The sequence below is a fragment of the Heteronotia binoei genome, chromosome 13 (genome assembly GCF_032191835.1).
Source record: "Heteronotia binoei isolate CCM8104 ecotype False Entrance Well chromosome 13, APGP_CSIRO_Hbin_v1, whole genome shotgun sequence".
Lineage (NCBI taxonomy): Eukaryota > Metazoa > Chordata > Lepidosauria > Squamata > Gekkonidae > Heteronotia > Heteronotia binoei.
Window position 1 is genome coordinate 39,003,829 of NC_083235.1, and position 144,179 is coordinate 39,148,007.

Below are 144,179 nucleotides of genomic sequence, written 5' to 3' on the forward strand. Positions count from 1 at the left end.
CTTACCACTAGATAAGAACACAAGATGGAGAAAAGGATGATTAAAGGAGAGATGGTTCTTTCCTGTTATTGCTGCTTGCTGCCTCTTGGTGAGCTAAGAGACTGACAGCCTATCTAGCACAGTAAACAAAATCTCTATGACAGCAGTTCCCCAGGTTCTAAAGCTGTGGTATCTTCATAGAGCAAACACTGCAATTCTAGGCAGAGTTACACCCTTCTGAGCCCATAGATGTCAAAGGACTTAGGCATAACTCAGTTTAGGATTGAACCATCAGAGGAAATGGCTCACTCACTGCCTTACAATCATTGTAACACAGGAAGGTCTATGAACAGAGGTGGTAGTCTTGACAATGAGAGGCTTCAACATTTTCTGTCCCCAGAACTGGAGGCCAGCTCTAGCCGCTTGCTAGAGCTGGAGAGGACCCAAACTATTTCTAACTGAACAAAGTTTGAGTTCAGTGTCACCAGACTCAAACTTTGTTCAGCTGCTTCAGACCAACACAGCTACCCACCTGAATATTTCTGAGTTAAGGAGAAAACTCTGAGAAGCTCTGACCTACCATGTCACTTCTGCTGTAATATTTTTCATTAGGACCAACCAAAATAACACAAAGTGCAGGCTTATTTTCAGAGCTTTTTTTTTTTTTAGAAAAAGCTCAGCAGGAATCATTTGCATATTAGACCACAACTCCTGACATCACCATTGTTGCATGCAGGACTTTTATAGAAAAAGTCCAACAGGAACTTATTTGCATATTAAACCACACCCCCTAACAATCACCATTGTTGCACACATGGCTTTTTTGTAGGAAAAAACAACAGGAACTCATTTGCATATCAGGCCACATCCCTGATGCCAAGCCAGCCAAAAGTGCTTTCCTGTACATTCCTGCTTAAAAAGAAGCCCTGCTTATTTTTAAGATTATAGCCTGAAGGACTCCCCACCACTTGTGTGTGTGTTTTGGCATCTAGCCTGATTATAAGTTCTGGAGATTATGAGAACTGGAGAAGCCTGCAGGCCATGTTGCATTGTTTTGGTTGGCCTTAATAAAACGTATTATAATTATGTCGCTTTTGTTTTTAGATTTTCTTATGGATCAAAATGGCTTCCTACTTTTTAAAAAGTTCTTTTGATATTGCAGTCTTTTTCTTTTTTTAGCAGCACAGGAATTTTATTATTATTATTTAAAGTACATCATACAGGGCTAACAGTGATCTAATATGACAGATGCAATTATGAAATATCTTGCTATGAATACAGATGCAATTATGAAATATCTTGCTATGAATACGGATATATTAAAAAAAGGCAGACAGTATGCTGCACACAATGAAGTAAACATGAACAATCTATAACCAAACAAGAATACCAAGAACAGACCAAAAGAAAAGAAATATCTTAAGTAAAGCTTAACTGACCAAGAAGAGACAAGGAGATCAAGCAGGTGAAAATAATCAATGTACAGCTTTTGGCACTATTAAATCAAGTATAGTAAGATGGTGAGAATGCCATGATTGGATCTCCCCTCCCCCATTTTTTTTGGTGATAACAGCTACAGTGGTGGATGGTGGTGATAGGGAAGAATTTGACCAGAGCCACAGCACATGGATCCTAGGGGTTACTGCGTGTTAATCCTACTAGGTTGATTTGCTGATATAAATGGCACATACCTACCCTCCCAGGATGTTATTTGCTCCACAGAGTAAAATTAAAGATGTCTTTAAAATCCCTACAGCTGATAAGAACAAAATTGGTTCACACATGCAGTTTTGCCACTGAAGCATCAAATAATGGCTTGCCTCTGTGAATAAACCATTATATACACAACACCAGGGACCCAGACTTTCACAACATCTCACACAGTGCTTTCCGGTGGAGTCCATTCACACTTTTGTCTGCCAGTCATGAGGACAATGGAGAAATAATGTGCATTAACAGGGCTAATCCTCTGGAACTAGTAGATGCATGTATGAACCAGCCTGTTCTGTAGACTTCCAAGAACATTTAAAAGCCATTTTGTATGACTATTTTGGATATTTATTTCCAGCCCCTTTCTTGTCATTTTCCACTGACTGTGATCATCAGAGCATTCAATCAAAGCAGCCTAACACCAGTGTAGTATACCACCATGCTATGTGTGGTGATGTTCTCAATTGTGGCCTCAGACCCACATATCTTAAGGACTACCCCTCTCAGTATTGACCCACGTGACGGCTCTGCTCCTTTGCCCAACACCTATGGGATATTCCTTCTTGTAGAGCTGCCAAGTCTACCAGTTTTCCAGTGGCTGTTCCTATTCTATGGAGTAGTCTTCCTGAAGCTGTTAGGTCAGATTCCCCATTGCAGGCTGGATAACACTGCCCCCTGGCTTTCTGCACCAATTCATAATAGCTAGATTTTATTTGTTCTGTTATAATTGTAACTTGCCCTGATGCCCATTCTGGAGAAAGCCTGGTTTTCAAATGTTCTAGATCAGCAGTTCCCAACCTTTTGGGCACCAGGGACTGGTTTTATGGGAGACAATTTTTCCACGGATCAGGGATAGTGGTGGTTTCGAGATGATACAATTGTGCACTTTGTTTCTATTATTATTATATTGTAATATATAATGAAATAATTATACAATTCACGGCCCAGCTGCTAACAGGCCATGCATCGGTACTGGTCCACGGCCTGGGGGTTGGGGACCCTTGTTCTAGATAAACAAACTTATAGGACCACGGGAGCAACTTATAGACGACCACAAGCATCATGGGTCTATTAGCCTCTATCTGACAACTTCCCTTCCCTTATTCAGAAAATAAGCCTATGAATGAATAAACTGCCCCTGGTTCTCAGTGGGAAGTGAAACTGGAGGCCCTGCTGTTGCAAGGACAAGGTTCTCTTTGCAGCTAAAATGCTCCCCAATCAAATAACCAATTATAGAGTTTGTTTACAAAATACGGCATGATTTAAATCTTTCCCTTTGGGGATAATTACCTTACCTCACCCATGCCATGTATACAAAGAGCTTATTTAGGAAGATCTCAGGGACTTCCCCAGCTAATCCAATTTCCTGGAGACGCTAGCCTTTTAGTAGAACAGATGTCCTTTGCTCTGCCCCCCCCCCCTCTTTTCCTACCCCATGGGCTTTGTGTGAGCATCTTTTCCTCAGATGCAGTCAAGTCTATTGACAAGCTGTTATGGCTCTTGTTCTGCTTGCTCCAAGTTGCTCCTCTGCAGCTCATGGCCTCTCAGTAAGGACCTGTGACTTAAGAACCATAAAGGTCCAAGTCAATTTGCCTGTCATTTACACTTTCATTAGTACCTATTTTCTCTAATCCCCCCCCTTCCAAAAACCCCTCCTTGATGAAGGCAATTGGTGAACTCAGGACAGGGATGTCAAGCCATAAATAGACTCTGTTCAAAAGGCTATTTCTTCTGGTCTGTTGGTGCTTCAACTATAAATGCCCTCCATTGTGTGTCCTTCGCTGCCACATCTGCCGGTCGTAGTGTGCATCCTGCCGCCCCAGCAAGGAGGAGTGTGCCTTCCTGGAGACCCAAAAACTTTATGAAGTAAAAACAATGGGGCCAATTATCCTGGTAAGGAAACCAAGGAGGAAAAGGACCAACCCGCTTTAAATGAGCATAAGAAAATGGCCTGATGGATTGTCTGGGAGCACTGTTGAAACGAAGCAAGTGTGGACCTAATCAGTTCCTGGATAGATCATTCCTCTAAGTGTCCGGAAGTAGCTCAGAGCTTTCCCAAGAAACAACAGGGATACAACAGTAAAGTATAAAGTATAATATAAAGAATAAGAAAAGGTAGTTAGAGAATAAGGGAAACTACACACAAGTCTTCAGGTTGGATCTCACCAATCATTTCTGTGTAAGAAAGAAGATGGTGATTTTCCCTTTTATTACCCTTAAAATAACATGTGACATAAATGCACTTTTTCTACCAAATAAATGAGGTACAGTGTGCTTTTTAGCCCTTTGTACATGTGAGCAGCTGCTTCAAATACCCATGTTGCATATCATTAAGGTACACCTACAGTGCATGATACTGGATGAATATATACTTTCTCTAAGATGGCAACAGAATCTTTAGCTTGTGCAGGTGTCTAAACAAGACCTCATTCCTATACTTCGTTGCTAAAGACAAGATATGTTTGCAGACCAAAAAGGAGCCTATTACCATATGCTAAGGACATACCCCACTTTAACAATCCAACAAGAAGAACTGCAGTGCACCAAGTTTATCTCAAAATAACTTCTCCTGCAAAGATACTTACCAAAATCACTGCTGCAAATGGCCATGAGAAGTTCCATATTGTCGCAAGGGCGGCACATTGCTGAAAAATAGAAAGAGCCAATAGAAGACTAAAGGTTCTTTGCTAGTAGCCGTTTTAATGTCTGTGAAGGATATTAAAGGTTAGTAGCTTAGAAGCACAGCCAATGTTCTTACTGTTACCATGTTGTTAATTTGCACAGGACTATGCAGTCCTAGTTCATGAACCTTCACAAATGGACTGCAAAATATTTGAATCCTTTGATATTGTACACTAATATTTACTTCAGGTGAACAAAGAGAACCATTTATAAACTGTTCATTTTCCTCAGTAAGAAGGTTTGCCAAAAGTCCAACTGTAGAGGGCAACCCCTGGCCTTAGCTTCAATCCCCAGCCCTTGAGAAACTCAGGAGCAGGAGAAAAAAGTGGTTGGGACACTCTAGGTCCAGGAATTGCCCCATGCCTACATTGTTCTGTTTTAGAAGTTAGAGGAAATTCCTAGAGCATCACTCAGAAATGACATCACATCCTCTACAACCACCACCTTCAAGTGGTGGCAAGCAACTCTAACAGTGTGTCAGGTAACCACCTGGGTTGTATCTGCACATCACTGGATACTGCATTATCACAATAACTTGTAATAGGTTGACATCTCCACATGGGGAAATCCAGTTGCAAGTGATTGCTACAGGGTAATAGATAGTTCAATATCCAATTATGTGTTATGGCAGTCCTCCACAGCTGCCTGCCAAGTGGTCTGGAGAATATTTCAGCTGATTTCTTATCAAGTGAATATATGCGGTAAATGAACATATCCAGTGCATACTGCAATCTCTTTTGTCCTCAAGAGCAGACTTAGGTAGGAAAATATTTACAAAAACAACACACCCACATACAATTTTAGTAAGACTATAGTAACTTTAAGAGAAACAGACCCTATTGGCATAATTCTCTACAACCCTGAATCTCGTCAACCTGGGTCAAAGGTGGTCCACCTGTGGCAGGAATGCCACCCAAGTCACAACCAGGCAGTAGGACTCGATATATTGTCAGACAAACTTATGATATAGACTGGAGGCAACTGGGCCAAATCTTGCCCACTGAGAGGTCCACATGTGGGGAGCCAGAATGCTGATTACCTTCCACCCCTTTCACATTCTTCTCAAAATAGCCATTCACGAAAGGGCCATAAAGTCACACTTGTACACCTGCTTGATCTGCAACTCAGTAGATCAAAGCGCCCGAGGGTTTTTTTTGAAAATATGTTTTCTATTCGGTATTTGCTATCTTTACCAGTCTTGTATTTATTGCTTCATATTTTTGTAAGACAAAAACCCCCATATGAAAAGCAATACAACTTCTGCTGCTAAGACTGGCACTGGGAAGCAGGGTTGGCAAAACTGAGAGGAGGCAGGCATTTTCAGTGGTGGTGCTTACCCTTAAGGAATCCATTTCCTTTAATAGTTCACTTACCAGTTTTTTGTTTTGTTTTAGTGGTAAATGCCTTTCTGGTTTGGTGGGCTGTTTTTGATAACTGCTTGCATAACTTAACCTCCCCACCTTGTACTGTTTAAATGTATTTTTTGAAATGTTTTAAAATAATGTTTTTTTAAAAAAAAAATAGTTTTTTTTTCTGTGAGAACACAGCAGAACGGTTCTGGAACCTCTTTGTGGAAACAGAATTCTCAAAAAATGTTTAAAAGTTCATTGGGGTACCTGTGTGTTTCTCCTTCATTTCCCTCTTGAGATTCCGGCACCTCTTTTTTCAGAAAAAAAAAGCCCTGATCAGGTGTTCTAACGGACTCCTTGAGGGCCAGAAAAACAAGATGCAAATTGAAAAAATAAAATACATGCAGTCCTTTCTTGACTGAGCCTTACCTTCCACAAGAGCCATTTTCTGGAAGTCGGGGCCTGTGGTGCTCTGGTTGCTCAGCAACTCATACTGGAAACTGGCAGTCCTGCGGCTGATGTCCCTCTGTGGACTGGCCTGGAGGAAAAGGGCCACCCGCTGAGGTGTGTGGGTGCTGAAGCAAGACACCTGGTGCAGGTGGGGCTCCTCAGCCTCGCTCACCAGGAGATGAAGCTGCCCCTCCCGCTCCACGTAGATGTTGGCTCCTTGAAAGTGGCTGGAGGGCTTGATGCAGACAGCGGTGTGCCGGGCGCTGGACAAGTTGGGCTCCAAGATGACGCGGAGGGCTCGTGCGGGGTACATCCATTCGAGGGAGCCCTCGGTGCAGCGGAGGTGAACCTGTTCCACGGCACGTGAGTGGGGGGCCCAGCTCAAGCCACTGGAAAATAAGGGAATTAAAGCCAACCAAGAGTGATAGTGTATTTATCCACATATGCATATACCTTTGAATTGCAGACACAGAAAGACCTACTAATAATTGTACAATTATTATGATGATGTTACAATTATTCAGGGCTTTTTCCTCCAAACCAAAACAGATAATCCAGGCTTTCCTCCATCTCTTTAGAAAAGGAGGCATCACCTTTCTGTTTGCAGAGAGTGCAAATACAGAAACAGCTATTTTCATCATAGAATGCTCAACTTGGAACTTCCCAATACAGGGATGACTGTGGCAGCTGTTTAGTGGTAGTGCCTGCTCAGTGTTCTCAGAATTTCAAAAGTGCCCACAGGTTAGGGACCCTTGGCACTTTCCACACACGTTATTTGCCCAAAGTTTGATGCTGTTGGGAAGTGTTTTCTCTCTCTCCCCTATTTCCCCACAGCATTGTGGTGCATTCATGCACGTACCCCTTGGGGTTTCTCAATTCATACACTCCCTAGGATCTCTTAATCCCCAGCTTTCAGTAACACCCCCCCCCCAAAAAAAACTGTAGCCCCTTTTATTGCAAAGCTATAAGGGGAAGTGCATGTCTTTACAGATAAAGGGGCTATAGGCTTAAACGTTTTTTTTCAAAGAAGCTGGGAATTCAAACAGTCTGATGTACAGATTATTTTGTTGTTAATTTCTCCAATTTTTACCAAAGTTTTTTCTTGAGACTTTAAAAAGTTTTGAGAGATACAGCACAGCCAGAGATAGCTGCGTCGTGGGTTGGAAAATTCGGATTTCTTAAGACCTGCTCACATGGCAGTCATTTACCTGCCCTTATCCTCGTAGCAACCATTTCAGGTTTTGTTTTGTTTTAAATTACCAATTGAATTTCATTATATTGTTAGAATGATATAACAATCAGTGTCTTTAAATTCCCAGCTTTCAGTTTTTCAAAAAAGTCTGTAGCTTTTTTCACTGCAAAGATATAACAGGAAATACATCTTTATAACTAAAAAGGCTATAGGCTTAACTTGCTGGGAATTCATACAACCTGATGAACAAATTGTTATTTTGTTGTGATATAATTACCAACTAAAAAACTCCTGAAAAATACCATTGCCGCTCACGTGATTTTTGAATATCTAATATTTAAAGCCAGCATCAAATATGATAAAACATTTTATTTGTTAATTCCATGGAATGTATATGTTACGGATCTGAACTTTAATAAATTCATGCACTCAGCATCCAGTTTAAATATACATACTTATTTATGTAAGTAATTGTAAGAACTCAGTTCTGTTAAACTAAGAACTAACCATAAATTGTATTTAAGAATAACACATTTTAATTATTGCACAAATTTAAAAAAAATAATCCAAACAATGGGAGAGTTAATCTCACACTGAAATGTCATGAGTTGGATCTATTCATTCTTATTTGGGTGTATTAAATTAGGCTTACTTCCAGGAAAGAGATTTTAGAATTAGCCTGTAAAGTTGGCAAGCGTTTTCCTTTAAATTTGCCCATTCTCAGAACCCTAACTTTAAAACGTACAAAAATTCAGATTAGCTCCAGTTTCTCTAGGTTCCAGAACCTGTAAATTATAAATAAAAATGAGAAACAATAACATAAAATAATTAATTATAATATTGCCACAATATGGTCACTTTGAAAACCCTTTGAATTCTTGATAAGTGCTTTTAATTCTGTTCTAGTTAATGGAACCTAAACATGCACAACTTTGACTGGATTATGTTCAAATATTTATTATTTCACTAAATGACCAGTCCAGGTTGAATGGAGATTCTGATTTTGAAATTGTAGGCAATTAAGAATTATTCATCAACTGGGACTTGGACATCACACACTGATTAGAGAGACTGATAACCTTTGGGTAGTGATTTTTCCTAGCTCAAATGTTTGCCAGGATCACTCTGTCAATGAGAATCCATACAGCCGACCATTTAAATTTCTAATTTGGAGGCCAAGATAAACAGACACCCAAATCTATTCAAGCAGGAGCAGAGGGGGAGATTCCTGCGTGGCCCTACCTTTAGGGCTGTACTCACACTTCATTGGATATTGTGCTATCCTTAGCTGTAGCAATCATTGACGACTGAATTTTCCGCAAAGGACAAGGCGATCCAAAAGGTGAATGTTGGCCATAAAGCTCAATGTTCAATTATAAGGGGATGCAACTTAGCTCCCTGTCTCCCACTTCCCATCTTTGCGCCTTGCTATGAAAGCACCCACGCCCTGCCTGCTTACCTGCCCTTCCAGCTGCAGTAGTCGGCGGGGCATGGCTGCAGGAGCAGCCAGAACTGCAGGAGAGAGAGCACAGAGCGCCTGCTCCAAAGCTCCCGCCACAGGGACATAAGGCGGTTTTTGCAGCCTCTGCTAGAGCCAGCGCGAAGGGAAAGGCAGACTCCCTCCTGCGAGACAGGCTGGGCCCTTTGCTAAAAAGGGGTGTGTGAGAGAGCGGTGGAAAAAGGAGCCTGCTGTATGCAGCCGGGACTGAATGGCTGGCCCTCCTCCTTCGTCCCCCCTCCCGCAACGCATTTTAAGGAGCATAATCTGCGGTTGAGTTGACAGATGTCCTTTATTTCCCCCCCAAGCGCTCCTCCTTATTTCAGAGCATCACAGCAGACGAACATGATGGCTGTTCTTTGTTTCAGAATGCCCCCTCTCCAAATGCATATGGGAGATTATAAACAGGAGTCTTCTGGTACCTTGAAGACCAACAACGTTTTATTCCAGAACACATTTTGAGTCCAGTGGCACCTTTGAGACCAGCAAAAATTTTATTCAAGGAATGAGCTTTTGTGTGCAGGCATACTTCCTAAGAAGTATGCACACGAAAACTCACACCTCGAATAAATTTTTGTTGGTCTTAAAGGTGCCACTGGACTCAAAATTTGCTCTGCTTCAGACCAACATGGCTGCTCACCTGGATCTATTTTATTCCAGGATAAGCTTTGGGTGGCCTTGTGTTTTCTTCAGATACTGTGAGAGAATAAAAATTGGGCTCTAGTCCATTAAACTTTTGGCAATATTTTTTTCTTAGTCCTTAAAACACCACAACAGTGCCGTCCCACCTGCTGTTACCTACCCATTATCTGCAGCATTCAGAAGATAAAGCAGGCAGCGGTAATGGGGAAATAGTGAAAATACAGGGAATGAAAATGGTAATGTGATTAGGCAACAAGACCTCGTCCCACTGGGAGCATTTCCTCAGAGGCCATGGTAGCCACCTCTTTTCTGTCCCTCCCTCCCTCTTCTCCTCAGCCTCGCCCCCAGGACATACGGAAATTGAACATATGAACATATGAAGCTGCCTCATACTGAATCAGACCTTTGGTCCATCAAAGTCAGTATTGTCTTCTCAGACTGGCAGCGGCTCTCCAAGGTCTCAAGCAGAGGTTTTTCACACCTATTTGCCTGGACCCATTTTTGGAGATGCCAGGGATTGAACCTGGGACCTTCTGCTTACCAAGCAGATGCTCTACCACTGAGCCACCATCCCTCCCACTATTGGGACACTGGGGAAGCTGCAAGGCAGTGGCTGGTGCTAAGCAACCAAGCTTGGTTCTGTCAATAAAGGGGGAGGCCTCAGCTGAATATAATGCCATAGAGTACACCCTTCAAAGCAGTTATTTTCCTCAGGGAGAGAGAAATCGGTTTTCTGGATGCTTCACCTGGAGGTTGGCTACCCTAGACCTGGCTGCTTGCTACTGTTCAGCAGCAGCCCCCTTATCACAGGCAGTGTGGCAAAGGAGTTAGCGCTTCAGAGAAGGGTCTGCGAGACACAGGTTCTTGCTGTGGAAACTGACTGGGTAATATTGTATCAGTTACAGACTTTTAGCTTAACTTACTGCACAGGGTTGTTGTTCAGATCAAAAGGGGGAGAGGAGAATGATGTATGCTGCTTTGGTTCTCACTGTGGAGAAAGATCGTACTTTTCCTAGGTAGAGGCTGCTGAGAGAAGGGAAGAGATGGAAAGCAGAAGTCAGAAGGGCAGATAAAGGTAGGCTAATAGTTGACTAAGGAGATAGGGTTGCCAACTCCAGGTTGGGAAATTCCTGGAGATTTGAGGGGTGGAATCTGGTGAGGGTGGAGTTTGAGGAGCGATGGGACCTCAAGTAGCTACAATGCCATAGACTCCACCCTCCAAACCAGCCATTTCCTGCTGGGGATCCAGTTGCCAATCTCCAGGTGAGGGCTGGAGATCACTTGGAATTACAGCTGCTCTCTAGATGGCAGAGATCCACTCCCCTGGAGAAAAATGGCTGCTTTGCAGGGTGGGCTCTGTGTCATTATTTCCTGCTGAGGTTGCTTCCTTCCTGCTTTGGTCCCCATTGTGGAGAAAAACTTTCCTCTTCCTAGATAGAGGCTCAAGGGAGGGAGGAGGAAATGGAAAGCTGAAGTTAGATCATTTCCCCTACAGAAAATGACTGCCTTGAGGTGCATATGCTAGTCTATGGTATACCATGACACAACAGTGTCAGACCAAAAAAAACCAGATCATGCCACAAGCTCATGCTGATGCTAAATGCTACAAGGCTGAATATGACAGGAAAAGGTGGCAACAATGCATTGCAAACAAAAGGAATGCTGAGCTTCAGCATTTGTGTGACCATCATCATGCCCCCCCCACACACCCTCCATAATTATTCTTCTGATTGGCATGATTTAACTAGGCCTGGCTGCTTGCTGCTGTTCAGCAGTAGCCCCCCTATGACAGTGTGACTTAGCAGTTGCAGACTTCAGGATGGGAAGATTTGAGGGGTGGAGCCTGAAGAGGGTAGGGTTTGAGGAGGGGTGGGACCTCAGACATTTAGAATGCCATAGACTCCACTCTACAAATCAGCCATTTCCTACCGGGAAACCACTGTTGTCGATCTCCAGGTGAGGCCTGGAGATCATTCAGAATTACAGCTGCTCTCCAGATGACAGAGACCACATCCCCTTGAGGTAGGGGGAGGAGTGAATGCCTTCACTTGGGTGGGTACCAAGACAGCAAAGATGGGGGGGCAGTTGCCCAGAGCTGCTTTCTAGAGCCCATTGCATTTTTCTTCACAATGGGCCTTATTCCTAGTTAAGAATATATTTCCTGTAGCCTGCAACACAAACTCTCATGTGTTGGCTTGAGGAGGAGAATCAGTAGTTCGAGAGAATTATGGTTTGCCTTTGCAGATGGAATAGTAATAATTGTAGTATTACTGTGCCCTGCCTTAGCCAAAGAAATTACTTAGCCAATTTTATATTTAGCTACAAGTGTGGGGAGAAAAATTGGTTCTCCAACGGTGGCAAAGTTATTATGCTACTTAGGCCATCCTTTGAATAAAGAAATATTTTCATCTCCATTTAGCTTGGTGTGTGTGTGTTTGTACGTGCACACAAAAACCTGTTGCATGAATATTGGAAGATCTTGCTGAGTTGAAGGGGGGGGGGGAGCAGAGGTCTGTGGCTCAAAAGTGAACATTGATTTTGATATACTGAGGCTTCCTTTAGAGAAACAGAAATTGAGAGATGGGAATGTTTGAGCCATTTTTGTGTGCCACTGTGTGTCTGTACATAGCGGCATGCCTGGGCGAATCTGGGAGCCCTCAGGGCTTTCTTGAAGAGTGGCTTTCAGGCTGGCTGGCTAACAGTGTAATGTAATAGCCCTAAGCAGATAATTTCTGGCAGGAGTGGAATTCTAACAGGAGTTCCTTTGCATATTAGGCCATACCCCCCTGATCTAGCAAATCCTCCAAGAGCTTACAAAAAAGAACTTTGTAAGCTCCTGGAGGATTGGCTACATCAGGGGCGTGTGGTCTAATATGCAAAGGAGCTCATGCTAGAATTTCACTCCTGATTTCTGGTGGGTAGCCATGTTGGTATACTGCAGAAGAATGAGAAGAGCAAGATTCAAGTCCAGCAGCACCTTAAAGACCAACAGGATTTCCAGGGTGTAAACTTTTGAGAGTCAACGCTGCATTTTGTCAGATACAAAGGAACTTAGACTCTTGAAAGCTTACATCCTGGAAATCTTGTAGCCTTTAAGGTGCTACTGGATTTGAATCTTGTCCTAAACAGAATTACAATTGATTAAATCCACTTAATTTTATGGATTTAGAAGGATATTACCCTGTTCAGGATTGTACTCTATCCTTTATGTGTAGTTGTCGGGGTGGCTTGTTCTGTCATTGAAACAGAAAGGACATTGTTTTCATGTTTCTCAAAACTCACCTCATTGTATTTTTTGCTCCTTGTAGCAAAAGTGAGTTGCGGCTCAACCTCACTGCAAGCAACAGGTTTATCACAAACCATTTGGTTTTGAGTAACTTCCTCTGGATTAGGCCAATAGACTCATGACCTGGCCTTCACATCTGGCAAACCAAACTTGAGTGACTTTCACATCTGGGAAACCAGACTTGGACAGCTCATATGAAATTTTGCTTCTGGCTTTGAAACTACAGGGCAGTTTTAAATCTGCAGTGACATCTTGAAGACATAACGGCTGATAACCAGGGACCCCGTTCTGTCCCACAAAGCTCTTTTTCTTAGCCCTTCTGGCTCTCATTGACGACTAATGAGGAGACAACCTCCTTTTGTCTTAAAATAAAAATATCTTAAAGTGATTAATAAGACTTTCTCACTGCACTTTAAGAGCCAACAAAACAGAATCTTGTCAGCGTAATCAAAGCGAACATTGAATGATTGATGGAAACTCAATGGCTTTAACTTTTGCTTTCAGGATCACCTTTCAGGGGTCCATGCACAAGAAAGCACCAGGGCCCAGCAATTATCATGCTAAAAACTTGCTCTGTGCCTGCCAATAATTAGATTTCTATATGCATTACCCTTCCTTATTTTCAATGTGCAACATGGGGAGATGCTCTTTTGCAGGTCTGAAGGAGAGAGACTCCTTTTTGGCTGCCCTTAAGCGTGGAATTGGGATTTTGCACTTCAGGCTCTGACAATGGGTCTGTGCGCTGTTGGGTGGCACATGCGAGGAGCTGTGGGCTATTGTTCGCCCCCTCTCAATAAGACAAGGCTCACGGGCAGCAAGACTTTTAAGGCCATCTGTTACCTTGTGGCTAACAGAACATTCTCACATTGTCCACAGCTGCACCCAAAGCTGGGAGCAGCCGTTCGAACTGAGCCGTTGCGGATTCGGCAGTAAGAGTTTAATGTGCGTTAGTCGTGGGTTGTTTTTAGGCAGCAGAAAGTGGCTATTACAAGGGGAAAAAACTATCTAAGATGGAATGGTTGAACCAAAATACTTCCCCTACCATACAGCAAAACAACAATATTCAGGTAGTAAGCCTGTATGGGAGGGCACACCAATTTATTAATTCATATAGAATGGTTCTTGGTGCTGTTTCTAAAGAGTCTAAGGCCACATATAATATTATAAAAATGCAAACTGAGAAATAAACTAGCTACAGCCTGAAAAGCCTGTGTTGGTTACATCAAATACCCCCCCCCCTTCTTATTTTGAAGTTATTCATTTGGAATAGGAATAGCTACATCTTGCAGATTTCCAAAGGAATAACTGGCCACCAGCTTTCTATTTTAGAATAATTTGGGCCCCCTAAATCTAGGCGCTGCTGAAAATGTCTTCCTCAGGAAAAAGGCACTATGCACAAAATATTTTTTAAAGGAGGCTCTAAGATGGAAAGGCCTTTGAGCATGTGCAGAATGCATTCTCATTTTCATAGAAAGCATATTTCTAAAAAATCCACAGTGCAGTGGATCCTGTGCCTACTCTATCAGGCACAGGATCCACTGAAACTTTCCTCTACCTTAAATGGCTCTTTGTTTGGAGGAAGAGCTTCTCAAGTTGGAGGAATGCTCATTGGAGGATGGCTGGATCTCCCCCAGTGCTAATAGGCATGTGCAAAGTGCTCCCTGCCAGGATATCTCCCCCCCAGGTCCATAAGAACAAATATCTCAGGCATATAACAAGCAAAGCATTCCAACTGGTTAAGCTTGAACACAAATGTTTAAGTTAGGCATCAGAGAAAGGAACTGACTGAGCTAAATTCCTGGGTAGTTATGTGAAAAAAATGAGATGTTTAACCTCCCTCATGTCATGCTTAGGACTGAGCACAATATAAAATGGAGGACAGCTTTAGACCTGCCACAAGTCCATTTTAAAAGATGCTGTTTTGCTGTTAATTATGTGGTGATGCAGGTGCCAAAATATGGCAAGTACAAAAACACAAATGCTTGAGAAAGATGTATAAAGGGTAGTACTTGACATAGAAAGTTCATATTATTAAAAATTTCTGCTTTTCAGGGGCTTATGGCAGGGATAAGGCGAGCAGTGGTTAGGGAAGTTGTTCACTTTTCAACTGCACAGATAACCTCATCTCAGTGTCTTGAACTTATTAGCAGCTCAAAGATTCAACAGCCATGGAATATTCTGCCAGAGCCCCACTTCAATGGATGGGAGTTCTGCAAGTGCACTATTGTGATAGGCCCAAGGTCACCCAGTAAGCTTCCATAGCAAACCAGGAATCTGAGCTTGGTTTTCCCAGATCCTACTGACACCAACCATTACACCACACTGGCTTTCATGAAAGTTACCCAATTCCTAGGCTAAGCCTCATGATTTATAAAATTGAAAAGGAGAAGGAAGAGATTGGATTTATACCCTGCCCTCCACTCAGAGTCACAGAATGTTTTACAATCTCCTTTCCCTTCCCTACCCCACAACAGACCCCCAGTGAGGTAGGTGGGTCTGAGAGAGCTCTTTTGAGAACTACTCTTGAGAAAGCAGATCTTTCAAGAACTGTGACTGGCCCAAGGTCACCCAGCTGACTGCATGTGGGGGAGTGGGGAATCAAACCTGGTTCTCCCAGATTAGAGTCTGTGCACTTAACCATTACCCCAAACTGGTACATATGTAACTCAAGACACAGTTCTAAAAGTCTAGAAGAGGGGACATTTGTACATCTCCCTCTTAAAATGAGAGGCACAGAGTGTACCACTGGTGGTTAAGATGTTTCATACTTGTTTTGAAAGATGAAATCCAATTGTATATATTGTATTATCTTGTAATAGTAATCCAAACCTTGACACTGTCTGGACAACCAGCTCTCTCCCAGGTGAAAAATAGAAGTGGAGAGGTGAGTCTCTCTGAGGAGAGAGTTCCACAATTTGGGTGCAGTGACAAAGAAGGGAAGGGACTCTCCTAGGTTGCTACTTGCTTAATATCAGAAGGTGGGGTCACTTGCAGCAAGTAGGGTTGCCAATCCCCAGGTGGGGGCGGGGGATCCCCCGGTTTGGAGGCCCTCCCCCCGCTTCAGGGTCGTCAGAAAGCGGGGGGAGGGGAGGGAAATGTCTGCTGGGAACTCTATTATTCCCTATGGAGATTTATTCCCATAGAAAATCATGGAGAATTGATCCGCGGGTATCTGGGGCTCTGGGGGGGGGGGGGGGCTGTTGTTTGGGGTAGAGGCACCAAATTTTCAGTATAGCATCTAGTGCCTATCCCCAAAATACCCCCCCAAGTTTCAAAAAGATTGGACCAGGGGGTCCAAAAGGAGGTGCCCCTATCCTTCATTATTTCCTATGGAAGGAAGGCATTGAAAAGGTGTGCCGTCCCTTTAAATGTGATGGCCAGAACTCCCTTTGGAGTTCAATTATGTTTGTCACAGCCTTGATCTTGGCTCCACCCCTACTGTCTCCTGGCTCCACCCCCAAAGTCTCCTGGCTCCACCCCCAAAATCCCCAGATATTTCTTGAATTGGACTTGGCAACCCTAGCAGCAAGACCTCTGAAGATGTCTGTAGCAGTCTGGTAGGCTAATCCACAATCTTTAAGCACACATAGTAAAGCAGGAAAATCTGCAGCTTCTTTTGAAATGTAACAATCCAGTGGCAAACCCTGGAAGCATTAGAGATGGCAGAGCACACTGGTCTGATTTGACCCAGTTACTTTGACCCAGCTGGGCGCTGATGTTCCCTCTAAGCTGAAGAGTCTTGTAAGTAAAAATTCTACTTTGTGAGCTACTGGTATTAAAGTTGTGAGCTACTGCCTAAATTAGTGCACTCTAGGGTTATCCTTCCTGAGCTAAGACAAAAATGTGTGAGCTGGAGGTTAAAAATCTGTGAGCTAGCTCATGCTAACTCAGCTTAGAGGGAACACTGGTGTTAATCTGTGGGGGCCATCACTTGTGCACTTGGCTCTTGACCACCCTGGCTGCTAAGATCAGGGCTTTTTTTGTAGCAGGAACTCCTTTGCGTATTAGGCCACACACCCCTGATGTAGCCAATCCTCCTGGAACTTACAGTAGGCCCTGTACTAAGAGCCCTGTAAGCTTTTGGAGAATTGGCTAGGCTAAATCAGGGCCAGCAATGACCTCTTGATGTGTACCGGATATCTCTAACTCATGGGACCTTCTCTTGGCCGCTCAAAGAGGCCCACTACTTTAAAAACGTTCCTGCAGAACAATGATGTGGGCCATTACTTCCCAGTTTCTAATATTTCCAGAGAAAAATGATTGAGAGAGCAGTAGCAGATCAGCTCCAGGTCTTCTTGGATAGCTCATATGCTCTGGGTCCTTTTCAGTCATCAGTGCTACTGCTGTTGTCTTTCAGCATCACACCACAACCTTTTGAGTGTACCTTCTCCCCATAGCCCTCCTGCTCCTGTTCAGTTGTATTTTAAACCTGCTGTACAGTTGCTGGGGTAGATCCAAATATTCCTTGTCCATGGGCACAAGGACTTCTGTCTGCAGTCTGTGATTTTGTCGTTCTCCTGTCCCACATAGGAACAGGATTTCAGGGACAATTTTGGTCTCTCACAAGAGGAGAGGTTGAGAAAGTTGCACTTTGCACATGGAAATCCTTGCACCAATGGAAACATGGTGTTGAATCCACCCTGCTGTCTGTTGGTTAATTACTGTTGTGCTAACTACACTTGAGCAGAGGCTTAATGGGATGTTACTAGGATGGCGTGATTGACCTTCATACGCTGAAAGAACTTCAGCTGCCCATTTCCACATGAGAAGCCTCTGTTAAAGGAGCAGGATATTTTTCTACAGGTTTGGGGGGGCGGAATTAAGAGTGCCAAGCACTGCTGGTGTGGTGGCAAAGATGAGCTTTCCTCATTCCACATTTTAATTATGAACTGGAGGAGACATGAACAAATATTTGGGTCTTCTCTGAAGGTCTAGTTTGACCTTTAAGCTTCTGTGTTTACATCTCACCTTCCTTTGGATTCTGCCAGGCCATCCTAGATTGAACTTGCATTTCAGCTCACTTCAGACACAGTGCTTTAAAATGGAGGCAATTCACACATTCCACAGAGTGTCCTATGTTGAAATACTGTGTCTTTGATGACAGTCAGAACTCATCTAACTGTTGAAGAATTCCTATTGTTAGCACTGAGAATGGGTTTGCCCGCCTGGGCTGTAGAATAAATACTTGTTTCAAAATGTGGTTCTGTAGCAAGGCTAGCATCTCTTCTAGTTCTTATTTACACACTGGGAAGTTGATAGATCACCCACAATTTGCTTTTGTTTATTCTGTTAATTTACAGATGCTCAATATTTTCCAGATTGCACTGCTGTTTTAGAACCTGTCCCGGTTAATTTCAGCAATATTTTCTTCTTTCATGTGGATAATGGGCCTTTTAATATCATGCCTTGCACATTTTCAAGCTGGTGGAATCTGTGCCTCTCTTGCAATTGAAATCCAGTTAATCCCAATGACATATGAAAATAATTCTGCAGTTGCAAGCAAAGAGAAAGGGAAATTGGCACAAGATTCTTGCGTTAACAATGGCAGCATAATGATCTCCACAGTTTGGTGGAGACAATTATGTCGCTTCTCTCCATGGAAAACTTCAGCTGAATGTATCTGACCTGACCTCATTTTCGAATCAAAAGCTACATGCAAATAGTCTTTCTAAAAGATCTGATCATAGGCACAATATAGGGAGTTGAAATGCTGAAGCTCTTCTTTTGTTTAAAGTCAGTCAGGAGAGCAGAAAGGAAAGGACATTGGGAGGATGCTGACACCATGATGAAGTGACCCCCTGGGAGGATTCATTCAGCCCTGAAGTCCTCCACACCCACAAACCAGCCCATCTGCTGCCATCAGAAGGTACTGAACCACTTGATCTCTGGACCCTTTTTCCACTACCAGCAAACCCACTGTCCCAATTTTTAGCAGATAGCTATGCATATGCTGAATGGATTTGCCATTTCCCAGCTCAAGACTGGTACAAATGAAAGGATTAAAGAAGTGATTATATATTTGAAAGGCTAGATAGATGTCTGGCACTCAGTACTGCTTAACATTTTGTGGACATATGTTTGAAAACAAACAGAATGTTTCAAGTTGTGGACCAGGGCATCTGGGGCTGCCCACTGAATTTATAGCCAGAAGGAGCTCACAGGAGACCACTTCAAGAGACACATATAGAGACCCCTTGAGAACAAGGAGAGAACAAGATGCTTGGTGCTTCAACTCATGGGTAGAGTGTCAGTATGGGCAAGTTAGTATGGGCCCAGTCTGTTGCCTTTCAAAATCCACCTAAGGCCACTACCTCACTGCAGAGCTGACTATAAGCTGTCTTCCCTGTAGGGCGTTTGTCATGGAACTTGCTGCAAACATTTTTAAGTCTGGTCCTACCCACATAGCAGCCATTTTTGTTATTGGCCTTGCTTCTATGGCAGCCATTTTGTGGTGGCCTTCACTTCCTTCCCGTTCCCCCCCCCCAAAAAAAAAATTCCAGAAGCTTCCACAGCAGGGCTGTAGCTACGATTTTTTTTTTGGGGGGGTGCTTTTTAAAAATTCAGGGGGTACCTGAATTTTTCTTAAAAACTCCTCCCACCTAAAAATTTTATGACCCCCCCCCCGCCTTCCTCACCACTGTGGCTTGAGAGTCACCCCTGATGGCAATTCAAATCACATGGGAAGGCCAGCAGAAGCAGCCACACACCTCAGTCTCAGCACAATTTATAGAGGGGCCTTTAATTTGCGTGGGAAGGCCAGTGTAATTCGGATCATGGGGATGGAGGAGGCTCCAGCAAAGGCAGTGGTGGGGAGCAAAGGCCATCAGTTGGGGGCCCTGAGTTGGGCCTCCCACCCAGAAGTCAGGAATAGGGCTCACACAGGTTCCCCCTCCCCTCCATGGCTATAGGCATGTCCCACAGATTCAAGAAGCTTTAGGATATCTGGTGCATGGTCTCCCACACATGCAAGTTGTTTATGTAATCACCATACTTTATGGAACTAGGACGGGCCATTTTAATTTTGACTTATGCAAACCCTAGTAGTTCTGTTTATAGCTGCTCCTGTATTCACTCATAGGGCACCTTCCATGACACTTCCTAATCCTAACTGAAAAAAAATTGTCATCAGTGGGCTCATATAAGAAGAGTAGGTTTTATATCCCACCTTTCACTTCTCAAAGGAGTCTTGGCGTGGCTTACAATCGTCTTCCCTTCCGCTCCCCATAGTAGACACCCAGTGAGGTAGTTGGAGCTGAGAGAGTTGTGGTCACACAACTGGATTCATGTGGAGGAGTGAGGAATCAAACCCAATTTTCCAGATTAGAGTCTGTCATTCTTAACCACTACACCAAACTTGCTGTCAATATATGCGCTGTACTTCAGTGTGTGTTTTACTGAGGGACCATTATTTCTGGCATCAGTCTTATGTTTTCCTTTGAAAAGCTTTCTAGCCATGGAAAGCTTATATCTATTCCTAAGGCTGGCTTATTAGAGTATGCAGTGGATTCATGATACCCTCAGTTATCTGAGGAGTTAAAAAAGCAATGAAAGATGTTTGTTATAGGCAAATTGGTGGGGCTTAGGGAATACTGGTTAGATTCTTCTATTCATTTTTACACTTTCCCCTTGTTGCCTCCCTGTAATTTCCTCCACATCCAGGGCCAGCATGCCTTCTAGGCGACCTTACGCTATGGCCTAGAGTGTGCTGGCCCTTGAGGCACCCCCCATGTGACTCATGGCAGTGGGGGTGAGGTGGTGTGCTTTCCTTGATAGCTCTGCTGCTCTCCCCGCCCCCCCCCCCCAGTTAGGAGGCTCTTGCAGAAGCAGACTTTCCATCCGCTGGGCAGGTGAGGTCTTCAGGTGGGCGGTGCTGACAGGCCGCTCCTGGCCCAGGCCAGGCAATAAGGGAGGAGGGAAGAAGGGACAGACTGGGAGGCAGCTGCCACCACCTGGCCATGGCAGCTCTGCTCCATTTGGTTATGGATAAAGTGGGGTAGTTACAAACATGTTGGAAAACCGGACTCAGGCTACTTTAATGATGCAAGACAACTCTTGAGTCTCTCAAGGTGCAGGAGATTTTTAAAAAACCCACTTGTCTTCAGAAGTCAAAAGCTGGACCCCCCCCACCCTCCCTTATTGGTGACAGTGGTTCTGTTAATCTTGGGCACCACCAACAGCGGAGGCCTCCCATTTCTGCCATGCTCCCTGTACAGATTGACACCTGAGACTGGCTCCAGGGGGGATTCACTCTCTCCTTTCAGTCCTCCCCCACCCCTTAATTACGGCCTTAACTCTGATCTCAGTCAAATATCCAGAGGCCTGAGTGGTGACTCCAGAAATCATTGACAGGTCTGTTCTGGGTTTTCTTCGCATCTCAGAGACTTGCAGTAGGGCAGCCACCCCCTTGCCAAGGGCGAGCCAAATCCTGTTTGGAATGAACAGTGGGCCCTTTTCAAAAATGGGGTCTCTGCAGGGCTATAAAGTGCCCACCTGGGCAACCCAGATGATGGGGGGGGGGGGGCTGAAGCACCTCCCAGAGGAAAGACTGGAAAGAAGACCTCTACAGGGGATTGCAGCAGATGCAGTTTGACATGTCACAATGCCCCAGGAGAGAAACAGCACCTGCCAAAATTCTTTTCTCTTACCAATAGTTATTGGTAAGCCCCCCCTATGTAGCCTCCCAACTGTGTCCCCTGCCAGGGTGAGGGGGCTTCCTCAGACTTGGGATTGTCACTGCTTGGGAAGGAAACCTTGCAGGGAGGTGGATTGTCTAGAGAGCCCCTCTCCCAAGATAACTCCTTCCCATTTTGCTGTGGTACCCTCCCCCTCCACTCTCCCCTCTGTGTGAGTGGAGGACTCAGAGGAGCAGCTGCTACTGTGGGATGTGCTCCACCAGGACAATCCTCGGGGCCACTGCCGCATCCGCCTTCAGCTCTCTGCTCGCTTGGCAGCCGCATGGGAGGCCAGGTCTTGGCTGCCCCCCCATTGCTCGCCATTCCCACAACCGGCTTCCTCCTCATCACCCCCCCCCCCCAGGAGGGCTGTCAGTGGAGAGGAAGGCCAGCGGGGTGGCCTCACCTAGGGAGCCAAAAAGCCTGGTGCAGGCCCTGTCCACATCATTTTCCTTACTTTAGTTTGTTGTTCTCTTTGTGCTGTTGAACTTTTTGGCTCATATCAGAAATAGGGACTTGTGACTTAGAAGGAGCTAAATGCTAAACAATCCTAAAGTTCCAACTAGCCAGTAACAAATAATTGGGGCTCTTATGTAGAAGGGCTAAATTAACAGCAATAGTTTGCCTAAGAGAGAGGATAGATAATCTTGACACATTCGCATGTAACTTCTCTTTAGCTCCCAGTTTATAGGGTTCCTTCTCCCCCCTTTTGGCTTTGCCACCCATCAGCAAGCCCATAATTTGGTTCAAACCCCCAGTTTGAGAACCATGACTTTCAAGTTTTCTCTTCCTCTGTAGTTTTGTTCCAGCATGGCATATTCTTACAGGGTTACAGTCAACTCTATGTAGACTTACTCCAGTCTGAAGCCATTGAAATTAATGGGCTAACTTGGAATAACTCTACAAAGGACTGCACAGTCACTTGCAAGACACACAATAGTTAGCCATATTAAGACTGACACTTTCATTGCAGCAGAAACTTTGCAGATTAGTGCCCATTTCATAAGATGCCTTTCTTTGTGGTTTTTTGTTAATATTTCTTTGCTTCAGAATAATGCACGGAACACTAGGCACCAATTTTAGTCATTTTATTACCACATGGAAACAGGAGTTCAAGTCTAGGTCTCAGCAACAACAAACAAAACAGGTTCTGATCAATACCTTTTCTTCAATATAAATTTACACAGAGAAAATACACACTACGGACCACCTAAAACATTAGCAAATCCAGGAGTCTCAAAAGTATGAAAATAGGGTGCTTACTTCTTTTTTAAAGTATTTACAAAAACCAGTAACAGACATTCATTGAAAGGATCCTTTGGGGATCTTATCTTTACAAAGTCGCAGAAAGCCCTTGGGGGTAAAATGCTAAAGTCGGGAGAACAATTTTTAGCCTTCTTTTTTAAACTGCTATAGGCTGCCAATTAAAATTCTGATTAAATGGTTAAATCACAGTATTTCACTTTGTAACATTTATACAGTGCTTTGGAGTGCTTGAAGCATTTCACTCACATTATCTCACTGATTGTCCCCATGTTGTATCCAAACACACAGCTAAGAAAATGGGGCCCAGTGAGCCCCCCTGAAGTTCTGTTCTTGTCAGTCACACAGACCTTCAGAAACAGCATGGTCAGCGGAAATCAGTCCGCATGGGCGAAGGGAAACTGCAGCAATGGAAATGGCTATGGCTATCCCCTCTTCAAGAGAACTTGAGATACATAACTTTTTCTTAATGTGGGTGGATACAGGCCAGTGAGTAAAGGATGAGGGGAAAATAGCTTAGCCAATGCCACCTTTTAATCTTCGGCGGAGGTGGAATTAGAATTGGAAGCTTCCAAGCTCACTTTTGTAACAGTCTAATTTATACAAACAAAAGAAAGGCATCAGAACTTGTAGCATACGAAACTTGAAGTATTAAAAAGTTTAAATATTCCCAGCACAGAGAAAGAGGGGAAGAGTTCTAATCTCAACTTTTACATGTGGGAAATGTTTTTCACTGTAAAGTATTCAGATGTGCAATCCTCTCTTCAGCAGTCCAAAGAGGTGACAGTCCAGGCACAATCTTACCACCATTTGTGAATAGTCCCCTAGTCACAATGCGACATCAATTCTCTGGAATGTAATAAACATAGCCTTGGTCAAAAGGTTACTCTCAGTGCTTGCCCACAGGACTGTCACTTGGCCTCACTTGTGCTAAGCTATTGGCTGTAGCAAAAATATAACCCATGCGAAACAGCTATGCTTTTGCTTCCCTCAGACAGAAGCATCAGTCTTTACAATGAAGGTTAGATGCACACTGGACAGAGTCTAATTTTGGAAATGTAGCTTTAGACATCAACCCATCTAGGACCCCTTGGCAAGAGGAGTTCTGGATACTTCAAGCCACCCAGGCTGTTTTAACTATGAGACTTCTATATCTGCAGATGAAGTACTTACTTGCTGCCACTGAAGTTCAAGTACTATTGGGAGATTTTGTTATGCTGTTAGGAGAGAGATTACTGCACATTCAGATTTGCCCTTGATAGTAAACAGGTTCAGCCATCTTCTAAGAGCTGTGATGTCTTTGTTGGTCCATGTTAGGAATCAGCAAAAGGAATCCCCTGGGCCAAATTCAATGTTTGAGGGATACCAAATGACCCTCAATTGCCAGCACAAAGGTAATGAAGACATGGGGACAAGTAACAACAATAACAGAATTTGCTAACAAGATCATTCTGGGGCTCAACTATTGCCTAACTGCTTCTAAAAGTGACCTTCCAAGAAACTAGACATTGACCTGGAACGTAGGTTTTTTAAAACTTACACTACTGCTGGGTGTACAGGGGAACTCTTCTGATGGGAAAATATTCTCAAGTATATCTTCAACTACCTGTTTTTAGGCTTTCAACTGGATGGCTTCCATTTTCTTTTCTTCTTATAAAATCAAGGGGCAACCTGATTAAACTCTCCATTGCACCCCCTGAAGCCAGCAGAGGGGTCCCTCTAGGCCACTGCCCCCTCAGGACTTTTCCCAGTTGCTTACTATTGTGGTTGGTGTTAATTAAAGGCATTACATCGCTTTTATTCTGAAGGGTGCTTCTTATATTGTAAAAAGAGTTTTCCTGAAGAGCAGTGGTGATGATGATGGTGGGAAGAAAGTCCAAGAGTGGCTTTGGAAGTACTCTCGTGCATAAGAGTTCTGTGGAAAGTGGCCTCAGTGCTGTTAGTAGATGATATGACACCAATAAGGAATGGAAACAAAGCATACAGGCTAAATAGTACTCAGCATCAAGATGCTTTTAATTCATCAATACTACAAACCAATAGCTTGGGAACCTTGGAATGCTCATAAGTGACACGTATTCTTACACACACGTGGACATTTTAGAAGGCCTGCCACTGAACATCTGCAGATGACATTCCCAAGGCCTCCCAGTCATATACATTCAACAGCCTTATGGACATAAAACAAATATTCTGTTCTTGTAACACTCTGCAGAGTGGGGAGAAACATGCAATCTACTAGGAAGGTTCTGAAGTGACAAAACAAGACACGGCTTCCAAACCCTACCTTAAACAGTGCTGATACTTTTCAGATACACACCAACAAAAAAGGCAACCTTAGTTAAATTTCTTTAGCTAACTGAACTGGGAATGTAAAATGTCACACTGAACCAAATACAGCCAATTGTGAGGTATACTTAGTACAGCCCATCTAAAGGCCAGGTTAAATGGAGGTGGCGCATGCATGAATTACCACTGCTATACGTGCAGCCTCCCTGATTCCCATGAGTACAGTGCCACCATCTTAGGAATACCTAGCAGAAGTGCTGATCCCCACATTGCATATCTGCCTTGTGCTAGCAAAATCGAGCACCCAACTGTGGCCTGAATGCTGCTGAAAAGAGCTGGAGGAGGGGGAAACGACGCAAGAGGTATCAACCAGCCCTAAATGGAGATCTTCTGTTACAGTCTTCTCCTGGATGCCTCCACCACTTCAGAATGCTTCTAAACAAGACCACATCAAAACCTACTCAAAATAAGATGGATTCTAGCCTAGCCTTTTCTTTGATATGTTAAGTTTCAGATGAAGGCAGCATTTAAGTAGAAACCCAATGTGCTATAATAGTTAGAATGATGGCCAACAGTTATGGAGATTGAGGTTCCAATCCCTGTCTGTCAGGAACACCTTCTGGATGACCATGACCCAGTCATTCAACCTAGTTTACCTCTCCGGGTTTCTTTGAGGATAAACTTCAGGGGGAGATAATAATGTATGCCACCCCTGAGCTCCATGGAGGAAGGGAGGGATAAAAATGTGCTGCAAAAACATAGTGTACATATGTTACAGTGCTTTCAGATCAATAGGCATGTAGGTAATTGCTTAGGTGGGCTCAGGTCCACAAAGAGAACTGTGTTACAGGCCTCCCTATACATTTGAACTGGCTCTTGCAGAAGAGCAAAGAAATCAGCAGCCAGGGTTTGTTATCTGAGGCAGAAAACAGGTCAAGCAGGACAGTCCACAGAGAGCCCTTCCATCCCCTTCAGCATTTCAGGTGCTACCTGTAAAGCAGCTTTCTTTGCTTGTAATTCTGCCTTGTTTCTGAAGCACAGGCAGCCCTAGAAAAAGACAGGGAGCACTTTTCCTAGCAACTACAAAGTATAATGATGATTACACAGGCTACTTGAAAACTGGTGGCACAACTTTCCCCATTATGGCACCCACAAAGATTAAACAGTGTCAGCTTTTAAGCAACACAAATATAAAAATACCTGAGAAAGATGCAGTACTTGTGCTGAAAAGACACACACACACATATCTGTGCAACAGTGACTTGTATGACCAAATACAATTTTCACTAACACATGCCTTAGGGCAGAGCAAAGCATTACTAAAAACAAAACAAAGCACAGAGCAGTTGCTCAAAACAGCAACCCTATGTCAATTCCCAACCCCATTTCATAACTTAACCCCGTGCCCTGATATGATTATGCCAAACCCTCCTTTGAACACCCAGGGCTGTGGAGTGGGAGCTTTGTCAGCCAGAAGTACAATACACTGAACTTTATTATTTTTACTGGGTCATTTTTTAGGATTTCAGCAAACTGCGAGCAGCAGGCCTACTTCTGATTCTTCCAAAATTAGGCAACATATGGGTTGAGATCCTAAGCTGTGCAAGTGGAGTTGCAGGCAACTTCACCATTTACTATGCCAGCCAAAATGGGGAAACTCCTGCTGGCAGCCTAATGCCCCCACTGCCATGTGCTAGGGCATTGGGGGAAAAGGGGGAATTCGGGTCTCCTCAAGTCATGGCACAACATCACTTCCAGTGTGAACTAGAAGAGACACTGTGATGTTGGATAGGTTCTCCAGAGTTGCCAGCCTTGGGCCGGCAATGGTACCGCTTACCAATACTCCCTTTAACTTGTGGAGTCGTTTGAGAAAGATTTCTATTTTGTGAGCTACTGCATAAACTCGTTTGCTTTGGGGTCATTTTTCCTGAGATAAAACAAAAATGTGTGAGCTGGAGGCTAAAAAATTGTGAGCTAGCTCACACCAACTCAGCTTAGAAGCCTACCACCCTCCCACTGAATCCTTCTGTGTTCCCCCCTCAACTGTGCTTCTCAGTGGACCAGAGAGACAGTATAGGAGGCAAAGCGAGGATCTGCACTAAAGGGGAGAATCACGAGTCACTGTCCCCGTCCCTGCTAATGCAAACGATACATATTCTGTTGGCAGAATTGCTCTTATACTGATGGTATGGCAGCTTAATGGTTTTAGCAATCCTCTCCCCTCCACAACTTTTCTGCTTGAAAACATCAGAATACGGATGGCTTAGCTTGGCCCTTGGAGGAGGCAGCTGAGACATGATATGATCACCATCTCCAAGTACCTGAAGGGCTGTCATGTAGAGAATGGTGTGGAATTGTTTTCTGTGGCCCCAGAAGGTAGGACCAGAACCAATAGGTTGAAATTAAATCAAGAGTTTCTGGCTCAACATTAGGAAGAACCTCCTGACAGAGCGATTCCTCAGTGGAACAGGCTTCCTCAGAAGGTGGTAGGCTTTTAAAGAGGCTGGATGGCCATCTGACAGCAATGAAGATCCTGTGAGTTTAGGGGGAGGTGTTTGTGAGTTTCCTGCATTGTGCAGGGGGTTGGACTAGATGACCCTGGAGGTCCCTTCCAACTCTGATTCTGTGATTCTAGAAAGAGAAGAGTTAATGTCAAAACTGTTCTCAACATTGCCTGGGGAAGAGAAAGAGGAGTTGCAAAAACACTTCCAGTACAAGTTAGATTAAGGCCTGCTTTAGAAATTTTGTTTAGGCTTTGGGTGGGAAGCAGTTGATAAATCTGTTAAAATAAAGGGATAATAAAATAAATGCAGCTCCTGGCCTGGCTCCCAGACTCCCTCCCTCCCCTGGCAAGTCCCATGGCCACAGCATCAGATCAGCCATCCAAGCTTCCATCTCCAGGGCTCTCCAACCTGATGCCCCGTTCAGGAAGGTGCCAATGAAGCAGAAGAAACTGGACACACCGGAAGTCAGGAATGCCCAGCTGGGACAGGGCTGGTCCCATCTGCATCCTGTTAAGCTGGCGCGTGGCTGCCAGGTCATGAAGACGTAAGTCACACTGGAATTGGTGGAGGGGAAGGCAGGAGTGGGGACAGGGATTTAATTAGTGAAAAACACACCTGCTGGAGATGAGGATACAGGTGATACCAACCTCCTTCCAGTGCTGAGGCAGAGCTGGTTACAGCAAAGGAAATCATGCCTTGGGGCCCTTGGAGTGTGACAGATGCATTCAAAATATGACACACCCACAAATCTGCACTTAAAGTGATGCAGCCTGTTCCACTATCTAGAAATGGTACTAGATTGTGCTGCATATCTAGACCAGGCAGGGCAGTCCTGGTGTTTCAGGGACCCTGGGCAAGAGTCCAGGATGGGACCCCATAATCACAGCCAGCCACCCCCTGCCAGGGCCAAGCAAGGGGCATATCCTTATGGCATGGTGGAGGGAGGGGGAAGAACCATTTCTCTGGTGGGTATTAGCCCACTAAAGTTCTACAAACCAGGCTGAGGAGGGCAGAAAAAAGCTGCAATCTTGGCATCAATGGACTGCTGTGTCCAACCTTTCATGTACCTTGGATAGGTAGAGGTGGACAAAATGAAAACATTACAGTGACCTGAAAGTCATCAGAGATTTTTTTTTAAAGTACTGGTATAGCATAAGAACATAAGAGAAGCCATGTTGGATCAGGCCAACGGCCCATCCAGTCCAACATCCTGTGTCACACAGTGGCAAAAATTTTTATATATACACACTGTGGCTAATAGCCACTGAAGGACCTCTGCTCCATATTTTTATCTAAACTCCTCTTGAAGGTGGCTATACTTGTGGCCGCCACCACCTCCTGTGGCAGTGAATTCCACATGTTAATCACCCTTTGGGTGAAGAAGTACTTCCTTTTATCCATTTTAACCTGTCTGCTCAGCAATTTCATCGAATGCCCACGAGTTCTTGTATTGTGAGAAAGGGAGAAAAGTACTTATTTCTCTACTTTCTCCATCCCATGCATTATCTTGTAAACCTCTATCATGTCACCCCGCAGTCGATGTTTCTCCAAGCATTTGAATGGCTTGTGCACACATTTTGGTTTTATAGTGTTTGGCTCCAGGTACCTATCTCCAACATTATACCAGAGGTAAGATACAGTGGTCTTGACCTGGATGGCTCAGGCTAGCCCAATCTCACCAGCCCTTGGAAGCTAAGCAGAATTGGCCCTGATTAGTACTTGTCTGGTAGTGCACCAAGGAACTCAAGGATTGCTATGCAGGGACAGGCAATGGCAAACCATCTCTGAATGCCTCTTGCCTTGAAAACCTTGCAGAGTTGCCATAATCTGACTGCATCTTGACATCACTTCCCACCACCAAATCACAGTGATCTCCCTGGCAGATTCCAGCTCACCTCTTATCACCATTTAGAGGAAGGTTTGCATTTAACAGCCTCAGATCAGTAGTTATGAGCCATTCCACTGACTACAACAGCTGCAACATCCATGCTGCAATTGTCCCCCATAATTAAAAGTAGCTACATGGTTTACCACTATCAAATGCAAGAGTATCCAAGTTCCACTGCCTTGTGCTAGATAGCCCCCAGGTACCTGGTGTTACGCTCTGCACATTACATGTAAGACCACTATGCAGATACCATAAGGAGGCTCTTTCAAGAGGCCTCCCAAGAGTGTCAAGCATAAGCAAGTTCTTAGGCAAATGACATGGTCATTTGCCATCCACAGACACTGCAGTAGACATTTTATCAAAATCTCAACTTGGATATTTTGTACACAAGCTTTTTGCCTCCTTAACACAAGTGGCCCATGGAATAGTACTTTTTAACTAAATACCAGTCCAAAACGTCCAGGAGTTAATTCACTCACAAGATGAATTAGCGAGGGTGCGGGAAAGGAAGTTTAAACTAGAGCAAGAATTAACATTAGCAGCTGAGTGCCCCCTTTTGGATAAGGGATAAACTGCAGCAGGGAGGGAGGAATTTCTAATGGCCATTGTCTTGGTAAGATGCTGCCTGGAATTCTGTAGTTCAAAACACTAACTCAAAACGAAAGGCTAGCTTTCACTCCGACAAGTTTGCTACAGCACAATTTCCAAACAGTAATGTACAGAAATCAACAAAAGCACAAGTAACACTAGGACTGAATCATACATCAATTTGGAAGCTTCCGACATGAAGGTGGGCTACAGATATAGGCTTGCAATGTTTTTGATATGCTGTGCAATGCACAATATCTGTGTACATCTATTTTCCCCTTGATGAGTGTCTGTATGTAGATCATACACACACAAAAGAGACACGTGTAAACTATATTACATAGTGGAGGGAGGTGCAAATGCCATTTCCTACCCTACCACACAGAAGATTTCCAAAGTCAGTGAGAGTGTTAACTGACCACAGGAGTGTCCGGCAGAGTGCAACTGCTGCTTGACCTATTTCGTTGACAGCTTTGGGGAAAGTGAGAAGGATTGTATGGGGAGCTACTCCATCAGAAACTTCCCTATCCTTCTATCAGAACAAAATATTCTCACTAAGCAGCAAGATAAAAGGTAAAAGTTCTTGCTACAGCATCATGTTCAGACTAAATGTTAAGGGATGGACAGGTGCGTGCATACTCAGCAAGTCCCTAGTTTAGAGTAGTCCACTTCTGACTATGCCTATGTAAACACAAACACTCAAGATCAGAACACAGCACTTAAATAACTTTACAAAGAGAAGTGTCCTGACAAAGAGAGCAGGACATGAACAGCTCACTAGCCCTCTTCAGATGATCTGCACAAGCTGAATTCAACATAAATGTAGAGGGGGAGTAAATATGCTTGTCTTCCCTACCTACACCCAGTTGCTAGAATTTAGTACACAGTAACATGCAATCACAGTAACAAGCAAGTTCATAAAAATACAAATGGTCCTTACATAGCACATAGGTAACAGAAAAATCTCACAACTAAGAATATGATCCTGTATCACAAAAATTAGAAGATATTGTGATATTGTAGAACAGCTTCTGTAGTAAGTTGACAAGCATCTAGATGAAAGCCCGTTTTGTAGTTGATCTTCCTCAGAAGTTATTAATAGTAGATCTTCCTCAGAAATTTGCTCCCTCTTATTTACAGCTTCACTTTTACTCAAGAGGCAAGTCAGTTTATTAATGTGTCCTTAATCAGGTTGAATTTCTGAGGAAGATCAACTATGAAACAGTCTTACATCTAGAATAGATGCTTGCCAACTTAACTACAGAAGCTGTTCCACAATATCCCAAGGATGCGACTTTTCTAATTTCTGTGATTCAGGATCACATTAGCAGCTGTGAGATTTTTCTGTGATCTATGTGTTCTCTAAAAACCATCTGTATTTTTTATGAATTATAAAGTACAGTAGCCACAAATCACAGTGATTGCTTGTTATTAGGCTTTACACTGTGATCCCGGTTTGTTTTTCAGAACTTAAAAAACAACATTTATGTGCATACAAAGCACATGTGCAGGCAACTCTCCTGGGATTTGAAGTTGCACTTTTGCTAATGCTTCCACTCACATGGCTGAAGCCTATGCATGGACAAGGCCAGCACTCTTGTTCCTGCTCTGTCTTTAGTTATGATGATTTAAATAGTCTTCTTCAACATATGTGGCCTGAAGAGGACTTCTGGCCATTCTATTTCAATGCATAACTCTAACAGCTCACAGCCTTTTCCAGAAGTAGTCAAAATCTGTTGAAAGTGGTTTTGGGCCGATGGGTGGGTTACCTTCAGGGAGACAATACTTGATTAGCCACTGCTATTTAATATGCTACATGAAACTAAGAAACAAACTTTCAATGTCTAGGACTTGGGCACAGACACAAGGCTATTAAATTGTACTGTCAAACTTGAAACTAGCCTAACCTGACAAAAATCTGACAGACCTCTTCCTTCATTGAAACTACATAAAAGTATTGTTTTAGAATGTGGAAAAACACTGTCCACGTAGATTCCATGCATTACTAGAAACCCAGACACACAAACAGACGGGACTCTTTCCTAAAGTGACGTGAATAATTCAGTGTTAAGACTAAGGAAAGTATTTTGGCAGGGATGACCCTGCACAAGCCTCACTGAAACAAGAATACTATCGTTTAATGACTCCTGTTCATTTTGGTAGGGTACGCACACACAGCGCCTTCCTTTACCACACTCATTTACAGAGATCTCTGGTAGCATGTTGTCATTTGCTGCTTGGAGATCTCCTTTCAAGGTATCTGTACAAAATCAGTGCACGACAAATTGTTCAGGAGTTTAAGCTCCTTGCTACAGGGTCTGACAAAGAGCAGACTTTTTTTTGTGAGCTCTGTTGTCAGCAAGTATTTTCAAGAAACAATACAGTGATCACAGTGGAAGTCATCAACATACTGCACGCATGTTACATCAGATAGTTTTACTTGCAATACCCACAACTACAGACTCTTAGTTGTAAAAGCTGACAACAATGGAATTCTGAGTTCAAGGTTATTATTTTTTAACTTCTCATCAGCCACTCAGGAAGCAAGATCAACATATCTCTCTGCTGTGAATACTGTAATGCACATGCAAACAATTAGGCCTCAGCTTGGGAGAAATCCATCCTATAGGTCAAGACTTTCCTGTGTCCACTATTAAGGAGGTTATTATATAAAACTGCTGTGATATGCAATTGTTTCTAGTTGGCTGTGAGATCTAGTAATACTTAATGCTTATTGTCTTGTTTTATCTTGAACTTAAGAACATTGGTCAAAGAAGCTAGCAAATAAAAGGAAAGTAAAACTTAACACAGAACTGGTGATCCTACTACAAAGTGCATCCAATCACATCCTGCTTTTGATTTTTCAGAGTTAACCAAGTTATTGCCAGCACAAATAACCATGCTCTGAAAACCAAAAGGGAGTGGAGATAAGGAAAGAGTATATAAACCTAGGAAGTGTTTCCAATCTCCTAATCATGCTAGGAGATCAGGAGAGTCATGTCTGCACTGGGAACATGTAACCCACAAATGACTGCATGATATTGTTACATGTTCCTCAAAATTAGGTTTACATAATTACAAAGAAAAATGGCAGCTGTTCCGCAGAACACATCCCCAAAAGCTCTGAAGGCCTGATGAGGCATTTAGCCTGCAGAGCTCTGAATATAAGTTTCCTGCCCCTCCACACTTAATACTATACACCAAAGCAAAAGTGCTTGCTGAATTTAAGCCTGGCTCAGAATTTCTTTATCGCTGGAAGCATGGCTTTTGTCATTCCTATGCCATTTATAAACATAGAGATGGCACAGCATTAAGAGGATTATTTGAGACTAAATAGTTAGCACTAAAGCTTGTCAGTGAGAGCCAAACTGAATTTACTACTGTCGCGCCAAAACCTGGCCAAGATCTATGTGTCTTCATCCGTCTGATCCTTAGCCAGTTCCTGTTCAGATACACTGGACACATCATCATCCGTCTGTTCACCTGAATGAGACAGCATCAGTGCGTGGGTCTTATGAGTTATAGTAACAGTGCAAGGACCTTGTGCCCAGGGTTCTCCATCCACCTGCATTGGCATCTTTGAATTCTTCAGGATCAACTGCAACCAGGAAGATATTAAAAATGAAATTCAGGTTTCAGACTTACAGGAACCGGAAAAAGCACATTAAGCCTAACTGCTACAGTATTCTTGAACCAGGATATCTTTAGCAGATCAGTCCTTGTGAACGAGCAAACTAAATGCTAAAAGGAACATAGTTTCATTTGTGAAATCCCAGCTGTGACCCCTCCCCCCAAAGTGGCACAATGACTGGTGGTGCAGCTGCAAACTTGGCAGTTTGGCGGTGTGCACTTTTGATGCTATGCTATGGGGACCGCTACAGTGGTTCAGAGTGAGACTGAATCAGGGAGTGTTTTGGACTGGCAGGAAAAAGATTCTGTTGAGTCCAAGCAGCAGGTTACATCAAATTTAAGGTATTCATGTTTTCCTGTTATGTTTGCTTTGTCTTCTTGTGATCCATATTCTTTGACCTTTTTTCCTCTGTTCAAAACAAGAAACCATCCTGTTTGTTTAATATGTTTATATGCTCTGACCCTTGGGCTACAAATCAAAGATGAGAAGAATGGGCTACAAAAACCAAAGACAAGAACTGGCTACAAAAATCAAGGATGGGAAGAGCACTTGGCTTCTATTGTAATATTGCAGTTGTCCTTCTGCAGTTGTTTTATATTGAGCAGAAAATCATGCACATGGCTCATGACAAAAAGGTGGGAGGCTCCAGAACAGTGGTGGCCAAATTTGCTTAATGCAAGAGACACGAAGAATAAATGTCAGATGTTTGAAGGCAGGAAGCCAACAAGGAAGCAAGCAAGCAAGGAAGGAGGTGGAAAGAAAGCAACTTGTAATGTTAAATGCATTCTCCAAGTCACCGGATTGCTTGAAAAATGCATTTAAAGAAACAAATGCCATCTCCAAGGCAGCCGACAGGGGAATGGGGGCTTCAAGAGCCACCCAATGTGTGTGAAAGAGCCACATTTTGGCCACCCCTGCTCCAGAGGCATCCCAGACTGAACTGGCTGTCATGAAAGAACGGCTTGTTTGAGGAGTATCTCTGCTGCTCCATGAAATCTAGAAGCAGGATAAGCCAAGTGCATACACCAGACAGAAGTGTCAGTTTAGCCAGCCAAGATCTTAAAGATGTATTTAACTCCAAAGACCCTGATTATGGGCCAGTGTTTACTTCAGGGACTTCTTGAATTATTCAGCATACTGGGTCCTAGGCTGGTTTTCCTTCTCTGCTTTGCTCAGTATGTTCACACAAGTGCAAAATATAAACATGGTCTGCATGGCTGCCTTTGAAGAGATGCCTTAGGGATGCAGAGAATGTCAGCCAAGACACCTGCTGTTTTCCAGTGTCATGTACTTGGAAGCCAAGCTCCAAAGCACTGAACAAATGAGCCTGAGAACTGGTGTGGTGGTTACAGTGTTGGACTAGGATCTGGGAGATCCAACTTTGAATCCCCAGTCTGCTATAGAAGCTTGTCACACACTCTTAGTCTAATCTACCTCGCAGCATTGTTGTGAGGATGAGATGGAGGGGAAGAGAACGATGCAAGCCACTTTGGGCACCCATTTGGGAGAAAGGTTGGTATACATGAAATGAATGAATAAATAAGAGGGGGAAGTCATGTGGTTATGTCCTGACATATCACTTACCCTCACAGTATGCGCCTGACCCAGTCGGACAGGATTTGCTAACTTCACTTGAATCTGTGCACAGTGAAAAGAGCCGTTGACACCAACAACTTCCAGCAAGCCATCATCATGCCTAAGATTGAGGGCAGAAGAGAAGCAGAGAGTTACTGGGTATCATTTTTTAAAATTATTCTTCATAGGAACCCTGCAACCAATAGGTAAGTGTGTGTGTGTGTAAATATGGCTGTTTCTACTTCTCCTTGCAATCCAATTCTACCATCCTTACTTAGGAACCAACTCCCAGGGTGAAAGGACCCCAAACTATAAGAAAAAAAATTATGCACAACAAGAGAATATCCTTACCTTGCCAGAGGATAAGGCTCGTCTCCCATTCCTTCCCACAGCCTACAGCCACCGCCCCAGTAGCCAATATTCAGAACGATAATCCCTTCCAAATTGGGCAGATTGATTCTCTCTCCATCCAACTCTAGCTTTAAAAACATACAGGAAAGCATTAGTTTAACTTGGTAATGATAACCTGGTTCAGGCTAGCCCTTTGGGAAGGTCAGGAAACACCCCCACATTCCTGAAAAGAGCTGTAATTTTGCTTAGATGAGAGCAATTCTGAACAGTTCACAACAGCCTGATTTTATGGCTCATGCTGAGCAAGAAAGAAGGGAGATCTAAAACACCCCACTAGGGCTCACTGTAGGAGTGGCCCGCCCCAGCCTTCTCTAAGGAGGTGCCCATCTCATGCTTTTAATTCCCATCTGACCAGGACAGTAATTTGCTCTCAGACTGCACTTTAATTAAAAATTTCTCAGGCCATGTCTATGCCTGCAGCAGAATGGCATACTTCAAGTGCAGGATTACAATTTTTTTTAAAAAAATTATTCCCTGCAGTAGAAGATTAGCATAGCATGCAAAGTGCTAGGCTAGGGCTTTTCTCCCTACAGTGAGAGTTTTTAAAGTAGAGGTGCATGGAAAATTGACCTCTCCCCCCCCCTCCTACAAATAAAACTAGTCAGTCCATTCTACCACCTTATTGTGTAGATCAAGCCTTAGAATCTTTACATTCTGGATTCCACTGCCTTATAAGTGTTTTTCTTGGGAAGAGAAGAAAAAAGCAAACCAACTTCAGAGGGGTGACAAAAATAGCTCTTACCTCAATCTTTTTGTTCAAATCTTTACATTCCTGCACTAAACAGTCTTTGGTTCCATAGAAAAAATAAACTGCCTATAAAAATAAAAAGAGTAAAAAGGAATATTAAACAAAACTGAACATGTTTTCCAAATTATCTGCCATAGACCTTCAACCTTTATTATTACCTTTAGAGAATTTTTACAAAGAAAATCTTTTGCAAAAATACTCTTCCTTTTCCCAACCCCTTGATAATACAGGATTTTCCTTCCCTTGGCACAAATGAAATTTTGAAATGTTTTGCCTACAAGTCCTCCCTGCCAAATTAAGAATAAACCTGCTTATCTAACAAGTTAGTTAAATTTTCAAGGGCCATGGACATTTAGTGCAAACAGTGCACATTCATTAATTATTGGGGGGGGGGGGGGGGGGAAGAGAGTGGATTTTGCCTCGTTGCCCCACTGGGCATAAAACATTCACATCAGGGCTAAAATACAGCATGTATCCATGTTGGATTTATAAATCCTCTTTTGTCTATTCAGGGCAAATTATCATTGATAAACTAACACTGAGCTACTCTTAGGATTTAAGGAAAGAAAAGGAAGGAAAAACATGTACGAGAATTTCCTAAACCTAAGGCACATTGCCATCTTTTGACCCTATTAATCACTTACCATTAACATTCAGAATAGAATTATAAAACCTGGGTAACAGAATTTCTGCATCCAGTTTCAAACTTAATATGCATTTCAGCATTTGTATGATTTCCAGGTTGCAAAATATCTATGACATTTCAGATATATCCAAGTTCCTGCTGCAAATGATATCACTACTATCTACAGAAAATAAAACACTGGAAGTAGGGTGGTACTTCATCTCCAAGGAATTAATTGCATTTTAGAGCAATTGCCATGACACTGTAAATGCTGGGAGAAGACTTAGTTTAAGGTAAATTTTGTAAAATGAAATTTTTGAACAAAGAAGAAGATGATATTGGATTTATATCCCGCCCTCCACTCTGAATCTCAGAGCGGCTCACAATCTCCTTTACCTTCCTCCCCCACAACAGGCACCCTGTGAGGTGGGTGGGGCTGGAGAGGGCTCTCACAGCAGCTGCCCTTTCAAGGACAACCTCTACCAGAGCTATGGCTGACCCAAGGCCATGCTAGCAGGTGCAAGTGGAGGAGTGGGGAATCAAACCCAGTTCTCCCAGATAAGAGTCCGCACACTTAACCACTACACCAAACTGGCTCTCCACTTTGACACTGTCAAAGATCAGGTACAGTACTGTCAGAATTCAGGAGCTCCCAGAGCATTTTGGTGGATCATGCCCAATGAAGAGCTGGATTTATACCCCACTATTCACACAGTCTCAGAGCGGTTTATAATCTCCTTCCTTTCCTCTCCCCACAACAGACACCCTGTGAGGTAGGTGGGGCTGAAAGAGCTCTTTGAGAACTGCTCTTGAGAGAAAGCTCTGAGTGAACTGTGACTGATCCAAGATCACCCAGCAGCTGCATGTGAAGGAGTGGGGAATCAAGCCTGGTTCTCCAGATTGGAGCCCGCCACTCTTAACCACTATGCCGAACTGGACACTACAACAAAATATATCTGTATTTCTTTGATGCACTGTTTGAAATGCAAGGCTAGAACCCAATTCAAAAGGGGGAGAAAGTTCTGCCATTCAATAGTCATTATGGTCTACCAGGTTTGTAAACAACAGCTATACAAGGATGAACCAAATCATTTCCTCAGCTGCAACCCAATGGAACAGAAAGTTTTGGTTTTCCCAGCATACCTTGTTAATAATCCTACTGGAAAACAGAGAGGGAGATTTCTCACGATGTGCATGAAAATTCAGAGCCATGAGAGCATCCGGCCCTATAGAGAAATAGTTGTTCATTGTGAAGACCTACAGAGGGATGAAAAAATTGAACAGGCTTAAAAAATTCCTGGGGAAAAGTCTAAAGCAAAAACAATAGTTAAAACAGAAACTAAGACATCATACTGCATCATTGTAATTAGCTGTTTTAGTATGATTAGTACTATGCTTTGGTGTACTGTGTACACCAAAAATGACATGAAGATTTCCTTTTCTGTAAAAGGTCTATTTAGGTAGTATTTGTATGCCTACTTGCATGAGAATAAATCCCACTGAACACAAAAACAGTCCAACACTTAGGACCAAACTAGACACAGAGGAGAAAGAAACCCAAGTATATTTTATTCACATGTCCACCCATTCACAGGTAAAGATAGTCCCCTGTGCAAGCACCATCATTTCGGACTCCGGGGTGATGTCGCATCACAATGTTTTCATGGCAGACCTTTTACGGGGTGGTTTGCCATTGCCTTCCCCAGTCATCTACACTTTACCGACCTCGGAAGAATGGAAGGCTGAGTCAACCTTGAGCCAGATATCTGAACCCAGAGAGCTCAGACTGCAGTACTGCAATTTTACCACTCTGTGCCACGGGGCTACTATTCACATATACAGCAAGGAGATAAGTCACATGTCTATTTCAAATAGAAAATTTGATCCACTGAGCCCATCATCTTTTGCAAGAATCCCAGTAGGCCCAAAATGGTCCACTAGAAACTGGCTAGTTGTGATCATAGTCTGCTTTCTGCCCAGTCCAGGTTATGGCAATTTACTCACAATATAATATAAATTCATCCATTTTCAAGCCATACCTTTGGTTTTCTTAAATTGTAGTATCCTTTATTTGTTACCTGGACCTTCCACCTGAAATAAAAAGGTTGTCATTTCCCAAATTCCATAGTTGTAGTAATCTTTACTCAAAGCAACTCTGCATGTGTGAAACTGTTAGTGCTTGCTAACAGTTTTTAATAGATTTTTATATTAATGAGAATACATCACCTGGATGTAAGAGGGGGGGGGTGCTATTCATTTCCCCCCATTCGTATCTACTCATATAAATGCAGAATATTTATACTATGCACTGGATATACCTAAAACCATTACAATCCTGTTGCAATTTTATAGAGAGGGCAATGCCACGCTTGTGGGTTTGGCTTAATACTGCTTGGCTTCTCTAAAGCTACTTACTGATCTCTAATCATCACAAGCTCTGCTTCCATCTGCAGTAGCTGCTGTGTCTCTGCATGACCCCTTGCCCTTTCCATGGCTTAACTGGGGTTCTCTTGCTTACAGCTCCTCTCTTTAATCTCTTTTACAGTGCAGTTAGAATTACTGATAACAGAACAATGTATACAGCCAGAAACTTTTAATGCAGCAGAGCTACAGAACTGAATCCAAAAGTTCATTTCCTCTAAGCACAGAGCCTTCCTGCAGGGCAGGGAGCTTCCCTCTCGGGAAACACACCTCTTCCACTGGAAGAAGTCTTCACTGTTAAGAGAATGGAACCTTCGGCTCCAGCCCACTATTAACTAGGCACAGCGTTCAGGACTCAAGATATAATATCAACACTCTGATGTGAAACCTACGAAGACTTTTTGCTTTGTAGTTTACCTGTCCAGCTTGTTTCCATCAGCCTCCATGACATTGCGTAGGATGTGCTCCACAGGGACCTCTCCAGCATAGCCAGCACCCCAGCCCAGGGTATTAGACAAGTCATTGCCTGTACCGAGTGGCAAAATTGCAACCTGCGGGACGTACCGCTCTTGCCCCTGCCAGACAAAAGAACTCTTTTTAAAATTTTTACTAACGAACAAAAACAAACTGGATTTTATATATATCTTTACATAAGTACAATACGCTACTGCAGTTATACATAATCATCTTTCATAAACGCAAAGACAAGCACAGTTTTCAAAGGCTCTCAATATTACAGAGCTGCTTGCTCCTCAACCTTCTTGTACTTAATTCTGGAATGTTAAAGACTTCTTAAATACTATTAATTGAAAACCTGCTTCAAGGGCTATTATTAATGGCCCAGCGGGGAGTCTAACAAGAGCAATTTGCAGAGCTGCATACTAATGACAGAAGCATAAAGGGAACAGAGCTTATAAGAGGCAAGTTGTGTACAGTTGATACTATTCTGAGTAACCAACAGAAATACAGGGGATACAGAACAATGTGGCACAGTCTCATCACACTTTGGAAATTATGCATGGCCAGTACTTCCAAAGTGACCACTATAGACTGTGCAGAGGAAGGCACTGGCAAATCACCTCTGCTTCTCACTTGCCTTGAAAGCCTCTCACTGGGGTATCCATAAGATCCCTTGAGATCTCCAAATATCAGAGATTCTTTACCCTGATATGCTTTAATGCACTGCTTTCAGTCCTCCTGGAAAGCAGATGCCATTATATCCCAGTCCCTCAACAGCTTTGCCCATGTCATACAGGGAAAGTAGAATCTATCAAACAGGCTTTGTTGCACTTCCCATTCTATAACGACACACAACATCAGTATTTTGCTCCAATTCCCTCAACTATACCAGGAAGATCTGAACAACTGCAGGTCTCTCTCCTTTCTGACTCCTCCCAAGAGTTAACTTTTGCAAATTCTGCCTATGGACCTGTGGGATACATAAGCAGCTGCCTGAGTCCCAGTGAGTGTCAGTAATTTTGCCTATCTGTTCAAGGAAGGTATTACTTTGTCTTCTCTCTTAATTTGTGTTCATTGTTTTGTGCTTGTTGCACTGTATGTGCTTTTTCTTTTATTATTTGCTGATTCACAGAGCTAACCTTGCATTGAAATAAAGTTTAACGTATAGGTTGCAACATGATGGCACTAATGTACGTAATGTAGCAGACATACAAAACACATCAGAAAGTTACTGAGAAGGGGAGCATGACCTTGCTGCACAGAGGAAGCCTGTAATAGGGATTTTCAAAGTGGGAAAAATGGGACTCCTGAAGGAGCTTGCAACTTGTTTCCAATGCCAGACCAGGTGTCAACCTGAGAAACAAGGAAAAAAGGAAGACTTCTGCACCTGTGGAACACCTATCAGCATCCAGGAGAGGAGCTGCAGTGTCAAAGAAGCCTGGGTTTAAACTCTCACTCGGCTGTGAAAGCGAACTGGTTATTGTGATCATAAAGTGCATGTATTCTTTGGGCTGGATGAGAGAGAGCAAGGTGCAGAGCAGAGAATTTATTCAGCTCTTGTGGATCCCAATGCCTTTCGCTGTAAGCTTTGTCAGGAGATCTTCAGAAGTTTTCCAGGACAAGATTAAAAAAACCTGAGAAGTAACTAAAGGGCCAGAAGTTGGTACAAATTGAACACCAAGTCAGTAGAACAATTAACTTGCGGATAAGACTGAAAGGAATCATGTGGAAACACTGTACCTTGATCTTCATGTCATCAATTGCATCCAAGACCCAGCCCACAGTGCCATCTCCACCACAGACAAGAACTCGTGCCGAATTGACAGGCAGCCAGGAGCAAAGCTGAAGTGCTTTTCCTGGGGTCGTTTTGGTCAGATCAAAAATCTGCATGGAGGAAGAGAAGGAGAGCTTATCCTTGCTGCCCTAATAAATACTTCATTTCATGGGCTGAATGTCCCTATCAAGAGTGCAAAGTGATGCTTCACTATACAAAATGGTTAACAAAGTTGGTCATGCACAGTTTAAGTCTATGCAGCGACACTCAACTGTCACATTTTAGGAGACAGAGAACTTCAAGATCTTGGCTCGCCCAGATTGAAAAAACTGTGTTTCAGGACTGAGGAGAGAGATACAAGTGTAAAAAACAGGAAGCTCAAAGAACAGCAGGCTTCTGTCAGAGTATCCTGTAACATTCTCCCAGTCGGGCTCAAGTGACAGAAAGGCGGCAGCTATTTTCCAAAGCAAGCTGAATATTTTAACAAGACTTTGAAGAATAAAAATACACAATTTTTAAAAATGCCCAAGAGACTGTGTCGCCTCTCTTCTTAAACACCTCTCAGATTTCGACACAGGAGTTTGCACTGATAGTTCACTTGAAGCTAATTGAAGAACTGAGGCGCAAGATGGGTCTTGCTGAAGGAGCTTTTGAATCCATCCAAGCTGTGGCCATTCTGCAATATTCCTGCAAAGGAGGATTTCCCAACAATGTTGCAGCATCCAAGCTATAAGTGTTGAAGTAACCACAGCAACATTTGTTCTTAGGGAGATTTGGGACTCTTCTCTGCTGGCCACTAAGCAAGACTTAAGGGAGGGGGGAGGTGGCAAAGGAGGAAGAAGTTCACAACCAAGTATGGCAAAACTGAAGGAAGAAAAGTACTTGTGTTACTGTAATCAGTGATAAGCCAATGAGTATCTTATGCCTGTGACAATTAAACAACAGCATCCACACCATGTATCTAAAGACTGTATGTCAGCTATTCAGCCAGGCATCCGATACAAAATGGTCAGCCTTGCTGCTCAGTAAATGCAACTGGCATTGTTATGAAAGGAGGATCTCAACAAAATGTGTGAAGACAAGGCAATGTACACACAATTCACACATACATACAAACACTTCAGATGCAACTCCATGACTGGCTGGCCATTGGTAAAAAAAGAGTTTCCAGGTCTCCCAAGGCTCTGAGTCACAGAAGGCAGAGCATGAGAGCTCAAGGGGGCACAGTCCAGTCTTAAAGAGAAAGCAAGCCATGGTTCTTGGTTTATCATCCATGAGGGATTATTGCATTTCCTATGAGTTCTCAAAATATGATTTATTACCATGCCCTCATGGCTGCTTTCCAAGCCACCCTGTCCCACAGAAAGAAAGAAAAAAAAAATGAAGACTGGATGAATGTGACAGCAAAAGGGAGTGGATTTGCTTTAGAAAGGCTGGGACAGGCCCTACTTGCCTGGCTTCTTGCGCTGAGATTTATTAGCTCCTTGTCCTGGGAACTCTGAGAAAGAAGCCAACAACCAGAAACCTGGGGACTAGGTTATTGCAACTAAAACAGCACAATTACCTGAACTGGGTTTAGTAAGATCTTAAATTGTCCCAGCAATGTTTCACCCATGTTGTTCCCGCTCCGAGTATTAGCCAGGATTATTAATGGAGTCCAATGTTGTCTGTAGCAGGAAGTTAACTGCAAGAAAAAACAACAATCCTTACAATTTCATCTGAATAGTAAAGCAGAGGAACAGAGGCTTTGATCTCTTCTCCTTTTTTCTTTTAAACTGTTTGGAAGCTCACCAATTTTATAAGGGAGATGTTCTTTTTACGGCCTGCACAGAACAACAGCAAGCTAACAGCTCTGCTATTTGCATTACACACTCATTTTCCAATTCAATACTAGACAAGGGCTAGTTTATTTTATGCTTTAACATCAGTCATTTCGTAAATCATGAAAAGAATCCAAGGACAGTGAAATAACTTTAAATGTCAAATCGTTGCAAATAGCAAACTAGCTTTTCAGTTCTTCCAAAATTCTTCATCGGGACGGGGGGAGAGGGTTTGGAGAAAAGATATGTTTCAGGGCATGCTGAAAGTTCAAAGGCTTCTTTGGATATTTCAAGTAGCTACCTGCAGTAATTGACTTTTCAAAAATAAGTTTGGTGTAGATAGATCCAAGTGGGCAGCTGTGTTGGTCTGAAGCAATAGAACAAAGCGGTAGACAAGTGCACCTTTAAGACCAACTAAGTTTTATTCAGAATGTAAGCTTTCATATGCTCTAAGCAGACTTCATCAGACAAAAATGGAATGGCAAGCAGTCCTAAATATATATTTAGGACTGCTTGCCATTCCATTTTTGTCTGATGAAGTCTGCTTAGAGCATATGAAAGCTTACATTCTGAATAAAACTTAGTTGATCTTAAAGGTGCACTTGTCTACCGCTTTGTTCTATAAGTTTGGTGTTAGTCTAGCTCACTTGTTTTTTACAAAACATCTGAATGGACAACAGCCCCTACAGTTGCAGTCCAGAAGGCCTTGGCCAGATTCATATCTGGACTGTTTGATGTTATGGCGATTGAGTGTCTAACAAATGGGTTGGAATCTGCATCTAGATGGCAACAACTGCTTAAGTCACATTTGAAGATTTGCCAAATGATACATTGTAGTCAAACCCATTCTGATGCATTTGCTAAAAAAAAAAGAAAAAGAAAAAAGGTAGTCCCCTGTGCAAACACCAGTCATTTCCGACTCTGGAGTGACATCGCATCACAACGTTTTCACGGCAGACTTTCTACAGGGTGGTTTGTCATTGCCTTCCCCAGTCATCCACACTTTTCCCCCAGCAAGCTGAGTACTCATTTTACCAACCTTGGAAGGATGGAAGGCTGAGTCACCCTTGAGCCCGGCTATCTGCCGGGATCAAACTCAGGTAGTGAGCAGAGCTTGGCCTGCAGTACTGCAGCTTACCACTCTGCACCATGGGGCTCCTTCTGATGCATTTGCTAGGCAAGATCAATATACCAACAAGCAGAGCTTTTTCGTTAAAAAAAAAAAGCCCTGTGGGAACTCATTTGCATATTAGGCCAAACCCCCTGACATCACCATTGTTTCACCCAGGGCTTTTTGTAGAAAAAGCCCAGCAAGAACATATTTGCATATTAGGCCACACCCCCTGACACCAAGCCAGCCAGAACTGTGTTCCTGTGCATTCCTGCTCAAAAAAAGCCCTGCCAACAACCTCTAAAATAGAAGGGATCTGACATAAATGAGACCTTGACGGGCCGGGCTATGTCAGGCCAGGTCAGGCCATGTGTGTACCTATTTCAGATGAGGTAGCAGAAATATAAACTTTTTAAAGGACACAGACAAACACAACTAAAGATTCTTTTAATAAAAACTTAAAACATGTTTAAAACATTAGCACTTGTTGGTCTTAAAGGTGCTTTCTTTGTATGTCTCTCATGGGATCCAGGGAACTGGGCGAAGGAAGCTCTGGCTCTTTCCCTCCAGCCCCAGGGGACCAGGAGGGGGAGGAGCCTCAACCAATGGAGAAAATCAAGGTTTACTCTGTAGCTCCTGTGCAATTGAACAAGACTTGCAAAGCAAGCTGAGATGCAGAAGGAAGCAAGAGAGAGGGAAAAGGAAGCCGACAAGAGCCAGTTGCTCGAGGGTCTAATAGGAGCCCTCCGGGGGCCTGATTTGGCCCCCAGGCCACATGTTTGACACCCCTGCTCTAAAAGGAAATACATTCAAATGGGTGTCAGAATGGACCCCTACACAGCAGTGCAAGCCTGCTTCTCCTGCTAATTAATAAATGTGCCAGTAAGTAGTAACTTGTTTCTTACTTCTTATCCTACAGAGAATTCATAATTGCAATAGCAATTACCAGTTTTTCTTTAAAATCTGCAACAGGCCCTACGGTAGCATGACAAATAAAAATGGTAAAAAAAATGGCACTGTGAGGGGATGGCAGTGGGGAAAATGGTGCCGATAGGACCAGTCGCATGGAAGGAAAATGCAGGCCATTCTTTCCAAACTGCACAATAACACACTTGGACAATGTTCCTTTAAAAGAGATAGGAGCAGAGCAGGCTTGGGAAAGAAAACATTCAGGAATCACCTAGAAAGAGAATGTTTAGAATATGGTGTTATGTGGATATCCTCCCATAAAGACCCCGCCCCAGTTTGGAAGGCATGCTATTCTTTATCCACTTTGCCCTTTGACTGGTATTATTTTAGATGGACTTTAAGATTTTATTTAAACAGTGGGATTATACAGTGGGAAACCAAAAAGTGTATAAATAAAATTGTCTCACAAGCCATTAGATCCAAGGACAAAAGTACAGTCCCATTTTTTGCAATCCTAAATTAATCAAGAATCATATGTACAAGTCATATTGCATGCAGAATGTTTTGCAACCCGTTTCAGTCATTTTCACAACAACCCTGCAAGGACTGCAGCGCTGCCATTTTACAGATGGGAAACCAATTCACATGAAAGCATGTCTTGGCCACATAGACAAGCTGGGATCTTCTACACCAGTCCACAACACCACAGTGATCTTAAGCAAGTTCCTTTGAAATCAACGGGCTTCATTTCAAGTCAACACAGCAAGCATTAGGATTAGCTTTATGGCATTTTCCAAAGTTAGATGAGTTTGAGAGAGGTTTAAAAAGCCAGGCAACACCAAGAGCATTCATGCCGGGCATCAGTCAGTGTGTTCTCACTTCCACTTCTAGCAGTTGTCTTACATTTTAATGCTTTCCTGGATTCACATTCCTTCTTTTCTTTCCTCTCCAATTTAAGGTTGTCTGTACTAACCTGAAGGGAAACATCACAAGGTAGTAGTGTTCCTAGGCTCCAAGAGAAACCCAAGCAGGTAAAGAATACATTTTCTAAAAAACCCACATGGATCCATTTCTTCCCACGCATCCCATCCGAGGCCTGATCTACATATGCAGGAGGAGGTAAATACTGAAGCAGTAGAACAAATTGCACCACTTTGCATGGAGGTGATAGTTTTCAGTCTGGAAAGCTCACTTACATTAAAAGACACATGCAATTAAAAATTAATACAGCAGGGAAAAAGTTTCTACCCCCTTTCCTCCTGCTTTCTTTGCTGTTTTTTTCTTTGCAGGGTGTTAACAGAGGAGCACATTCTAAAAGAGGATTCTCTACTGTTAGTTTGAAATTATACAGTCCATTTTACCACCTTATTTCCTTGCATGTGTTAATCAAACCCCAGATAGGGTACCTGGAAGAAGATGCAGAGATCTGTAGATATTTCAACCAATGTTTTAAAGAAAAAAAAAACTGCTTTAAATAAATATCAGATGAAGGAAGACATTTATACAAACACCCTTGCCACAGGGAAAGGATCCACAGATTAGGGTGGACACACAAAGCAGCCATCACACTGCTAGAGTCCAAGCAACCCTTTAAGTTTCACAGCTCGCAGATAATACAACAAAGCAAAGCTTACCTTGCCATAGTCTGTTTTCTTGTCTTTACGCATCTGACTGACGCTGAACAAGTAATATGGTGGGATAATTAAGCTGCGAAATTCTCCAAGATTACAGGTCTCACTCTTCAAGGAATTTTGCATACATTCATCATGCACGGTGTGCTGGCACCAAATGCACCTGAACAGAAGAGGAGAAGAGTTTAGAAGGCTGCTGTGTTTTGCAATCCTCTTCTTTTCAAGCCAAGAAAGGGGGGGGGAATCAAGCTGCAGCCAGCAGAAAGCTATAATTAATCAGGAAATTCTCTACCACCCAATTATTTCTTACAGCTCACAAGCAGCCATATGGCTTTTGGCTGATGCAACAAACCTTCTATCCTTTGCCAAAAATGGCACACTCAAACTCATATCTGTGCTGTTTCAATATTTCCATCCAGGCATAACTCAAGGTACCAGTTATTAATTACAAAGCACCAAAATGGCAAATGCCCAACATACCCAAGCCCTGCTGTATGCCATTGAGATCTCAGAGGATTCTATCTTAACTATAGCACCAGTTTTTAGTTTGGATACAGAGGCCATAATACAAATAGTTCCCACCTGTTGCCTCATAATTTTAATTTTTTTAATCCCACTTTTTCTCCATGGAAGGAATTTCAGGTACTACATAAAGTGTTCCTTCCCCAAATCTTACCTTCATAACAGCCATGTGAGAGAGGTTAGACTGAGTCAATGTGGCATAGCAGCTGTTAGCTTTTCAGACTAGGATTTAGGAGACCCAGGTTCAAATCCCCACTCTGCCATGAAAACATACAGGATGACCTTGGGGCTGTGACACTCTCTCGGACTACTAAGATTGCTAGACCCAGTGTCCGCAGTGGCTGAGTGCAGTTCAAATCCAGGACTCAACAGTCAAAATCCAGCAACCTAGCCATTTTGCTCCATTCATTCCTACTACAGATAGTCCAGAAATCAAGATCTATACTTTATGAAAGTCTTATCTTATGGAAACTTTATCTGCTTGAGCAGGCCCTTGGGACAGAGGCACACATGACTACATTTTAGCCTGTTTTCCTGAGTTCTTTTCATCCAGTAAGCACCTTCAAGATACTGTATTGACATATTTTCTGGTATAGCTACCTAAAAAATGCATATCTGTTAATTAGCTCATTTCTTGTTTCAAAAAGTTTCAAAAAGCTCAGTTTTAAAAAGTTAAAGGTGTAGGCAGTTTTAAATATGCCTATCAATCTGTAGTTTCAGCGATAAAAATGCTTTGTATATAGATGATGGCTAATATGCCAAAAGAAATGTTATTAGAAAGTAATGCACGCAGTTACCATGACCAGGAAAGCAATGCTGATTTGTTAATATCTTACCAACATTACATCCTCAAATAGTGAGCACAGAGAGAGCAAGAGACCATGTATAAATATCTTTGCTTATGAAGGAAAAAAATGACTTGGGTGTTCTTGCTGGAAAAGGCACACTGAGTACTTTGGTACAAACTTATTAATATTAAAATATTGCAAAATGGTACATATTTGAGATTCACAGAGGTGAATGAGGTCCTTAATGAACAGTCTGAGCTATGAAGGATCTTTTAACTCTATCTTGGCTACACACATGAAAGTCCATTTGGCATAGTGGCTTAAGGTCTATTTGGGAGGGGGCATCTAGAAACCCAGGAGAACCCATTCCAATAAGCAGCTGTGTTAACTCTCTTGCCACCAGTGGGCAACATATGACCCAGCAGGCAAAAGTGGCACTTTTCAGGGACTTACAGCTGAGATCATTTGGGGGCAGGGAATGAGGGGGGCTATTATAATTCAGCAAGGAAAACAAAGAATTATACAGTTTAATTTTCTAAAAAGTGAGTGCTTGGCTCCTAGCTTCATGACAGAGCAAGGAGTCAAACTAGGATCTTCTAGGTTCTAGACTGACCCTCCAACCGATACTCCTCACAAGCTCTCTCAAGACCAGGGCTTTTTTTGAGCAGGAACACACAGGAATGCAGTTCCGGCTGGCTTGGTGTCAGGGGGTGTGCCCTAATACAAGTTGATGGAGTGTGAACTGGTGGAGACTGACCAAGACAGAGATTTTGGTGTCGTAGTAGATAACGCAATGAAAATGTCAAGACAGTATGCGACTGCAATAAAAAAAGGCCAACGCTATGCTGGGAATTATTAGGAAGGGAACTGAAAACAAATCAGCCAGTATCATAATGCCTCTGCATAAATCGATGGTGTGGCCCCATTTGGAGTACTGTATACAATTCTGGTCACCACACCTAAAAAAAGATATTATAGCATTGGAAACAGTGCAGAAAAGGGCAACTAGAATGATTAAAGGGTTGGAACACTTTTCCTATGAAGAAAGGTTAAAACGCTTGGGGCTCTTTAGCTTGAAGAAATGTCAACTTAGGGGTGACATGATAGAGGTTTACAAGATTATGTATGGGATGGAGAAAGTAGAGAAAGAAGTACTTTTCTCCCTTTCTCACAATACAAGAACTTGCGGGCACTCAATTAAATAGCTGAGCAGTTGGGTTAGAATGGATAAAAGGAAGTACTTCTTCATCCAAAGGGTGATTAACATGTGGAATTCACTGCCACAGGAGGTGGCAGTGGCTACAAGCATAGCTTCAAGCGGGGATTGGATAAACATATGGAGCAGAGGTCCATCAATGGCTATTAGCCACAGCATATTGTTGGAACTCTCTGTCTGGGGCAGTGATGCTCTGTATTCTTGGTGCTTCGGGGGTGGGGGGAACAGTGGAAGAGCTTCTAGTGTCCTGGCCCCACTGATGGACCTTCTGATGGCACCTGGGTTTTTGTCCACTGTGTGACACAGAGTGTTGGACTGGATGGGCCATTGGCCTGATCCAACATGGCTTCTCTTATGTTCTAATATACAAATGAGTTCCTGCTGAGCTTTTTCTACAAAAAAAATCCTGTGTGAAACAATGGTGACATCAGGGATGCGTGGCCTAATATGCAAATGAGTTCCTGCTGGGCTGCTTCTGTAAAAAAGCTCTGGAGTCAAACTAAGTTGAAAGGGAGGACTGGGTCTACAGAATTTTGTAAAATTAGTACTCAAGTTTCATATATTCAAGCCCTGTTGCTGTGCCACTGAAACAAGATCAAGATTCCAGAAACAAGCTGGGAGGGGTGGAGAGGGGAATAGTAACAGGATGCTTAAATTCCTATCATCCAAGCACAGTTCCAACCTGAACACAAGATTCAAAAAGCCTTGGACACTATTTATAGTGCCCTTCATGCTAGTCCATCTCAAAATGAGATCAGCGGTGGTGCCTTCCACAGAGCTAGAGAGACACGGGGGTTCTGAATAAATGGTTGTTTCAAGAATAAGCCACTGAATTTTCAACAATACGTAGATTCTCTCTCTTATTTGGGTGCACAGAAACCTTATTACATAACATCTTCCCAAACCACTTCTAACTATTTAAAAATTGCTGCATATAAGCTTGTCTGCAGGGTTCATCAGCATATCCCAAGTACTAGAGATAGTGCTTATACAAGAATCCTGTATTGGTTTACTCTGAGCCAGTGCTCAGCCCTGGAACCTGCTTCTAGAGTTAGTGCTCTGCTCCACAGTATGCAAGTTAACAGCAAAGAATGCCTTTGCACATGCACAGAGTGCCATTTCATTACAGCTAAGTAAGCACAGTTCATTTCTTCACATCTGGGATTTGGGGCATACTTCTCCATAAGCACCTGTGGCTTCTAGGCAGACTTACACCCCGGCAGTGCTAGCTTGGTTAACTTCTGAAGTGCCCACCAAACCCAGAGATGGTGCTTTTCAGTTGCATTCACACCATCACAGCTACAGCCACCCTGCCCTCTGGTACATTTGCTCTTACCAATATATTAGAGGAGTTTTTACATGCAAATATGGTTTCAGAAAAGATTGCAAGGGTAGCATTAAAAAAAAAAAAGGCCAGACAGCCGTCACAGTATATTCTACTTCAAGCAGCTTTCTTCATGTGCTTGTCACAATGCTTGTTATTTAAGAGCACAGCATCCCTCTTTTCAGGATAGGACATGTACTGAAGTTCACAATATACTAGACATATTTGAAAGATACCAAAAGCATTCGAAAGGCAGCCTTCCCACTGTTTGGAGGGAAATGCTCATCCCTCCACCCCCTAAAATAGGGAGTTCTAGCCAGGGTTCTACATGTGTCCCTCCCGCAACGGACACCAAATTCAGCTTCTTGAGAACTTTCACATTCATTTTTTAAAAGCAGATTTCTAGCCTTTATAATAACTAGTTTGCTAGCTAGAAACCATGTAAGCAATGCCTGCTGAAGTCAAAAGTCATAGGAGTTGCTGAATGTTTTCAGTGGTTGTGGGAGGGGGGCATCAGCACTCCTCCATGATTAGTAAACCCAAGAGAGAACATGAAAAATAGCAGGAGCTACATTTATGCATTTATGCAGTACAAACATTTAAATACTGTATATTGATTTGCATAATTAATGCATTTTAAAATTTATTCATAATCAGCCCTGCCTCCTGCAGCAGAGAATTCCAAATATAGAGTTTCACATTATTATCTCAAATGAATTTTGTTCTTGGAGAAATACCCCAAGGAAATATTACTTGGCAGCACCCTTCAGCATCCTGTCTCCCTAGATATGCCAGTTTCACAGCAAATCAGAATAATAGCATAATGAAAGCAAAGACGGTAATTGTAAAGTAAACCAAATACTTGCCACCAAGGGTATCTGTGGGGGAAAGGTGTGTGATTGGTTAAGGTTCTAGCCCATGTCAGAGGCTTGAGGCAGCTAATTAGAAAGTTAGAGAAGGTGTACACAAATGACTCAAAAATAGGACTGAACCATGTGCCTATGGTTATATTCCCATACCAGCTTTCCCATACTAGCTTGACTTCTGCAAATGGCAGTGCAATCATAAGTGATTTTACAGCCTTTTAAGTCCATTGACTTCAATGAATTTTGAAAAGTGCAACTCTGCTTAGGATTGCCCTGGAATTGTTACAAAAAATGGAGACTCATATAGTGCTTCACAGACCTGTTTGCTGTCTTGCATGTGCTTTGTAAGTCAAACAGTACGTTAAATTCCTTGTCTGAAGAAGTGTGCATGCACACCAAAGCTTACATTCTGAATAAAACTTGTTGGTCTTAAAGGTGCTACTGGACTCCTATTTTGTTCTATTGCCTCAGACCAACATGGCTGCCCACCTGGATCTAAGTACATTAAATGATAAGGAAACTAAGTACATTAAATGATAAGGAAAAACAAGGCAAGTAACCTTTCAACCATATCTCAATAGGCCAACGTGATTTCTCTTTGTGGCTTTACATGCAAAGGCAGTTCATTTTTATCAGACAGCCTTTGCTGGTAAATGTTCATCAGTAACAACAATCAATGACTTAAGAACAACAAAATAACCAATTTCTTTTCAGTTTGTTAAAGATTCCCTTCATGGTTATTTCAAAGCAACACTTGCTACTGGGAACCAGGTGGGTGGATCTTTACAAGCTGGCATTATGCCAGCTTTATGACATTAAGAAAAATGCATCTTTACTTCTTTTCATAAAATTTACATACAAAGGTGCTTTAAAGTTGCTAGAATAAGCTCTTGCTCAACATTTAATGTCAACAAAGTCAACAAGAACATCTTACATGTTCTCCAAAAACGGAATTAAGAGAGCCCAAAAGTTAGGAAGCCCTAGGCTCTTTTATCTTAATGTCTATTTGGCAGCCTGGAGACATTGTGATGGGATATAACTAAGATAAAGAAGGTGACAGCCACTAAGCAGTACCTTGAACAAAGAAAGCTACAGGAAACTTACTACAGCCAGTAAAGAAAGGCACAGCACATTTGTGCATTGGGACCCCTGTTCTGTAACAACCACCACCACCTACACAACTATCTTCAAGAGGAAACCTCCAAAATGACATATTACAGTGGTTAAGTCTTGGGTGCAAATATCTGAACACAGTACTTCTATCATAACACTGCCATCACATTTGTGTCCTCAGCATTACCTGTAATCACAAAGCTTGGGTTGATTGCCACACTGTTGCTTGCACATGACACAATAGCTGCACAGAGGGACATTGCCTCGAATCCAGTGGTGTGTCATAGAGACCCCTCCTTCACCCCTTGTCATGATCTCCTTGCAGAGGAAACGACGCTCAGCCTTCTTCAGGCACCCTTCATCAACACACAATCCACAGCAGTTGCAGAAAGCTCCCTGGAGGATGTGCTGAGAGCAGATGCAGCAATAGGTGGGCTGGCTAAAGAGGTCCACATATTGCCAGTCATGCTTGCTTTTGCGTAAAATGTCCTGCACCAGCCCTTGCCTCCGTGATCGCCGAAAGCTGCACCACAAGGTGATCAGTATTGGCACAATGATCGAACAAAGAGTCCAGAAGGCCAAACTCCGTTCTGCCAACAGACCTGAAGAAGGGATTAGTCTGCTGCTTTTGCCTTTTTCCATCCTCTACTGATTTACTCTGTCCTCTATAAAGGAGAAACAAAAGACAGGGGGCTAACTTGCGGTCTTATAGGCCCGAGAGGACTGCTGCTATAACCGAATAGGTTAGTTCACTTAAGCAATGCCACTGCCTTAATCTCTATGTTTATCATTGTACACTACCTTGCTGGTCACTCCCTCATTAGGCCTCACACTACAAGTGTCACCTTTGTTTTTTATTTGCGGCTTAACTATAACACATAAACATCAGTATCCTGAGAAGAAACACATTGTTCTTCTCAATCACTTTAGAAAGGATGGTTAATTAAACATTACCTTAACCATGACATGATACCAAATGTCAGAGCTAGAAACTAGCAAAAGAGTCAAAATTCCTGATTTTATTGAACAAAATTCCAAAAAAGCTGGCCAAAAACTGACAAATAACTGAACAATTTAATTTGTCTATTAATAAATTAAAGTAAAATTGGGACTTTAAATTATCTGGCCTCTACCATCCACACAGCCAGCCATCACACACCTTTATATTGAAAAACTATTTTTATGAAGGTAGGACAATGTTTTCATTATTGTACAACACTTTTAGGTAGGAAAAGATTCCCTTTTAAATACAATCGCATAGTGCAGATAGTAAAACAGCAAAACAGATTTGGGCTGGGGTGTCATCAGTATGCTGATGACACCCAGCTATATCTGTTGATGGGTGGCTGACTGGACACTGCCCCCATCAGTTTTGGCTGACGGGGTTGGAGGCTGTGGTGGAATGGTTAAAGCAGAGCTGGCTGAGACTGAATCCTACTAAGATGGAGGCTCCATGGCTGGGCAGGGAGGATTCAGGGTTGGGATGCCAATTCCCAGCTCTTGATGGCGTGCCCTTATCAACAGCACTGTCAAGAGTTTGGGTGTGATTTTGGATGCCTCCTTATCAACGGAGGCCCAGATCACAAATCTTGCCAGACTGGCTTTTTTCCAGTAGGCCAGGTAAGGTAACTGGCCCCCTACCTGTTGTGCCCTGAACTAGCCACAGTAACCCATGCAACAGTCACCTCCAGACTGGATTAATGTAACTCGCTCTATGATAGCCTATCCCCTTGAGACTGAGTCGGAAATTCCAGCTGGTACAGAATGCAGCAACATGGGTCTTTACAGGGACCCTGTGAACAGCACACATTCAACCTGTGCTGCATGAGCTGCACTGTTTATCAATTGAGCACCGGATAAGCTTCAAGGTTTTAGTGCTTCCCTTTAACACCCTTAATGATCTGGTACCCATGTATCCTCAGGACCAGGTCATCTGTGCTATAAAATGGAATAATATCTGCCGTCTTTATGGGATAACATCTTGTCATGATGTGAGATTGCCAGGCTGGGCAATATTGTGATGATATAGAAATTTTCTGAGTGCTGTTTTGTCTGCTCATTAAATGTTTTTATTGTTTTATTATATGTTGTGCTCTGCCCTGAGCCCTACGGGGAATGGGCAGAATAGAAATATACTAAAATAAATAAATAAATAAATATCAAAGGGCATTGCATTCAGTTGATGAGAACTTGCTTTTAGTTCCAAGCCCAAGAGATATCCAGTTGTTCTTAGCCAGGGCTTTTAGTGCCCTAGCCCCAACCTGGGGGAACTCTCTGTTGAGTAATATCCATGTCCTGCAGGACTTGATGCAGTTCCACAGGGCATGTAAGGCAGAGATGTTTTGCCAGGCATTCGCTTGACAGCAACAGCTGGCACCCCACCCCCCCACAAAGCAAGATGGTAGCATAACTGGAAATTCAGATCACCATTTAAGCAAATTTGACTGATATTTTGTTGTAATTGTAATGTTTTTATCTATATAATATGTTGTTTATTTACTGCTGTACACCACCCTGAGTTCTGTTTACAGGGAATGGGTGATATAAAATCAAATTAAATAAATACTGAATAAATAATAAAACATTAAAATCATGCATAAAATACTTATTATGAGAACAAAATACAATTACTGTATTGTAAGACTTGTCTTTGCTTCTACTTTATCTTTGGTTTTTTGCTGAAAAGAAGTTATTAATGAAATAGTTCATTTTGAAACAGTTTTCTGCACTCCATCCACAACCATTTTTTCTTATCCTCTTCTTTTGCCCACAATTCAGTAATGAAAACAAAAAACTCCCACAAATTGCATTCACGAAAACATACTGACTTTACTGACCTTTAAAAAAAAATCGGATACTTTAACGACCAAGATAAAAAACCTGACTTTTACTGATTTTACTGACCATTTTTCACCCCTGCCCCCCCAAAACTGAAGATACAGCCTGACGATTATACTTACTATCTGGCTATTGCTCATTTGGTTCCTATTTTACCACCCCCCCAAAAAAATCCCCCCCCCCCACAAAAACCCCTGGTTCAAAGCCTTGCTGACAAAAGCAAATTAGACAAGACAGCCAGATCCTAGATCTCTCTCTCTCACACACACACACCTCCAAAAATATAACACAAGTCACTTTTTTAGTCATACTACAGATAACCAGTCTTGTGTATACCTAATAATGCAAGAAACAAGGTTAATGATGACCAGTTAAATTACCCCTTAACACACTCACAACCACGATGGTACAAGGGTAGATTCTGCCCACTTTCAGTATGCATTTGGACATGCTGTGTCTCTTCTAATCCACAAGGACAAAACCAAAGAGAGGAAATTGCAGCAACTCCAGATGAAGTCACCTGCAATCAAACAAGCAAGAATAAGAGTGAATCTCACAACAACTTAAAAACTAACGTAATTTTATTCAAACAAGCTTTTTGTAGATGAGTCCAGATACAAACACAGCAGCTCTTCATGAAGCAAACCTTGAACATATAAACATAAGAACACATGAAGCTGCCTTATACTGAATCAGACCCTGGGTCCACCAAAGTCAGTATTGTCTACTCAGACTGGCAGCAGCTCTCCAGGGTCTCAAGTTGAGGTTTTTCACACTTACTTGCCTGGCCCCTTTTTAGTTGAAGATGCCAGGGATTGAACACCTGGGACCTTCTGCTTACCAAGCAGATGCTCTACCACTGAGCCACTGTGCCTCCCACTGTCCCACCCTTTTATGTAAAAGATATGGAGAAATGTCAATGAATAAGGTAAACACAGGATGAAATTTAAGTACACAACATTCAATTAGGTCAGAAACAGAACCCACTAAAAATAAAACAAAATCTTCAGAAACAAAAATCAGGTGTGTGGGGGGGGCATCCCCTTAAGAAAGTCACTCCACCGTTCAACTGGTATAGCCACAACTAACCATTCAGGGCTAGTACTACTAGTACTCAGCAACTAGTTAATAATTTCATCCTCAAATCCTTCTTCCTCCCACCCTTTGTAGTAACTACCCTTCACTGCAGACAACAGCAGTTAACCCCCTTCAAATGGGCCACTCCTGAATCACCGGCAGCAATACAGCTGCCCCACTAACACCACCAACGCAACACCCACCCTACCCCTCCAGTCAAACCACAACGCACACCCACTCCACCCCCACGTCAGGCTAAACAGCGCCTGCCTGCCTCCCGTGCACAGCCCTACCACAAACCGCTAGAGGTACAATCCCACCCGGCGCGAGGCAACGGATGAGCGGCGGAAACGGAAGCAGCAGAGGCCGTCTGGTACAGAAAAGAGGAGGAGCAGTGCCAGGAGGGAAGCCGCTGATGGGGGTTGCCAGGAAACAGGTCACCAATCGCAAGCTGCCTGTGGAGGAAAGAGGTTGGACTAAAGATGCTGGAAGTCGTAAAAGTGAGGCATGCCCACGGGATGGCGATAGCACGGTCGGTCGGATTCTACGCGTAAGCTCATAAACCTTGTCATCTCCTGTATGGCTATTCTTGGACACAGGGTTCTTCAGCCAAAGCTACGACAGCTAGTCGGTGCTGTTGTGAATTTATGTTTCTTGATTACATATGGATTTTACATACGTACTTAGATCGTACTCTGTTTTCTGCGTTTTATTACCGTCTGACTCTGATGTGTGTGTGAAATAAAGTAATTAATAAACAAACACATCTGCCCAGGGAGCAGCTACTGCGTTCATCTGACAAACGGATTCTTGTCCACGAAAACTTGTGCTAGAATGAAAAAACTCCTTGGTGTTTCAGATACCACAAAACTTCTGTCACTTTCAGGCATAGGATTTCTGCCCTAATGTTTCTATGAGCACCTCACCTACCTACATTATCTTAAGAAATCATTAAAACATCCCTGGAATAGTTAAGGATGGGACCTCTGAATTTCAGGCAGTGTTCCACTTTGCAGGTACTATGTCGTGTGGAAACAGCAATGTGGCACTCAGCCTAAGATGTGTGATTGAAAGTAATGTCAAAGATTTTAATGCAATGGCAACGTTAAAGTAGATAGGAATAGCATTTTATGCCCAGGGCTTGAATACTGCAATTTGTCCTTTGTGGTTTCCCCTTGGAGATGCTTGTGGAGGTTATAATAGTTATGGCTTGTTGCTTCCTAGTGCTCAGATGTGTCACATCTGTTTTCCATGGAATGCCCTGGCTTTCTGTAGTTACCCATGCTGAAGGAGCTTTGTATTTTTTTTTTAGTGACCATCATTTTCTTCATTTTTATCATGATTTTTTAATCTCCCCCCCCCCTTAAAAAGATCCTCTTTGCAGCAGACTAAATATGATGAGTATTGGGATTTAAGAGGCAATCTTCGGCTAGGGATGAAAGTAAGTGGAATCACTCTGTAGTATGAAGCACAGAAATACCATCATAAACTACTCTTTTCAAAAAAGAGTCTTGAGGCACTGCAAATATTAACAAGATTTATAGTGGCTTAAAGTTTCATGGACTTGTGACCATTTCATCAGACTGAAGCAATGTTAAATTTTTCAGAAAGGAGGTCTTAAGAATCCAAGGAAGCTCCATAGAAGAATTGTTTATTAGAAACATTATATGCCAGGGGTGGCCAATGGTAGCTCTCCAGATGTTTTTTGCCTACAACTCCCATCAGCCCCAGCCATTGGCCATGCTGGCTGTGGCTGTTGGGAGTTGTAGGCAAAAAACATCTGGAGAGCAACTGTTGGCCACCCCTGTTATATATGCCACCTCACTCCAGAAGAAGAAGAGTTGGTTTTATACTCCATCCTTCACTATCCAAAGGTGTCTTGGAGCAGCTTACAATTACCCTCCCTTGCTCTCCCCTCATGAGACACCTTGTGAGGTAGGCGGGGCTGAGAGAGTTCTGAGAGAACTGTGACTGATCCCAAGGTCACCAAGGTTATGTGAAGGAGTGGGGAATCAAACCTGGTTCTCCAGATTTGAGTCCGTTGCTCTTAACTACTACACCAAACTGGCTCTCATATACAGAATGTACAGACTTCCTGTTTGTGAGGAGATAGGCTGCAGCAATTGCAAAGTGGTGAGGAAAGGCACTCTGTACATGCTCAGAGATTCAGATATAATTTTGGATCTGTTTCTGTGAAAATGTCCACCAGTGGCCATAGGACAGAATGGTGTTATCGGCCGGTATCAAAACTTCCCTTCCTGGGTAAGGTTATAGAGCGGGCGGTGGCAACTCATCTACAGGGATTCCTGGATGACACTTCCGCACTGGATCCATTCCAGTCCAGCTTTTGACCAGGTCACAGGATGGAGACGGTTCTGGTCACCCTCATAGATGACCTCATGTGACATCTGGATTGGGGCGGCTCAGTGGTGCTGTTATTATTAGATCTGTCAGCCTCATTTGATACGGTTGACTATCAGCTACTGACTAGCCACCTTGCCAACGTGGGGATTCAGGGGTCCGCCTTACAGTGGTTGGTCTCCTCTCTCCAAGGTTGGTGACAAAGGGTGGTAATAGGGGAGGAATCATCCCAAAGGCACCCACCTATATGCGGTGTGTGCCACATGGTGCGGTTCTGTCCCCGATGTTATTTAACATCTATATGCGCCCCCTTGCCCAGATTGTCAGGAGGTATGAGCTGGGATGTCACCAATATGCAGACGACACCCAGCTCTATCTATTGATGGGTGGCCAGTCCGACTGTACCCCGGAAAATCTAGACCTGGCTCTTCAAGCCGTAGCATCTTGGCTCAGGCTGAGTCAGTTGAAGCTGAATCAGATGAAGACGGAGGTTCTCTATCTGAGCTGGGGTGGTCCGGGGGGGAGGGATCCCTCTGCCGGCTCTTGACGGGGTGCTGCTAATACGGCCCCTAAGGTCAAGAGCTTAGGTGTGCTCCTGGAGTCCTCTCTTACAATGGAGGCCCAGGTAGCAGCCACTACCAGATCCGCCTTTTTTCATCTTCGGCGGGTGTGGCAGTTGGCCCCTTTCCTGGAGCATGACGACTTAGTAGTGGTGATCCACGCTATGGTCACCTCGATAATGGATCACTGTAATGCTTTCTACATGGGCTATGCTTGACCCTGCTTCGGAAACCACAGCTAGTGCAGAACGCTGCGGCACGGCTGTTAATGGGGCTCCCTCGATGGGAGCACATTCAGCCAGTGCTAAAAGAGCTGCACTGGCTACCTATTGTGTTCCGAGCCCTTTACAAGGTGTTGGTATTGACCTTTAAAGCCCTGCCTATCTATGGGACCGCCTTTCTCCGTATGTTCTCCAGAGAGCACTGTGTTCAGGGACACAAAATCTACCATCCATCCCTGGACCAAAGGAGGCTAAGCTATGCTCTACACGGGCTAGGGCCTTTTCGATGGCAGCACCAGAAATGTGGAATGCTCTCCTGGAGGCCATAAGGGCCCTGTGGCACACACCGCATATACTCTCTACTTTTTGCAGGGCCTGCAAAACTGAACTGTTCCAACAGGCCTTTAATATCTAACTGGGAGAGGACTGCTACCCCACATCATTATAGAGCTACGATACTATGTGATCACCATCAGAAAAGAAGAACTCACTTATATTGAAGTGGTACAGTACCATATAATGGTTTTAAATTGTAACTGTATTTTATTGGTTTTTAAATTGTAAATATAAATTGTTAGCCGCCCTGAGTCCGCTCGCGGAGAGGGCGGGATAGAAATTTAAGGTAAATAAATAAATAAAATAAATAAATTAAATAGGAGACACTGAATAAATACAAAAGTGGGGCTACAGAATAAAGACAGACATGTAAGATTATTTTTCTAGTCATGCTCCAGTCTAAATTTACTTACATATCCAAGTCTATAGTACTAGTGTAGAGTAAGTGATCTGGAAGACCACAGTTCTGCTAATCAATATTCTCTCTAAGCTGTGGAGACTTGTGAGCAAAAATTATACTTTGTGAGCTACTGAATAAATTAGTTAGCTCTGGGGCCTTTTTTCCTGAGTGAAGACAAAAATGTGTGAGCCAGGGGGTAAAAAACTGTGAGCTAGAAGGAAAACTCAGCTTAGAAGGAACACTGATACTAATGATTTCTTAGGCCTTACTTACATAGGAGAAAAGCCTGTATCTGTGCAACCTCTTCATGTCCATCTGGCTAACAAAATATGCTGACTGTGTGAGAGTCAGTATTATCACATCTTGACTGATGGCCCCAGCAGGTTTGCTGCTAGAATACCAGGCTAACATTGATACATGAATGGATGCATCCAAACGTCTGATAAGTGTGAAGCTGAATAACTGAGAATATGGAATATAAATATTTCAGATCAATACATTTAAACTTCATAAGTCATGTTTAGGAGCCCCATGGCGCAGAGTGGTAAAGCTGCAGTACTGCAGTCCAAGCTTTCTGCTCACAACCTGAGTTCGATCCCAGCAGAAGCTGGGTTCGGGTAGCTGGCTCAAGGTTGACTCAGCCTTCTATCCTTCTGAGGTTGGTAAAATGAGTACCCAGCTTGCTGGGGGGAAAGTGTAGATGACTGTGGAAGGCAATGGCAAACCACCCTGTAAAAAGTCTGCTGTGAAAACGTGATACAATGTCACCCCAGACTACCTTTACCTTTTAACCTTTTTTAAAAGTCATGTTTGAAAAGTTTAGAAGTTTTCCATGAGACATAAATCCATCCCAAACTGAAAGAAGACATGACAGGCTTGTCTGGGAACTGCTGCTCATGGATGGGGTCCAGCAAGTGGAGGGTGTTGTCACTCACAGAACTTCATTCTCTTCTCCTTGGTTAGGAATGCCTAAGCCTATTTGGTTTCTACAGGCTTGGTTGGGCTGGCCTAACTGCATAAGACTGGGCAAATGCGTTTAACAACACATGAAATCACAAGTCTTCATGATGATAACATGTTGCATTGCAGAAGATGATGATGTCACCATCATCTTCAGAAGGTGGCTTAGGGTTGCCAAGTCCAATTCAAGAAATATCTGGGGACTTTGGGGGTGGAGCCAGGAGACATTGGGGTGGTGCCAAGATCAAGGCTGTGACAAGCATAATTGAACTCCAAAGGGAGTTCTGGCCCTCACATTTAAAGGGACGGCACACCTTTTCAATTCCTTCCTTCCATAGGAAATAAAGAAGGATAGGGGCACCTTATTTTGGGGCTCATAGAATTGGACCCCCTGGTCCAATCTTTTTGAAACTTGGAGGGTATTTTGGGGAGAGGCACTAGATGCTATACTGAAAATTTGGTGCCTCTACCCCCAAAAACAGCCCCCCCCAGAGCCCCAGATACCCGCGGATCAATTCGCCATGATTTTCTATGGGAATAAATCTCCATAGGGAATAATAGAGTTCCCAGCAAACATTTCCCTCCCCTCCCCCCGCTTTCTGACGACCCTGAAGCGGGGGGAGGGCCTCCAAACCGGGGGATCCCCTGCGCCCACCTGGGGATTGACAACCCTAAGGTGGCTGGACTTGCAGTCTAGTCCATTGTTCTATGGCATGCTTTTATATGGATATCCTGCCATATTGCATAAGCCTGGAGAAGCTTTTAACACTTCTGTCAACATAATCACTGTCTCTGTTATGTATTTGCTGTGTTTGTAGGCTGGAGCCTGAAGCATGTTTCCATTACTCTCCAGGATCCTGATGCCTGCATTCCGATTGACCATTCTCTTAGAACTGGCCAATTGGGATGCGAGGCATTTCTTCCAGGAAATGCAAGTGAAGGATCCTGGAGAGACTAATAGGAGGGATGGCTGCCAACTAAAGGGGGCGTGTTTTACTTGGCCACAGTGTATATATTGAATTGAGTTGCTTGTGTTGTTTGTGACTGTTCTTGTTCAATAAATCGTTACTTTAAGCTGGCTGAACTCACTTTATAATAGTCTCTGTTGATGGCACTGCTTGCACACAGGATTTTGAACTCCTTCTTCTCAGTGGCAGCCTTATGCAACCTCCTAAAGCACCCACAAACCCAAGATCAGTGACGGTCTGGAATGGCACCCCATGAAACATGAGGGGTGCTTCTAGAAAGAAACTTTAATTCTCTCACTGTGTGTGAGTAGAAGTGCTTAGTTCCAAGTGGTCTTGTCCTGATGTGCTTGTATTTCCCTTCCCCATGCCACATTATTGGCTAACAAGGTCAGGGAAATGTAAATTGTAATAACCTTAGTGCATGACAAATTTAACCTGATGTTACAGGAAGGGAAGGTGAAGTTTAGCATGGGCAGGGCTTTTTTTGTAGCAGGAATTCCTTTGCATATTAGGCCATACACACCAACTATGGGAAAAGGAAAAACATGTACACAGGGCGAGCTGAATAAGTACAGGAGCTACTGTAAGCTCCAGGAGGATTGACTACATCAGGGATGTGTGGGCCTAATATGCAAAGGAGTTCCTGCTACAAAAAAAGCCCTGAGCATGGGGATACCATTTTCATCAGTACTCCCTCTCTTAACCATGTTCTTACAGTAAAATGTAGCTCTGCTCTGTTGCTGATTAGAACTTTATCTGACCCAAGGATCCACAAATCATACTACACGTAGTTTTGAAAATGCCATTTCCTTAAAGTTACCACAACACTTTTTTTTTTACAAGTAAATACTAGTTTGTTCAGTTTCTCATATGTCAACATCCTGCTATATGGCTGTAGGCCCAAAGAGAAAATACTTGTTTTCTTTAGAAAATCTACTGAGCTTAATGCTGTTGGCTTTTATTTTTACAGTAGGAAATGAGGAGATGGACCTTTAAAAAGTGCTGTGAAGCCATCAGACTGCAGCATAAATGTTGCTCTCTGGTGTGCTTAAAAGTAAAATGACCCCTTTTCAAGATCAGTTGCTGTTAGGGTTGCCAACAGCCTAGAGGAAGAAAAATGTACTGTCTCATTCAACAGAAGCTTAATGGGATGTTATTTACCTGCCAATGTTATTTTACTCCATGCCATAAAAAGTTTCAGTTGTCTGTTTCCATGCTGCTATTAAAGGCACAGGACATTTTCTCCAGGACTGTTGGCAACCCTAAATGTGTCTAGTGAATATGTTGTGCTGCCCAAGCTGATTTCTTTCTCTCTCTTTTTAAACTACAACAATATGTGCCAATCATTTTTGGGAGGTCTGTCTCCTAATTTGCTTCAGCCTTTTTGATGCTTTTCTCTCTTTTTTAAAATTTTCAAAATGTACCCTCTGTAAATAAGGCCTCTCTGTTTCATTTTCCACAGGAATAGATTAGCACTACAAGAACGCTGAAGCCCACAATAGCCATATTCAAAACCCAGGACCAGATGTCCTAGAACCCATATTCTTAAGTCATAGTAGTCGAAGAATAAACAAACATCTGTGACTGACGTCTAGCCGCTTCAAGTAGGCTAATACCTCCATCAGAGTTCTTCATTTTGTAGGAGCAGACCAAGAGATAGCAGAATCAGAATGAAGACTGCTTTTGTTCTTATCTTGATCCTCTTAACCAGTTTTGTAGGTAGGTATAAACTGGGATGGAAGTGGGGGGGAAGGGTTATGGACTATTCTGTCTGGATAGATCTGGGTGGGTAGCCGTGTTGGTCTGAAGCAGAACAAAGTTGGAGTTCAGGTATATTGAATAAAACTTTGTTGGTCTTAAAGGTACCACTGGACTCAAACTTTGTTATTCTGTTAATATAACCATAGTGATATTAACAATGGCTCATTTAATTCTTTCTTTAAAATATCCTCAGGCTCCTGGTTGAGTATCTACAAAATGCAGTCGGCTAAAGCTATCATGCTACACTGCAGTTTTATTTAGTGTTGTCCTTTTAACCATTGTGCTACTGTAGGGGAGAGCAACCTCAGGAAAACACCTCCAGGAAACTCACAAGGACATATAGTTGCTATAAAGTAAAGCAACTGATCTATAGAGCTGGTCTCTATGCAGTTGTATCATGAGGACAGTTCTGAAGTCATGCCACAGTCTGTGTGGGACATTAGGATCTCTGCATATTTGTATTTAGCACTGCAAAATAAGTAGGATTTAAAGGATCAAGGAATCTGGGAGGAATCAGAGACAAGCACCAACAGTCATTGCTATATATCTCTACATTAGAAAGAAAAAATGGGAGCAAGAACTACCCTACCCTGTGCATATTGACTTGGCAGTAAGTGCTATTGAGTTCAATGGGAGTGCTTCCCTTAGGAAGTCAGTTCAGGATTGCAGCTTTAAAGAGCTTCATATTGACTACCCTGAGCTCACTTACTGGGAAAGAAATCCTCCTGAACTCAGCATGACTTACTTCTGAGTTAATGTGTAGGATCAGGCTCTGATCCTGTGAATTAAACACTATGGGATTCAGTGGGATTTACTTTCAAGTATTTATTTATTTAGAATATTTCTGTGCCAGCTCTCCAGCCAAGGCAGCAGGGACAGCAGCATCAGGATTCCTCTGTCATATACGTTGGTCAGTGGTACCACTTCGGTCTGGCTTTCTTCAGCGTTTCTTGCAACTTTACTTGCTTTTCCATATGACATTATTAGCTCATACAGTTTTCAAGCCCAAAGAACTTTGTCTTGCATAGCATCGTTACACTTGAAGGGCAGGATCTGAATGTATTTCTGTGCAAATCCCATTGAAATATGTGGGACTCAGCTGTACATCCCAATGCAGCTGACGCAAGGGAAAAGAAATTTTAAAAAAAGAACTCCCAGGTGGATTGTACCCAGTGGAAAGGCTAAATCTGATCACAGTAGATGGTGCTCTTAGACTTTTTTCCTCGTTTTTTTGAAGAGATGTGTTCTGTGTAGGTTTTGTTTACTTTAACCTGTCCAACCTATAAACAAGCCCTGGTTTATTATTAAAATGGTTTCAGATTCCACTCGTGCCGTCTGGAATGTAATATCCTCTGGAGAGGGCACTGTAATGAAAGAACACTTTGTGTATTGTAATATATATGTAATGTATATGTATATGCTCTCTCTCTCATACACATACACACAGATATAACTTGCAAACACTTGATCCTCTGTGTAAAAGCTTAACTATTGTCCATCTTGCTTGCTTTCCCTCCTCCCCACCCCCCACCCCCACCTCAGATGCCTCACCAATACTGCCGGAAAAACAAGCCAAACAGATTTTGAGAACCCGTCGTGAAGCAAGAAAACCTGGCTTTCCTGATGAACCATTTAGGGTGATTTTAATATTTCAATTAAGATAAAAAAGAGGGTTTGGGCAGTTTTAAGGTCAGTAAAAAGCTTTCTCTGTTAAGCAGGAGTATTACAATGGCTTTTCTTCTTTCTCCATGGTCGGGGACAGAGGGTGGCACAAGGGGAGGATGTGTCCATTAAATACCCCCTGGTGTGTGAGGTTGCTCAAGGGGCACTCCTCTCCCTGATATTGTTTAACATCTATATGTGCCCTCTTGCCCACCTGGCATGGAATTTTGGACTTGGGTGTCATCAGTATGCAGATGACACCCAGCTGCATCTGCTGTTGAGCGACTGGTTGGTCGCTGTCCCATCACCTCTGGTTGAGGGATTGGAGGCCGTGGTGGACTGCTAAGAAAGAGCAGACTGAAGCTGAACCCATCAAAGATGGAGATTCTGTGGCTAGGACGACTGGGGCTAGAGCTGAAGCATAGATTACCGACTTTTTACAGGGTGCCCCTAACACCAGCGCTGTCCGTCAAGAGTTTGGGAGTGACACTGGATACCTCCCTCTCAGTGGGGGCCCAGGATAGGCACACTCCCAAAGTGGTGTTTTTCCATCTTTGCCAAGCTGGGCAATTGGCTCCCTTCCTGCCTTGCTCTGATCTGGCCATAGTAATCCATGCAATAGTCACCCCCAGACTAGACTACTGAAACTTGCTCTATGCCGGCCTTCCCTGGGTCTGACCTGGAAGCTCCAATGGGTCCAGAATGTGGTTGCACAAGTCCTGATGGGAATGCTACAGACAGCACATATTCAGCCTTTGCTGTGCCAGCTGCATTGGCTTCCAGTTCGGTACCCAATCAGATTCAAGGTTTTAGTTATGACCTTCAAGGCCTTGAGTGGTTTGGGACTGACATATCTGGGACTGCCTCCTCTGCAGTGTCCTTGGAAGAGCATTATGCTCTACTGGTAATAACTTGTTGGTGATCCCAGGCTCTAAAGAGGTCCAGCTGTCCTCCACAAGAGCCAGGGCTTTTTCGGTCCTGGCCCTGACCTGGTGGAACTCTCTGCCAGATGACACCAGGGCCCTGTAGAATGTTATGCAATTCTTCAGGGCCTGTAAGGCAGAGATGTTCTGTCAGGCTTTCAAGTAAGGACAGCGACGGTTGTCAAGCTGGCACCTCATTCCCTGCCCCTCTGAGCTCCCCCCTCTTAATACAACGTCCAGCAGTCTGGAACTGAAGAAATTAATAGGGCACCATAGGGGGGTTGTAAGGTGTTTTAGCTTGGATTGTTTTTTATTGGCTTTAAACTTATGTATTCGTATATTACTGAATTATATCGCCCGGAGCCTGGAATGTGGTGATTAATAAAACTGAACAAATAACAACAACAACCCCCAGTTTCTATATGACACAAACAAGCTCTATATTTTGTATGCTTCTTCCCCATCCCACTTCAGATTTAGGAAGTAACTGTTGCCACCTGATTTCTCATTATCAAAGAAAGGCTCTGCATTTAAGTAATGTTTTAATAGTACACACAGAAATATGTGAAGTGATTGAGAATAGCACCCCTTATTAAGTCATTAAGACAAAATTAAAGATAAGTCAAAAACCCAACAACCCAAACACTTAGTACTGTGTCTCATTCACTCATAACCGTATTTCATTAGTTTTGCCACTTCTGCAGTGTTCTAGCCATTATATAACTGTTTACATAAAGAAGGGACTGTAGTGTAAGACATAACTAGGATTTCTGCTGTTAAGAAATGCCATGCTAAACTCAATTTTTCATTACCCTTGCTCTCCCTTAATATGTGCATGCCAAACAATTTAGGCTGCCATCCTAAGGACACTTTCCTGGGAGTAAACCGATCTGAATAACATGGGGCTTATTTTTGAGCAGATTTTCTTGGGATTCATCCCTATTGCGCAACCCAAACAGAGTTCACTGGTTACTAAAGGGTGCAACTCTATTTAGGATTACACAGGCAGCAGGTTTTCAAAATTAATACAGTATACCCATTCTTTTAAAAAGCAGGTGATTCTAGATAATATTAGACTTTACGCTTTATATGTTTGATGTACATAAATGGTCCTTGTCTTCTCTTGGTTGGAGTATGCTAGCCAGGTCTTGCCAGCCAAGTTGTGTAACTCATATTAAAGTTATGATTGGCTGATTATACTTAACTGTATTTACCTTCCATGTGTTCTAGGGGAGGTCCCAATGGTAGAACATCAGAACACTTCAAGCATTATGACTGTTTGGCACAATCCAACCCAAAGGAAGCATTTAAAGACTGCAATCACATATGCTAAATAATGCAATTTTAAAATCCACTTTTAATGCACTTTCCAACTGGATTTTACTGTGTGAACTGGCAAAATCCAGTTGGAAAGTGGATTGAAGCTGAATTTTTTAGCATGTGTGATCATAGCCAAAAGACTCCTTTATTTCAAAGGGACAGATTTAAGGAAATGTTTGATTTGCTGGTTGAAAACAATACAATTTGTATGTACTTAATCTTTGGCTAAATCATGCTCACTTTTGTTAAATATATTTTTTTAGTGCCAATGATGTGCTAGGTGCTGTATATATAATGTTGAAACAAGTCCTTTTAATTTCAATGGGATTTAGCAATGTTTAAATTTTCTTTATGATTTATTTAATTCTGTTGGTCTGTAGAATGTGTAACATCATATAGTATAATGTTACTTCATTTCTTACTGACATTTTATTAAAATTTGTGGTGCCAACCAGTTAAAGGATTATGAATTCATTACTCATCTGTTTTTTAAACAAATTTGTTGGCTACTCTATTAAATTTAAAGAATGCTGCATATTCCCAAGGCCTCAAAATAGGTATGTTTTTGAGACAGTGAAGTCTAAAATGCTTGAAGATGAACGAAACAAATATAATACTCATTCTTAGGCCATATTTAATATATTTCCATTCTACTTCTTGTATGATGTGCCAATGATGTGCTAGGTGCTATATATATCCACTTCTTGTATAATGTCTTATGTATACTCATACAGATACAAAAGACTAGAAATCGAAATTAAATTACTACACCAAACCAGTCATGCTCAGATTTCTTATAAGGGAATGGAGTTTGGTAGATCAAGCCAATAGATTCATTTAAGGCAACAGTGGTATTTGCGAATTTCCTGCATTGTGCAGGGGATTGGACTAGGTGACCCTCGAGGTTCCTTCCAACTCTATGATTCTATGAGTCTGGCACATCAATAAGTGGCTTTTAAATATTTTCTTTTAAAGGAATACATGCTTTACCTCCAACGCTTGGAACAAAGATCTGAAGAGCAATTCCTTGAGCACTGGCTGAATCCACACTGCTACCCACACTGTGACAGGAATTTAGTGTACCCTGTGTAAAGCACTTTATTCTTTGCTTCTCAGTTAGGGTAAGCTTCTTTAATTCAAATATATATTTCCTGTATAATATAAAATCTCCTATATCTAGTGCTGAACCTGGCCGCATGTGGAATGATAGATCAAGAGAATGGGGTCAGGTTCAGCTGAGGGCATTCTATTGTAAACCTGGTCATCCCCAGGTTTGTGCAGACAACATACAGGAGCATCCCTATGGGCTGGGGGTGGTGTAGGAGGGCGTCACTACGCGGCTGGACATAACTTGCCAGCTGCTGCACAACTGGGCTCAGCTTGCTGGCCACCACACAACTGGGACCAACTGTCCTGGGAAGAGACTGCCAGGAGGAAGGAAAGAGGGAAAGCTGAAAACAGAGAACCATGATAAAAGGCAAGTTGGCTGGTAGGTGAGAAGAGGAGAAGTGGGAAAGGGAGAAGCTATGGGGTTTGCCAGGAAAGGGAAAGAGGAAGTAATAGGGGAGGCGATACAAAGGGAAATGAGATGCCCCACTTGTGTGTGTAATATCTTTCAATGCTTCTTCTAGATCATCCTTCTCTGGACACAAAAAAGGAAATAAAGACTATGCGAGATGGAACAAGATTCATCTTGTGCTTGCTGCGTACGTAACTAGAGCATTAAAGCTTCAAGTTCTGATAGGACACTGCAGTCTTAGCTATTTAGCTCAGCTTTCTTTGCAGTAATTAGTATTGCGAAGAGCTTCATTATGGTAAAAATTATTGGCATAGATTCTAGAAATCCTCCCAGCTTCACCCATTTGTGTACTGCAGAACTGGGCTTTCTGGGGCATAAAGAGATGGGTTTCTAGCCCTCAGACGTGGGTATGTGAAATATGGCCAGGGCTTCTAATGACCAGGGGAAAGGCTTTCTCTACCCTGCACAATTCCCCAGCCCTGCTCCACAACCATCTATCCCTTTTGCATACAAATCTATTGCATGCATAATCAATCTTATGTTGGTTTACTTAGAAGTAAATCCCATTGGGTTGGATACTGCGTAAAATTAACACACATGTGATGGTGGAGTGTTGTTCTTGGTTGTCTCCTATCCTTCAGGAGCAGCATTTCAGGAGCATTTTGGCTGGTCGGCCATTTTGCTTCACTTATTTTGGAGTACGCAGGTTGCATCTGGGGTTTTCACTCTGTGCAGCAGTCAGATGTGAGTTGCAGATTTTCCTCAGTTCCCATGCACAGAGTGTGACTGTGGGAGGCATGCAAAGGGGTTTCATCCTGTGCTTTCATGCTATTTTCCTGACTTGAAATGATCACTGAGTACTTGGCTTGTTGGCGAAGTCTGTGTGTTCTCCGGGATAGATATAATTTCCCAAAATGGACCCAAAAAGCTTTCTCAGCTACTCCGCTGTTGCAATCGTAATCCAAAACTGGAATCACATGCATGGGAATTGAGGATGGCTTATATCTTATTGTTGCAGACCCAAACTGTGTTGTTTTATGTCAGTGCAGGATATTGGCCTAGCATGGCTGCTTGTGTTTCCTAGTGAAAGGAACTCATCAGTAGGCTGCTGGACCTGCTGTCACCTGAACTCTCCCTTTTGGAGGGCAGCCCCTCTACACGTGCAGCCAGTTTGACAAAAAGAAATTGTAGAAAAAAATGGGGTATTTGAATTTTGTAAAAGTAGTAATAAAATACACAAACCCCAATTTGGACACTTTTTAAGCCATTGATTTCTACGAGGAAGATTTAAGGATGAAGGGGAATTATGCAGTACAACGAAAAGCTCATAACTTTATCTGGGTTCTGTCTTTGAAGTTGCAAATCTTTGCAGAGTTTGGGCCCTGCCTCCATTCATACACCTGTCTTCAAAAACTGTAGGAATGTGTTGGAAGAAAATTGTGTTTCCTGTTAGAGCTTGGTAGCTTTTATTGAAGAATGCACAGGGGCAAAATAACAAGGCTGTCTGGAAGACTAGAGAACAGCATTTCTGCCTGTCTACTAATTACCTTGCAATTAAATGCACTGTTTGGTCAGTATTCACTTGTTATGTTTATTTCTTTGTGTCTTGGATCACTTGACATTGGTGGTGTAAAATACAGCTTCAAGGGAAGCACGTGAGGGAGCCGGTTAGTAAGAGCCGCCTCTCCCAAAAATGCTCTCACAATGGACTTATTATAAGTGTCCAGCTGGATAAGATACAGGGAAATAAATAATCACATCCTGATTCAGTTTGGGAGCATGGTTCCTAGAGAAGATTTAAAAAAAATCATTTATCTTAGGTTGTTTTCCCAGGGCAAAGCGCTCCCCCCTTCCCTCAAGCTGCTGTTTGCCCTGCAAAGAAACATACATGTGCCATATGTCAGATGAACATTTCATGTGTGTAAAGTGCCATCAAGCTGCAGCCGACTTATGGCCACCCCAGCAAGGGGCTTTCAAGGCAAGTCAGAAGCAGAGGTGGTTTGCCCCAGTGCCTTTCATGGAGGCCCCCCTTCCAAGTAGTAACCATGCTTAGCTTCTGAGAGCCGATGGGATCAAGCTCTATACCATGCTGCTTTCCCTCCTGAGAGGAACATTATCATTTAGTAATATATGTAATATCAAGCTGCTGTTAAAGGCACATACACAGGGATGTGTTCAGAAGATGAAAACCCTAGCTGTACTGCTGGGTGGGCTTGATAGGATTTAGCTATCAAAATGGCGCTTCACCAATTCTTAGGCTGTGCTCATGCTGTGACATTCTCTAATCCAAAAGCTGATTAAACAACAACTGAGCAGGGCAACAGGATTGATCACTGCATGTTTTTGTTGCTTAAACATATATGTCACCAACAGTTAATGAATGCGTCCAGTGTGAAATCAGCCAAGAAGCACAATCTTAACTTCATCTCAGTTTAGCATAAATCTGGGATCCACAGTAGCTCTGTACCACTCCCAAGCAAAAGACACAGGCCTGGCAAAAAAAAAAAAATGTTATGTCCCTTTTCAACCAAACAATATGATTTACCTTCATGCCCTGGAAAGCTTCAGATGCCCATTTCCGCACATTAAACCTCTATTAAAGGGACAGGGGGTTCTTACCTGGATAACCCAGGCTAGCCCAGTCCTGTCAGATCTTGGAAGCTAGTCGGCCCTGGCTAGTATTTGGATGGGCAGCCACTAAAGAATACCAAGGTTGTGATGTGGAGGTGGGCAATGGCAAACCACCTCTGAACATCTCTTCCCTTGAAAATCCTAGGGGGTCACCATAAGTCAGCTGTGACTTGACAGAAAAAACATCAAGGGCCAGGGCATTTTTCTCCAGGGTAGCTGGCAACTCTAGACACTATGCTGGTAAGCTAGTGTTTGTTATTAGGTTTGCCAACTGATCTAAAGAAATCTCAGCCAGGCCTGTTCTTGTGCCTTTAACAACAGCTTACTGGGCAGAGGACAGCAGTCATAGCTGATCACAGCTTTCAGGTGTAGCGTTATGCTCTGCCACCACATGTGCATCAACCTGTGGGTAAAGACACAGCTCCTGGAGACAGTTCAAAAGTTGGCAACCCAACATTTTGCATGAAAACTCAAACCTTTTCATTTCTTTTTAAATGGTTGTTTGCCATCTTGAGAGCTCTAGTGGTGGTAGAAAGTGCTGTCAGGTCGCACCCGACTTATGGTTGACCCTGCAAGGTTTTGAAAGCAAGAGACTAACAGAAGTGGTTTGGCATTGCCTGCTTCTGTGTTGAGACCCTGGACTTCCCTAGTGGTCTCCCATCCAAGTATTAGTCAGGGCTGGACCTGCTTAGCTTTCAAGATCTGATGAGCTCGGCATAGTCAGGGCTATCCATGTCAGGGCCCTAACTTGGCAGGAAGGTGTGATACAGATGTTTTAAATAAATAAATAATTTTTACTGTTACAATATGTGAGAGTAGAGTTGCCAACTGCATGGGGGGGAAAATGTCTTCCTGTCCCCTTAACAAGTTTAATGGGATATTTCCCAGGTGGCACTATTTACCTCCACGCCATGAAAAGCCCTTCCCACATATCAAGTCTAAGGGACAAGATGGTTTTTCTCCAGTAAGAACCCCAGCTTCGAGGTATGATTTGCAACAGAAAGAATGCATTTTCCATCCGTGTTCATCTTTAGTGTTCTGATAGGGCCTGCTGAGTTTGGATCCATACAAAGAATCCCTGTTAAATCAGTAAGATTCTCAGCTGGCCAGAAGAACAATGTCTGGAGCCTTTGAAGTATAATATACAGAAATGGACAGTTGAAGCTTTTCATGGCATGGACCTAAATAGCATCACCTGATCATTGCAGATGAAGCTGATATTAGAGGGACCCCTACAGGAACCACTTTTAAATGATGGTAACCCTACAAGTCAGCTCTCATGAAGCCTTGGATATAGTTGCCAACATGCCTGGAGAAAAAATGTACTGCCCTTTTAATAGAGGATTAATAAAGCTTTTCATGGCATGCAGCTATACAAAATCTCATTAAAGTGGCAGGACATTTTTCTTCATGCAGAAAGCAACCCCAGCCTTGTACACAGCCTTGTCTTTTAGTTGCCATATGTCCCTTTAATGGGATTCTGTATCCTCTGCTTGGATGCTCTCCTGGCTATAGGCTTCTACATATTCCAGAATGGGCTCCCAGTCCTGTGTTTTCCTTGTAACACAAGCAGAAGTTAATTGGAAAATAGGAAGGGTTACAGGGCTTTTTTGTAGAAGCCCAGCAAGAACTCATTTGCATATTAGGCAACATCCCTGATATCACCATTGTTTTGCACAGGGCTTTTTTGTAGAAAAAGACCAGTGGGAAGTAATTTGCATATTAGGCCACACCTCTAACACCAAGCCAGTCAGAATTGTGTTCCTGTGCATTCCTGCTCAAAAAATGCCCTGGGAAGGAAGAAGAAGAAGAAGACCGTAGATTTATACCCTGCCCTTTTCTCTGAATTAGAGTCTCAGAGTGGCTTACAATCTCTTTTATCTTCTTTCCCCACCACAGACACCCTGTGAGGTGAGTGGGGCTGAGAGAGCTTTCACAGAAGCTGCCCTTTCAAGGACAGTTCTGAGATAGCTATGGCTGACCCAAGGCCATTCCAGCAGCTGCAAGTGGAGGAGTGGGGAATCAAATCCGGTTCTCTCAGACAAGAGTCCGCACACTTAACCACTACACCAAACCATCTCAGGGGATACTCAGCGATCACCCTCCGCATTGAAGCTGTCTTGTAAATGCCCTAAAGTCATTCTAAAACATCTTTCTGTAGTTGGACTCTACAACTGAAAGCAAGCCCATTTGGGAGAATAATTGTACTTGGTCAAGGAGGGGAATTTGCAGAAGAAAATGGGGTGGGGGGTGCAGGTAAAGCAGGGGGATGGGAAAATACAGATATGTGAAAAGAGCTAAACACCTCATTAATCTGTTGATCCTTCTCAGCAGCTAAGGTTACCAACCTCCAAGTGGGGTCTAAAGATCCCTTGAAATTACAACTGATCTCTGGGCAAGAGAGATCAGTTCAGAAGAAGAAGAAGAGTTGGTTTTTATACCCCACTTTTCTCTACCCCAAGGAGTCTCAATCTCTTTCCCTTTTCCTCCCAATCCCACAAGAGACACCCTGTGAGGTAGGTGGGGTTGAGAGACTGGCCCAAGGTCACCCAGCAGGCTTCATTTGGAGGAGTGTGGAATCAAACCCCATACTGGCTCTGGAGAAAATGGCTACTTTGGAGGGTGAACCCAATGGCATTATACCCTGTTGAGGCCCCTCCCCTCCCCAAACTCCACCAGCCCCAAGATCCTCCTCCAAATTTCCAGGAATGTCTCAATCAGGAGTTGGCAACTCGAGTTGTATTTGATTCCTGTTGTGTCTGGGATAGCTCCTTCTTCCCAATTCTCTGTTATTCGGGTCTGGATATGGTAAGAATGTGATCTTTTTTTCTAGCAGTGCTATTGTGCATTTAACGGCACATAAAATGTCCACTTATTTCCATGTTAAGAAAAGCTTCATCTAATAATTTTATGCTTGCCAACTCCAGGTGGTGAGGTTCCTGGAGATCTGGGGGCAGTACCTGAGGATAGCAGAGTTTAGGGAGAGGAGGGAGCTCAGTAGAGAAGTGATCCCATACAGTCCACCCTCTGAAGCTGTCGTTCCTCAGGGGAATAATATCCAACAAGAGAAACCTCAGCAAACAATTGTTAACCAAAGTAAAAAAAACAAAAACCCAACTGTTAAAGATGCTAAAGGATAAATAATAATTAACAATGTAATATAATATCCAAATAAAATATATTCCAAAAAAGTGTGTGTTACAATTGTAATTCAAATACATATAGACAATAATTCAAGTTCACAAGAAAACAGTCCAGAAACAATGCTTCTTCAGGGGAACACATCTCTGGAGATCAGGTGAAATTCTGGGATAACCCCAGGCCTACCTGGAGGCCTACCTATATTAATCTGTGAAAGATCTTGCAGCCCTGTAACACGCCCCACCCCGCCCCCAGTTGTCCTAGTATGAATTGGCGTGTTGACTGCAGCATGCTGTCCCTAGGCTTCAGCTGGTATGATTCTTTTTGGTGTCAACTGAGATGGTGTTCTTGGTGCCAACTGGGATGATTGCAGTTGGGGACTCCTGCCACTCTCCAACCACAATGCAGATTTTCCCGCCAAAAGTTTTGTTCCTGGTTATGGCTGAGTAGCCCCAAGTAGTGTGTTAACATTTGTGTTTTTGATAGTCTGTTTGCCCCACCTAGGGTTGCCAGTCCCCAAGTGGGAGCGGGGATCCCCTGGTTTTGCAGGCTTCTGCACATTGCTGGCCAGCTGGCTGGTGGGGGAAGCCCTGCCCCCAATAGCCATGCTGCTGCACGATGTCCCCGATGTGATGACATCATGCAGAAGTGAGATAATCACCTCAGGGACATCGGGGTGATGCTTTGGTTTTGGAGCAAAACTGTATGAACTGAGCCCAGTTTTACCATAGTTTGCCCAAGAAATCGCAGCATCGCTATGCAGCATCCCTGGTGTGCAGATGTCACTTCTGGGTGATGTTATCACACCAGGGACATTGCATGCAGTGACATCCCCACAAAAGCTCCCTCCCACCTCCCGCCAGTGCAAGGTAACCTGGCAACCCTAGTCCCACCCTGTCACACAGAATGTAGTTTGGTTTTTCGCCCAGCCCAGGAATTTGATGGGGAAAACAGAAGCCTTCTTGTTTGACCTTTTGAAATGGCACTTGAGACGGTCTAATATTCAAACAAAAATCTGCCAAGTCCTCTCCATGGCAGTCTCATGTGAACTGCTTCTGCTTGTGCAAGAAAACAGGGGATTATTATTTTACTTATTATGTTTAATGGTTCCCTTCTTTTTATTCTCACAATGTTGCAGGTAGGTGAGGCTGAGAGATAATGACAAGCAGAAGGCTACCCAGTAGGTTTAATGGCTGGGTAGGTATCTGGACCCAGGTCTCTCCAGACCTAATCCAGTGCTCTACAAAAATACAAAGGTAATTCACATGCATCTATCCACTATGGTCTAGCATGGACAGAATGAGCTGGTTTAGTAAAAGATTTAGGAATCAGCATCACCTGGATACTTTAGCTCCACCCTATACACACTAATGTGAATAGAAAGGTTGGGTCAAGGCTTCCAACTCTGGCTTGGGAAATTCCTGGAAATTTGGGGGTGGAGCCTGCGGAGGGTGGAGTTTGTGAAGTGGAGAGAGATTGGCAGAAATGTGGTATTATGGAGTCTACCTTCCAAAACTGCCATTCCCGCCATGGGGACTGATCTCTGTAGTCTGGAGAACATTTGTAATTCTGGAAGAACTCCAGGTGGCAGCCTGCTTTGGCGGGGAGGGCAGGATATAAATCCAATAAACCTACACCTGATATCCCAGGAGCTTCAGGGTGGGGCAAGGATAGGGCTGCCAGGCCTCCTACTCGGACAGGAGACCTTCCAGCAGTTGTCTTGCCTGCAGCCACACCAAGTAGTGGTGGGAGAATTAAAAAAAAAAAGAACTTGGCATCATGTGCATGGCTAGGTCATTTCCAGAGAAAAGTCTCAGAGTTTCCAGAGATTTCTAGACCGGCCCTAAGTTACTTCAAGGTTTTTCCCAGAAGTGACATAGTGGCACACATGGCATAGTGGTCTAAGAATCCTAGGCAAGGGACAGAAATGATATCTGACCACATGCTAATGTGACATCTGAGCAAAACCCAGGACATCGTATCAGCTGATGCAAAAAAAATAAAATAAAATTCTGCGGTATTAACAGAGTTTCTTGAGCATTTGTTTACATCTGACTTCATGTCTGAGTCCTTCATTAGCATGTAGAAAGTGACATTTGTGTCCACCACTGTTTCTCTTGCCAGTCTGAGAGGCAGGGGCAGGTAGGGGCATCCACTGACTGGAGATTGGCTGCTCAAAGTGGGCACTTGGCATTCCTAACTCCAGATCATATGTCGAGACTGGCAAGCTTAGCTGGGGCCTTGCAACCCAGATTCTGGTCTTTACAACTCCTGTTAAAAGGGATGGTGGAATGGCAGCTGCAGCTCCTCCCATGCATAGAGACTGGGCAAAAATCATAGATAACCATCACTGGCACCACTCCTCAAATAATTGAGTGTGAGAGATTGAGAACATGCATGGCTGCCACCAGGCAAATGGTAAGCCTAGTGATTGTGCATGCAGAATGCGTGCATGTGTTTTTCATATCTTTGAATGCTTCCCCATGAAAAACATATCTACAAATTTAAAACATACATTTCAAGGAGTGATCTAGCTTTTTTGACACCATCAGTGTCATGACAGTACAGTTGACCCTTTAAGTCCCTTGACTATAATAGACTTAGAAGAGAGTAATTCTGCTTTGGAAGTAGGGCTGCCAGGCATGGCATGGCAATAAGTGGGACTCCAGGGGGCGGGGACATGAGTGGAGGTGTTGTTGGACTATAGTGTGATATCACTTCCAGGGAAAACCTGCCAAGCCTCTCTAGGAATCACAAGAATCTCAAGATTCTTAAATCAGACTGATGTTACTTCTGGGTTTTCTCTAAAAAGGATGTTATGTTGTCACGGGTGGCCAGGGGTGGAATTCTAACAGGAGCTCCTTTGCATATTAGGCCACACACCCTGATGTAGCCAATCCTCCAAGAGCTTACAAAAAGCCTTGTAAGCTCTTGGAGGATTGGCTACATCAGGGGTGTGTGGCCTAATATGCAAAGGAGCTCCTGCTGGAATTCTACCCCTGCTGGCGGCTATTATTTTTTCCACAGAAGGGGCAAGGGGATGGAGGAGATGGAGTCAGGGGTCCCATACCCCAGCAGAATCATGGGAGCCCTATATGGAATAATTGCAAATTTTCTGTGCATACAGAAGCCTTTTATTCCTCCTTCCAAAAAGTGGTGAAATGTAGTAAAATGCACTCTGCAGTGGTGTTATCCAGGCACAGTTTTCTCATGTGAAGTGCTGTTTTGTAGCCTGGCCTTTATTAGATTGACCAGCCAACACAAGCACCATCAAGACCATACTACATGTGAAACTGGAGTTCTATGATTGGAACTCCAGATGTGTTTGGCCCTACAAAAAGCAAACAATGGTAGAGTCTGTGGTATGGTTGCCAACAGGCCTGGCGAAAAGTGCCCTGTCCTTTTAATAAAGGCTTTAATAGAGACTGGTATAAAGAGATATTATATGTTATTTGCCTCCCTGCCATGAAAAGCTTCAGCTGCCCATTTTCTACACATTATGCCCCTCTTCAAGGAACACAACTGTTTTCTCCAGACTAGATGGTAACTCAAACGGGGACTGAGGTGCTGCAGTGTAGGTGAACTCAGCATTTCTAGACACTAGCTTTCTTAATGCCATATATAGGTTGCCCCTCACCTTGGAAGGAACTCCCCCCACCAAATAAAAGTTTTAAAAAATCCCTGCAGTATGGTGGGGGCAAGGAGGAAGTGTGTATGTTGCCAATAGTGACAGAATGGACACTATCCAACAGAAATGTAAAAAGGCTGTCTATGCTTCTGTTTTCCTTGGTAGTCTGTTGAATGGCTTGCTTGTGTTATGACTAGGCAGCTTTCTTTTGGTAGCTTGCTGGCTGTCTAGTTGTGACACCCAGCATTCTGGACTGGACTGCTTGATTGGTGGCAGGTGATCATACCTTGTACCTGGGGTCCCTTTCATTCTATGAGAAGATTGATCACTCTGTCCTCCGGGTCATAAGCTGCTGTCAAGAAGGTAGAAACGAGATATGGCTTCAGTTTTCAAAGCCTCCCACCCATTCCTTTACCTTAATTACCACTCTAGCTCTACGTCTTTGCCAAAGTCTGCATATTATGTCTAGTACAGAATTGCTGGTCTGGATAACAGAGGAGTGTATCTCTTGTATCAGTGTTTCAGACAACTTACTGGACATGTTTCTTTGAAGTAAGTGTATCCTTGTGGTGCAACAGCCAAAGGTATGATCGGATTAACTATTATGTCAAATACTCTACAAGGTAAGGGTCCAGCTAAATAAGATCTCTTGATGTGGTCTTAATTATCTGAAATATCATACTCTCAATTTTGCTTCCTACCGAAGGTTTATTTTAAAATTCCCAGCAATTAAAACACAATGGCTGTTCCCTCTTCATGAGCAGTAACAGTAGGATACCTATGACCATCACAAGTGATCTCCCTGGAGTAAAACTCACCACTCCCTTTTCCTGAGGTCTTTGTGACCCCATGGAAAGTGTGAGACCTCTCTAGTCAAGTCAAGTCAAGTTAGCCTTTATTAGCATAAAGAGATCATAGAGTTGGAAGGTACCTCTAGGGTCATCTAGTCCAACCCCCTGCACAATGTAGGAAATCGCAAACACTTTCCCCTAAATTCACAGGATCTTCATTGCTGTCAGACGGCCATCTAGCCTATGTTTAAAAATCTCCAAGGAAGGAGAGCCCACCATCTCCCAATGAAGCTTGTTCCACTGAGGAATCGCTCTAACGGTCAGGAAGTTCTTCCTAATGTTGAGCCGGAAACTCTTTTGATTTAATTTCAACCCATTGGTTCTGATTCTACCTTCTGGGGCCACAGAAAACAATTCCACACCATCCTCTATATGACAGCCCTTCAAGTACTTGAAGATGGTGATCATATCATCTCTCAGCCTCCTCCTCTCCAGGCTAAACATCCCTAGCTCCTTCATCCTTTCCTCATAGGATGATCTCCAGACCCCTCACCATCTTCGTTGCCCTCCTCTGGACCCGTTCCAGCTTGTCTATATCCTTCTTAAAATGTGGTGCCCAAAACTGAACACAATACTCCAGGTGAGGCCTTACCAGAGCAGAGTAAAGCGATACCATCACATCACGTGATCTGGACTCTATACTTCTGTTGATAAAACCCAAAATTGCATTTGCCTTTTTAGCCACCACATCACACTGTTGACTCATGTTCAGCATATGATCCACTAAGACCCCTAGATCCTTTTCGCACATACTACTGCTAAGACAAGTCTCCCCCATCCTATAACCATGCATTGGATTTTTCCTACCCAAATGCAGAACTTTACATTTATCCCCGTTAAAATTCATTTTATTGATTTTAGCCCAGTTTTCCAGCCTGTCAAGATCATCCTGTATCCTGTTTCCGTCTTCTTCTGTGTTTACAACCCCTCCCAATTTAGTAACATCTGCAAATTTAATAAGCGTTCCCTTATTCCTTCATCCAAATAATTGATCAAGATGTTGAACAAAACAGGTCCCAGGACAGATCCTTGAGGCATTCCACTTGTCACTCCTCTCCAAGAGGATGAGGAACCAATCACAAGCACTCTTTGGGTGTGATCTGTCAACCAGTTACAGATCCACCTAATGGTAACAGGATCCAAACCACATTTTGCCAACTTGTCAACAAGGATAGTATGTGGAACTTTATCAAAAGCCTTACTGAAATCAAGATTGGAGGCGATTGGGGGCGAGCGGTCCCAGAGGCGCACACTAGATTGTGGGGTGCCTCAGGGAGCAGTTCTCTCCCTGATGTTGTTCAACATCTATATGCGCCCCCTTGCCCAGATTGCCCGGAGGTTTGGGCTGGGTTGCCATCAATATGCAGATGACACCCAGCTCTATCTACTAATGGACGGCCGGCCCGACTCCGTCCCAGGGAATCTGGATCAGGCTTTGCAGGCTGTTGCAATGTGGCTTAGGCTGAGTGGGCTGAAGCTGAATCCGATGAAGACAGAGGTCCTTTGTGTGGGTCGCAGTGCTCTGGGAAAGGAAATATCTCTCCCGGCCTTCGACGGCACGCCATTGAAAGCAGCATGCCAGGTAAAGAGCTTGGGTGGTACTGGAGCCTTCATCATCAATGGAGGCCCAGATAGCAGCCACTGCCAAGTCAGCATTCTTTCATCTGAGGCGGGCGAGGCAGTTGGCCCCTTTCCTAGAGCATCGGGACCTTGCAACAGTGATCCACGTGACGGTCACCTCAAGATTGGACTACTGTAATGCCCTCTACTAGGGGCTGCCTTTATGCCGAACCCGGAGGCTGCAGAACGCGGTGGCCAGGCTGTTGTTAGGACTCCCGAGGTGGGAGCATATACAGCCGGGGCTACGCGAACTGCACTGGCTGCCGATTACATACCGGGTCCAGTACAAAGTGCTGGTCATTACCTTTAAAGCCCTATATGGCCGAGGACCGGCCTACCTGAGGGACCGTCTTTCCCCATATGAGCCCCAGAGAGTACTGAGGTCAGGCGGGAAAAATAAACTGACTATCCCTGGGCCGAAAGAGGCTAAACTTCAGAACACTCGTGCACGGGCCTTTTCAATCGCGGCCCCTTCCCTACGGAATCAGCTCCCGGAGGAGGTGCGGGCCCTGCAGAGCCTTGATCAGTTCTGCAGGGCCTGCAATACCACCCTCTTCAAGCTAGTGTATACGGACTGCTGAATTATGGCTGTTTAACAAAGGGACCCACCAATATGGTTCTGTTTAAAGACCTGTGTTACTATGTAAACTGACAGAAATTAGCATCGGAAATACCACCGTCACTGTCAGATTAAGTTAAATTTTAATTGTATACTGACTGGTTTTTAAATGATGTTAATTTTAAAGTCTTATATTTATTGTACTGTATGTTTATAAATGTTGTTAGCTGCCCTGAGCCTGCCTAGGCGGGGAGGGCGGGATATAAATAAAATTTTATTTTATGATTATTATTTTATTATAAACGATGTCTACAGCATTCCCCTGATCCAGCAAAGTAGTCACTTTTTTCAAAAAAAAGAGATCAGGTTAGTCTGACATGACTTGTTCTTGAGAAAACCATGCTGGCTCTTAGTAATCACATCCATTCTTTCTAAATGTTCCAGGATCGACTGATGATTTGTTCTAAAACTTTTCCAGGTATAGACGTCAAGCTGACGGGTCGGTAGTTACCCGGATTGTCTTTTTTCCCCTTCTTGAAGATGGGGATAACATTCACCCATCTCCAATCTTCTGGCACCTCTCCTGTTCTCCAAGAATTCTCAAAAATAATAGCCGGAGGCTCAGAAATTACATCCACAAGCTCTTTTAGAACCCTTGGATGCAATTCATCAGGCCCTGAGGACTTAGTTTAATTTAAAGAAACTAGGTGTTTATGTACTACCCCTATGCTGATCCTAGGTTGGAACTTCATACCCTCCTTATATGTTCTGTTTTTGCCATGTTGAGCACCGTTTCCCTCAGAAGAGAAGACTGAAGAAAAGTAGGAATTGAGCAGTTCTGCCCTCTTTTCATTACCTGTTACAATTTCACTTTCTTGCCCGCGCAATGGGCCTACCCACTCTCTATAAGAACTTATCCTGACCTCATTGACCAATTAGGAGGTATTTGGGGTGCATGGCAGGTATAAGAGGAGACCTGGGGTGACAACACTCTCCACTACCCCCCAAAGCTTTCAAAGTGCGGTTGTTTGACCACTCTAAGAACTCATGCCATTCAACTGGGTGACTTGGCATGTGTTTCAAGTTTCTGGAGTAATCAGCTGGGGAGAGGGGGAGGGTAGCATGCCCCACTCCCTTTGCTGAGAGAGTCCTGTTTGATCCCACTATGAATATGTCTCATCATCCTCAACCAATAGAAATCAGTTTCAAGCCCCTATCTCACCTCTCATGTCCTGGCCACAGTGACTCATGCGACGGTCACTTCCAGGCTAGATTATTTCATTTCATTTTATTTGATTTATATCCTGCCCTATCCCACCGAGGTGGGCTCAGGGTGGCTCACAACACAGAAATTTTAACAATAGGATCTAAGAATTAAAATACATAATAATTTACATAATTAAAACACTAAAATCAATCGATCAATGTCAGTGTGCTATCTTCCAATCTTCCTTCAGAATATTTAAATGCCGGTCAGTTATAAGCCAACCGGAAGAGGACAGTCTTACAGGCCCTGCGGAACTGTCCAAAGTCCCGCAGGGCCCTGACCTCCTCCGGTAACTGGTTCCACCAGCAAGGGGCTGAGATTGAGAAGGCCCTATCCCTAGTTGACTTCAGCTGGGCCTCCTTTGGTCCGGGGATTACAAGAAGATTTCGAGAGCCGGATTGTAGCACTCTCTGAGGAGCAAATGGGAAGAGACGGTCCCTAAGGTAGGCATGTCCTAGGCCATATAGGGCTTTAAAGGTAATAACCAGCACCTTGTACCGAACTTGGTATATTATTGGCAGCCAGTGCAGTCCCCGGAGCCCCGGCTGAATGTGCTCCCATCTAGGGAGCCCTAATAACAGCCGAGTGGCGGCGTTCTGCACTAGCTGCAACTTCCGAGTTCGGCACAGGGGCAGCCCCATGTAGAGGGCATTACAGTAATCCAACCTTGAGGTGACCATTGCATGGATCACTGTTGCCAGATCGTCCTGCTCCAGGAAAGGAGCCAACTGCCTTGCCCGCCTAAGATGAAAGAATGCGGACTTTGCAGTGGCTGCTATTTGGGCCTCCATAGTTAAGGCAGGCTCCAATAGTACCCCCAAGCTCTTGACCCTGTGCGCCATTGTCAGTGGCACACCATCAAAAGCTGGGAGGGGAATTTCCCTTCCCGGACCATGGCGGCCCAAGCAAAGAACCTCTGTCTTCGCTGGATTTATCTTCAAACTACTCAGCCTGAGTCATCTAGCCACGGCTTGTAATGCCAGGTCCAGGTTTTCTGGCACACAGTCAGGCCGTCCGTCCATAAGTAGATAGAGCTGGGTGACATCAGCATACTGGTGACAACCCAGCCCATACCTCAGGGCAATCTGGGCAAGGGGGTGCATGTAGATGTTAAACAACATTGGGGAAAGAACTGCCCCCGAGGCACCCCGCAATCAAGCATGTGCCTTCGGGACAGTTCACCCCCAATCGCCACCCTTTGTCCCCGACCATCAAGGAAAGAGGAGAGCCATTGTAGGGCAGACCCCTGAATCCCTGCATCGGCGAGACTGCAAGTCAGCAGCTGATGGTCGACCGTATCGAACGCAGCCGATAGGTCTAACAACATCAGCACTGCCGAGCCACCTTGATCCAGATGCCCTCTTGTAACCTCTTTACATGGGCTGCCTTTGGCTCTGATCAGGAATCTCCAGTTGGTGCAGAATGCGGCTGCACAGATGTTGACTTTGTTGCCTGTATGGGTGCGGATCTGTCCTGTGCTCTGCGTACTGCATACTGGCTGCCTATCGAGTACCAGATTTGTTTCAAGGTGTTGGTGTTTGCTTACCTTCAAAGCCCTATATGGCCAGGGGCCAGTATACATTCGGGACTGCCTCTCCCCATATGAGCCCCATCGGTCTCTACATTCTGCAACACAAAATCTTCTGGTGGTCCCTGACCCCAGAGATGTCCAGCTTGCCTCAACTAGGGCCGGGGCTTTTTCAGCCCTGGCCCCGCCAGGTGGAATGAGCTCTCCTTGGAGATCAGGGCCCTGTGTGATCCATTACAGTTCCACAGGGCCCGCAAAACAGAGCTCTTCCACCGGGCCTTAAATTTAATTTAATTTAATTTAACAGCTGTCTTCATTTGGCCTCCCCCCTCCTGCTTCCTCAGTCTGGGGATTGGATTAGCTTCTGTGGCAGAGTCTTAACCTGGGACCATGTTGTCCATGCCATGTACTGAAATGTTTATGTGTATTTTAAATTTGTTTTAACTGTTTTAAATTGTTGTAACCCACCCTGAGCCTTATGGGAGGGCAGGATAGAAATTGAACTAACTAACAGAATAAATGAATGAATAATAAGACTGTGGTACGTTCAGGTGATATAGAAAAGAGCAAGAGTATACTTGCACCTTAAAGACTAACAACATTTGTGGCAAGGTATGAGTTTCCATGAGTCACTGCTCACGTCTTCAGAAGGAGTGGAGTGTGAAATGAAACTACCCCTGCCCACTGATGAGAGGCCCTTACTTCCATGAAACAGGGGAAAAGGACCCCCTCTCTCTATATGAGCCCTAGATGAATCTTAACATCCTCAGAACAAGCCTTGCTTTGTGTATGTCAAGGCAAGAATGATCTCTGTGGTGAAGAAGAAGATGGAAATGAAAAGTTAGTTTTATACCCCCACTATTCACTACCTGAAGGACACCTTGGAGCAGTTTACGATCACCTTCTCTTCCTCTCCCCATAACAGAGGTAAGTGGAGTTGAGAGAGCTCTGAGAGAACTGTGACTAACCCAAGGTCATCCAGCTGGCTTCATGTAGAGGAGTGGGGAATTAAACCTTGTTCTCCAGATTAGAGTCTGCCGCATTTAATCACTACATCAAGCTGGCTCTCCAAGCTTGGTGACCAGAACTCTAGGTAGGTCCTGGAGACCTCTTGGTATTAGGTATTATAACTGATCTCTAGATAACAAAGCTCAGTTCCCCAGAGAAAATGACAGCTTTGAAGAGTGGACTCTATGGTATTTATTTTATTTATCTGATGTTTATCTATGGTCAACGGCCATTAACAATCATTTACATATAGTTACCACAGTCCCCAGTAAAACATGAGCCCCATTAAATTCCAACATGTAAGGTTTAGGACTCTGTGGTATTTTACCTGCTGAGGTCCCTCCCCTCCCCAGGCTCCACCCCCCAAATTTCCAGATATTTCCTAACCCAGAGCTGGCAACCCTAGTACTAGGGATCCTACTCTTATATAATGGACTGCCAGCTGAAGTCAGGATTGCCTCTTATTCAATTCACATGGCAGAGTTAGGCTGGGTTGTTCTGGCAGGATTTGTCCTGTCTTGGTTTTAATTGTGCTAATGTTTTAATAGGTTATTGGCTGATTCTAAATCTGTTTTTTTAATCGTAAACTGCTTTGAACTATGAGGGAAATGATATAGAAATGTAGTAAACAAATAGCCATGACCTCAGTTTAAGGACCATTTAGAGTAGGCCTTGACAAGGGTGTTAGGGGGCCAAGCCCCAATTTAGGAGCCAGATATATTTTCTAGCCTTCAGAGTTTCATATTTTGATGACTCCATTTTCTATTTTTTTGCTTCTGCAAAACCTAATCCTAAACTCCTCACAGTTTCTTGTAATGTTATGACATTAAAGTTATGATAAAAGTATTACAGTGTATTTTAAAAATGGGGTAACCCTAGCTTTCATTACCTCAGCCAAAAGTTAGTATATCACCTTAGCCTGATTTGAGTCCAGTAGAGACCAATGAGCTTTTCAGGGCATAAGCTTTGAACTAGTCCTACAGCCTACACCCTTGAAAGCTTACACCCTGAAACTCTTGTTGGTCTTTCTAAGGTGCTACTGGACTCAAATCTAACTGTTCTACTGCAGACCAACATGGCTACCCTCTGAAACTTTTAAAATTCAACATTTGCTTTAAAAAATCTTTGTTTAATTGAATGCTGGAGACAGTATAGAAAGCAACGGATTAAGAAATTAATACATCAACCACCAGTGAATGGTATAAACTTAAGTTTGCATAGAAACAAGCAATGGCAACAACTTCATAAGCTGTTATTTGTATGCCACACAGTAAAAGTATTCTGACAAGAAGTGACAGGTAAGTGTTTTACTTTCACTAAGAATCGTTGAGAGAGACTGCAATAAAATTGTTGCTGAAAACACTAGGAACCACAGCGAAATTTCTAGGCGCCATGGGATTTCTTGAGGCCTGATTTAAAGTAATGGTGGCTCAGTTGGCATGAGTTTAGAATATATTTCACTATGCACAGCATTTTAAGGACAGAACAAGAAGGGCTATAAAAGAGCAATCTTTTGTGAAATGTGCAGGATTTACATTTTCCTCACCCTTAGGAGCAGATTTCCATGTCAGTTTGAAATTCAGATCATTCTGTAGTACTTTATTGGCTTTAATTCAAGGCCTTGGTTGTGTTCATGTGTGGCATTTAAAAAAAAATCAGAAATGCAGTGTGTTAAATGGATTCTTGTACCTCTGCATTTGGATCTAGGTTGCACTGCTTTGTGTGTTTGGTAGGCTTAAAAATCTTTATTTTTCTCACATATCTACATTCTGCTATAGGCCATATCTGCAACTGTTGGATTTGATGTGAGACAGTTTGCCATTTAAGTGTTAAATAGTAGAATTTAGATGGAGAATATCCCCCAGTATAAAATCTATTATTTAATATTTTAAAGCTTGCTGTCCACTAGATGTCACTGTTCCTGCATGCAAATTGAAATCTGATAGGTTCACAGACTGTACTTTCTCAAAAAATAAAAGCCCTGAGCATCAAAATTCCAGCAAATAATAAAGGCTTAATTGTAGGTTTTAGGTAGTATGTTTTCCTGATCTAAACTGTTAATAAATTATAATATATATTTCTCCACGCTGGAAAAACAGCACTTTAATATTGTTTAATAAGATATCAGTACTTCAGAATAGAGATTGTGAAATATTTTGCTCGTCTCAGTTATTGCCCTTCATGTGAGTGAACACATTTTGTACAACTTTCAGTATAAACTGTAAGTAAACGTTGGTTTACAAGGCAGGAGTAGCACAAGGAAACATGGGTGCTTGCCCTGTAAACAATTACTCCTGGATATTTACGCAGGAATGTGAACTTGGCATGCAAATCTTTCTTTACATTTTCAAACATGAGCTCTTTGCTGTTTTGAGCTTCACACTCTGTTATTTGTTCTGCAGAGAAACAGACCCTACTGTTAACTTTGCATCAACAGTCTGTTTCAGGCCTGGCATTCTCTGTTTTCTGGTACCTTGTCCCTGTTTTGCCTTCTGAAGAGAAGTTGTGAAGACTTTAAAAAGATCTGTTAGAATACAAGTAGATTAAATAGAATTCTTTTAAGTTTCAGCTCCCATGAGGGATGGCAAATGCATTTTTACTATATATAATTGTAATACACACACCTCATTCAGATAAAGAAATCAACACAACAAGGCCATACGCAGAGAAGACAGGGGTCTTTAACCTACTCAGGGAACTCCCTGGGTGATGTAGAAAACACGACTGTGGATTAACCATAGTTTTGGTATTGGATATGGCATTGCTCAGACTGTCAGTCATCTAAGCCGCCCTGAGCCTGCTTCGGCGGGGGAGGGCGGGGTACAAATAAAATTTATTATTATTATTATTATTACTAAGTGAATCTTTTTTGGCAAAAGTATCACAACAGCTATGACTCACCTTTGCAATGTACAGAGGAGAGGATGGGAATTGGTTATATAGAAATATGTATCATTATTCGATGTATTGTGTATTGCTTGGAACCAGAGTATTTCAAAGGCCAGCTCCCACATGAACCTGCCCATCAGTTCAGGAGGTCTGTTTCTCAGGCCCTGTTATGTGGACCCTTACTGGTGGCAGTGAGACAAGTATGCACCAGAAATAACCTTTTGTGTTGTGGCAGCTCAGTTATGTAATTCCCTCCACACTGGTTTGCCTTTGAAATTTTAAGTGCCAAGTGAAAACATTTTTTGTTTTCCTGGAATTTAGGTTAGTGTGCTGTGGGTGTTTTCTATGGCCATCCTACTATCTATTTTAATTTATTTCATTTATACCCCACTTTTCTCCCAAGTGGGAACCCCAACCAGCTTACATCATTCATCTTTCAATTTTATCATCACAATAACATTGGGAGAACGATTAGGCCTAAGAGTGTGTAATTGACCCAAGGTCACCCAGCAAGCATCCATAACAGTAAGGATTTAAACCTTGAGACAGCAACTATACATTGCATATGACATGAGTTGGGTTGAGGGTTACCCAACCCAACTTGTTGACACACATATACTGGGGGTGCTCACCTTAAAAATGGAGGACGTGTGGAGCCCAAGGAAGGGACAAACAGGCTCTCACAGTCATTTCCACTCAGGAAAATGGCTCAGGAAAGAAGGCAGAAGCCACTCCTCCCCTGGGCTTTTTTTGAGCAGGAACACACAGGAACGCAGTTCTGGCTGGCTTGCTGTCAGGGGGTGTGGCCTAATATGTAAATAAATTCCTGCTGGGTTTTAAGCCCTATGTGAAACAATGGTGACATCAGGGGGTGTGGCCTAATATGCAGATAAGTTCCTGCTCCTCCCTTACTTGGAGCCACAGTGACCAATGGAGCAGTTTTTAAGGTGAGTTTCCTCAATATACTGTGAATGTGAGTCTTCTGATTTGACTTCTGTCACATGCCATGTATAGCTAAGCTCTGAGTCACCCAGATCCTAGTTCAAAATTCTAACCACTACACCATGTTGGTTGATTTTATAGGGTTTTTTTTAAAAGGAAACCTCTAATTATTCTTTTATTCTGGCCTGGAGTTTATTGTTGGCATTTTGTTCATTTATTTCTTTAAGTGATTATGACTTGTTTATGGTTTTGTCTGGAGGCCGCCTCTGATAAGTGGTAGATACCACTGAAGCCTTAAATAAATAAATACAAGAGGGGGGAAACCATGAGGATGCAGGGAAAGGGAAAAAATCTCTCCCACAGACTGTCTTTCACTGTCTCTCCTCTTGCTTTTGGACCTTGCCAAAGTTCTTTGAGGTTGCTCATGAAATCTCAGCCGGTTTTCTTGGTTGCCTAGGCAAATCAGTAATGACATCCAAAATCTCATGAGGTAATCTTGTGAGGTTTTAATTAAATAGTCCTGTGAGATTTGGGCGCTCTTACAACTTTTGATTTTATTCAAAACAGTCAAACATTTTTTTAAAAAACCCCTTACCATATTTTATCTGCAAATTTGAATTGGTAGAAACCTTTACTTCAGCTCTGGGTGGCTCCCTTTGAAATTTTTTAAAATGAAGGGCCAGGGACACACTCAGAGTAATTAGATATAATCATTATGCTGTAAACTTGCATTGTAGGGGTAAGGGCAACATTCTATGGGTTCCAACCTGGTCTTCAACCCCTGCTTCAATAGTTAGGGCACATATATCCACTCATGGATGGTAGCTGCCATTTAGTTATGTTGCTGACGAGACTCCGGCATCATAACTGAAGTGATTCTGGGATAAGAAAAAGGATTTCCAGCTGCCAAGAAACCAGGAGCGCTCTTGGGAAGCCTTCCTTTCTGGCCAAGAGTGTGAGTAAAGCCATGAGGTGAAATAAAACCAATTACAGAAGGGCTAAAACTGAAGGCAAGACAAGCCACAGATGCTTGATCTCTCTCTCTCTCTCTCACACACACACACACACAGAGGGAGAGAGAGAGAAAGAAAGAAAGAAAGCACATGAAGTCCTTGTTGTCTACAAGGAAAAGAGTACAGTATTTAATAAAACAGGACATTTATTGCTGTTAATTATGGAAGAATGCTAGCATGATAAATTTAAATTTACAGGTCCACTGGAAGACCCTTTAATTTACTGGGAAATGACAAGGCGTCTGTGGCTGAGGTGTGTAAAATTTACTTCTTTCTCCCTGAGTTACATGCCATTGGATATTTGCTCTTGAGTCTGAGGATGTATTTACCATTCATTCGGTGTCACAACCGATCAAAGGAGCTTACTCAGGATAGGATGTGTTGGTGCCTTCCTCCTCTAAATATCAAACTCTGCTGACTTTAGAGGGGGTGGGGGGAGAAGGAAAAATAATTCCAAATGCTTCACAAAGAAACACATTCCTGGAAGTGCACACACAGGTATTTAGGGTTAAATAAGGCTACGTGGATTTTTGCAGAAACTTTTGATTTGTAGGGCACGTTTGTTCAGATGCAAACTAGCCACACAAGGAACAATAGGATTTCATTTTTTTTCCTTCTCCCCTTTGTATTTATTTAAAGCCACCTTGCAGTGCCAGTTAAAGGATAACTAATCTGAATATAATGATTACAACTTCATCTGTTTTACTAGGCCATATCTATAAGGACAAACATTTAAGAGGTTGGTTAATATAGAACTCTGGCTTGCTTAAGAGATGGTTGGCTTGAAAACAGAATGCAACAGAGCACAGAGAAGCCTGTAAGAACCTCTTTGGCTTTAATATCTGCCTCTAGAGGAGTGGTTCCCAAACTTTCAGGCCACCATTCCCTTGGTTCCATAAACTCATCCCCAGTGCCCCCTATCCACCTATAAAAGGTATTATTCAGAACAGTGGTTTGCATGACCCAGTAAGAAAGATAACAATACAATTCTAAAGAGTAACAATTAATTGCACAATTAATCCAATTAAATCTTGATCCAATGATACAAGCTTTTCAGATAGTCATTTAGCAAGAATTTTAGACACCACATTTAATAAGTACTTCACTATTCAATAAATTCTTAATGCAGTGGATGGGCTTGATGAAGTGATACCAGCTTCCAAATGTCTGGTTTAAAGTCACTTAGCAGGAGTCTTAAATCACCATGTTTAGTAATCTGGAGTCAATTTTTTTGCTTGGAGGGAAGTTGGATGACTACACTAAAGCCACATTCTACCAAATATGATGTTGCAAATGCAACAAGGAGCTTCTTAACCACTATCCATAGTCCAGGATTAGAAATTAGAAAACACCTGGTACAAACTTTGGCTTCAACTCAATGGGCGTTTTCGCACTCACCTTCAGCCGGCGCAACCCCCCTCTTCACCGTGCAGGATCTGCGCGGATTTCGCACTAAATGCCCCGGAGCAGCCGGAAGAGCCGGAAACTCCCGTTGCAAAAGCCGCGCAAACGGAAACTGCTTTTTGGCGGTTTACGTTTGAGTGGCTTTTGCGCCGGGAGTTTCCGGCTCTTCCGGCTGCTCCGCGGCATTTAGTGCGAAATCTGCGCAGATCCTGCGCGGAGAAGAGGGGGGTCGCACCGGCTGAAGGTGAGTGCGAAAACGCCCAATGTCATTTTGTAGCTCAGTTAGTTCTTTTTGTACAACCCCAACTTCCCCAATAGCTGAAAATGATTTATCACCCCATCTGGAATTTCCATTGAAAGAAGATCCTCAAGTCACTTAGACATATATTCATGAAGCATATCAAAATGGTTACAAAAAATCTGCAGATCCTCATCTTGTAACCCACCTCTTTCTTCTAGATCAGACAGGCTTAGGGTTGCCAGGTCTGTGTTGAAAAATACCTGTAGACTTTGGGGGTGGATCCAGGAGAGGGCAGGGTTTGGGGCGGGGAGAGGCCTCAGCATGGCCCAATGCCATAGGGTCCACTCTTCCAAGCAGCCATTTTCTCTAGGGGAGCTGATCTCTGCCAGCTGGAGATCAGTTGTAAAAGTGGGAGATCTCCAGGTTCCACCTGGAGGCTGGCAGCCCTAGGCAGACTCATAAATAGGATATCTTGTGAAGGCCTACATTGTGTTTGAAAGAGTTAACTTTAAAATAAATGTAGAGATGACGAATTTAGCCATAAAAAGATTGACTTCATGTCCTCACAACTGCAGTCATTTCATTGAACATGCAAAGATATCTGATAGATAAGTGGTTGTGCCTGATCTCTTTGAGTTCATAATCACTGAGCAAAGCATTTGTGTCTTCAAAAAACTCCACAACAGAATAAAAAAAGTTTTAAAAAAATGGCAGTGCTCATGCGAGGTCGCTCTAGGCGTTTCTGGGAAAACTCTATGGTTTTCCTGGACGTTCTAGCCATTGTACGTTCTAGCAGACCTATTGTAACATAGAGTTTTCCCTCCCAAATGGCTAGAGCATCTGGGAAAACCATAGAATTTTCCTGGAAATGCCTAGAGCGGCCCCTGCAGGGCAGTGCCATTTTGATGACATCAGTTCCAGGTGATGCCATCGTGCCAGCGATGTAGGGGAGTCCCCGCCCAGACCAGGGGCTTGGCAGCCCTAGCTTTCTGGTATGCATTTCAGCCATTATAATGCAATAGCTCTCTAACGCCTATAATATAACTATATCCCAAGGAGTTCAAGCTTGTGGGTGTCTTTGGACACAATGTGGTAAGACAACCACAAAATGGCCACAAAGGGGTGATATACACATGCACAGAAAGGAAGCCAGTGTCTGTACCTTTTAGAAAAGAGATCTCAGTAGCCACTGTTGTTATGCTAAGCAACTATAACAGTATTGCCAACCTTCAAACTTTGATTTCTGTCAGTAAAAGGCAGAAGCGAAAGCCCTTTCTGTGGCTATATTGGTCTCTCACCTCATCCCTGATCTCTTCTCTCCTGCTGTGGCTGGCCCAGGCCTAGCATTAACCACTGGGCAACTTGTTATCATATCATCTGTGCAAGTTGCCCAGGTGTGGCTTGATGCTACACAACTCACCTGTGGCAGCCTATGTGGCAGCCAACTTGTACAACTTGACCAAATCTTAGGGTTCCTAGCCTCCCACTGGGGGTGGGGTTTTCCCCAATCTCGGGGCCTCCAACCTGCTGGCGAAGGATTGGCCAGTGGGGGAGCCCCGCCCCGAAGAGCTCCAACAGTGTCTGATGTGATGATGTCACCTGGAAGCGACATAATTGCACTGGGCACATCACACGGAGATGCTCTAGCATTTTGGTATATGGCACCAAGGGAAGTCCCTCCACTAGCAGCCAGGTAGGACCTGGCCACTCTACCAGACCTGGCAGTGGCCACCACACAACTCTCCTGCGCAATTTGCTATGACATGACTTCTGCAACTTAGCCTCTATTCATAGGGAGAAGCCATTAGTGGTAGGAATAGAAGGGAAACCTTAGGGCCAGTAAAAAAAAAGGGAGCCAGTGTAGTATAGTGGTTAGAGTGTCAGATTAGGATCTGGGAGACCCAGGTTCAAATCCCTACTCTGCCATGGAAGCTTGCTGTGTAACCTCAGGCCAGCTGCTCTCAGTCTAATCTACCTCACAGAGTCGTTGTGATGATAACATGGAGGAGAGAAGAATTATGTTAGCTGCTTTGGGCACATGAGGTGTGTAAATGAAGTAAATAAATAACAAGTGAACTCTGTGTGGAGGCAGATAAAAGAAAGGTTGGCTGGTGAGTGGGAAGGAGACAAAGAAGAAGGGAAAGGAGAGAGGATATGGAAACTCCCAGAAGGAAATTAAAAATGGTATGGAAAAGAGGATATAGGGGAAACAGGGTTGCCAGCCTCCAGTTGGGGCCTGGAGATCTCCTGCTTTTACAATGGATCTCCAGCTGGCAGAGATCAGCTCCCTTGGAGAAAATAACTGCTTTGAAGGGTGGACTCTATAGCATTGTACCATGCTGAGGCCCCTCCCCTCCCCAAACGCTCCAGGTATTTTCCAACACAGACGTGACAACCCTAAGGAGAAATGAAGTAACCCCAACAAGTCCTTGCAGGTTCTCCACTTATACATGTTTATTCAGGTCATTTTTGCATCACAATATGTATGCCATAAAATACTGCCTGCAGGTTACATGTATATTAGAGACTGCACTTTCTGCTGCACACATAGACTGTCAAAATGACTTGCAGCCATTTTGAAAACCCCTGTCAATATTGCTTAAGACTGTACAAATATTAGTCTCAAATTTCTTCCTGTAATATGAGTCTGTTGAAGACTCTAGTATTTCTGTGGGCACTATGATCTCCCCATGAGAGAGGACTGCGTCATGTACCACTCAGCCTTCAGAGATATGCTTTGTAAGTATTGACTAACACAATGGAGGATGGCACAGACCTGGTTCAGGTGATACTTTGTATGGACATTGGAATGCATGCAGGCTTGAGACATATTAGCACCCACAGGGAGAAATAAAAATAAACCTGTTGTTCTCAGTTACATCTCATTTTGCAAATGAAAGAGACACAGTCCCCCTCCCCATTTGCTTCTAAAGAAACCCACTGCTTTGCTGGGGGAGAGGGAGAGTGTTGGAACAAACTACTGTGCAGGTATGTGCACATCCCTTATTCTCTAATGTTTAAGCAAAACATTTCTTAACAAAACAAATCTAAGGCTTTGATTTTTATGTCTGCAACATCCATGTGAAAATGATGAAATAAACCCAAGAAGAGTCACTTCTGAAATGTAACAAAAGTACTAATTAAATAGCATTCCTGCATATTTTTAAATGTCAGATGTCTGAGGTAACCCAGCTGTCGAAATTGGTTTTCAGGTGTTTTTAAAATCACAATTTAAATTTCCCCCTCACTATTTAAAATCCCACGATGGTCCAAGCAGATTTGCTGCCCTTAAATCTATGGCCCTAGAAGGGATTTGTGTATGTGTGGTATTAATATTTGATATTACTGCTTTTTATAGCAAGAACAAACCTATTTCTTTGATCCCACTTTACTGTTCAATGTTTTAGAGCTGCCCTGAGAGAAATATATATATCAATTGGCTTTAGGAGTAGCAAAGTTTTCAGAAGCGGCCATATAAAATACTGAAGTTGCTCCCAATGCTTAACCTGCTTTCTGGATTACAGGCAACCCAAATGTAATCTCCAGGTGCTGGCATGGAGTTTGAGTGGTAGTCATTATATACTGTGCTCTCTCATGTGAGAGACCAGAGAGATATAATCCCATGCAGCATACCCTACTATCTGAGCTGTGGGTGTCCTGGAGAGGGTTCTTAAAGTGCCAGGATTGACTGCAGGTAGAGGCTGGCAACCCCTGGGAGATTTGGGAGGTGGAAACTCACCCAAAGGGCATCCTACAACGTTATAATGTAATTTCTGACCATGAAACCAGACATGACGTTGCTGTATTGTTTAGGATTCATTTGAATAGAATTTGGGGTGAATCCTAGAACATCTGGCAATGTGGTGACATTACTTCTAGTTATGCCATTGGAAGTGATATTGCAATGCCATCAGATGCCATTCTGGCTCCCACACTTTCTCCTTGCCAGAGCAAGGGTAAACAGTGCAGGAGGTGAGGGTGGGAGATCCCCCACCTCCATTGGGGAAATGGCGACTCTTGCTGCAGACTAGCTGTGCTCTGGCTTGGCATTGTGGCAGGAAGTTGAAGGGGAGAATTATTTTCTCACCATCCGTGACTTCTGTGAGAAAATTCTGACATGTCAGGACTGTTACCTTTAATGCTATGCAAGCACAGGTTATATAGAGCTGGCTGGGTAGTTTTAGGATACCAACCAAGTCCTGCTTCTGCCTCGTCATGGATTGTGAAAAATTAGCAGTTGCTTGGATATATCTTGGTGGTCACTGATGGGGTACAACAGATGGAAATGTGGAACTGGATGTTCTAAGTGCCGGTGGTGTGAGTCATTCTCCTCCACATACATAGATGCTAAAACTGGTGATGCTTAATCTAACAACTTGAGAAAGGCAATTTTTTTTCCTCTCAGGGTCTTGATACTACAGTCTAATACAATACTTTTATGTTTCACCTCCTGTTTTGGAATGGTGTGCTTCTGCCTATGTAATTCCGGTTCACTGAGTGCATTTTCTATGGCTGAAAGCCATAAAACATCACAATATAAAATACATTAGAGAACCGCTGAAAAAGGAGAGTAAAGCAGTTGGTGTATTATCCAGGGCTTTTTCGAGCAGGAACACACAGGAATGCAGTTCCGGCTAGCTTGGTGGCAGGGGTGTGGCCTAATATGCAAATGAGTTCCTGCTGGGCTTTCTCTGCAAAAAAAGCCCTGGTATTATCCTTCCCAACCATGTCAAAATACAAAAGCTTGGATCTATTTCCTGCAAGCCTGCAGGGATCTAACCCTATGGTAGGCAGCTGTTCCCTGTGGGTGGAGACTGTTTCTATATAGAACCAGAGAGCTCAAAGGGGCCTTACAGACCATCAATAGTCTGCTCCTTCTCTCGGTATTATGTAACTAGTCTCTTCTGCCTGGAACTGGTTGATCACCATTAACAGTATCTGCACTTCTACAAGCCGCTGCAAATCTTTTCAAGAGAACGTGAACCATTACATGGAATGCAATGCCATTTATTTATTTAATTTATATTCTGCCTGTCTCCCAACCTGAAGTGGCTGACATCAGAGGCGTCACTAGGGTGGGTTGCACCCTGGAGTGTAACTGATTCAAGTCACCCCCTCCATTGGGCATCACCCCTTTTGGAGGGCTGCGTCACCCCCTCCGTACAGCGTTCTAGTCCCAGGGCCAGCCCCTTCCTGTTGGGGGGGGGGGTCATGGGTCAGTGCCTGGGGCCAATGAGAATGCTCTGGGGGAGGGCTGATGGCCCCCTTGGCCCCACCCTAGTGACGCCGCTGGCTGACATTCTACTGTCCTCCATTTTATTCTCACAACAACCCTGTAAGGGGGGTCAGGTTGAGAGTGTGTGACTGGCCAAAGATCACCCAGCAAACCTCTATGGCAGAGTGGAGATTCAAACCTGGGTCTCCCAGGTCCTAGTCTGACAGGGCTTTTTTTGAGGAAGAACACACAGGAACACAGTTCTGGTGGAAGGGGGTATAGCTTAATATGCAAATGAGTTCCTGCTGGGCTTTTTCTACAAAAAAGGTCCTGTGTGAAACAATGGTGATGTCAGGGGTGTGTGTGGCCTAATATGCAAATGAGTCCCTGTTGGGCTTTTTCTACCAAAAAGAGCCCTGACTCTAATCATTACATGACTCTGGCACTCAATGCTGCTAATTTTGCTCTGAGCTAGTCAGTTGATGCTTTTAAAACAAGCATGGAGAAGGTTGCAGTTGCATGACGCACTAGAAGAAAAGGACACCAGAAGCACATCAACTCTGAATCTCTTTCAATTCAGAGAGTTAGTTGTATTAACATTTAGCCTACTTAACTAAGGCTACAGTCCTAAACACAAGAGACTAAGAGTGTGTTCTCACTACACTAAATAATGTGTTTTGTAACTGGGTTTTTAATGTGTAAAAATAGCAAAAACCCAGTTGCAAAATCCATTATTTAACGTAATGTGAATGCACCCCTGAACTCAGTGGATTTACTTCTGATATCGCAGAGCTAGTCACCATATAGCTTGTCACATGGGTTTCAGTTGGTTGATCTTCAGCACAACTTTCCCTGGGAATGGGAACAAAGGTTTTCTCATGCTAGAAGTCCATTGAGGAGCTTCAGATTATTTCATGTGTTTCTTTGGATGGAGTATGTGCATGTGTCCACTCATTTTTTTCCTCTTTCAAACAGTAATGTGGTTGTGGAGAATTACAATTTCTCTGCATTTAATCTAACTGTTGTTGAAAAAATACACTATTTTCAGCTTTGATATTAGTTTCAAATAAAGAAATGAAGATACTTTGCTGTATCAATAAATGTATGGTTGTGGAATGACAGATTCTGTTGCAGTTGTCACAATGTATAAGTGAACACTGAACAAGCTTTTTTATTTATAAATATATAACATTACACAGCCATAGGCTGTAATTCTTGGCCATTTCTCACTTCATACAGAAGCAAACCCAAATTTGCCGAGAACTTTATTGCCCAGTTCATCCTGTCCCACATACTCAGTCCCAGCCTCATTGCCCATGTGAGAGAAAGTCAGGATCCTAAGAACTTCTGGTTTACTACACACCCTACTTATCCCTTTCATTATGTTAGATGTCCACTAATTTTAATAGTCTCAGATGCTTCCAAATTAAGCATTCACATGTCCCTGGGCCTTGCTGGGCAGAGAAATACAGCCCTGGCCATCTCCATGGGGAGAGGGATGAGGGGACACAGTTGCCAGCTCCAGGCTGGGAAATTCCTGGAGATTTGAGAGTGGAGCCTGGAGAAGTCAGAGACCTCAGCAAGGTACAATGCCATAGAGTCCACCCTCCAGGCATTTTCTCCAGGGGAAGTGACCTCTTCAGTCGGGAGATGAGCTGTCATTCCAGGAGATCCCCAGGTCCCACCTGGAGGCTGGCATCCCTACGACAGCAGCGTTTGGCTGAAGAAAGTGCTTAAAACTGTTTTTCAAATCTGTGACTGCTGCTCTTTGCCTGCTTGGATTTAAAATAATAATAAAAAAATAAAATAAATGGGTCCAGTTCTCTGCTTGGCTTCCAACCTGACCTTTTTTCCTGCCATTCGTGTGCTCCCCTCTCTCCCTCCCTCGCCTCCCCCCCCCCAACAGGATGCTCTCTTCTTCCTTCGTCCTTTCTCTTTCTCTCTCGTTTTCCTCCCTCATCTTGAGGTGCAAACAAACGCGGAGCCACTCTGTCTGCCGGCCGCGTTCTCCGTTTAAAGAAACAGACACCCATTTCTCACCGAAGAACAGTTAGGTAAACAATAATATTTTTTTAACACAGAAAGTAACTCAGTGTTCACAGCGTGAAGTCAATGTGTCTAGTAAACCCCAAACTAATTTTAGGAGGATGGCATCTAGGGGAGAGGTTGCTTCCCCTCCCCCCACCTCTTTCATTTCGGTTTGAGAAACTTGCGGCTACAAGCATTTGCAGGTCTGGGGCAAAAAGGAGGCAATGAAGTATGTTTAAAAATAACCTTGTTTGAGCGGAAAAATGCCAGGGAGAGTGTGCTGGAATTAGGGTGGCTCACTGGCTCCAGACAAGTGTGACCTCCCTTCGTAGCCAATCACTCCTTGGCTTGCCGCTGAAAATGCCAGCTGCCCCCACTGAAAATACCCGGATCCAGCAAGGGAAATCTGCAGGCATTCAGCGGCATTTCACCTGGTTCAGGTACACTCATTGCATCTGCATAGCACTGTTCATCTGGTTCCATTGTGCTGGAATGCCATCTGTGACAGCTGTTTCAAACTCCGGTCACTTATGCACGGACTGTTTGCTGCCGCTGTCAGGATGTAATAATAATAATATTTTATTTATATTTATAATAATATTTTATTTATATTTATTTATATATTTATTTATTTATTTGATGCATGGGATGGAGAAAGTAGAGAAAGAAGTACTTTTCTCCCTTTCTCACAATACAAGAACTCGTGGGCATTCGATGAAATTGCTGAGCAGACAGGTTAAAACGGATAAAAGGAAGTACTTCTTCACCCAAAGGGTGATTAACATGTGGAATTCACTGCCACAGGAGGTGGTGGCGGCCACAAGTATAGCCACCTTCAAGAAGGGTTTAGATAAAAATATGGAGCACAGGTCCATCAGTGGCTATTAGCCACAGTGTATGTGTGTATATAAATTTTTTTGCCACTGTGTGACACAGAGTGTTGGACTTGATGGGCCGTTGGCCTGATCCAACATGGCTTCTCTTATGTTCTTATCCCGCCCTCCCCGCAGCAGGCTCAGGGCGGCTCACAAAATATGGCATAAATACAAAGTTACAATAATAAAACATTATATCATACAATATACAAAGCGGTTGTGATGACAACCCTCATCTACGGCTCCGAATCGTGGGTTTTATACCGCCATCACCTGCGACTCCTCGAGCGCTTTCATCAGCGCTGCCTTCTCACCATCCTCAACATCCACTGGAGTGGATCACCATCGCACCATCCTCAACATCCACTGGAGTGACTTTGTGACCAACACTGAAGTCCTCAAGCGGGCGGAGGTTACCAGCATCGAGGCACTGCTGCTGAAGACGCAGCTGCGCTGGGCAGGGCATATTTCTAGGATGGAAAACCACCGCCTTCCCAAGATTGCCCTGTATGGCGAACTCTCCACCGGCCATCGAAGTAGAGGGGCACCAAAGAAGAGGTACAAGGACTCCTTGAAGAAATCCCTTGGCACCTGTCGCATCAACCATCACCAGTGGTCTGACCTAGCCTCAGATCGCAAAGCATGGAGGCACACCATCCACCATGCTGTCTCTTCCTTTGAGAACGCACGCATAGCTGGTCTTGAGGACAAAAGGAGATTGAGGAAGAATCGCACTGCTACAGCACCAACCCTAAATCAGACTTTTCCCTGCAGCCACTGTGGCCAGATCTGCCTGTCCCGCATTGGTCTTGTCAGCCACCAGCGAGCCTGCAGCAGACGTGGACTATTGCACCCTTCTTAAATCTTCGTTCGCGAAGCCAAGCCGAGAGAGATATCATACAATATACAATTCACAATATTTGCTTTTACATTAAAAACTATAATGAAAACCATCAATTAATTAAATTCTAACATTTTCAGGTGCTATATTCTAGATGTTCTCCTCTTGTAATTTATGATGACCGTATATAGTGTTGTCTCTTCTCTCCCCCATCTCACAACATTGTGGTGATCAGTGCTCCCATGCTCCCCCAGGGCCAGGATTTCCTTGGCTTTCCTGATTTCCCTAAACCTATTTTACTGTGACATTTTGAGAAAAGACTGCAACAAAGCAGGAGTAGAACTAGGGCTGCCAACCTCCAGGTAGTGGGGGGAGGGGAACAGGTAGAACGGCTATGCAATAGTCCAAAAAAGCTCACACATTCCTCCCCCCTACACCTATACCCGTGTGTCTCACTTTGGTTGCCATACCTCCAAGTATACCACAATGTTCTAACTCTAACAATATGTCTAACAATGTTTCAGCTGCTGATATATTTATTTTTAAAAAACCCTGAAAAGGTACCCTCCCCCTTGGTGTGTGTGTGTCTGGGGGAATGGCTGCTGCAGGGCTCTGGGGTGGATGAAATGTGAGGAAATGGAGGCCTTGTGGCTGCTGCACTGTATCAGCAGCAAGGAGGGCATTCACATGTGGAGACCACCTCAAAGTTGCAGGCATATCTGTGCATGCATGCATCATCAAGTTGCGACCGATTTCTGATGACCCAAGCAAGGGGCTTTCAAGGCAACTGAGATGCAGAGGTAGATTGGTAGGCATATGTATGGGAACTTCCCTTTATAAAGAGGATATGTTTATCATCAGTAGTTCAAGCTTTGATTTTGGTAATCTGAGAGCAGATTTGTGATAGCTAGTTAATAGCTGTTAAATTGGAAAATGCAGCCCTGTTATTCCCAGTGTAATTACAGGGGTCAGACTGGAGTAACTGTGTAAGAAATGATCAATGGATTCTGGCCACCACCATGCATTTGTCAAAGTTCACAGTGTTGGTCTAAGTGCTGGGCTCTTTTACAGGCCAAGCTAGATGTCAAGGGGCCATTGTTCACATATCCACCCTATTCATATATGAAACCAAGAGGGTCTGATGTCTTATTTTCACAGTAAGGAGTGAATGTGGGAGAGGGTCTCTAAGCTTTAGTTTCTCCTCTGCCCTACCTCCTTTCACTTTTCTCTGTTCTGTTAGGGTTGCCAGCTCTGGGTATGAATATTCCAGGAGATTTGGGGGTGGAACCTGGGGAGACTGGTGAGAGGCAAGTGACCTCAACAGGGTATAATTTCAGAGAGTCCACCCTCCAAAGCTGCCATTTTCTCATCTGATCTTTGTAGTCTGGAGATGAGTTGTAATTCTGAGGGATCTCCAGGCCCCATCAGGAGTCTGGCAACAAGAGCAGTGGGAAAGGATCTGAAGCAATGGATAAGGCTATGGGAGTGGGGGTTCAGCACCCCTCTGGTGCTCTGCCAGTTGGATCGCCCCTATTATAGATGCACTTCGTGGGCATGTAAAAAAACACACCTCACCCACTCATACATCTAGTCAGGCTGGTGGGGAGCTATCTAGGACTCCCTGGTTTTTCTTGTTCCATTAGCTAGACTTGTTGAAAATGGGACATTTTGAGGAAGGGTCGTGGGCCCTACCAAGAAATGCCCGCCCCAGCTGCCAAATAATGGTAAGTTCCAAACCAAGCATTGCTATGCTACGAAGGTGGCAGCTTATGAATTGGCACTCCCTGCAGACACCTCCCCCCCCCGTCAAAATAATTCTTTAATATTTCATAATTGCGAGAGCTTCCATAAAATGCTCAAGACAATGTTCTTATAGGAGCAACTGCATGTGTTCTCACTGGGTATATTGTGTGGGAAGTTTTTACATCTGACAAACCTTTAGTAGTGAAAACACAAAGTTACCTTAGAGCAGGAGTGTCAAACGTGCGGCCTGAGGGCTGGATCAAGCCCCCCAGAAGGCTCCTATCAGGCCTGCGACCAACTCACTGTCAGCTGCTTCCTTCTCTCTCTCTTATTTCCTTCTGCATCGTGGCTTGCTTTGCCAGGCTTGCTCAATCACATAGGCGCTACAGAGCAAAGCCTCTATTTTCTCCATTGGCTGACCAGCACATGAAGCAATTTATGTCCAAGAGCTTGCAATGCCCAGTCATTTCATGTTTTCCTCTACGTTTTAGGCTCAAAGCATTGACCATGAGATTTCTGTAATGAATGTAAATAAATCAAAAGTTGGTTTGCAATTTACAGCCACATACCAGAACAACAGCCGAGCAGCATACTCAAGATTGCTACAGCTCAGACATTGTCTCCAGATTTTGATGCAATAATTCATAGCAAGAGATGTCAGTTATCAGAGACTGTTAAATAAACAAAATATTGCAGGAGTGCTAAACTTTTAAGCATATTTTATTTTAAGGGTTTTAAAAAAAATCTTTGTGTTTACCTGTGCCCTTTATAAAGTTTATATCTCTGCTACCTGACAGCACATTTTATTACACACATGGCCCGGCTTGACAAAGTCTCATTTATGTCAGATCCAGCTCTCATAAGTTTGACACCCCTGCCTTAGAGCATGTCCCCATATAGGCAATGGAGCACAGCCTCAACAAAGAACAGGCTTTTATATCTTTAGCTGTGCAGAAGAGGGAATTTCTATCATGTTGACAAGCTATGCCTGCTACTCTCTCTTCTGTACAACTAATAGATGCATATGTTCATTGCTTACTAACAAATGTATTAAATTGTAGTGGTCTCTTTTAGAGGCCTGTCTGTTCTTTCAGTCTGTGTAGACTTAAAGCTGATTTGTCCAGTCCAGGGCTCTTCTGAAGCACCTGGGATTGGTTCTTTTGCTTTGAGGAAGAGATGAAGTCGAGTTTTATAGAGGAAGGTTTGCTCTGTGTGTAGCCAAGCCTGGGTATATAAGGAAATCTGTGTCTCTAGTAAGGTTTCCAGCTCTGGTACAATTTATTTATTTAATTGAGTGTTTAATTCAACTTATATCCCGCAAGCAGGCTCAGGCCAGGTCACAAGAAGAGCTGAGTTCCGTTAAAATAGTTAACTAATATAAATAGGTCGACATTCACTTAAAACAACCCAAAAACAATTTTAAATAAATTTAAAACATTACGTCCAAAGCATAAAACACAAAATCCAAAGTGCCATAGAGTCCACCCTCTAAAGCAGTCATTCTCCAGGTAACTGATTTATATTGTCTGGAGATTTCCAGGCCTTATCTGGAGGTTGGCAACCTCAGTTTCTGGCCAGGCCAGCGATGTGCAGCATCAGTGCACCTGCTCAGGATGAGCTCTGCCTGTCAGTCAGCTGATGGGGAGCAATCTAGAGCCCCCTGATTCTTCTTGTTCCATTCCAGATTATTTGAGTTTCATCCTGGAGAGGAGGTTTCAGCCTAGAGAGGAGGTGGCTGAGAGGTGATATGATCACCATCTTCAAGTACCTGAAGGGCTGTCATATAGAGGATGGTGTGGAATTGTTTTCTGTGGCCCCAGAAGGTAGGACCAGAACCAATAGGTTGAAATTAAATCAAAAGAGTTTCCGGCTCAACATTAGGAAGAACTTCCTGACCATTAGAGCGATTCCTCAGTGGAACAGGCTTCCTCAGGACGTGGTGGACTCTCCTTCCTTGAAGGTTTTTAAACAGAGGCTGGATGGCCATCTGACAGCAATGAAGATCCTGTAAATTTAGGGGGAGGTGTTTGTGAGTTTCTTGCATTGTTCAGGGGGTTGGACTAGATGACCTTGTAGGTCCCTTCCAACTCTATGATTCTACGATCCTTCAGACTCAAGAAGCAAATGAGTGCCAGGGGGCACACTAGTAGCAGCCACAGCCCTAAAATGTTCCAAATCTTAACACTAAACTAGGTTTTGCCCTTGAGACTTAGCGAGGGAGCATGAATGAGAAAAGGGTGCTGGAACAGATGTTTGTGCATTTGCGAAGCTTTTATTTAGGTTTTCACACTGAGGTCATATAGCCACAAACAGGCTGATGAGGTTCCATTAAATCTAAATCTAAACCAAGGGCTTTTTTTGTAGCAGAAACTCCTTTGTATATTAGGCCACACACCCCTGAAGTAGCCAATCTTCCAAGAGCTTACAGGGCTCTTAATACAGGGCCTACTGTAAGCTCTTGGAGGATTGGCTACATCAGGGGTGTGTGGCCTAATATGCAAAGGAGTTTCTGCTATAAAAAATGCCCTATGAAGTGGCAAGGCTAGAGGTGGATGTCAGACTGTCCTCCAGCATCTCTTCTTGTGTGTGACTTCAGTAGAGGCTTGAAAACACAAAGGATGAACAATGAAACCTGGGAACAAAGAGGGGTACTTTACTGCTATCATATTTAAATCTACTCGATTAGGACTGTCAGTGTAAGTAATAAAAATAAGGAATGAAATCTACATTCTAAAGCAAGGAATGCTTTGTCATCCATGGCTTCTGGAGACATTACACTGCTTTACCTTTGCTTATTTCTATACTGTTGCAAACAGTTGCTGCATTTTCCTTAAGAAATAAAATGCAAAATTGTATTTTATTTTATTGAGCCAGCTCTGTTGCTGAAAATGTACCCAAGCTTCTTCAGGGAAATTGGAGCTGTAGTTCATAGGGGCTCAAAACAAGATCTGAAGATAAATTACAGCTAGGACTGTTGAAATGTGTGTACCTGTTTCTGAAATTCCAATGATTCACTAAATAATGAAGTTGAATTTTTTTCACAAAACAAAAGTCTAGCATTTCTGTAGCCATTACTCAGCTTCAGCATCATTGTTAGGGAGACCAAATCCCAACACATCAAGAGTGTATGTGTGTGACTTTACTACATGTTTTTCCATTTCTTTGTATCTAAGGATTAGTGTGCGTGCACACAAAAGTTCATACCTTGTTGGTCTTAAAGGTGCCACCGTACTCTAACTTTGTTCTGTTGCTTCAGACCAACATGGCTACCCACCTGGATTTACTGCATGTTGCGTATGCAGTATCTTACAGAAAATCTCCATCCTGTATTGGGCAGAGAGGAGTGTGGCTCAGAAAAACATGACATGAACATAAATCTGACTGAAAGAATAAAAATTATTTGAAAACTTGTGGGGAAACATTCTAACCTCCCTTGTGATTCAAAGACCTCAAGATAAGAACTTGGTGGTCCTTCCTTCCTTCCTTCCTTCCTTCCTTCCTTCCTTCCTTCCTTCCTTCCTTCCTTCCTTCCTTCCTTCCTTCCTTCCTTCCTTCCTTCCTTCCTTCCCTCCCTCGTCTCTTCCTCCACCTGTCCTTCTCCCACAAAGAAGTGGCTTATATAATTTCCTTCTTCTCCATTTCATGGTTACAGCAACCTTGTGAGGGTGAGGTTGGTTAATCTGAGTGTGGCTGTCTCAAGGAGAGTGTGGCTGTCTCAAGGCTACCCAGTGTTCTTCACTGTCAGTGTGGGGATTTAAACTTGGGTCTCCCAGATCCTAGTCCAAATCTCCAACCACTACATCATATTCACTCTCCTCCCTACTCTCTTTTGAATCTGCCCACTGTGGGAGAAGATCAGTACTGGTGGAAAGCTGCCTCATAAAGTACGGATGCCCAGGTGGGACCTGGGGATCCCCTGGAATGACAGCTCACCTCCAGACTACAGGCTGGAGCAAATGGATGCTTTGAAGGATAGACTCTGTGGCATTGTCCCTGTCATCCCAGGCTCCAGGAGTTTCCCGGTCTGGATGTGGCAACTCTACCCCCCAAACCCCTGCTGGTGGCCAGGGGGGACCTGGCAACCTTACTCTTAAGGAAGCATCTCTGGCTGCATCCACACATTTTTGGATATTACATTATCATTGCAGTGTAGCAATCATTCACCTCCTGGATTGTCTTGTTCACACAAGAAAATCCAGTTGCAAATGACTACTATAGGGCGCCAATACAGAACACTATCCAATGATGTTTGGATGCAGCTTCTCTCATTATGGATCCTAAAGCAGGGGTGTCAAACATACAGCCCAGGGGACAGAACTGGCCTGTTCTGTTTCCTCCTTCTGCAGCTCAGTGAGCATTGGCGAAACCACGACATGGGGTGGTGGTGGAGCTAAGTGGACTATGCTTCCACCACTGCACCAACAGGCTTTACATTTATTCAAGCAGCAACCATGAGGGGGGTTTGGCAAGAGTGGGTGTGTGAAGCAGCAGTGTGTAGATCAAGGGCCAGAGCCAGCAGGGGAAAGAGGAGGAAGAGGAGGAGGCCTTGTGTGTGGATTGGGAGGCAACTGGGCTGGTCTGAGAAGAAAGATATCCTGGCCTTGGGAGCAAATGGAGGAGCGAAGGGGGAAGGGGTGCTGCTGCTCTCACCACCACTTGTCTGGACAGCTGTGGAGCTGGAAGGTAGAGTGAATGTCAAGGTGGATGGAGGACAGTGACTTCCCTTCTCCTCCCATCTGTTCTCAGCCCTTGACAGAAATGGAGGACAAAAAGCACTCCCTGGAAGTTTCAAAAACAGCCTCTACATCAGGCCTTCTCCTCAGCCCTGTTGCTTTTGTGCGGAATGCAGGAGGTATGAGAACTGAGGGTAGGGGGATTTGGGAGAGCCAGGGTCAGACCTCCCCTCCTCCTGAACCAGGATCCTGTTGTCTGGATCACCCAGGACTGGTCACTCAGCCAGGCCCATCTCACATGGTTCTTGTTGGTGGTGGGGATGGGGTGTTGGAGGGAGGAGTCTGGTGTGCCTCCTTGAGATCCTCTGAGATACGATGAGGGAAGAGAGGAAAAGAAGAGTGAGAGACAGATTGTAGCCCAGGGGTGGCCAATCTGTGACTTGGGAGCCACATATGGCTCTTCCACACATATCATGTGGCTCTCTGAGCCCTCACTGCCTTGTCAGCTGGCTTGAAGAAGGCATTTGCCTAGGGTGCCGGGCAGGGGTGTGTGCCAAACTGGGCCCTTCCCACCTCCTGGCCCAGAGCCATAGGCAAATACCTACTGTGCCACCTGCCACCCTCCTCCACAGTGGTTGCACTGCCCCCCGTGGCCCACATTCCTCCTTCCGGAAGGGAGGTGGAGTGACACCAGCTGCCTGGCACATGGCCTCTCTGCAGCGCTCTGCATCCACACATTTTGGATATTACACTACCATTGCAATGTAGCCTGTGGTCCATGGGGGGGGGGCAGAAGGATGTGGGCAGCAGGGTGGGCACCATGGATGAGGGTGGTGGGGTGGGGCTTTGCCAAGGGCGCCACATGCCTTAGGGCCACCCAGGCTGCTGAGGTTGGGTATATGGGGCGTGTATGCTGAAGAACCACCTTATTAACTTGCAAGGAAGATGACTTATTTCCTAAAAGTGCTATATATACAAAAAACAACTACTTTGTTTGGAAATGTGAGATCCCTCCCCCACACCTTTTATGGTACTTCTTGGGAAAAAACTCATATTGCATATGATTAAATACATTTATTGGGGCTTTTTGTCAGTTCCCCAGTAAACTAGTTGCTTTCACTGCTAGGACTTTTTTTTTGTATTTTGAATAAAAATAATATTTTTATTATGGTGGCTCAGTGGTAGAGCATCTGCTTGGTAAGCAGAAGGTCCCAGGTTCAATCCCCGCCATCTCCAACTAAAAAGGGTCCAGGCAAATAGGTGTGAAAAACAGCTTGAGAGCCTGGAGAGCCGCTGCCAGTCTGAGTAGACAATACTGACTTTGATGGACCGAGGGTCTGATTCAGTATAAGGCAGTTTCGTATGTTCATATGTTCAATATTGTTAATTTGGTTTGCCTGTGTCATTTATAAAGTTTTTATCTCAAGTACCTGGCATTACATTTTTGGCAGTCATGACCCAGCCTGACAAAATAATATTTATGTCAGATCTGGCCCTCATAACAAGTGAAGAAGAAGAAGATGAAGAAGAAGATATTGGATTTATATTCCGCCCTCCACTCCTAATCTCAGAGTGGCTCACAATCTCCTTTATCTTCCTCCCCCACAACAGAAACCCTGTGAAGTGGGTGGGGCTGAGAGGACTCTCACAGCAGCTGCCCTTTCAAGGACAACCTCTGCCAGAGCTATGGCTGACCCAAGGCCATTCCAGCAGGTCCAAGTGGAGGAGTGGGGAATCAAACCCGGTTCTCCCAGATAAGAGTCCGCACACTTAACCACTACACCAGACTGGCAAATGAATTTGACACCTCTGTCCTAGAGGATCCATTAAGGATTCCCTAGGATCAACTTCCAAACAATTCCCCAAATGGAAACTATTCTAAATAAATTAGAAGAAATTAAAAGCTACTATTCTAGGAAATTAGAAGATTTAAAAGGAAGGAAGGCGGGGTTGCCTGGATTCAGTGCAGCTAGTCATGATTTGTGGTATTGTCTCATTCATGACAATTATTTCTTCATCCCACATGGAAAAAATGGTAAGGGTCCAAGACCCCCCCCCCCCGCCCTTCTTCTGTCTGTGTGATTTGTTTCTGGAAAGTGAAGGGGATAGGGAATGATAAACAGATCATCCAAACTAATTTGACAACCTGTGAGTAGCAGAAATTTGCCAGGGGTTGAGTAGTGGATTAATACAGAAGCTGTAGAGAGGAAAGTATGAGCAGGCTGAGAAAGCAACACAGATATGTCTGTGTTTACTGTGGCTTTGCAGATGAGGGGAAAGGACCAGTTGCACAAGCAGTGCTTGGAACAAGTAAACATGCAACTGATATGTGTGGGGGGGGGGGGGCGGGAAGAGGGAATTTGCAGGGGAGAAGCACACATTGTACGTGCATAAGCTCTGGATGCAGTTTGGGATGAATGCATGGAGACTGAGGGTGAGGCCAGTGGGACGATTCTGACTCTCCCCTGCAGTTGTCTGGAAACAGGCACAGCTCCAGTACCAAAACACATGTTAAGAACTGCAGATATTTGTTTTCTCTCTCTTTCTTACTATCTTACACTTACAGTTTCTTAAGCAGCTCACAGCTCTCCTATCTGCTCTGAAGCAAAATTCCAGCGCTGGAAGGTGTCAAGGATTCTGACAAAAGCATATCAATTGTCTACAAATGCATTTCTCTTTTATTCTTCCCTTTGTATCTCAGGCAGACAGTGGAGCTCATGCCCAGGTGGCTACATGGGATGACATTAGGCTGAGGAGCTGCTCCAAAAGCGTTGGCAGCTTTTCTTTCTCCCCTCCCCCCCCAAGTTATTCATGTAGAAGAGGCCACCTACAGAATTCTGGCACCTTGAGCAGTTGCCTGCTATGTATGCATTGCAATTATTTATTTGTATCCTGCTTTCCTCCCCACTGTTGGGACTCAAAGCAGCTTAGAACACTGTTTTCTTCTCCTCTGTTTTCTCACAAGCACCCTGTAAGGTAGGTCAGGCTGAGAGTTTTGCAATGGGTCAATTACAGACGTAGGGCAGCTCAAGGTCACTCAGCAAGCTTCCATGGCAGAAGTGAGGATTCAAACTCGGGATGTCCAGGGTCCTAGTCCACCACTTTATTCAGTAGAGTGCCAGTCTTGCATATAGGTAAGAGCATGAACTCTAATCTGGGAGAACCGGGTTTGATTCCCCACTCCTCTGCATGAAGCTGCTGGGTGACATTGGATTAGTCACAGTTCTCTGCCGAACTGTTCTCTCAAGAGCAGTTCTTGAAAGAGCTCTCTCAACCTCACCTACCTCACAGGGTGTCTGCTGTGGGGAGAGGAAGGGACAGAAGATTGTAAACCGCTCTGAGATCATCCTCCTCCCATTTTAAAGTAACTTGTTATGCTTGTAGATGCAGTTTAGAAAATGTAGTAACTAACTAACTAGCTAGATTCTAAAATTATAGGGCCCCAAGACTGGTCAGGTTGACCCAAGATACTGCAATTTTTTGTAAGCATGTTTGATTGGTTTCTTGGCATCTTGGTACAGTGTAATCACTGGCATAGTTTCAGAGGGTAACCATATTAGTCTGCAATAGAATGCAAAGCAATGCCCTTCCCAGGGCTTTTTTTCTGCAGGAGCTCACAGGAACAGAGCTCTGGCTGGGCTGGTTAGGGCTCCGGCTGGCCCAACACGCCATGCGGCAGCCATGTGCTCCTAATAGGCAAATGAGCTGCTGCTGGGCTTTTCCTACAAAAAAAAAAAGCCTGGCCCTTCCTAACATGGACTATGACAACAAACCAAGATGCCAGCTCTGTCCCCGTTTCCATCCTGAAAACACAATCACTAGACCTAACAATAGCAGCCATGCCATCTGAGGTTCATTCACTTGTTCACCTTCCAACATTCTGTTTGTCATCAAATGTCAGGACTGCCCTTCTACTTGGACAAACAGGTCAGTGCCTACACAAAACTAGAAATGGACATACACCCCAAATTAAAAACCTCAAAAATCAGAGGGAGACCCTTATAATCTTCCAGGTCATTCCATTGCTGACCTAAGAGTAGCAAAACAAAGAAACTTCAAAAGGAGATTACAATGCAAGATTGCTGAACTTGAGTTAACAATGGACCTTCAAGGCTGAGTAGGGACATCAGATGCGTATCTCACTACGAATGCTAATTTTCTGTTCCCAGTCATTCCTCCTCCACTCTAATCAAGCTGATTACAAGATTCATTGTGCTTTTGCATCCTTCCTTCTTTACAACAACCCTCCCACCTTCAGACTGGGATCTAAAGACTCATAGATCTCCATTCCAACTTGTATCTGATGAATGGAGCATTGACTCTTGAAAGCCTATGACTCTGAAAATCTTGTTGGTCTCTAAAAAGATTTATTTATACCCCACCCTTCACTCAGTCTCAAAGTGGTTTACAATCCCCTTCCCTTTCTCTCCTCACAACAGACACCCTGCAAGGTAGGTAGGGCTGAGAGAGCTCTGAGAGAACTGTGGCTGTCCCAAGGTCATCCCACTGGCTGCATGTGCAGAAGAAGGGGGTAGGAATCAAACCTGGTTCTCCAGATAAAAGTCCTCTGCTCTTAACCACTACACCAAACTGGCTAAGGAGCTTCAGGACCTGAATCTACCTTTGTATAGTGTAATCACCTACTTCATATTCTGCCAACATCACTGCATGACTGACTGAGTTACCTCAGTGAACAATGTCACTCTGCTGTGAGAAGCATGTTTTGTGTGTGGCCACTTTAAATTCAAGACTTAATATTTAAAGTTATGGTACAAGCCTGAGGTGCATAAATTAAAATGGAAGAAATGAGACAGGAATTTTTTTGAATAGATTCTTTCACATGATAGTTTTCTCCTGGAACCAGCAACCATTTGTCTGAGCAACAGTGCCTCGCAGAGTCCTAATATTAGCATTTTTCTTGATACAAAAGGGTTTCACAACATGGCTAAGAAAGCCTATATAAGTATTTGCTAGAGAAAAGTATTAGTAGAGAAAGTATTTGTCAGAGGAACTTGGGAAGGGGGGCAAGTGAGTAAGATATACTCACATTGTGGTGCTCATGAAGCATTCAAAGCAGTCTCCATTCACCTTACACAATATATATTTTAGATTGTGCAGGCACTGAGTTGCTCCTGGTTCAGGCAATGTGATGTAATGATATCAAGTTCAGATTCATCCAACTTTGCTGGTTCATCAGCCCCACCATCACTCTGATCTTGATTGGATCTTGTTTTCACATCTGCTGTGCTGTTGCAATTTTAACTTTTAAGGTGCCACATGACTTTTCCTTACAAATACTAAGTTCCTCTTGAAAGCCTCTTTGACCTTGTCCAGGACCTGAATTAACAGACTTTTGTTTTAATGGGGTGAAGTAAGCCACAGTTCTTTCCAGACACTGTGGCATGAAGTGTCCTTGTGGTGCTCCAAGTGGTGTACACAAGTTGTTTTATTCTGAAGGGGATAAGCCAGGATGTTGTGAAGCCTGGACATATCCCTCAAATTTTGAGCTAGAGGAACAGACATTGGCAGATCTTGGGGCCATATCAAGATGGCAGCTACTAAGCAAGGTTGCCAACTGGCCTGAAGAAATATGTCCTAGCCCTTAACCAGAGACCTAATGTATGAAAATGGGCTTTTATGGCACAGAGGTACTGTAAATAACATCACCTAGTAAAGATCCAGGTGGATAGCCATGCTGGTCTGAAGCAACAGAATAGTTAGAGTTCAGTGACACCTTTGAGACCAAAGTTTTATTCAGGGTATGAGCTTTTTTGTGCAAAGTGTACTTGCACACAAAAGCTCATACCTTAAATAAAACTTTGTTGGCCTTAAAGCAGGGCTGCTAAGCCGGTCCATTGGGTCAGCGGGGGGAACCTCCCCTGATGTTGCCGCTGTGATGACTTCACCCAGAAGTGACATCATCATGCCTGTGATGTCACGTGGTGACCGCTCTAAGCGTTTCCGGAAAAACTCTAGGGTTTTCCTGGACACTGGTGACTGTTGTAGGCCTGTTGTAGGCCTTTCTGGGAAAACTCTATGGTTTTCCTGGACACTCTAGCCATTCTGGAGGGGAAATACTATGGTACAATAGGTACCATAGAATTTTCCCCTTCCAAATGGCTAGAGTGTCCAGGAAAACCATAGAGTTTTCCTGGAAAGGCCTACAACAGTCACCATGTGACATTGCCGGTGTGATGATGTCAGTTCCGGGCAACGTCATTGTGCCACACGTGCTGGCGTGTGTGTGCAAGAAGAGTCCCCCACCGGGGGCTTAAAGGTACTTGGCAACCCTACCTCAAAGGTATCACTGGATTCTAATTTCATTCTGTCACCTAGTAAATCACATCATGTCTGTTCAAGGAAAAAGATAGTTTTTCTCCAGGCCTGTTGGCAACCCTGCTTGGAAGTTGCCATCTTGATGTGGTCTTAAGATCTATAAGAGTCAGTTCTTCTAGCTCAAAACTTGTGGAATATGTATGGGTGTTACAACATCCTGGTTTATCGTCTTCAAAACAAATTTTCCCAGTATGCTACGGGAAGTAGCCCGGTGAAAGAGTTTCTTTCCTACTGAATAACTCCTTCATTGTTTCTAGATGCCAGCTACATTGACTGAAAAACTTTAGTTGGTCTTGCAGTGACTCTTGTCAGATACAGTGGAACAACATGGGCTGAAAGTTTTCAACTTCTACAAGTCTCCAAGGTAGGGTTGCCAGGTCCAGCCCAAGAAATATCTGGGGACACTGGTGGGTGGAGTCAAGAGACTTTTGGAGGTGGAGCCAGGAGCAAGGTTGTGACAAGCATGACTGAACTCCAAAGGGAGTTCTGGCCATCACATTTAAAGGGACCATATGCCTTTTAAATGCCTTCCCTCCATTTGGAAATATGAAGGATAGAGGCACCTTCTTTGGGGACTCATAGAATTGGACCCCTTAGTCCAATCTTTTTGAAACTTTGGGGGTGTTTTAAGGACAGGCACCAGATGTTATGCTGAAAATATGGTGCCTCTACCTCAAAAAAACAGCCCCCCTGAGCTCCAGATACCAACAGTTCAATTCTCCATTATACCCAATGGTAACTGGTCTCCATAGGGTATGATGGTGTGTCCACAGACATCTCCCTCCCCTCTGCTTTCTGATAATCCTGAAGTGGGGTGGAGGGCCTCCAAACCAGGGGATCCCCTGCTCCCAACTGGGGATTGGCAACCTAACTTCAAGATTGCAGCTGGGGTTAAAATCCAGACAGGCAGTTCAGAACTGTAACTTTTAATCATTTTTGTATCCCAGACAGATGTCTGTTTGGCTACTAAGCAGTTTTTCCCTTAGTGGTGTGCCAGTTCTGTCACATCCATACGCTTTATATGTCTGTGACTAAGCCAAAGGCTATGTTGTCTATTCACTACTTAATGAGGCAGCACAAAGAACAAACCAATTAAAATTACTGGTATGATCCTGAATTGTTGTATGTAGTCATTTAAAAAACTCTCAACATCAGAATTGGAATTTGATTCGACCTGACTTGGCTGTCAGTTATAAAATTAGACCAGGAATTACCTGAGCCCTGAGATGTCCTGCAAAATGGCAGAGGGACAAATTCATATGCTAGGAATCCTTGTGTCTCCTGCATGTCCGTCATGGTTCCAACTGACCATAAGTGATCTGAGAGAACTTAATTCTTAGAGTACGAGGGCCCAGTTTGAACTGGCTTTAGGCTTTCCTCCAAGAAATTTTCCCCAGCCTGAAGCAGCACTTGGGAAACACAAGTTGCTCCACTGGGGAAGCTGATGTGAACTGATGGGCTACTGTTTGAGGCAGCTTATTTAAAATAAGCCATTGCTATTTAAAAAAAGCCATTAAGCCCTTTATCCCTGTGTACCACAGTCCCACTTTCAGCCTGAATGGGGCTACTTGAATTAACGTATGAGCACGAAACTCCCAAAACATGTCTGTTGACTGGAGGGGTAGGAGACACAAGGACTTTGTAACATGTGAATTGGCCCTCTGAGAAAGGTATATGCATTTACCACTACTGAACATATAGCTAACTATCTCCAGATTTAGGCTCTAATTCTAGCCCTTCAGGCATTAATATTTGTCAAAGGTGTTTTTTTTTTAAAACCTGTGAACACATAACAATCATAGTAGTGGTAGAACCTATATCGGGGTTAACAGTGGTGGTAGAACTCACATCAGATCTTCACTATTCATCCCTTGGCCTATTGTCAAGATTCTTACATAATTCTTACATAAACTCTGGCTAGCTGAGGGTTTAAGCCTGGTCAACATGCTTGTTCATCTTTCCCAGAAGAGAAATTACTGCTACCCAACATACAATTGCATCTAGTATTTTAAATAATCTTCTTTCTTATACCCACTTTAAAATCTACTAGGCCAACAAATGACCCTCTTATTTAATTGTCTACGGTTTCTCCTAATCAACAAATGACTTCATTTATCATTGGGCTTTAAATCATACCGCCAAACAGTTGGGTCACCCTGAAACATACACACCAGCCCACAAAGCATTTTTAGGATTTTCCATGTAAATATTAAAAAGGAAAATACTAGCAACCACACCAGGTGTCTGTATGCATGGGAATATATGTGTGTCATGGCTCTGAGCAAGGAAGAGGAAACGAAATATTGATGGAGGAGTTAAACAATCATATAGAATTTCATGGGTTTTAATTATATTTTGGAATCTTGGAATGACAAACAGCCCATTGCGCTTACTTTAAGAATTCTGCATGCTTATTCCTACAGTTCTCTTTAAACAGGATGAGGAAGAAAAGTCAGAAATCTCAGAAGGTATTTAAAAGCCCTTTCCCTTCTTAGCAGTTTTTTAGCATTGGGATATGCTAAGCTATGGAAGGAAACAAAAAAGAAATCCATCACGGTGGCTCAGTGGTAGAGCATCTGCTTGGTAAGCAGAAGGTCCCAGGTTCAATCCCTGGCATCTCCAAAAAGGGGTCCAGGCAAATAGGTGTGAAAAACTTCAGCTTGAGACCCTGGAGAGCCGCTGCCAGTCTGAGAAGACAATACTGACTTTGATGGACCAAGGGTCTGATTCAGTATAAGGCAGCTTCATATGTTCATCCAAAAGTGTTGCATACACATTGCTGATTTGTCTGCATGCACAGAGGAACAAGTCCCCTGCCACAGTGGCAGAGGAACTTGGCAACCCTAATCACCATTGTTTCACATAGGGCTTCTTTGTAGGAAAAGCTGAGCAGGAACTAATTTGCATATTAGTTGACACCAAGCCAGCCAGAACTGAGTTCCTGTGCATTCTTGCTCAAAAAAAGCACTGGTTATAACAATATTCAGTTTCCCCTTCTAGGGAACTGGAGCAAAGACACTATGAGGAAATCTGCTTTTTGGAAGCCCCACTACTGCTGAATTGTATTGGCATCATCATCAGCAATGGAGAAACTACATAAGCCTATCTCCCTGAGGAAAGCACCCAGTGAAATTATTAGATTCACTGGTATGGTATAGCCAGGATTCTGTATTAAGTAGCAGAGTGCATGTGGCTTACATGCAGCAGCAGCTTCTCGGTACTATGTGTGTGCTAGCAAATATTCAAAATTACACTGAGCCAATTGTCTGACCAATTCCTCACTAGCAGGTGCCCCCACCGCTGGGCTTCTGCTTTCCCTAGCTCAAGCAATTGATTCCCCACTGGTTGATGCACATACACATTTTGACCCACGGCTCCTTCAAATTCTCCCTGCACCTTCCAGACAAGCAGGAAGTTGCAGGGGAAATTGGAGGGAGCCACAGGTCAAAATGTGCCCATGCATAAGAACATAAGAACATAAGAGAAGCCATGTTAGATCAGGCCAATGGCCCATCCAGTCCAACATTCTGTGTCACACAGCGGCCAAATATATATATATATATATATATATATATATATATATATATATATATATACACACACACACACTGTGGCTAATAGCCACTGATGGACCTCTGCTCCATATTTTTATCTAACCCCTTCTTGAAGGTGGCTATGCTTGTGGACACCACCACCTCCTGTGGCAGTGAATTCCACATGTTAATCACCCTTTGGGTGAAGAAGTACTTCCTTTTATCCGTTTTAACCTGTCTGCTCAGCAATTTCATCGAATGCCCACGAGTTCTTGTATTGTGAGAAAGGGAGAAAAGTACTTCTTTCTCTACTTTCTCCATCCCATGCATTATCTTGTAAACTTCTATCATGTCACCCCTCAGTCGACGTTTCTCCAAGCTAAAGAGCCCTAAGCGTTTCAGCCTTTCTTCATAGGGAAGGTGTTCCAGCCCTTTAATCATTTTAGTTGCCCTTTTCTGAACTTTCTCCAATGCTATAATATCCTTTTTGAGGTGCGGCGACCAGAACTGCACACAGTACTCCAAATGAGACCGCACCATCGATTTATACAGAGGCATTATGATACTGGCTGATTTGTTTTCAATTCCCTTCCTAATAATTCCCAGCATGGCGTTGGCCTTTTTTATTGCAAACGCACACTGTCTTGACATTTTCAGTGAATTATCTACCATGACCCCAAGATCTCTCTCTTGGTCTGTCTCTGCCAGTTCACACCCCATCAACTTGTATTTGTAGCTGGGATTCTTGGCCCCAATGTGCATTACTTTGCACTTGGCCACATTGAACCGCATCTGCCACGTTGACGCCCACTCACCCAGCCTCAACAGATCCCTTTGGAGTTCCTCACAATCCTCTCTGGTTCTCACCACCCTGAACAATTTAGTGTCATCCGCAAATTTGGCCACTTCACTGCTCACTCCCAACTCTAAATCATTTATGAACAAGTTAAAGAGGATGGGACCCAGTACCGAGCCCTGCGGCACCCCACTGCTTACCGTCCTCCACTGCGAAGACTGCCCATTTATACTCACTCTCTGCTTCCTATTACTCAGCCAGTTTTTGATCCACAAGAGGACCTGTCCTTTTACTCCATGACTCTCAAGCTTTCTAAGGAGCCTTTGATGAGGAACTTTATCAAAAGCTTTCTGGAAGTCAAGGTAAACAACATCTATAGGGTCTCCTTTGTCCACATGTTTGTTCACCCCCTCAAAGAAATGTAACAGGTTAGTGAGGCAAGATCTTCCCTTGCAGAACCCATGCTGAGTCTTCCTCAATAACCCGTGTTCATCAATGTGCCTACTCATTCTGTCCTTGATAATGGTTTCTACCAACTTTCCCGGTATTGAAGTCAGACTGACTGGCCTGTAATTTCCCGGATCTCCTCTGGAACCCTTTTTAAAGATGGGGGTGACATTTGCTACCTTCCAGTCCTCAGGAACGGAGGCAGATTTCAATGAAAGATTACAGATTTTTGTTAGAAGATCCACAAGTTCAACTTTGAGTTCTTTCAGAACTCTCGGATGTATGCCATCCGGACCCGGTGACTTATTAGTTTTTAATTTGTCTATCAGTTGTAGGACCTCCTCTTTTGTCACCTCAAACTGACTCAGGTCTTTCAACACCCCTTCCAATATTAGTGGTTCTGGGGCGGGCAAACACTTCTCATCTTCCACGGTGAAGACGGAGGCAAAAAATGCATTCAGCTTCTCAGCCATTTCCCCATCCTCCTTCAGTAATCCTTTTACCCCATGGTCATCCAAGGGCCCCACTGCCTCCCTGGCTGGTTTCCTACTTCTAATATATTTGAAGAAATTTTTATTGTTGGTCTTTATGTTTTTTGCAATATGCTCCTCATAGTCCCTTTTTGCCTGCCTGATCACAGTCTTGCATTTGATTTGCCACTGCCTGTGTTCCCTTTTATTAATCTCACTTGGACTGGTTTTCCACCGCTTAAAGGAGTCCTTCTTACCTTTTACAGCTTCCATTACTTTGTTTGTTAACCATGCTGGCCTCTTCTTATACCTGTTTGTGCCTTTCCTAACTTGTGGTATGTATTTTATCTGAGCTTCTAGGATTATAGTTTTAAATAGTCTCCAAGCTTCCCCAAGGGTTTTGACCGTATTTACCTTTCCTTTCAGTTTCCTCCTCACATGCCTCCTCATCTCAGAGAATTTACCCCTTTTAAAGTTAAATGTGGTTGTGGCGGTCTTTTTGGGCAACTCCCTATTTATACAAATGGTGAAATCAATAACATTATGGTCACTGTTCCCAAGCGGCGCAATCACTTTTACGTCTCTCACCAAGTCTTGGGCATTACTTAGGACCAGATCCAGGATCGCCCCACCCCTGGTAGGTTCTGAGACCATCTGCTCCATAGCACAGTCATTGAGAGCATCAAGAAACTCAATCTCTTTCTCTCGACCAGAACACATATTGACCCAATCAATCTGCGGGTAGTTAAAATCACCTATTACGACACAGTTTTTACGTTTAGCCGCTATCTTTAATCCCTCCATCATATTATAATCGTCCTCTCTCTTTTGATTTGGTGGGCGATAACAAACTCCCATAGTTAAATTTCCTTTTGGGCCCTCTATTTCAACCCAAAGCATTTCTAAAAGGGAATCTAATTCTCTGACCTCAGTCTTACTGGACCGTATATCCTCTCTGACATACAGAGCCACCCCACCTCCAACCCTTCCCTCCCTATCCTTCCGATATAACTTATATCCAGGAATCACCGTGTCCCACTGATTCTCCTCATTCCACCAAGTTTCTGAAATTCCCACAATGTCTATGTTTTCTCCCAACACTAAACATTCCAATTCACCAATTTTACTTCGGACACTTCTAGCATTTGCATACAAACATTTATAATTTCCCAAGCAAGCTAGGCCCGCCACCTCTCTCCTGCCGCCTCGAGACTCTAGCAGACAGTCCATACTGTTTGTCACCATCACAGTGGACAACTCTGATCCGTTACTCGGTAGAAAAATAGAAGCCAACCCTTCATCTCTTTGAGACGAGTCCTCCCGAACCAGAGACATTCCATCTCCTGTCGGCTTTCCCCCAAGATTTAGTTTAAAAACTGCTCTGCCACCTTTTTGATTTTAAGCGCCAGCAGCCTGGTTCCATCCGGAGACAAGTGGAGACCGTCTCTTTTGTACAGCTCCGGCTTGTTCCAGAAAGCATCCCAATGCCTAACAAACTTAAACCCTTCCTCCTTACACCATCGTCTCATCCACACATTGAGACTTCTAATTTGCGCCTGTCTCTCCTGCCCTGCACGTGGAACAGGTAGCACTTCCAAGAAGGCCACCTTGGAGGTCCTGGCCTTAAGTCTCCCACCTAGCAGCCTAAATTTCTCCTCCAGGACCTCACGACTGCATTTCCCCACATCGTTGGTGCCAACATGCACCATGACCACAGGCTCCTCCCCAGCACTGTCTATCAGCCTATCTACTACACGCGTAATGTCCGCTACCTTCGCACCAGGCAGGCAAGTCACCATACGATCAATACGCGGTTTCGCCACCCAGCTGTCTACTTGCCTAAGGATCGAATCACCAACTACCAAGACCCCCCCTCTCCCCCTGCCCAGGGATGGTTCCTTGGCGCGAAAGGATACCCGCTCACCAACCGAAGAAGAGGTCCCTTCTGAGGGCGCATTCCCCTTATCCTCAGCAAGGTGCCCTGTTCCCTCTAGACCCTCACGCTCTCTGGCAGCAACGGGGCTGCCACATTCAGAGTGGGGCAACTGGTGGAGAATCTATTGCTTGAGCTGGGGAAAGCAGGAGCCTGGAGGTGAAGCAACTGCTAGTGAGGAATCAGTCTCAGTTTTCAAACTAATAAGAGTTCTTTATTAGGGAATTCCATTTTAGATAGTGTAGGTTGAGAGACAGAGATAGGATCTAATCTAACTAGCTGGATGGATGCAGATGCAGAATACATGTCCTGCATCCATGGCTCCAAAGATGGAGAGCATGCTCCTTCTTGGTGTGTTTGGGATAGAGAAAGAGAGAGATGAAAGGAAGGAAGTCTTGTCCCTAAGAATAGCATACTACTACAGAAGGATAGTGTCAGATGGCAGGAAGGAAAGCATGTTCTCTGTGTGTCCTGACCTCTCTATCTGTCTCTAAATCTATGGTGCTATCTCTGAAGTCTGAGGCAGGAGACAGCATACAGTCCTCCACTTCTAACAAAAATATCTGGGAGAAAACATAGATCTTAACCTGGCACTGAGACCTCAAAAGATTCCAGGCAAATGGAGGTGGAGTGGGTGTGATCCTGAATCAGGTTGTCACTGGTTTAGTTATTTTTACAATAGCATCTACAGTGTTCCCAAATGTCTCTTTGGACTTGTGAAGTGCAGATTTCTTTGCACCAGAAACTCACCCTATCAGCATATTTATTAAATAGATTTTACTTTTGCTTCAATGACAGTAGAGTCCAACTGTATCTGGTAACCTCTCTGCCAGTTCCTGTAATGATGGTTGCCATGGCACGTTAAATTCTTGAGGGAGAATGGTCAAGTGTGCTCTGGAATTTTCCCAACAGAACGTCCAAGGCAAAAATGAAGACCAGCCCTGTTCATATCTGCTTCTAAAGTATCTCCTGTAAAACAGTATGCTGCTTGCCATTGGACAAGGCATAGAAACTAGTAAACTATTCCCTGGATTCTTTTATTCCCCCAGGAAACTTGTGGCAAGGGATCCATTGATGCTTTCCTTCAGAGAGACACTCAAGCTTGTTCCCATGATTCATTGCAAGTTATTCCTTAGGGTGAATTTAGCAAAGGTAATGTTTATGTATGGTGAGATGTGAAGAGAAAAGAATGCCCAATTCTGTAGCATTTGCTGTTTACCATTAGTGAAGGATTTTGTACTTCATCTGTAAGAAAAAAAATATCCCACAGATCCTGCATTCAGGCCATCACACAAGAAAATATATTCCTTTTTATTTTATTCTCACAACAACCCAGTTGGGTAGGTTAGGCTGAGAGAGAGGCTCAAGGACACTCACAGGTCACCCATTTTACTGGAAGTAAGCCCCATTGAATAGACCTGAGCAAGATACTGAGTAAACCTCCTTAAGATGCACTGCAAGGGGGGCGGAACAGAGCGTCACTGGCTCATGGCGGACGTGTTCTGAAGTAGCTCCTGAGCTACCCCCTTGATGTCGGACTTTTAACGGCACCAGACTTCATGGCTGAAGCCCTCCTGATGGGACAACGAACAAAAAGCAAAAAGAAATCGACGCCCAAAGGCGGAAAATCTGTCGTTGACTTCTTTAAGCCAGAAACATCAGAGAAGGTCAGTCTCCCCCACACTAGATCGGCAGCAAAGATGGCTGCTAGCAACCCTCCCTCCCCGGGATCAGAACATGAAGACGAGGAAGCTCCCTTATATAAGTAGGACTTAGAGGGCCTAAAGACCGATATACATCGGTTCTTTACAGAATCTATGGAACATTTCTTAAAACCTATTCAGTCCCGGGTGCAAGAACTCTCAGAAGAGTTAACAGTCACGGCCAAACTAGCGGAGCAATCGGCAGAGGCTGCGGTGGGGCTAAAAGAGGACATTAAAACAATGAAAAAGCACGAGTCCCAACTTGAAAACAGGATTGCACTACTGGAAAACCGCTATAGGGCTGCAAACCTCAAATTTCGAGGAATTGAAGAGGGGGAGGAAACAGACTTAGAATTGTCCATATTTATGAACAAATGGCTAACTAAGGCTTTAAAAATGGAGGAGGGGACCCCAATCGCGATTGCGAAGGCCCAAAGACTCGGTGCAATGGCGGCAGCAAAGCGCGGGAGACCACGAGACATCCTAGTGACTTTCGTTTTCTCAAAAACCAGAGACGTGATCTTGAGAGAGGTGAGGCTTCACGGGGCACTCTCTTTTAAAGGCAAAACAGTACTGACTCTCCTGGATCTACCCCCTGAAGCCTTGGCGAAACGGAGGAGACTCAAGCCCTTTGTCTCAAAACTCCATGATGCGAATATACGGTTCAGATGGAGTCCCTCATCCGACATTCTGGTTTTCAAAAATGGCGCTTTACACAAGGCGCATAACGTCGAGACCGGAAAAGAAATGCTGAACTCTCTGGCCATCAAACTGTCTCCGGCCGAAGAAGAAGCCCTAGCTAAAGAAGACGATATCAGAGAAAACCTACCTTCTGGATCCTGAATAGTTGCAACCTTCTTCCTGTGTTAAGACTGTTTGCGTTCCCTGATTGCTCTTGGCGCTATGACCGCTAACGCTCCACTCAGCGAAGACGTCACAGCGGCGCCATTATGAGGTCGTATGGCTCCTTTCATGGTCGGAGGCCTCTACAATAGTTATACCTGAGTCTTATTTGAAGTTTTTTTCTGTTCCACTGGTGTTGGGTGCAAGAGGGGTGTGTGTGGGGGTGAGAGAGAATGGGGCCCTAGTCTGGATGGGGGGGGGGTTGCGTGAGTATTTATGAGTGTGGGTTCGTGGTGTTGGAGCGTGGCTGCGGTGTGTGTTGAGTGCGATCCATTTGGGGACGGGAGCGGGCCGGCTGGTCAAAGACATCCCTGTCTCTGAAGGTGCTGATAAACTCTTGCCGCCGCCTGGAGGGAGCTACACCCGGCGGAGATGCGGAAGCGGAGGTCGGTAGAGGGCTTGGGAGCGGGTGGAGAGGGTATGTGAAGCTGGTGTCGACTTCAAAGAGACGGGGTGCTATTAAAGGCTGTATTGGATGTGTTCTCCCCGGTTCCTTTAGGGGTAAGCGGAGTCTGGATGGTGTAGGTCAGCGGGGACAGTGATTGATTAGATCGGAATGGCTGGGGAGGGATGTATGGGTTGACGGAATGTATGCGGGGGGAGGTACGGGGGAAGCAAGAGAGACGAGTGTATGTGTTAAATGGGGGTATAGGTTTGGGGTGGGGGAGAGATTGAAACTGAGGAGAGAATGAGTGTTTGGAAAAATGCTATAGGCGGGGACAGAGGCTTAAAGTAAAAAAGTGCTAAATTAAAGGGCTAGTGAAGGAAGGTACTTAAAAGTCTAGTAAATTCAACCAATGAAATCTTATGGGTCTGAGGGCATTAATGAATAACCTCCTGATTTGGAATTTAGTAGAAAGAAATATGTGTAATATAACCTAATACAGAGATCGTCTGGGGAAATGTGAGTATGTGTGGATGAAAGATATGCAGCTATGCTGGTTTATTAAAATACACCACCTAATATTTTAAACGTCAATCTTACTTGCCCTGCACCTGTGAAAATTCCTAGAAGCTCCAAATGCCTATCTTCTCTTGGAAGATCATACTGGATGTACTACAAGGCTTGTTGTTCCTGATAGTACTTCAATACTTAAGAAGCCTGGATATGTATTCTTATGTGTAGCTTATAGGGGTGGTGGTGATGGAGATGTAATGCAGACTGTGTGTACCTCTCCAACTTTGTTTATTGCTCCCCTACTAAAACTAAGCAGTTTCACTTTAAGGGAGTACACTGCGTACTTCTCCCTTGGCCTCCTAGTACAGGGGGTAGTGAAACTTTTCCCCTGAAGTGGGGTGGTTGTGTGTGCTTGCACTAGTTACAAAAAGTTGGGTAGTGACCTTTCCAGTTGGTCCTACACCTCTGAAGTTTAAGGGGCAGAGTCCTTGGTCCTAGTGAAAGGGGAGAGAGCAAATTCAGACACTCTTCTAATTAGCAATATTCACCTCGCTCCTCCAGAACCTAAGGGGGGGTCTAGGGACAGTTGAAGTTTAGTTGTTTATTAATTGTTGTTTAATACCTGGGCACTTGGTCCCTGGTAAGTTTAGTTTTGCTACATGGCCGATCACATTAAAATAGCCTCTTGGAACTGCAGGGGATTCCATAACCCTATTAAACGCAAATGTATTTCTAATTATTTGGAAAAGAAAAAACTCAATATTGTATGTTTGCAGGAAACTCACATCAAGGGGAAACATATTAACGTCCTCAAATCACAGTGGTTTGCCCAATCATTCCAGGCGCCCGGTACCTCCAAAGCAAGAGGGGTAGCTATTCTTATTTCTAAAAATACTCCTTTTGTCTGCTCCCAAACCAAACATGACCCAAAGGGTAGATTCCTTTTCATCAAAGGCACATTAGACGGGATACCTACTACAATCGCCTCAATTTACGCCCCTAACTCGGGACAGAATGAGTTCCTTGAAAATACGTTTCTAGATTTGCAAAACTTCCAAGAAGGCAATGTGCTAATTGGTGGAGACCTTAATATGGTGGCTGACCCTCTACTAGACAAATCAAATCACCATAGAGCTGTAAGGGGTCAGTCCCCTCCTTCAAAGCTGGGCACGACCCTTAACAACTTCAACTTAATAGACACGTGGCGTAATCTTCACCCCAAAACTAGAGACTATTCCTTCTTCTCGCCAGTGCATAACTCCTATGGAGAGCTAGTTTGGTGTAGTGGTTAAGTGTGCGGACTCTTATCTGGGAGAACCGGGTTTGATTCCCCACTCCTCCACTTGTACCTGCTAGCATGGCCTTGGGTCAGCCATAGCTCTGGCAGAGGTTGTCCTTGAAAGGGCAGCTGCTGTGAGAGCCCTCTCCAGCCCCACCCACCTCACAGGGTGTCTGTTGTGGGGGAGGAAGGTAAAGGAGATTGTGAGCCGCTCTGAGACTCTTCGAAGTGGAGGGCGGGATATAAATCCAATATCATCTTCTTCTTCTTCTTCTATTCAAGGATTGACTTTATACTTGTATCCCAGTCTTTAATCAACAGTATTACATATGTAGACTATGACACTAGGAATATTTCCGACCATTCATTGGTGGAATGTGAATTAGCAGCCCAGGATACGGATGGAAAGGGTCCCAACTGGTCTCTAAACAAGCTACTATTGTCCAACGAACAGACACGTCTGAAGATAGAACAACAAATCCAGACGTACTTTGAGTTTAACACCAACTGTGGAGCCCCTCAAACAGTCGTATGGGACACCTTTAAAGCAGTGATGAGAGGCAATCTCATATCTATTGCATCTGCTTGCAACAAAGCTCGTAAAAAGGCTATAACTGACTTAAGTCTACGCATTGCAGAACTCCAGCATAGACACCAAAACTATGGGGGGGAAAAAACCCTAAGGAAACTAGACCAAGCTAGAAAGCAATTAGAACTTCTGGAGTCTTCCTCCATACAGAAGTCATCTTTATACCTCAAGCATAGGTATGTAACAAAAACTTCAAAATCAATTAGATATCTGAAATTCCGTATCGCCCAAAAAAATCCCATAAACTCTATCCATGCAATACGAGACGCTAAGGGAATCCTCCATTCATCCTCTAAGGAAATTTCAAGAGTCTTCCTTGACTACTACAAAAAGCTCAATGAATCTGGAAAACCTAATAGTCAGGACATTGAAAATTATTTAAGATCAATTAATTTCAACTCAATCCTCTCAATGGAACATGCAGATTTCTTAGATAGGCCGTTCAATTTGACTGAGTTAACTGAGGCCCTTTCCAAAATTAAAAACAACAAAGCCACGGGCAGGGATGGCTTCCCGTCGGAATTTTATAAATTATTTAAATCTTCGTTATTAAATCCCCTCCTGGAGACTTGTAACACAGTCTTGAGGGATGGTCAGCTGCCCTCTAGTTGGTTGGAGTCATGAATGATTCTCATACCTAAACAAGGCAAGGACAAGCTTAACCCCGAATCCTATCGCCCCATCTCAGTTTTAAATCACGACTTCAAAAAATTTTCCTCTATGCTGGCGGAACGGTTAAAGAAAATTATCACATACTACATTCATCCTGACCAAGCAGGCTTTATGCCTGGCCGTTCCATCATGGACAATATTCGCAAAACCTTAAATTTAATCCATCTGGCGAAGCAGTCCCCACCCCCCTCCCTGATCCTATCACTAGACGCTGAGAAGGCGTTTGATAAAGTGGAGGTTGACTACTTAAAGACCCTACTACAATTTATGAACTTTGGCCCAAGCTTCTGCAAAGCTATATCTGCGATATACAGTGCCCCATCGACCCAGATACTTACTAACTCCTTTAGATCTGAGGAACTTTATCTAGGTAGAGGTACCAGACAGGGCTGCCCCCTGTCCCCGCTATTGTTTGCTCTCTCGGTAGAGCCTTTTGCCCACCTGACTAGAACCTCTCCAGAAATCTCAGGCATTCAAGTTGAGGAGTCTGAATATAAAACAAGCCTCTTAGCAGACGATATGATGTTCTACCTAACCAACCCCCTCACCTCGTTGCACCATCTCAAAGCAAACCTGGACGAATTTGGTAAACACTCTGGGTTCTCTATAAATTTCACTAAATCAGAAATCTATCCTATCAACATTTCTGCAAACCTCCAATCATTAATAAAATCTTCCCAACCATTCAAATGGGTATCTAAGTCATGGAGACACCTGGGCATCCAAATCTCATTGAAACTAGAAGACCTATTCCAAGCCAACTATGGCCCCCTATCCAGCTCCATGACCTCTTCCTTATCTGCTTGGTCCAAATGCAACTTCTCCTTATTAGAAAAAATTGATCTCCTCAAATCCTTCCTTCTACCACGCTTATTGTTCTTATTTCAAAACCTACCAATCCCAGTCCCCAAGAAGGAGCTCTCAAAATGGCAATCACAGTGGTCAGCTTTCCTTTGGAACCACCGAAAACCTAGAATTGCTCTATCACTACTGACTAAACCATATAAACTGGGAGGTCTGGCAGCCCCACTAGTGGATAAGTACTTTCTGGCTGCACAATTGAGGGTCATGGTAATCTATGCATCCCCATATTCCCAACCTGCATGGGTCCAAATTGAAAAGGCAAGTCTACCCAATCTAAATTTGCACGAGTATATCTGGTCCCCGAGGGCAGACAGAAGAGAGTATATAATTTCAAACCCATTTCTAAAATTTACTCTACAACTTTGGGACCAATGGAGAAATACCATATCACCAGCGTCTTCTCTGGTTATGGCGTTTCTTGGTCAATCCTGGTCCCCCCCCGGGTAAAGACAAGACCCAATTTAGAGCCTGGAGGGAGAACAACATATTCAAACTAACTGATATTACAATGAATGGAAAATTGTGCTCTCACTCCCAACTGGAAAATAAATTTAAAATCTCTATCCCGTGGTTCCAATACTTACAAGTCCACCATGCATTACACCAAGTAATACCCATCGTAATGCATAATAGACTACTAAACCCAGTTGAGAAGTTAATCAGTAAAGGTAACACCTCCATAAAAGGAGTTATCTCTATGATCTATACTCTTTTAAACCAAAAAACATGGAAAAGCCCATCTACGCAGCAAAATAACTGGCAAAAAGACTGCTCAATCACAATTAATGACGACCAATGGAATCAGCTTTGGATATCATCTTTATTTAAATCCAAATAACTTTACTTTCGACTTCAAAACTATAAGTTATTTGCTAGGTGGTATGTGACTCCTCTGAAACTCTTTAAGGCTAGGGTGAAGGCTGACCCTCTGTGCTGGAAGGGGTGCAGGCTACCAGGTTCATTTATCCACTGTTGGTGGGAGTGTCCGAAGATATTTAAATTCTGGAAGTCTATCCTGCAAATAATATCAAAAATAATAGGGGTTAGTATTCCTTGCACACCTGCAGTAGCTCTGTTAAACTTATGGCCTGATCAGGTGCTTTCAACTTTAAAACAAGAATTAGTGGCGTTACTCCTGCTATCGGGTAAAATAACTATTGCCTCTTACTGGAAACAACCTGTTAGCCCCCCACTCCAGAACTGGTGCAAAAAGGTGTGGGATATTTTGATACAAGATAAGCTGACAACTGCAATTACTATGCTAGACAACACTAAAGCGGGAGATTGGTTTTTACAAAAGTGGTTTGATTTCCTTGAGCATGTGAACTGCTCTGACACAATATTCGGGAAACTGCCGGCAAAATATGTGAATTTTATGATCTATTAACATCGATTTGGATATATTTCATTGGTTTCCGACTTCCTGATGTATTTGCACTCATCGAAAAGCTTTTTTCTGTAAAAGCGATCTAATAATACAAAATGTGATGGTACATGTAAGGCTATGTTTTGGACCCCGTGTTGGGGAGTGTTGTTCCTGTTGGAATGTTATTTAAATGTTTCTAATAAAATTTAAATTATATAAAAAAGATGCACTGCAAGTGATCATCATGGAAAAGGAGAGATTTGAATCCAGGTTTTCCCACCAGCCTCTGCCTAAACATTCCAAAGACTCTGTGTTTATTGGAGAACCTGGCAACCCTACTTAGAACATCTATCATACAGTCCATTCATTCCTGAATCTTCTGAAAAGTTTAGCTCACACTGACTTTAACAAACTTTTAAAAAGAAGTTATGAGAGCCAGCCTAAGCCACAGTAAATGTATTAAGAAACTTCCCTGCCCCTTTGAGGAACTCTGTGATGACAGCAGATTAGCCACATTTTAAAAAACAAATACCATGATCTTCTTGCTGATTACATGATCCCAGCCAATCTTGTAAAGAGCACAGTGATGTCACATTGTTATGTGGCCAATCACTGTAGCACCATGGCAACATCACTGATGGTAAATGAAGTCCTCTCCTTGACTTCTGACCGAAGGGAAGAGGGAACATATCCACATAACTTAAGATTGTTTGCTTTTTGAGATGTTAGAAACAGGGATCAGAGGAATGCAGAAAGTTCCTAGTCTTGAGATATTATTCTTTTCACATGTGCATGCTCCTAAATTTATAAAGCAAATGGTTTGGGAGCAATGATTATACTCTTCAACAGATCACTCATTCCTTTACTGTGAGTAGAGCTGGGGTGGAGGAGGAAATGTATTCCATTCCCAAGGTACCTCAAACCTTTTTGCTCCTTTTTAAAGTACAGGCCTCAGATTCAGTGGGAGCTCACAGGAGCACAGCTGAACCTTTCTGAGAGTTCTACCTCCTCCTTCTGAGAGTTCCACTTCCTTGTCCATTGAATAGTATGTGCAGCTACATAATAATCCCTGGATGAGCTCCACCGCCTATTTTTCTACAAAATAACCCCTGTTAAAGTATACTTCCAAATTGCTGAAAAGGTCACTGTTTACTAGTATGGTTAGAGTGTTCAAAGACCTACACTACTTTAAAGCCTTCTGGGTGATCTTTGGGTACTCATTAAGCAATCTCACAGGTTTCTTGGAGAATAAAATGGAGAAAGAGAGCATTGCATATGCTATCCTGAACTCAATGGAGAATGAGTGGATAAAAATTATTAGACAGAATAGTAGCATGTTGTTTATCCCCCCTCTCCCAATTTGTCTTCTGCTAAAGATAGCCCAGGCTAGCCTGATCTTATCAGATCTTGAAAGCTAAGCAGGGCTGGCCTGGTTGTACCAGGATGGGAGACCACCAAGGAAGTCCAGGGTTGCTATGAGGAGGCAGGCAATGGCAAACCACCTCTGAACATCTCTTGTCTTGAAGATCCTACAGGGTCTCCATAAGTTGGCTGCAGTTTGATGGCAAAAAAAAAAAAAAAAAAAAATAATAATAATAATAATAATAATAATAATAATAATAATAATAATATTATTTATACAAAAGAGGAGCGGGTGCTAATAGATGGTCCTTCTTCAGCAGCAGTCCAGACAGCTGAATAAAATACTTGGCAAGTCTCCATTCTCAGAACTTTGCTGACACTAGAAACAGATTCGGGGGTGGAGTTCTGGTGATCTCAAATAAAAATTCCCATTGTTAACTTAGCACTACTGGGAGCTAGCTGATCCCAAGAATCAGGGTGGTTTATAACAAACTCTTGTTTTTGCTTCTGTCTACTCCACTGTAGGAAGTTCTTGTACTGAAAGCAAAACAATTTTCCCCCTCCTCTCTCACATTCTCTCTTTCTTCTGATTATTTGTTTTGCAAATTGCTGGGGAACTTAGCCATTAGGCAAGTGTCAACTGGAGCCAGGCACAGAATGGGCAGGCTTTCCCTCTTTGCCCTGCCAAAGTACCTTGCTGTTGGCCAATGCCATCCTTGCTATTTCAAGCCTTGGTCTTTACCAGGCTGGAATGAATTGAGGCATATTATTAGGTGGTTTTGTGTTGTGGCCTGATGCCTGCAGAAGACATTGTGCTCATTTTCTCCTGGGATGTAAGGCAGAATTTAGCATACTCACAGACTCCAGAGGGAAATGGCAAATGGAGATGAAATATATCACCTTGTGAATTAACAAGGAAAGTCACAAAAATAAGGAAAGGGTGATATTCATACTTTATTCATACTCTTCCAGCCAGATACAATACTGCTTGGATTCTTAAATCTATTGCATCAAAGTAGTTGCTTTGAACTGAAAATGTTTGATGGAAATCCCTTTTATTGAGCACCACACTGCTGTGTGTAGCATAATATTTTGGAGGAGATAAGCGGTTGGACCCAAAGTAGCATTTCCTTGGGTGCATGTCCTTTGGCCCAAGCATTGCAATTTTCCTGGCAATATCAAACATACCCTTGTTAAGAAAACTATAACAAAGGAGTATGGATGGAAGGGAGGGAGGGAGGAAGGAAGGAGAATCCTAATTCTCAGAGAAGCACAATCACCAGGGTTCTTTAGGACCCTGTTTAAAATCAGTTTAATTGGCATACAGATATACTTTATGGAACAGGAAAGCATGACCTCCTTCACCAAGATACCATATTGCTGCTTAAAAAAAATTGTCTTGCTTATGGTCATTTACTGAGCTGGAGCAAACCCAATGGCTACTTTCTTGTAAGCTGACCACTCTATGCTGCTAGCCCAGAAACGTAACTCCTCATTCTGGTAGTCTTTATCAGCAGACCCCAACAACATTATACCCTAGTGGGTTTGTAATAGATATGAGATTTGACTAGAGAGTTTCTGACTTGATCTCTATATCAGCTCCACTATTAACAGCCCAACAAGGGTCCTCAAGTAGCTAAAAAAACCACTTATTTTATTTGTACCCGTGCATCCAATGTAAGAGAAACCCACAACAGTTGCAATCTTAAGAAAACTTTCCTGGGACCAAGCCCTATTGAATAAATCTAGACTTACTTCTGAGTAGATCTGCTTAGAACCATTCCCTGTCAGGGCTTTTTATGAGCAGGGATGCACAGGAACACAGTTCTGGCTGGCTTGGTGTCAGGGGGGTGGCCTCATATGCAAATGAGTTCCTGCTGGGGTTTTTTGTCAAAAAGCACTGTGTGAAACAATGGCGATGTCAGGGGGTGTGGCCTAATATGCAAATGAGTTCCTGCTGGGCTTTTTCCTACAAAAAAGCCCTGTTCCCTATAGAACCCTTCTATAATTTACCACCACATTGCATAGCTAAGCAGGCCTGAGGCCCAGTTTACGTGCAATGTCAAGCAAGGAAAAAGGACTTGTGAAGGGAGCAATGGGATGGAGATCATGTTTAAACTGGATCAGTGGTGCTTGAGGATGCAAGATAATTCCACCCACATTACATTTGCCAAGGCTGTATAGGCACTTGCGACCTGGTTTAAAACCCATACTAAGCACCTACAACCTCACAATGCTAAGGTTTCCCCTCCACACACACATGCCTAACATCACATTTAAACTGCACCTCAGACATATTTAAGGTCATTAATCTATGAGCCAGAGCACAGCCAATGGGGGGTTCAGTAACTATCTCATTGCTTTTATTCTGATAAATTTGTTCATGATGGTCAGGGGAAAGGCAAGATGTCTGAGTGTAAACCACCAAGGTCTGGCCCCACCAAAAGCAAACCATGTACTAGATTGACCATTTCAATGCCTCAGAAAACAGAGAGTAAACTCAGTATGGTGTAATGGTTCATCCAGGGTGCATCTGGGAGGGACAAAAGTTCCATCACGTGTGATACGAAGTCCTTGTGTTGTTCCCTTGGAGAAAATGGCTGCTTTGAAGGGGGGACCCTGCTGAGACCCCTCCACTCCCCAATCCCATCCTCTCCTGGGTCTACCCCCAAAGTCTCCAGGTATTTTCCAACACAGACCTGGCAAGTCTAGTTCTAAGATATCTGTAGATCACAGCTCTCTCTAGGTGTGAACTTCAGTTATTTTCTTTGTGTGCATTAAATGCATGGCTAGGACTCTCTCTGTCCTTTTAGATGTGACACAATATGGTCAATTTATATAAATAAAAGAGCTCCTTACTTGATTGAGTTACTTTGCTCTCTGACAAGGTCCAAAGCATTTGTGCTATCCTGTCTTTTCTTCATTAACTCAAGTACGTATTGTCTTTTCCACCCTATCTTTGAGAGGTGAAGTGATCTTGTGCCTTCAGCTAAACCTTGTTATCTGCACATAGACTTCTTGTGCAAGAGTCAAGTTCCATCCACCAGGACCAAACGCTGAAAATTTTCTTGGTGGGATAACCATGTAACCAAGGAAGGCAGTCAGCATGTTTCATATCACAAAGACCAGAATGGAAATACACCATGAGCTAGAGAGCTGTTCCTAGGGTTGCCAAGTCCAACCCCAGAAATATCTGGGGACTTTGGGGGTGGAGCCAGGAGACTTTGGAGGTGGAGCCAGGAGACACTGGGGTGGAGCTAGGGGGAGGGGGGAAACGGCGAGCAGCCCCGTCTCAGAGCAGGAGAGGCGGCAGCGGCACGGCGGCCTTGCCCGCTCCGCTTCTGGGGTGGAATCGGGGTGTGTGTGTGTGTGTGGAGGCGGGCCGGGGGCATGGCGAGCCACGAGTCCGGGTCCTAGAAGGGCCCGGATTCACGGCTCACCATGCTCCTGGCCTGCCTCGCCCTCCCCTTCTCTGGTTTTGCCTGCGCTGTTCTTGGCTGCTCCTCCGAGATGGGCTCAGCCTGGGCCCATCTCGGAGGAGCAGCTGCGGTGGGCGGGGAGGGGGCGGCAGCGGCGCGGCGCAGCGGCCTCACCCGCTCCAGGATCGGGCGGCTTGCCATGCTCCCCGGCGCCGTTTCCCCCTCCCCCCGCTTCCGTTTTTTGGGGGATCGGGGGAAGAGGTGGAAATCCTGGGGTCCCCCGTCAGGGCGGGAGGGTTGGGAAGCCTAGCTGTTCCCAATTTTATATCATTAGAATTTGTACAGGATTGTTTTATGTTGAACTCAGACATGAAAGCCTGGGCAGCAGAGGCTGGTGGGCTATTCACTGAGTCACCAGAACAACTGGCTAGAGAAGGAAACTGCAGACCAGTATCCTCCAGCTCCTGGGAACAGGTGATCCAAGGGGTGCCATTTACCCACTGCCAGTGGGGATCTTCTTCCAGTGTTCCTCTCCTGCATCTCGATGGAGCAACTGGGGAAGAGGTCACATAATGTGTCAACATCACTTCTAGGTTTCTACCATGTTAGGTGATGCTCCAAGAACCCTCCCCCCACCCATATCTGTGATTTTACTAAAGACATTTATAGGATTTGTATAACATTGCAGCAATGCACTGACATCACTTCCAAGTCTTTGATTGGAAGTGACATTAGAGAAGAGTTTGTATTTATACCCCATCCTTCACTCAGAATCTCAGAACACCTTGCAATCTTCCTACAACAGATACCCTAGAATAATAGAGTTGGAAGGGATCTCCAGGGTCATCTCATCCAACCCCCTGCACAATGCAGGAAATTCACAAATACCACCCCCCCTAAATTCACAGGATCCACATTGCTGTCAGATGGCCATCCAGCCTCTTTTTAAAAACCTCCAACAAAGGAGAGCCCACCACCTCCCGAGGAAGCCTTTTCCACTGAGGAACTGCTCTAACTGTCAGGAAGTTCTTCCTAATGTTGAGCTGGAAACTTTTTTGATTTAATTTCAACCCATTGGAACCGTTGGTTCTGGTTCTACCTTCTGGGGCCACAAAAAACAATTCTGCACCATAGATGACAGCCCTTCAAGTACTTGAAGATGGTGATCATATCACCTCTCAGCCGTCTCCTCTCCAGGCTAAACATGCCCAACTTCTTCAACCTTTTCTCTAGGGTTGCCAATCCCCAGGTGGGGGCAGGGGATCCCCCGGTTTGGAGTCCCTCCCCCCGCTTCAGGGTCATCAGAAAGCGGCTGGAGGGGAGGGAAATGTCTGCTGGCAACTCTGTTATTCCCTATGGAGATTTATTCCCATAGAAAATCATGGAGAATTGATCTGCGGGTATCTGGGGCTCGGGGGGGGGCTGTTTTTTGAGGTAGAGGCACCAAATTTTTAGTATAGCATCTAGTTCCTCTCCCCAAAATACCCCCCGAGTTTCAAAAAGATTGGACCAGGGGGTCCAATTCTATGAGCTCCAAAAGAAGGTGCCCCTATCCGTCATTATTTCCTATGGAAGGAAGGAATTGAAAAGGTGGCCAGAACTGCCTTTGGAGTTCAATTATGCTTGTCACAGCCTTGATTTTTGCTCCACCGCCAAAGTCTCCTGGCTCCACCCCCAAAGTCCCCAGATATTTCTTGAATTGGACTTGGCAACCCTACTTTTCTCATAGGACTTGGTTTCCAGACCCCTCACCATCTTTGTTAACCTCCTCTGGATCAGTTCCAGCTTGTCTATATCCTTCTTAAAATGTGGTGCCCAAAACTGATCACAATACTCCAGATGAGGTCTTACCAGAGTAAAGCAATACCATCACTTCATGTGATCTGGACACTATACTTCTGTTAATATACCCCAATATTGCATTTGCCTTTTTAGCTAATGTATCACACTGTTGACTCATGTTCTGTGTATGGTCCACTAAGATCCCTAGACCCTTTTCGCACATACTACTGCCCAGACAAGTCTCCCCTATCCTATAAGCATGCATAGGATTTTTCTTACCTGAATGCAGAACTTTACATTTATCACTGTTAAAATACATTTTATTGGTTTCAGCCCAGTTTTCCAGCCTGTCAGGGTCATCTTGGATCCTGTTTCTGTCTTCTACTGTTTTTGCAACCCCTCCCAATTTAGTATCATCTGCAAATTTAATAAGCATTCCCTCTATTCCTTCATCCAAATCATTTATAAAGATGTTGAACAAAACAGGCCCCAGGACAGATCCTTGAGGCACTCCACTTGTCACTGCTCTCCAAGAGGCTGAGGAACCATATACAAGCACTCTCTGGGTGTGATCTGTCAATCAGTTACAGATCCACCTAACAGTAACAGGATCCAAACCACATTTTACCAACTTGTCAACAAGGATAGTATGTGGAACCTTATCAAGAGTCTTACTGAAATCAAGATAAACTATGTTTACAGCATTCCCCTGATCCAGCAAGGTAGTCGCTTTCTCAAAAAAGAGAGATCAGGTTAGTCTGACATGACTTGTTCTTGTGAAACCCCTGCTGGCTCTTAGTAATCACAGCCATTCTTCCTAAATGTTCCAAGACTGACTGACTGATGATTTGTTCTAAAACTTTTCCTGGTATAGACGTCAAGCTGACGGGTTGGTAGTTACCCGGATCCTCCTTTTTCCCCTTCTTGAAGTTGGGGACATTTGCCTGCCTCCAATCTTCTGGCCCCTCACCTGTTCTCCAAGAATTCTTAAAAATAATGGCCAGAGACTCAGAAATTACCCTGTAATGCCCTGTAATTGAAGTTGGGGACATTTGCCTGCCTCCAATCTTCTGGCCCCTCACCTGTTCTCCAAGAATTCTTAAAAATAATGGCCAGAGACTCAGAAATTACCCTGTAGGTGGCTGAGAGAGCTCTTGCAAGAACTGCTCTTGAGAGAACAGCCCTGAGAGAACTGTGACTGGCCCAGGGTCACCCAGCTGGCTGCATGTGGGGGAGTGAGGAATCAAACTTGATTCTCCAGATTAGAGTCTGCTGCTCTTAACCACTACACCAAACTGACAGCAAACAATAGGGTTGGCCAGCCCCCCCCCGAAGCGGGGGAATCCCCACTTTCAGGCCCTGTTTCCCACTCTCAATCAGCTAGTCAGCGGGGGGATTTACCTGGAGCAAGAGGAAGACCCAGGCTATGTTATTGGCAATGTGGCAGTGTCACTCCCAAAGTGTACTGGGAGTGATGCGATCATGTTGTGGTGGCACCAGCGATGTTCTGGGTTGGGGGCAAAAAACTCATTTTTACTATGGAGTTTTTGCCCAAGTAGGAGAGTGTTGCTATGATGTCATAACAAGATGACATCACTTTTGGTGTGTTCTGGTGTGTACCAGAAGTGACATTGCTGGTGACATAGCCAGGGGTGGCATTCTAGCAGGAGCTCCTTTGCATACTAGGCCACACACCCCTGATGTAACCAATCCTCCAAGCGTTTGCAAAAAAGAGCCTTGTAAGCTCTTGGAGGACTGGCTACATCAAGGGTGTGTGGCCTAATATGCAAAGGAGCTCCTGCTAGAATTCCACCCCTGGACATAGCCTGGGCTTCCCTCCCACTCCTGGTAAGTCCCTGCCTCCCAGTTGCCAGAAGGGACCCTAAGTGACATCAATGTGTTGCATCATGTTATTTGGGTTCAGCCCCACCCTCAAAAGCTCCCAGAAATTTTCTGCAGAGGCCTGGCAACCCTAGGTGATCCAGAAGAGCCAGTCCCACAGTGTTGTCTGCTATGCAGGTCCAAGGTCTGTTGTACTTCAGGGCTTAACTACATACTGTGTTTTTGTCTGAATCTACATAATCTCTGTGTGCTTGTGAGTTCCCTTCTGGGAACTCAGTTCCCAGGTGCAGAGGGCCTGATTCAGATCAGGACTGAAGTGCACAAGAAAAAGAGGATTCATCCCCCCCCCTGCTGTTTTCCTGAGCTAATATGGTCCCAATTTGCCCCACTGGACATACTGTACTGACAAGAGATGAATGTTTTTACAGTGGGGCAAAACATACTCCTTCTCACATCTGCCATGATCCGGATCAGGACCTCTGTGCTTGAGAACTGAGTGAGGTAAGCACATATTTGACTGACAGTTCACATGGTGGACCCAGTCCTGACCTGATGACTGTGTATCATGGAGTTACACAATTTCTTGTTGAAAGGCACACTAGTCTTTCTCTTCTTGTTTCCCTGACCTATGGGACTTTATAGCCAGACCTTTCAGCCACAGGACCTGATGTCCCAGTATTGGCTTCCTCACTGGGCTACAGCTCCTCTATCTCAAGCCATCTGAAGCCTTATAAAGTCACCAACCTCCTGGTGGTAGCTGGAAATCTGGGATTGCAACTGATCTCTAGCCAAGCGAGATGAATTTGCCTGGAAAAAATGGCCAGTAGGCTCTATTGCATTATACCCCATTGAAGTCCCTCTCCTCCCCAGACTTCATGATCCACAGGTTCCACCCCCAAAATCTCCAGGTATTTCCCAACCCAGAGATGGCAACCCTACTCTTCAACCAGAGAAACATTATCATCCTAGCACCTGATACTGAGCAACTGGCATTGTTAGACCAAGTTATCACAAGATCTACCATGAGAGTTGTATCTTTAGCATACTTATCACCACTTGTACATGATCCAGTTAATCCTGCATAGATTTTCTCTGACATAGTTTTGAATCTGGGTCTTGGGTCACAAGAACTGCTTTCCAATTCACTTTCAATGTTCTGGTGGAAAATCCTTGCTCAACTTCCCATAATAATTCAAAAGTAACAAAGGCTGTAATTGTATGCACACTCACCTGAAAGAACTCAAATTCAGGTGGGTAGCAGCATTGGTCTGAAGCAATAGAATAAAGTTGGAGTCCACACCAGCAGGCACATAAAAGCTTTTACTCAGAATTAAACTCTGTTGATCTTAAAGGTGCCACTGGACTCAAACTTTGCCCCACAGAACTCACTCAGTCAGACTTAGTTCCAGCATAGAGGAGGGCTAATAACAGCACCATTATAATATTCAAATGAGATAATAAACACAAATACAGTGAATAAATCTAGAATTTAGTAGTTGGATGGGAACCTAGGTTTTTATGAATCATACTTCAATTCCTCAAAACCTTAGAAAACGGCAAGATTGCAATTGTAAATATTTATTGGTACAAAGTTCCATATTTCCACTTACTTCTGATTAACCATGTTTAGAATCAGAATGCCAAGCAGATAATATTCATCAGTTTTTCCATTTAGGCTTCATTTATCTACCCATTCCAGGCAGAAATCATGCCTCCATATTTTGGCCTCCCGCAGCAGTATATTCCTTAATGGTCTGCAATCTGAGTCTCTTACTACACCCATTAAATTCTTAAGCAAAACTGCAGTTGGATCTAAAGTCAATTCCTAAGCAGTGGTTTTCTCTAATAAAGTTATTATTTCTTGCCAAAATCTCTTAATTTCATTACATGGCCACCATGTGTGGAAAAAGACAGCCCTTCTTAAATTACAACTTCAGCATTTAGTCTGTTGTGGGTAGGGGAAGAGATTTTTTTGTGTGTGCTGGGTTTTCTCTTTGATAATTTTTAAAACTGCATTTTGGGGTTTCAGATTATAACGAGTCTTTGAATAGAAAAAAATATTGCACATTACTAAAATATATTTTTGGTAATGTTATGGGGACTTTTAAACTTAACATAGTTAGGGCCTCAGGACATCTTAATTTAGCCCTTCCTAAGAAGCTGAACAGTTTTGAGTCCAGTGGCACCTTAAAGACCAACAAAGATTAATTCTAAGCAAAGATATAAGCAAATATAGAATTCTGTGAAAAAGAAGAGAAGGAGTTAGTTTTCTTTATACCCTAACCTGAAAGAATCTCAGATCTTACAGGTTTACAATGACCTTCCCTTCCTCTCCCCACAACAGACACCCAGTGAGGTAGGTAGAGCTGAGACAGTTCTAAGAGAATTGTGACTGACTCAAGGTCACCCAGCTGGCTGCATGTGAAGGAATGGGGAATTAAACCCAGTTCTCCAGATTAGAGTAGGGAATCAAACCCAGTTCTCCAGATTAGAGTCCTCCACTTTAAGCCACTACAGCATACACACTGACTCATCATCCTCATTAGGGAAGAAAATTAGTTCAGGGATCAATTTCCTACCACCATTAGGGTTTCCAACCTTAAGGAAGAGCCTGGAGTTTTCACAGATCTGAACTTAAGAATTTAATGGGTGTAGTAAGAGACTCAGATTGCAGACCATTAAGGAATATACTGCTGCGGGAGGCCAAAAGATGGAGGCATGATTTCTGCCTGGAATGGGTAGATAAATGAAGCCTAAATGGAAAAAAACCTGATGAATATTATCTGCTTGGTATTCTGATTCTAAACATGGAGGAAGCTGAGGAGGAAAGATGAGATGGACCTTCCCAAGGCGATCAAAGCGGCTACCGCCTATGAGAAATCGCGGGGAGAGTGCATGGCGGCTGCGGCTAACCAAGCCGCCTCATCCTCCTCGGAAGCGGATGACTCAGGGGGAGATGACGCTCTCAAGCTCCACCACGCCACCGCGAAGTGCCAGCCACCACGTGCGACCGAAAACCCACCAGCTCAAGAGTGTGCAAGTTGCTGGGAAAACCACGAGTGCTGCTCCTGCTGATTCCAGGACACCATCTGCCACCAGTGCAGGAAGACGGGTCACCTTGCCAGGGTCTGCCACTCGAAAACAACACCAACCCGAGAGAGCGGCTCCCGTCGGTAGAGCGGAGAAAATGGCCACCGCCATGAGGTCACTGTCATATAGGATATCAACGCCATCACCGCGTCGGTCAGACAGGTATGCAACATCGCCATGCCATCCCCAGATAAACTCAAAACGACAGTGTTTATTGAAGGCGCTTCCTGTCGAATGGAGGTTGACTCAAGGGCCACACACACCATCATCTCTGCACAGACCCTAAAGAAACTTTGCCCCAAGGGGGGACCTAAGCTATACCCGTCCCCCGTGCTTGTACGAAACTTCCAGAAAAAGGGTGATTGGCATCAAAGGGGCCGGGGTTGTCAAGGTGCAATATGGGAAATTATTGAGAGACTTTCCCTTGCTGGTGGCGGAAGGGGACCTGAGTAGTCTGTTGGACCGGGCTTGGTTTGCACCCTTGGGGATCCGAGTAGAGGGAATCCATCATGCCCCCTCCAGCATGGATTTCCAGGACATCTGTGGGGAGTTCCTGGCAGTTTTCGATGGGACACTAGGAACATACATGAGTTCCCCTGTGTCGTTACAAATAAACCCCAACGTGCCACCCATAAGGCTAAAGGCCCGGCGGGAACCCTTTGCCTTGAAACCCAAGATAGAGGAGGAGCTAGACCGCCTAGTGGCACAAGGAGTCCTGCAGCCGGTTGCCAACGCATGATGGGAAACTCCAGTCATCACCCCAGTCAAGCCAAATGGGAGAGTCCGCATATGTGCAGACTACAAATGCACAATTAATAAAGCGCTGCAGGAGCATGCCTACCCGGTCCTGGTGGTCAGCCATGTGTTAGCATCCCTAGCAGGTGCCAAGATTTTTGGGAAGCTGGATCTGGCCCAAGCATACCAGCAATTGCCAATGGACACGGCCAAGGCCCAAACCATAGTCATAGATCGGGGCGCTTCCCGGATAAAGCGCCTCCAGTTCGGGGTCAGTGTGGCCCCAGGGATTTTTCAGAGCTTAATGGATTCTCTCTTAAAAGGGATTCCCAGAATCCAGCCATTCTTTGACGATGTGCTGATCGCCACAGCATCGGAAGAGAAATTCGCCAACTGCCCCTGCACCATACTACAGCGTTTCAACGAGGCGGATCTCAAGGTAAAGAGGGAAAAATGTCTGCTGGGGGTCCCTACAATACACTTTTTGGGGTACGTGGTGGATGCGAACAGGATCCACCCATCCAAGGACAAAATCACAGCCATTTGCGACGCGCCAGCCCCCACTAACAAAGCTGAATTACAATAATTCTTCGGCATCCTCAACTTTTACCATACCTTCCTCCCCCACAAGGCGGCGGTAGCGGAACCCTTGCATAGGCTCTTAGACAAAAGGGCTCTGTGGGTTTGGGGCCACCGGCTCCGTGGGTTTGGGGCCACCGGGTTTGGGGCCACCTTCCAGGCCATTAAAGACCTCCTGACATCCAACAGCTTGCTGGTGCACTTTGATGAGAGGATGGCCGTCATTTTGGCCTGCAACGCCTCTCCCTATGGGGTGGGCAGTGTCCTGGCCCATGTGTTGCCAGATGGCAGGGAGGTCCCGGTGGCCTATTACTCCAGAACATTGCAGAAACTGGAGTGAAACTACACGCAAATAGACAAGGAGGGCCTGGCAATTGTGGCCAGAGTAAAAAAAATCCATTACTTATACGGCCGGCCCTTCACCATCCATACGGACCATAAACCCTTGCTACTAGACCGATTGCACCCAGACAGAGCCCTCAACCTGCAGAAGGTTCCAGAGTCGATCCGGGCACCTTGGGGGCTAGGTAAGGGGGACCGGGTTATGGCTAAGAACTTTTTGGGGGGGCCCGCTTGGATTCCGGCAAGGGTTGCCAGGGTGCTGGGGTCCGTAATGTATGAGGTTACAACAGAGGGGGGTCCACCATAAGAAGGCACATCCACCAGCTGAGGTCCCGCAAGAACCCTGAGGTAGAAGTTGAGGATTACAGTCCTGACAACCAGACCGCCACCTCCACTCCTTCCCCGACTGCTGCAGTGGAGGCAGGGCCCAGACCCCTGCCCTTCAGGTGGAGCCGGCAGTCATGGAGGCCCGGGAACCACCGGCTGAGAGTGATACAGCGGCAGCCCCTCCACTCACCCCCGCTGCAACTGCGTCCACTCCCCCACCCCCTCCGGGGCTCAGGCGGTCCACCAGAGAGCATCGCAAGCCAGCCTACCTCAATGACTACGTCAGCTAGGCTTGTGAACGAAGGGGGGGAGGGATGTTGTATATGTGCTTAGAATTGTATCTATAAGCTGGAGTTCTTGCCTGGCTCACTGGGGCCTGAAGCTTGGGGGACTCGGGAACAATAGGCAGCAGGATTCAAATTCTGCTGCCCTACTCCAATCAAGAGCCCCCGACTGGTTTGAATGGTCCAGTCATAGGCAATGTGGGAACTTTGGGTGTGTATATATAGGGGGCCCTGCAGCCCTAGTTTTCAGTTTTCATAGGCAGCGCTATACCATGCTGTATTCAATAAAAGAGCTGTGTTCACTACCACCTCGCCTCATTAATGTCTAGAACACACTATATTATAGAAGCCATTGGAAGTGGGGAGAGAAGGCTACCTAAACCTCCAATACTTGTTGACCACTCTGTAAAGCCCCTTTAAGAACCATAGACTGAAGACTGTACACAAAAGTATTTCTCTATTTCCAGCTTGATCCTTCCAGATCTAGTCTCCCCACCACACATAAATAGGAAAACAGCAAAATGGCTACAAGGGAAAGCTCTCCATGCCTCACTGACTTATAATTGTTTCAAACACCAGTGAACATACTGTTGTAAAATGTGGTGGGACCCACCCCATCCATTGGAAAGTCTTAATTCCCACAAAGAGCAGAAACTAGTAGTCAATTCATATCCAGGGTATATCACTTC

At 43.9% G+C, this 144,179-nt stretch overlaps 3 protein-coding genes across 5 annotated transcripts in view; 1 reads left to right on the forward strand and 2 right to left on the reverse strand.

Moving 5' to 3' along the window:
• Positions 1-9,056, reverse strand: part of LOC132581336 (meteorin-like protein) — a 9,669-nt gene extending 613 nt beyond the window's left edge. Inside the window, exons 1-4 of the mRNA XM_060252543.1 lie at positions 8,822-9,056; positions 6,150-6,559; positions 4,275-4,334; positions 1-7 (exon numbers count right to left, since the gene is read on the reverse strand). The exon at positions 1-7 is cut by the window's left edge and continues 613 nt beyond it. Of these exons, the coding sequence (XP_060108526.1) occupies positions 1-7; positions 4,275-4,334; positions 6,150-6,559; positions 8,822-8,928 (584 nt within the window). The 5' untranslated portion in view covers positions 8,929-9,056. The remainder of the gene's footprint in view (positions 8-4,274; positions 4,335-6,149; positions 6,560-8,821) is intronic.
• Positions 9,057-32,411: 23,355 nt separating this feature from the next.
• On the reverse strand, positions 32,412-57,240 carry DGKE (diacylglycerol kinase epsilon). Of its 3 annotated transcripts, none has more exons than XM_060252651.1 (13): positions 57,152-57,240; positions 56,155-56,294; positions 53,124-53,601; positions 47,111-47,270; positions 43,201-43,320; positions 41,603-41,746; positions 39,821-39,978; positions 39,022-39,073; positions 38,126-38,239; positions 36,352-36,423; positions 35,550-35,677; positions 35,208-35,319; positions 32,412-33,590 (listed from the first exon to the last, which is right to left on the reverse strand). In XM_060252651.1, the coding sequence occupies exons 3-13, from the start codon at positions 53,576-53,578 to the stop codon at positions 33,399-33,401; spliced, it is 1,707 nt and encodes a 568-aa protein (XP_060108634.1). In that variant the 5' UTR covers positions 53,579-53,601; positions 56,155-56,294; positions 57,152-57,240; the 3' UTR covers positions 32,412-33,398. The 3 variants fall into 3 exon arrangements, with proteins under 3 accessions (XP_060108634.1, XP_060108635.1, XP_060108633.1); XM_060252652.1 differs by having other exon boundaries at positions 56,171-56,294; positions 57,145-57,240; XM_060252650.1 differs by having other exon boundaries at positions 57,145-57,240.
• A 6,858-nt stretch (positions 57,241-64,098) lies between these two features.
• Positions 64,099-69,444, forward strand: C13H17orf67 (chromosome 13 C17orf67 homolog). Its single transcript, XM_060252654.1, has 3 exons — positions 64,099-64,376; positions 65,961-66,055; positions 69,299-69,444. The coding sequence occupies exons 1-3, from the start codon at positions 64,328-64,330 to the stop codon at positions 69,413-69,415; spliced, it is 261 nt and encodes an 86-aa protein (XP_060108637.1). The 5' UTR covers positions 64,099-64,327; the 3' UTR covers positions 69,416-69,444.
• The last annotated feature ends 74,735 nt before the right edge of the window (positions 69,445-144,179 follow it).

Excerpts from the sequence above, each read along its gene's own strand:
- DGKE (XM_060252651.1), bottom strand. The coding sequence starts at position 53,578 with ATGGAAAAAGGCAAAAGCAGCAGACTAATCCCTTCTTCAGGTCTGTTG. Across the intron at positions 43,321-47,110 it reads AGAAAACAGACTATGGCAAG|TTAACTTCCTGCTACAGACA; the intron begins GTAAGCTTTGCT and ends TTTTTCTTGCAG. Across the intron at positions 39,074-39,820 it reads GATGGAAACAAGCTGGACAG|GTGGAAGGTCCAGGTAACAA; the intron begins GTAAACTACAAA and ends TTTTTATTTCAG.
- C13H17orf67 (XM_060252654.1), top strand. The coding sequence starts at position 64,328 with ATGAAGACTGCTTTTGTTCTTATCTTGATCCTCTTAACCAGTTTTGTA. Across the intron at positions 64,377-65,960 it reads CCTCTTAACCAGTTTTGTAG|ATGCCTCACCAATACTGCCG; the intron begins GTAGGTATAAAC and ends CCCCCACCTCAG. Across the intron at positions 66,056-69,298 it reads TTCCTGATGAACCATTTAGG|GAATACATGCTTTACCTCCA; the intron begins GTGATTTTAATA and ends TTTCTTTTAAAG.